The sequence below is a fragment of the Nelumbo nucifera genome, chromosome 4 (genome assembly GCF_055504915.1).
Source record: "Nelumbo nucifera cultivar China Antique chromosome 4, China Antique-T2T, whole genome shotgun sequence".
Classification (NCBI taxonomy): domain Eukaryota; kingdom Viridiplantae; phylum Streptophyta; class Magnoliopsida; order Proteales; family Nelumbonaceae; genus Nelumbo; species Nelumbo nucifera.
In genome coordinates, this window is record NC_142652.1 from 25,629,997 (window position 1) to 25,774,175 (window position 144,179).

Consider the following 144,179-nt stretch of genomic DNA (forward strand, 5'->3'; position numbering starts at 1 on the left):
TGGCCTAGAAAGCAAGATGCAATTGGCTTAGGTGGGGAGACAAAAATACAAAGTTTTTTCACCACTATACTCTGGATAGAAGAGTCCCGAATAGAATCCTAAGAATCAAGAAGTTAGATGGTGTGTGGGCTGAGGACCAAAAGGAAATCCAATGGGTCTTTAGAGAGTACTTTTCGAATCTTTTTGAAACTTCAAACCCAATAAACTATGATCAGGTGTTAGATCATTTAAGTGTTAGCTTGGATGAGGAGGATAGTAGAAAGTTAGAGAGAGAGGTCTCAGAAGATGAAATTAGGGAGGCCTTATTTCAAATGAACCTTAGGAAAGCTCTCGGGCTTGATGGTTTTCTAAATTTGTTCTTAGAGGGGAAGCTTCTCAGGGAGCCAAATTCTACACTCATCACCTTAATCCCAAAAACTGATCATTTGGAGGAGCCAAGCCACTTTAGGTCAATTAGTTTATGCAATTCAATTGACAAGATTATAGCCAAGTGTTGGCCAATAGGCTGAAACCAAAACTCAAGAACTTGATTTCCCAAAATTAAAGTGCATTTCAAGAAGGGAGGTATATTGGGGATAACATTTTATTCCTAGTATAGGGTGGAATATGGAGCTTTTTAAAAGTTGTGCTCCAAAAGTTGGGCATTGGTCAGAAATGGATAGGATGGATTATGGAGTGGGTGTCTACAGTCTTGTATCAAATCCTAGTAAATGGTTCTCATAGCCAAAAGATAATGCCTTCTAGGGGTCTCAGAGAGGGTGACTCAATCTCCCCTTACCTCTTTCTCCTTTGCTCGGTTGTGCTTTCTAAGATGTTTCTTAAGATGGTAGAAGATAAGAAATTTTCTGGTGTAAAGCTTAATCATGACTGTCCAGTAATCTCTCATCTGTTTTTTTTTTTTTCCAGATGCTAGTTTCATTTTCTCCAAGGCTGATCTAGCGGAAGCTCTGAAAATTTTGGAGGCAATCAATGCATATGAACAAGCTTCGGGTTAACAGGTGAATTTGAACAAATCTAAAGCCTTTTTCCGTAAAAATATCCATTACAGGATTCAAAACTTATTAGTTGATAATAGCAGGCATAAGTAGAAAAAACCCTTTGGTTATTTGGGTTTACCATCCCACTTGAACAAATTCAAAGTCAAAATGTTTGGCTTTCTGACTAAGAGGGTTGAAAGGAAAGCTCAAGGCTAAAAAAACAAGTGGTTGAGTCCAGCAAGTAAAGAAGTGTGGATCAAAGCTGTCTTAATTAAATGCAATCCCGACTTATAGTATGTCTTGCTTCCATTTACCGAAGGGGGTGTGTGGAAAGATCAAGAGATCTCAGAAGGACCTCTGGTGGGGGAAGGATAAGGATAAGAAAGGTGTTAACTGGATTAGGTAGAATCAGCTCAGCCGAAATAAGCTGACTGGTGGGATTCAACTTGTTTTAATAAAGCCTTACTGGCTAAGTTAGCATAGAGGCTAGCTAAGGGAGAAGATAGTCTGTGGGCAAATGTCATTAGGGCTAAATATATCAATAACAAACCTTTTCTAACTGCTAATTAAACTCCCTAGTTCAAGTTCGTTGGGTTGAAAAAGTATACTTGTGGGTAGAGAGATCATTAAAGAAGGGGCCTGTTGGGTGGTGGGGATTTTCATGGGGACAGGGATGGGGAGAGGCCCCCCGTCCCCGCCCTGCCCCGTTGCTATTTCTACAAATAAAGACATTAGCTGTTCCAAAAGGATTAGTTTTTGCTCGGGACCTCCAATGTCAGAATATAGTTGTAGAAAGCATGGTTTTCAAAACCGGATCGGACCGGACGGTTGGACCAGAAAACTGGGAATCGGTCATCTGACCGGTTCTATTTTCCTCCAAAACTGTTGATTTTGTTCAGTAAACCGCTGAACCAACCGGTTAACTATTTGAACCATTCAAACGATTTTGACCTTTCTCCAATTTTTAAATTTGTTTAAATTTTTTATCAAAATGGGCCGACCATTCAGATTGAACGGCCGGACTGTTCGAACCGGTAACTGGACCCCTGACCGGTTCAGTCACCGGTTCGTTTTTAAAAACCATGGTAGAAAGTGAAAACCACTGGCTCAAAACTTCGGAAAAGATAATCCTGATGAAGTCTACAATATAGTTAAAGACTGCCTAAGGTTGGCCTCTTCTGTGAATGTTGTCTTCTCCAATATCAGAAGAATTGCGAATGGTGCTGATCATGCTACTTAGGTGTTGACTGGTCTGTTGGTGTTTCTTTCCTATTTGTTGTTTCTTGTATTGGCTTCGGCCTTGCTATCTTTAATGAATTGACTTTTCTACAAAGAAAAAAGTAAAAAATAAACAAACCCACTTCCATCTACACACTCAACTTGACCTCATGATTAATTTAAGCCCGTTGCGTTGCTTCCTGCATGCACCTACTCCTTCCTGCCTCAGCAGATCGATCCTTATCGCAATACACGTCATTAGCCTTATCCGCAGCTGCATAAAAGCTCTTTACTAGCCACTGTTAGGCCAGTGTTTTGTTCATTTACTGGTTCTTTTATGTACCACTCAACTTTCCTTTTATTGCAATCAAATCAATAGATTAGAAATCTTTTCAGTCCTTGTCATACGAGACGCGACCGTTTGGTATTTGACGTGACTCAACTCAAGGCATTGTTTATGTATCATGCAGCCAACGAGACTTTAGAGTTTAGATCTGGAACATTCGACCACATGAAAAGGCACCCAAAGCCCTTGACTTCTCTCCAAGTTGCAGCGTCTACTCAGCACTGAACAGAAAAAAAAAGGACCCTGGACGCTTTTTCATGGACTGTGACTTCATCGTAGCTGCCATTGCAAGTGCACTAACTTTTCAAGTGGCGACTGTCGATGAATTATTTGAGGGAAAATTCTCCATTACTATCCTTTACTTTAGGTGTAGTGTCAGTTTGTTCCTCCAATTTTAAAATACACGAATTTTTAAAACATGACAATCCATTATCTGTTGTTAATTAGTTATTAATCAGTCATTAAGTAGTATTTGAAAAAATTATAAATGTTTTTTAAGTATTATCTAATTTTTTTTTATCAATTATCTAAACATTGACAAAAAAATTAAGTCTCAAATTTTTACCTTTTCTATCCAAAAATTTGGGGCCATCAGAATGCCCACTCAAACATGACCCTAACATTCTTGAATAGAAAAAGCAAAGATTTGGGACTGGTTAATAAATTAAATTAAATAACACTTTAAGGGCATTTGTGTCTTTTTCAAATTCCACTTAATGGCTGGTTAACAGATAATTAACAGCAGGTAATGGATTGTCATGTTTTAAAAGTTTGAATACTGAATTGTTGCATTTTAAAATTCAGTGACCAAAGTGGCATTAGACCCAAAATACAAGGTATTAATCCAGAATTTTTCCATTATTTTATTGAGAGACACCATTTGAGATTCTCTGTTAGCTTGTTTAATTGATTTGGACGAATATCTAATTTACAACCCTACAGTTCTTCAAATATGCACTCAATGTAGTTAAAGTTCTTCAAATAGCCAACCCAACTTACAACCCTACAGTCAATACACATTAACTCAGCTCAATGCAAAAGTGACAGTTAAAAGCATAAATGTAACAAAATCTGACACAAATATTACATAAAAGAAAAGAATATTTCTTTATATTCTTTCTCCCTTAATTCTCTAAAAGCATGCTGTACAAATTCATTTGGGAAAGTGATTAACTATAAATAATATAGAAATAAAAATAAGACAGAATGATAAACTTTTTCTTTGTAGAAGTACAAAAGATAAAAAGACAAAATAATTCATATTTCGTAAAGTTCTCAATACTAATGATAATCAATAGAATTGTAGAAAAGGTAAATGAATGTATGAAAGCTATAAAAAATGGCTCCGGATTCCTCAAACGAAAAATAATCAACCCCATATATAGCCTATAGGCAAGGTTCAAAGCATGGACACGTATCGGCCAGGTATCAACCTATACCGGCCGATACGTATCATTCTGGGACCCCTCTGATATATTCCTATAGTGCGGGTATCGGAGGTCTGACCAGTTCAAGGGTAGAGGAAAACTAATCCGGCCCCCCTGAATCAGTTGCAAAATAAAAAATACCTAAAACACTATCGATTTGCTTAATACATCCATACCGATGTATGAGACGTATCAATATTTTGAACCTTGCCTATACGCTACAAGAATATGATAATTCTATAAAACATAAAAGAAAGATTCTACAGCAATCAACAAGTTTATTGTTGGCTTTTCTCACGGTGACATTTGATTGGTCCCACCATGAGTATAGGGCGACGAATACAGGGGTTGCATAAAGTTGTCGTCAATTAACATTTCTGATTTTTCGTGAAGTGAATAATACCGTAGACCGTTGTTGTACAGGAGTCCTCGGTATATACACTCATTTATGCAGCAGCTTAGTCGATAATCTACGACCTTACCATTCGTTTACTGGTGTTTAGCCACGGGAGAGGGGTAGCCAAGATCCTCACATTCATTCGGCACTATATTGGGTCCTACTATGAGCAAAGGTATTGAAGAGTATCAATTACTCGAATAACCCTCCTGTCCTGGAAGGGAGGGAAGGTGGGTATTACCTGTGTGCTGATAATGCTCTCTCCCTCCCACCTCTCTCTTTACCCGAATAACCTCTAATTGCACAAAAATGCTAAAACCTCATTTACTCGAACAAGTTTTACCCAAGAAGCGCTTTTCCGGGTAAACGTAGGTGAAAATTAACGGGCCTAAAACCCGACTTGCGTTTAAATTTTGTTATGTCATCATAAAAATTAACATGCAGAGCTTAAATATTTGCTAAGGCTCAATTTGGAAGCAGTACAAATGCAACAGTGTAAATACATACAAAATAATACAAAATATAAGATTTTGCACTCCACATATTTGTATTTGTACTCCTTCCAAACTCAGCCTCAACATTTTTTTGACCTAAAAGATCTGAACCAAAAAAAATGAACAAATAAAAAAGTCCAAACAATTACTGAATTTCTTTTATTGGTAGATCAAAGTTCAAAACGACGTCATGTTTGAACTATGTAAAATTGTAAATTGAGATCAAATAAATAGAATAAACAAAGCGCATTCAAGTATTCCAAGAAAATTACAAAGTGTTCGAAGATTCCCAAGTATAACCAGGGGGAGACTGACCAGACTGAACAACAATTCAGGGTTAACCTGAACCATTTGGGGATGGGTTGATAGCCAAGATGATTCAACTATCTGGCCACAGGCCATCCTTAGCTTTGAAATACAAGTACTGCTTAATTTGATCATTTGAAAGGGCATAAATGGGATGAACAACATGTCTGAACAAGGAGAATTGAACGGTGGATCCAAGTTCCCAAGTCGTATATGTTGAGTGTTATCCAGTCTATAAATCCAGAGAACTCGGTGCTATGGACTGGTACAATTTAAAAGCGCCTTCTTTTGAATGGACATGCAGTATGAACTCCAGTACAAATAGAACACCAATATTCTCTTTGCATTACCATCTTTTTCCAGAAAATGAAGAAAATGGCTGCATTGTTGTTATATACATTGTCTGCTTCACGAGACCTCATCCATCAACTATCACAGGTAACAGTAGGAATCGTAACTAAGCGATGAATGTCAAAACGCATGCGGGAGGTTAAGATTGGAATCTAAAGTAGTAGATCCTTCATTTACGTTGGTTGAGCTGCACGATTGGAGCAATGGTAAAGTCAGAACAGGGAAACAAAATCAACTATAGAAACTTCAGTTGAGAAAAGAAAAGAAAAATATATTGGATGGACAAATACCTGAGATCGCTCAAAGCAGACATTCTGTATAAACAAGTGAACACAAGGAGATGCAACCCAATGGAGTAGAAAAATATGAAAGTACGGGCATACCTGCAATAAGACACTGGTCTTAAGTAAAGAGGCTTCATGATTAAAGAAAAAGAAACAAGAATATAGGAGTGCTTTAGTTTATGTGGTGCTTTTATGTATCACATCTGTGATAAAATCCAATTCCTCACCCAATATTGCTGTTATGGATCCTACGCATCCTAAGACCAGGAGTCGAGCACAATAAATAAGGTGCAGAAAATTTCAAGGCACAGTCATGAGTTTGTCCATAAACAATTATTGGGACCAATTATCTACCTGATTCACTACTTAAAGCCTAATATTGATCACAAACGTCTATTTTAATAGAACCAGATGTGTCTATAATCTATTGAATATCAATATATAGTATAATCGAATAAGAGAACACAAAAGAGATGACACATGCACGAATGAAATTTAGATTTGTGACCATAGTTGCAGCTGAAATCATGATGCAGTCAAAAGCCACACTGTCAGAATTAGGGCTGTCAACAGACTCTGAAAGTCTAAAATCTGTTTTGGATGCAAATTTAACTCCAATCCAATGGAACATGGAAGTTCCATTTTGATTTTTATGTTGAAGGAAAAGGCTTGGAAGGGTATTTGAATGGGAATGTTACTAAACCAACCAAGACTGATGCTAAAGCATTCCAATAATGGAAGCTGGATAATAGAAAACTTGTTTCTTGGATTCTCAACTCTATAGAATCCCATATTGCTGTACCTATGAAGAGGATGAAGACTGCCGATGAAATGTATACCTATTTAAAGAAAGTATATCAACAATCAAATATGTCCAGACAATATCAAATTGAATCAGAATTTTTTGCATATTCTCAAGGCATTAGGAAGATTCAAGAATATTATGCTGGTTTCCTTGATGTATGGGCTGAATATGAGTTAGTTCATATCGATTTGTCAGACTCTATAGAATGTCTGAACTATCTTCAGCAACATTGAGAAGAAAAAAGTACATTAGTTCCTAATGAGGCTTAGACCTGAATATGAAATAATTAGGTAAAATATTTTGAGCAGGGGTACCCTTCTAGATTTAGATTATGTGTTGAAAGAGATACTTAAGGAAGAGATTAGACTCCTCACTATAGCTGGATTTTAAGGATAAATGATAGAGTCCGGGGCTGAAATGGTTTTTATAGCTCATGGTAGCAAGAAATCATCCTCTAAGGACTTCTCCAAGGCCCAATGCTATGGTACGAGTCTGGTTCAAGGCCAATGTTAGCATTCTTTACTCAAACTCGGGGAGAGTATATACAGATGGGGATTTTTAGGCTTCCTTGAGGAGTTATGAAATTCAGTCTCAACATAGCTGCCTAGATACTCCTCAACAGATTGGTGTAGTAGAATGCAAGAATGGACATGCTCTTAGTGTTCAAGGACACTACTTTAGGAATCCCATGCTCTACCTTCATTTTGGGTAGAGGCAGCTAGTATAGCTGTGTACTTAATCAACTATCTTCCTTCTTATGTTCTTGATAATACCTCACCCTTTTAAAAACTCTTCGTTTGTCCTAACTTATTTAATCTTCATGCTTTTGGTTTGTATATGTTTTGTGCATATTCCTTCTCGTGAAGGTTCTAAACTTACTGCTCAGTTTACTATGTGTGTGTTAATGGGGTACAATCCTGACCACAAAGGATTCCTATTGTTATGATCCTACTATTCAATGTATTCAGATTTCATGAAATGTCATGTTTCTTGAATGTATCTCTTTCTTTGCTAGAGTTGCTCATTTATCTGCATCCTCTATCTCTATTTTGTAGAATTTTGATTCAGAGGATGTTCCTCCCTCATCTTCTTTGAGTGGTCTCTTTGTCTTCACCATTAAGCGGCTACATGTTCCAAACCCTATGCCTGCTACCCCCCTTCCATCTAGACTAGAACATCATCCTCCTAATCCTTTTGTAAGTGATATTTCTCCCTTTGGTACCTTTGGTTCATATGCTAGTTCTTCCATTCCTCTTCATTGTTCTACTTGTATTTCTTGGCCTCCTGACCATATGGTTTTCCTTTAAATCATAGTTTTTTCTCTATTGTTTTATCCTCCATAGATATTCATCATTCTTACCAGCAAACAATTGGAGAGAAGCTATGGATGCCAAGATTAAGGCCCTACATGAAAATGACACTTGGGATCCTGTATGTACTCCTCCAGATGCCTCCTTGTTGGGAATCGTTGGGTTTACACCATCAAGCTGAAATTTGACGGATCTCTTGATTGATATAAGGCTAGATTAGTTGCCCAAGGATATAGTAAAGAGTATGACATTGATTATGAAGTAACCTTTGCCCCAGTTGCAAAGATCACTATAGTCTATGTTCTCCTAGCATTGTCTGTTGTCCAATCATGGACCATCTACCAATTAGATGTGAAGAATGCCTTTCTTCATGGCTAGTTGAAGGAGACAGTCTACATGAAGCCTCCTCTTGGCTATTGTAGTGATCCTTCTTTGGTGTGTCGCCTAAAGAAATCTCTATATGGTTTGAAACAAGCTCCTTGGGCTTAGTTTGAGCGCTTTCGAGATGTTGTAGTTGTTGCTAGATATAGTTAGAGCTCCTTTGATCACTCTCTCTTTATTAGGCAATGACCTTAGGGTATTTACTGTTTTCCTGTTGTATGTTGATGACAGGGGTGGAGCCAGGAATTTTTTAGGGGGGGGACCTAAGTGGATTTGGGGGGCGAAGAGATAAATATGGATGGGCCATTGGGGTGGGGGGAGGAGCAAACATTGAGGTGGGGAGTGGGGGGGAGGGGCAAACATTGAGGTGGGGAGTGGGGGGGAGGGGGAAAATATAGATGGATAAGTAGGGATTTCTAGGCCATCAAGGGGGGGGGGGGCATGGCTCCCGTAGGTCTCCCTCTAGCTCTACCCTTGGTTGATAACATGCTGTTGACTAGGAATGATGATGTAGGTATTCATGAGTTGAAGTCCTTATTTCATGATTCCTTCCGCATGAAGAACCTGTTCCCTATCACCTACTTCTTGGGCTTGGAAGTTCATTGCAGTGATCGGGGATATTTCGTTTGTTAGTAGAAATATGCTTCTAACCTTGTTAAACTTGTTGGCCTCATCAATGAGAAACATATTGATACTCCTATGGAGCTGAATGTTAAGTTATCTAAATCTGAAGGTCCATTGCTTCCTGATGCTACCTTGTATCGCCAGCTTGTGGAGTCTCTTATCTATCTCACTATGACTCGGCCTATTGTTTCAATGTTGTTCAGGTTGTTAGTCAATTTGTTTCCACTCCTTGTCAGCCTCATATAACTGCTATTCATCATATCATATGTTATCTCAAAAGAAATGACTTCTTAGGATCTGTTCTTCCCCTCCTCTCTCATTCAGTTGATATCATATGTTGATGCAGATTGGGCTAGTTGCCCTGACACCTGTAGATCGACTTCTAGATGATATGTCTTTATGGGTGATTCACTCATCTCCTAGAAGTGTAAGAAGCAATAGCCAGTTTCCAAGTCTACCATTGAAGCTGAGAATAGACTATAGAGCTATATCTTTAGTTTGCAGTGAGATTGTTTGGCTAGTGTCTCTTTTTATGGATCTTGGTACTCAACTTCCTATTCCTATTCCTCTTTATGTAAACAATATTAGTGCTATCAAGATTGGCCCCTATTCCTCTCTAATGTAAACAATATGAGTGCTATCAAGATTGAGGGGGGGGGGTATGGAGATTTGAGACTTGATGTATCTTATTAGTATGATCCCTATTGTATATTACACTATACAATACATTCTTTGTATTTATTCGTTTCTCTCTTTCATCCCTGAATGGGAATTCTTGTATTGTACATCTCTTCTCATTACATACAAAGGTAAATTTCTAGGTCAATATCCAAGTGGAATTGTTTTACCAACAAATATTCTTCACAAGAACAATTTCTAATTTGAATAGTAAATAGCAAGATAGAGAACCATTGTTTAGAATATTGTCATGGAAGGAACACAGTAAAAGCATACTTGTTGCCAAGAAGGAAACGACCACTGTTAAGTGTGATTTTATCCCTCAATCCCAATTCCTTGTATCTTTGATCTTTTTCCTGGTTCAAATTAGGAAATTTGGTAAGTCAACTTGTTTCATCCAAGAAGAAGAATCCATAATTTTTTTTTTTATCAATAAAGAAGAATCCATAATTGGAATAAAAAAGACAAACTAAAAGGAAGTCTGACCAGAAAACCTGTTAATGCAAACAATATTGCAAGAAAACATAATCATAAAAATTAATGTTCAATTTCTAGCATCTAAACAAAATCCAAGTTGCATAAAGAAATTTATCAGTGTTGTAATCACTTAGCTGTTCATTTTCCATTAATAAATAAGATGCTTTAGTTTCAGTCACTACTCAAGTGAATATCAATTGGGAGAAAAGTAATGTTTCTAAGGTTGGCAATAGTTGAAAGGAGAGAGATTAGTCTTAACTATACAAGAAGTTGAAAAGTTGCTTCAAGATATGGATTCTGCATTGTGATTTCGTGCTCATGCTAGGGCATTCCCCAAAAGCACCATTCTACATCTTTACTTGAGTAGGGTGAGAAATGGGTAAGGGTATGCTGGAGCATTCCCTGGAAACAATGCTCTACAATGACACCTAGTTGATGAGAAAAAGGCAAGGGTTCTTGCATCTTTTTGGACAAAAGAGAGAGAATAATTCTATGGTTACTTAGAATATAGGAACATTAATAGACAAGACTAGGAATTAATGGATACAATGATATGGTGCAAGGGTTACAGTGCAAATGCAGTGGATTTCACCATAGAGTAACCACTTAAAGTTGAACTTTTATGGATGTAGCATTGGAAATAAGGGATAATTAGGCATAGGAGGTACATACAAAAATGGAGGTAATCATGGCAATATACTTGGGACCAATCAAACATGGAAACACCCTTAGAGCTGAACTGATGGCAATACTATTGCATTTAGGAAAATTCTTGGGGCATAAGAATGTGGTAGTGGAAAGGGATTCAAAAATAGTTGTGGGATGGATAAAAGACAACAACAAGGCCTATGACAATACATACATGTTTTGAGAAAGATACAATAGCTAGCATCAGAATTGGAGTCTAGCTTTATTTGGTTACCAAGGTCGGCCAACAGTTTGGCTAATGCATTAGCCAAGCAAGGGGTTGGGCGGGGAGGGTTGGCCTAATAGTGATGTTATTTTGGGCACAGATGTAATATAAATAGTGATGTTGGGTGGGGAGGCTTGGCCTAATACTTTTATTGGGACACTTGGCACGTAAATGATCTATCTTTTTTAAAGTTATTGATCAGAAAAGAAAATAATGTAGTATGCTTACAAAAAAACTAAATGGAGGGGAGGGGGAAGCTAAAGGAATTTATGGCTATATGCAATGGTGCATAGAAGTAAATGATAGAAATGGAGTGCAAAAATAGTAGACAAGGATCTAAAAAATAAAATTATAGTGTTAACAGAATTGGGAATAGAATAGTTTTAATTAGACTTGTTTTAGGTGAGAAAGTCATCAATCTAGTTGGTGATTATGCACCTCAAGTGGGTTTAGAAGAAAACAATAAAAAACAACTTTGAGAAAACATGGATGGACTAATTCAAAATATTCTAAATGAAGAAAATTATAATGAGAGGAAGTGTAAATGATCATGTTAGGAAAAGAAGTGTAAGGTATAATGAGGTGCATTCAGAATTGAATTTGGGGAAAGGAATAAAACAATAGATACAACTTTAGAAATTGCAACTTGTGATCTAGCAATCATAGAAAGAAAATGGAATTTAGATGAAGAGGCTAATGATATATGGCTTGAAAGGACCAACTGTGCAAAAAGTTAGAAAAGGAGGTTTTAGGTGAATCTGAAGAGAAATGTGAAGGTATTTGAAACTTGGTAGTAGAATGAAAAGGTTCAAAATATAATTAAAACAAAACGGGCATGTTATAAATATTAGCAACACTAAAAATAAAGAAAACTTGAAAAAAATATGAGTACACAAAAAAGGAAGCTAAAATGAAATTGATGAAGCTAAATTTAAGGCATGTGATGATCTTTATCATAAACTAAGCTTCGAAGAGGGAGAAGATGGAAATGTCTAAAATTTGAATTCTTGATGTTAGAATGTTAGAGTGATGTTCGGCTGATAAGAGTTCTTATTAGCCCATTCTTATGTTTAACTTATCTTGTAACTAGGCTTGTGTTAATGGGCCTAATCCTGTTTAATGATTTAAGTCATCTGGATGTCCCATCACTAATCAGGGGCATCCCAGTAATTTCTTGTACCTTGTACTATATTCATCTATAAATAAAGAACTGGTTGACTGGCTAGTACAGTTCGACATTTTCAGCATCTCTCTTCTTCTCCTCTTCTCTGCTACCTCGACTACAGTGGTTCAGCTTTCAAGGTATCAGAGCATTGAGCACTTTCCTGGTTACTGCCGACGCCATCTCATCTTTCTTGCTGTAGTTCACCTTTTTTTTATCTGGGTTGCTGCTGTGAAACCCTAGGGTTGCAGGAGAACAACACAAGGTTCGACCTAGGGTTTCCCTTGGTTGTAGGGCGCAAGGGAGGTAAGACCCTGAAGCTGGAGTCCTACTAGTTTCTAGTAGTTAGCAGCTATTCGGCTGCTAAGAAGAGGTCTGTATAGGACAGACCTAGTTGAGGACTGATTTCAGCAGTCCTAGTGTTGTCTGTAAGGAGGGGAACTCCCTTTACAGTAGCAGTACTCGAAGTGCAAAGTGGAGTCTACATAGCACAGGTCGGTTACCAGCCCAGAACACTTTTTGCTGCTGTAACAGAGCTGCTTCAGAACTGTGACAGTCTCGACAAGTCTGAAACTGTGTTGCGAGCTGTCAGGACCTGCTGAGGTTACTTCAGCTAATCAGAACCTGCATCAGAACTGGTTCAGAAAAACCTTTACAAGACTGTGGCGACTTCAGTTACTGATCATTTCCAGGTCGGTTACCAGCCCTACTCCAGCTCTGTGAACTGGTTCAGTTACAGAATTTTTTTTCTTGCTGCTGTACCCGAACTGGTTTAGTCCAAGTGAAGCCTATCCGGTGTGCTACCAGCACTGTGAACTCTGAGGTGAAGCCTATCTGTGTGCTATCAGCACTGTGAACTCTGTGACTACTTCGGCCAGCCCTAACCAGAACCACCAACAGTACTGTAAACAACTCCTTGACCGAAGTTAGGATGTCATCACTATCCAGTGAAGTTTCTTCTAAAGATAACAGACCTCTTATAAGGTCTTCAAACCTGGAGAACACTAATCTGCATAGCTTGCAGATTACAAGTGTGCTATTGGATGAGTATAACTTTAGAGAGTGGTCTGTCTCAGCAAAACTGTTTATTACCTCTCGTGACCTCACTGGCTATTTGGATGGAGACAAGAAACAACCAGAAATTGGCAGTCCTGAATACACCGTGTGGCGTAAGGAAAATGCCACAGTCATGTCTTGGTTGCGGGCCTCTATGACTCCTAGGGTGGCCAGAACTGTTCATCACTTCCCCACAACTGCTAAAATTTGGGAGAAAGTATCTAAGACATATGGCCAGAAAAAGAACAATGCTAGAATTTACAGGCTGAACCAAGACATTGCAGCCCTAAGGCAAGGAGACATGTCCGTGGCAACCTACTTTGCAACACTGGAAGGCCTCTGGGAAGAGCTTGACCACCATTTGATTTTGGATTGGGAAAATGCTAATGATAAGGGGAGGCATGATAAGCAGATTGAGGAGGGTAGAGCCTTCAAGTTTCTGGCGGGTCTTGACCCTGTATATGAAGGTATAAGGTCACAGATTCTAGGGAGAGATGAATTACCTGAGCTTCACCATGTCTACTACCTGGTGAGGAATGAAGAAGTAAGGAGAAAGGAGATGCAAGTTGACTCCTAGACACAGTCAACAGAACAACCTGGAGAGCATTCAGCCTTAGTCTCCACTAAGGGGAATAGATTTTCAGACAAGAAGTCCCTCAAGTGTACACATTGTGGTGGTGAGAAACACACAAAGGAGAAATGTTGGGTCCTGTACCCTCATCTGAAGCCAGCTGCTCTGAGAAAGGACAAAAGGCAACAGAAGGGCCACACAGCAAGTGGGAATCTTGCCACCAACAACAGTAGTGACAACTCACAGAGTATTCAGACAGTGTCATCTTCCACCGCAAGGCAGGCTGCCGACTCCTCTGGACCAAGTACTTTGGGCTTCACAGCTAGTGAGGTAGAGATTCTCAGTCGGGCATTAGTCCGTCTGAAGAACAATTCTTTAGCTTCCACCTCTCTTGCCAAATCAGGTACAGCCTCTGCATTTAGTGCATCTAGTTCCATTAGTTCTACCTCTTGGGTGATTGATTCCGGAGCCACTGACCATATGACACATATGTCCTCCTTATTCTCCACATATCATTTGTTGTCTGGCCAGGATAAGATGAGAGTAGCTGATGGGTCCCTCTCCACCATCTCTAGAAAGGGGGTGGTTGACCTAAGCAAGGATCTCTCTCTTAAATCAGTCCTACATGTTCCTAGTCTTACCTCAAATCTGTTGTCTGTTTCAAAGCTTACAAAAAACTTGAACTGCAGTATAACTTTCTTTCCTTCTCATTGTGTCTTCCAGGACAGATTGACGAGGAGAACGATTGGGAGTGGTCATGAGTATGGGGGCCTCTACTACTTTGATGAAGATGTCAGCTCAGCCATGCAAGCTTCTACTACTAGTCCGGAGAGTGTGGAGTCAATAGCTAGGCTGCACTTGTGGCATGCTAGGCTAGGTCATTTGTCCATTTCTTCCTTAGCAATGTTGTTTCCCGAATTATGTAAGGGCATTTCGAGTCAAAGTTTAATTTGTGATGTGTGTCAAATGTCAAAACAATGTAGATCAATGTATCCAAGTTTTAGTAATGAAATTCAAGCCCCTTTTGACTTGGTTCATTCTGATGTTTGGGGTCCTTCACCCATTGTTTCCATTGATGGCTTCCGTTACTTCATCAGTTTTATTGACCATTATTCTCGGTGCACTTGGATTTATCTATTGAAAGGACGTGAAGAAGTTCCCCGGATAACTATGATGTTTTGCAAGATGGTTGAAACACAATTTGATAAAAAGATCAAGCAATTCCGTTCAGACAATGCAGCTGAATACTTTGAAAGATCCCTGAACTCATTCATGGAAGATGCAGGCATGTTACATCAATCATCGTGTGCTTACACCCCTCAGCAAAATGGGGTCGCTAAGCGCAAGAACAGACATCTATTGGAGATAGCTCGAGCCCTTCTTTTCCAGCACAATGTGCCCAAGCAATATTGGTCTCAAGCTGTTCTCACTGCATCATACCTGATAAATCGGATGCCATCTAAGGTACTGGGTATGAAGACCCCTTTCTCTGTTTTGTGTCCCACTCTTCCAGAATTTCCTCTTCCCCCGCGGGTTTTTGGTTGTACATGCTTCATACATGTGAAAGATCCAAAGAAGACCAAGCTGGATCCTAAGGCTACAAAGGGAATATTTTTGGGGTACTCTCCTACGCAGAAGGGGTATAAGTGTTATGATCCTGTCTCCAAGAAAAAATGTCACCAGGGATGTAGTCTTTTTTGAGTTTCAACCCTATTTCGAGTCTTCTCAGAATCCTCTTCAGGGGGAGAGTAGTGGGTTGGAAGAGGATTCTCATTCTCCCTTCCTTTTTGTTCCCATTTCAGCACCTTCCACTACTACTAGCTATAACATTCCGGATCAACCTAGTGAGACTTCCACTGTGCCAGTTGCTTCTCCAGATTCGGCTGATACTTCTGAAGGTTCCAATAAACAAGAGAAAGAGATACTTACATACAATAGAAGGAAGAAGGCCCCTCAACCTCATGATTGCAACCAGTTGAACTCAGATCAATCTGTCTCTGCAATCCAAGGTAATTCTGATTCACTCAATTCAGATTTGGATCTTCCTATTGCTCTCCGTAAGCCTGTTCGTTCTTGTACCACTTGGCATCCCATAGCCGATTATGTTTTTTACTCACACTTATCCCCTGCCTATCATTCCTTTGTGTCTGCTCTTTCCTCTGTATGTGTCCCTTCTAGGTATTCAGAGGCGGCATCTGATCCAAGGTGGAAAGAAGCCATGAATGAGGAGATGAAAGCCCTAATGAAAGCAAGGACATGGGAATTGGTGGACCTGCCAGAAGGGAAAGGCACTGTTGGGTGCAAGTGGGTATTCACAGTAAAGCACAGGGAAGATGGGTCAGTTGAGAGGTACAAGGCCAGACTCGTGGCAAAGGGGTTTACACAAAAGGAAGGAATTGACTACAAGGAAACCTTTGCCCCAGTAGCAAAGCTCAACACAATCAGGGTTCTACTGTCACTAGTAGCAAAATTCTCTTGGGAACTTCATCAGCTGGATGTGAAGAATGCCTTCCTAAATGGTGATCTTCATGAAGAGGTATTCATGGAACCCCCACCTGGATATGATGTTGGAAAGAAGGTATGTAAACTAAGGAAAGCATTATATGGTTTGAAGCAATCTCCCCGGGCATGGTTTGAGAGACTTTGTTTGGCCATGAAGAAAGTAGGGTACACTCAGAGCAGTGCAGATCATACATTGTTTACAAGGAGACAGGATGACAAACTTACAGCACTCATTGTGTATGTGGATGATATGGTGATTACTGGAAATGATGTGAGAGAGATGAAGAGGCTGAAGGAGTTCTTAGCTTCAGAGTTTGAGATCAAAGACCTAGGAAATCTGAGATACTTTCTTGGAATTGAAGTTGCTAGATCAAGAGAAGGAATCTACATATGTCAAAGAAAGTATGTGCTAGATCTCCTAGAGGAAACAGGCATGATGGGGTGTAGGCCAGCAGACACTCCAATAGAACCAAGCCATGGATTACAAGAATCAATGGGTGAGGAATACTGTGATAAGGAAAGGTACCAAAAGTTGGTAGGAAAACTGATATACTTATCCCTTACTCGGCCAGACATTGCCTATGCAGTGCATGTTGTCAGTCAATTCATGCACTCACCAAAGACCCCTCATATGAGAGCAGTGGAAAGAATCCTCAGATACTTGAAGACTTGCCCAGGGAAAGGAATTTTATTCAGAAAAAACAGCAGACTTGAAATTGAAGCCTACACTGATGCTGATTGGGCTGGGTCTGTTGGAGACAGAAAATCAACCTCAGGTTACTGTACATTCTTGGGAGGAAACCTAGTCACATGGCGTAGTAAGAAGCAGAATGTTGTGGCTAGATCAAGTGCAGAAGCAGAATACCGGGCTATGGCACACGGGGTTGCTGAACTCTTATGGCTCAGGACTCTCCTTAATGAGCTTGGTATCAAGACAGAGGGTCCTCTCAAGCTGTATTGTGATAATAAAGCTGCTATCAACATTGCCAACAATCCTGTGCAGCATGACAGGACAAAACATATTGAAATTGATCGACACTTTGTCAGAGAGAGAATTATTTCAGGAGAACTCTGTGTGCCTTATACTCCATCAGAGATGCAGATTGCAGATGTATTAACTAAAGGGCTGGCATCAACGAAGTTCAGGGACATACTTGGCAAGCTAAACATGATTGATATCTATGCTTAGCCTGAGGGGGAGTGTTAGAATGTTAGAGTGATGTTCGGCTGATAAGAGTTCTTATTAGCCCATTCTTATGTTTAACTTATCTTGTAACTGGGCTTGTGTTAATGGGCCTAATCCTGTTTAATGATTTAAGTCATCTGGGTGTCCCATCACTAATCAGGGGCATCCCAGTAATTTCTTGTACCTTGTACTATATTCATCTATAAATAAAGAACTGGTCGACTGGCTAGTACAGTTCGACATTTTCAGCATCTCTTCTTCTTCTCCTCTTCTCTGCTACTTCGACTACAGTGGTTCAGCTTTCACTTGAATCATCTAAAACAAGTGTGCAGATGACCAAAAACACAAAATGAACTATGGCCTCTTCATGGGGTGCTTTGGTTAGGTATGACAGTGTTGAGATCAATGATATATAAGAGGGTATGGAGAAAACTAACAGGATTGAAGTGGATTTTGTCCATAAGATCAGAACAGGACGGAAAAATGGAGGAGGGCATTTGAAGTCTTATGTGATAGAAGAATACCACTTAAGTGAAAAGAGAAAATTTATAAAAGGGGTATAAGGCCAGCAATGTTGTATGGAGTTAATTGTTAGGAAGTCAAGAACTAACATGTCCGAAAAATGAGTGCAGCAGAAATGTAAATGTTGAGATGGATGAGTGGGAAAGCTAGAAAGGTCAGGGTTAGAGAAGAACATATTCAAAAGAACTTAAGAGTAGCTCCAATAGGTGATAAAATGAGGGAAATTAGACTAAGATGGTTTGGTCATGTGCAGAGAAAACCAACTACAGCACTAGCGAGAAGAAGCAATGATTTAAGGGCATGTGTTGAAGCGTCTAGAAAAGCTAGGGACAGACCAAAAAGGACATGTGTTGAAGTAGTTAGAAATGATTTAAGGGCTCATAATTTAACAATGGACATGCCATTTAACAAAGCAGAATGGCATAGCAGGATACATGTAGCCAACCAACCTCATTTAGCTGGGACAAGACTTACTTTGGTTGAGTTGAGTCATGCTAAATGACCTAGGTGTCTTCCATATAGCAACAAGATGTGGACCCGAAAGAGACACATGTTCTAACATAAAGGAAATTTTAGATGAAAATTCCTTGCCATGTGTTCAAATAATCCCTTTCCTGTGGGTGTTTCTGGAATTGAAAATTTTAAAATTTGGACATTCAATCTATTGAAAAAAGAACTAGTAGGTCCATTAAGAGGTGGGACATAGGCTGACATGGTCCAAGGGAGTGAAATGCAAAATGAGATGGAGCCCTTTAATAGGTCACAAACACTAAAAAGAGAAATAAAGAAGCAGATGAGGAATCAAATTAAAAGGAGGAAAATGAAATATCCACAAAATTGGGAAATAGTAGCAAAACCAATAAAAAAAGACTTCAAATGTCTTAGACAATAGCAACAGCATAAGGCATTTCTGCTCTATGAATCATAAGATTTCAATGAAAGCAAAAACAAATATTGACAAGCCCTGTACGAAGGTCATTATGTTCGATCTGGAAAAAATAAATACACAAAAAGGGGAGTAAAGAACAGATACCTTTTTAGAGAATGCAGCAAAAGGATTTATGTCATCCTCATAAATCTTTTTGTACTTCGATTCAACATCTGAAGTGAAGCCGCTTTCAACATCTTCTAAGTGCTGAAATAATCACGTAACAGGTAAAAGAAGTTAAGAAGAAACTGTGGAGACTCTATAACTTGATGTATCTTATTAGTATAGTCCCTGTTGTATAATACTTATACATCTTTTTCTTCTTTTCTCTTTCAGCCCTATATGGGCATTCTTGTAATTGTACATATATTTTAATATATAAGAGACTCTTTGTGGTGGGGGTCTTTCATTCTTGACACCTCTAAGATTATCCTTCTTCTTTTCTCTATTCAGCCAAGAGTGTTGACATGGTATCAAAGCGGGTTGCTCTCTGATCTATTTTCTCTCTCTTGAACCTCACTAGAAGCAGTAATCCTGTCGTATTAGGGCTGTTTTGATCAACCCTTTTCTGTTCAGTCTTCTTTGTGCAACCAGCAGGAGAGATTCATTAGATCTCTCTTGGGAGATGTTGGTTCGAGGCCAAACTTCAGATCTGGTGTTGCCTAGACCTGATCTATTCTCCCTACAAACAGCATCTGATTTGGTGAAGTTTTCGAAGGAGTTCTGATCTTCTTGGGGTGGCAACACTGTAAAGTTTCCTTTTTTTGGACTGCAACAGCTTTGGACTTCAGATCTGGTGTTGCCTAGACCTGATCTATTCTACCTACAAACATCATCTGATTTGGTGAAGTTTTCGAAGGAGTTCTGATCTTCTTCTTGGGGCGGCAACACTGTACAGTTTCCTTTTTTTGTACTGCAACATTTTTTGGACTTCAGGCCTTCTACATCAGCCTGCGATTTGAGTTTTTCTCTCCATATTGAAGGGTTCTCTCAAGCTCTCCTTAACCCTACACTCAGTTTCTGGTTTGGAGATTTCTAAGGACTGTTTCAATCAGCACAAGATACCTCCTTGTTCTTGAAAAAGATGCCTAATGTGTTGGTAAATCACACTTTTCTCTCAGTCGGCTGATGCGATCAACCTATAACCCTAGATCTGGTGTTGTCCTAGGGTTTTCTTGCTTCCCATTTATTTGATTCAGACTTCAGATTGATATTTGAGAGGTTTTAGACTCGACAGTCTTAAAAACTTGCCTTTTTTTTGGACTGTCATCTTGAGTTCTTGACTGCTGAATTTGGTTGTCTCTGATATCCTTGTGCTTGGACTGCTGTTTACATGTTGGAATGGCCTCCGATAGAGACATTATTATTCCTATAAAACTGGAAGGACCAACCTATGGAATTGACACTACTGCTGTAACACATGGGAGTAAGAAATCTACTACTGGTGGTGATTCTTTTGTTAAAGGTGATTCTCTAGCATCTATGGTTGAGGAAAACATTCGACAATTGGTAACATCGATATTTCTTCTGCTATTTCTGCTATTGGCTTACCTTGTGAGTTTTCTGGTCATTGTGCTTCTCCTTCTCATATTTGGATCATTGACTCTGGAGCCACCGACCACATGATAGGAGCTTACCCTAACCAACCAAGTAACCTTACTGAAACCCATCACAAACATTATGTTATTGCCAATGGTGAAAAGTTAAACATCATTGGTAGTAATAATCTATCTCTTAAGCTTCCACTCACTACATCTTTCCCTCTTACCAAGACCCTTCTTGTTCCTAATTTCACTACAAATTTGATTTCTGTTGGCCAATTAATTGATGAAGGTAACATTCTCATCTTCTCTTAGGATGGATGTTTGATTCAGGACCAGAACACTGGGAAGGTGAAAGGAAAGGGGCGCAGGTTGGGCCGTCTATTTGCATTGGAGTTCAAGAAGCCTCAAACAACAGAAACATCAGCTTGTTTCAATTCATCCACTTCTAGTTCCTTTCTGAGTCATAGAAATAATGTTTGGGACTTATGCATAAACGTTTGAGTCATTGACATGCTGAAAAATTAAAATTTTTGTTTGGTTCAGGCCTTATTAAGAATAGAGTTCCTTCCTTATCTATGCTTGGTAATATGTCTCCCTTTCAGAAGTTGTTTGGTCGTTCTCCAAATTTATCTATGCTTCATGTTTTTAGATGTGTGTGTTTTGTTCATCTTCCCTCTCGTGAATGCTCTAAATTGTCTACACAGTCAGTCATGTGTGCCTTTGTGGGTTACCGTCTTGATCACAAAGGATTTCTTTGTTATGACCCCTCTATTCGTCGCATTCGTATATCACATAATGTTGTTTTCCTTGAGCACATTTCCTTTTTTGCTGGAATTGCTAGACTGTCTACACCGTCTATTTCTATTTTGCCAAACTTTGATTCACAGGATGCTCCACTTCCTTCTGTTGAGAAGGACCTTCTCGTCTTCTATCGCAAGCGGTTATGTGCTCCAGCCCCTGCGCTTGTGACTCTCCTTCCTCCCGGTTCAGATCATCATCCTACCACTGCTCTTGTAAGTGATACCTCTACTTCAAACACTCTTCATACTGTTGTTCCTCTTCGTCGTTCTACTCGTATATCTAGACCTCCTGAATGCTATGGTTTTCCTTTAAACCATAACTCTTTGTCTATTGTCCTATCCTCCACAGATGTTCCTCGCTCCTACCAGGAAGCTAATAGCAACTCTCATTGGAAGGAAGCCATGGATGCAGAGATTCATGCTTTACATGAGAATGACACTTGGGACCTTGTGCCTACTCCTCCAAATGCATCCATTGTTGGGAGTCGTTGGGTTTACAACATCAAGCTGAAGTCTGATGGATCTCTTGATCGATACAAGGCATGTTTAGTTGCCCAGGGATATAATTAGGAGTATGGTATCGGCTATAAAGAAACCTTTGCTCCCATTGCTAAGATCACCACAGTCTGTGTTCTTTTAGCAGTGTTTGTTACTCAGTCTTGGACCATATGCCAGCTTGGTGTGAAGAATGCCTTTCTTCATGGTCAGTTGAAGGAGACGGTCTACATGAAGCTTCCTCCTGGATACTGCAGTGATCCTTCTTTAGTATGTCGTCTCAAAAAATCTCTATATGATCTAAAACAACCTCCCCGGGCATGGTTTGAACGCTTTCGCGATGTTGTAGTTGCTGCTGGATATAGCCAGAGTTCTTCTGATCACTCTCTCTTTGTTAGGTGATGGCCTCAAGGTATTACCATTCTCCTATTATATGTTGATGACATGTTGTTGACCGAGAATGATGCTGAGGGCATTCATGAATTGAAACTATTACTTCATAATTCCTTTCACATGAAGGACTTGGGCCCTCTCACCTATTTCCTAGGACTGGAAGTACATCGTAGTGATCGAGGCTATTTTGTTTGTCAGTAGAAGTATGCCACTGACCTTGTTAAACTTGCTAGTCTTAATGATGAAAAGCATGTTGATACACCTACGGAGCTAAATCTTAAGCTATCTAAATCTAAAGGTCCATTACTTCCTGATGTTGCCTTGTATCGCCAGCTTGTGGAGTCCCTCATTTATCTCACTATGACTCGGCCTGATATTTCTCATGGTGTTCAGGTTGTTAGTCAATTTGTTTTTGCTCCTCTTCAACCTCATATGACTGTTGTTCATCGCATTATTCGATATGCTAGAAGCACAACTTATCAGGGACTGTTCTTCTCCTCCTCCTCTCCTATTCAGTTGAGAGCATATGTTGATGCAGATTGGGCTGGTTGTCCCGACACTCGTAGGTCCACTTCTGGGTGGTGTATTTTTATGGATGATTCACTCATCTCTTGGAAGTGTAAGAAACAACAAACCGTCTCCAAGTCTTCCACTGAAACAGAGTATAGACCCATGTCTTCGGTTTGCAGTGAGATTGTTTGGTTACTATCTCTCTTTATGGATCTTGGCATTTAGTTTCCTACTCCTATTCCTCTCTATACAGACAATACAAGTGCTATCAAGATTGCATCTAACCCTATCTTCCATGAGAGGACCAAGCACATCGAGGTGGATTGCCACTTTATCCGAGATCTTTTCACTACCAGGTCTATATCGCTTCCTCATGTAGCTTCAGACATGCAGATTGCTGATATCTTCACCAAAGCCATGACTAGAGTTCAACATCTCTTTCTTATAGACAAACTGATGCTTATGTCTAGGCATCAGTTTGAGGCGGAGTGTGGAGACTCTATAACTTGATGTATCTTATTAGTATAGTCCCTGTTGTATATTACTTATACATCTTATTCTTCTTTTCTCTTTCAGCCCTATATGGGCATTCTTGTAATTGTACATATATTTTAATATATAAGAGACTCTTTGAGGTTGGGGTCTTTCATTCTTGGCACCTCTAAGATTATCCTTGTTCTTTTCTCTATTCAGCCAAGAGTGTTGACATAAACCATATTTGAAAAAGGAAAACAGTAACAAGAATTTCTAAACCATACCTTTTTTGATCCTCTAGAAACTAGTTTCTCATGATTGTAATCCTGGACGTAGCGGATTTTCCCATAAAGTTTCACATTATCAGCTTTTGTTTTTTCCAGCTCTACCATGAGCACCCCTATCTTCTCCTTCAACTGCCTCACTTCCTACATTTGGAAAATTCATGGAAATGTGCTTATTAGATGATAGTTTCATGAGAAAAAAATATCATGCAGATATTAAAGGATGGAAAAAAACATAGGTTCATTAGGTGTTTATTTGCATTATGTAAAACATTACACCTCTTCTGTCTCTCGCAAACGTGCCCGAAACCGATCTCGCTGGTTGCAAATAACCCTAAGCATTGAGCTTTGATCTTGTTCTGGGGAAACATGTTTATGATCTGCATGCTGATCCAGGATAACGGGTTACATATGAATCATTATGCACTTAGAGGAGGTATAGTAAATACAAAATCATGTATTACAAATACAGAAAACAATAACATTGGAGATTTTTCCACAATATAACTGCACCTATAAACTGCTATAACAAGTCTTCCAAATAGTAAGCCATAAACAGACATTATGTCACTTAAGAGATATATTGTTCCGTATATATAACAAGCTCTTATTGTGATGCAATGCTTAGAAAGGAAATACGACACAGATTTCAGATCTAAGTGAATCTTGGTATTTTTGGAATCTCTGGATCTCTGGCTGCATTTTAGGATTTCTAACTTAGTTCTACATATTAATATTTTTCTTTTTAATTCAGATTATTAATAATACATTGTAACAGGGTGATTACATAGAGATCAAGAGGTTCTTGGAAGCATAGACATATGCTAAGAGAGGTTAAAGACCTGATGAAGGAATTAAGAACAAGTGTAAAGTGGGTATCTCAATCTGCTAACACCTTAACAGAGGAACTAGCAAAGCAGGGGAAACAAGAAAGCAGAGGTAATTGATAATCTTGGTGGTTGTCTGAGGCTACTGAATTCAACCCACTATAGTTCTAAGGTCAGTTTCCAATGATTGAAGTTATTAGGGGCTACTATGTAATTTAACTCTAGTATAGAAAATTGTTCTATTATATAAAAAAAGAAATTTTATCTCTTATAACCATAGCACAGTGGTTTCTTTATTGGTCGGTCATGGAGGGAGAAGAGGCGGCACCACCACCACCATAGGTGTATTGGCCACAGAAGGCTTCATTTTTGGACATGGCAGCAGCACCACCATCACAGTAGGCTGTGCTTTTTCTTTTTTTCTCGGTTCTCTCCCTTCTCCTGGCACATACACTTCAGTATTGAAGTGTATCTGACAGTATACTTCATCTACACTTCAGCCCATTAAGTGTAAGCCTCAAAGATCTTTAGCACATAAGTAGTGTGCCATGGTGTATTTTGAGGACACCACACCTTGCCTCAAGGTGCTCCTTGAACTGAATGCCTCATACACATCTGGAAATACTTCTGATTACAATAATGATTGCATGGAAATGTTGGAAAACATAATTTACAAGAAAACTAGCAACGTTTCACAACAGGTTTTGCATGGATTTTCTTGTCAACTCAAGGGCATGATAAAAGAAAGAATAATACCTCAGATAGTTCAGGTGATCCCACTTCTTGAAGATCCCAATCATCAAAAATACTGCCTTTTCGATCTGTAGAGCTATAGCCCTGTAACAAAAGCAAGATGATGAAAAACAAACAAAACAAGTAGTAAACAATGGACATAATTTCTAAAACATGACTAGAATATCACTAATATGAGAAAGAATGCTAAAAGCAAGAAAGTTACCAAAATAGTTAATAATGATAAATTCTAGACAAGCCATAATCTTAAGCAAACCATGCTACTACATCAATTAAAGTTTCTACCTACTATGCAGAATTTTCCAAATAGGAAGATTATGCTCCCTCAGCACCAGATTTTGGAGCTGGAGCTGGAAGGTGAATGGGGACTTCAAGTTGTGATATTATAATGGTTATCGAAAAAAAGTGATATTCAAAGATGTTAAATGTCTTGAGCAGTTGAGCACTCATGAAGCATCTCGTATACCACAACACATTGAAAATTATTGTCGAATACTTTAACTTAAAATGTCCAATAAAATATTAAAATATCCAATGCACTTTGATGAAAATTGTTATTTTCTTTTTAAATCTACATCACGGGAGGGTATCCTCATTTACCAAGGGACCCACTATAGCGGAAAATGAATGAGGTTATTGTGGTCAACTTACTGGCTGACCAACTTACCCCCCCCTTCTAAATATCAACAAACATACAAGGCCTTACTTCCACCTGGTGTTGAATCATGTCCATGCAACACTATGTAATTGCATCTTGAGCTTTTCAAAATTCTAAAACTCTCTAATAAGGCTCATTAAATATTTAAATAATTCAACCCTTTAAAACAGTTAATCCCATTCCAAGACACAAAGGGAAGTGTAGAGAGAATGGGCCGAATGGCTCATAGGATGCTTTTATTTGTTTATGTTTCTGTTTATTGTGTTAATGGGCCTTTTTTATATTATGTTATGATTAATTAAGTTAATTTCCCAATTAAGGGCCTCTCTGTAACCCATCTTATGAAAAATGGATGCAAGAGAATTATACCATCATTGGATGGTTAGTGAACTCAATGCAACCACAAATCAGTCAACATTATTTATGGATGAATTCAGCCAAGGAAATATGGGATAGTGTGCCTGAAACTTACTCAGAAAAACTGAATGTGGCCAGGGGATATAAGCTAAGGAGTGATATGAATAATTTAAGGCAGAGGGAGAGACCTTTAGCCGTTTACTTCTCAATGATGAAATCTCTGTGGCAAGAGATAGACCTAATGGAAACTGTTGTCTGAGAAAGTACTAATGATGCTGAAACTTACAGGAAATTAGTTGAGAGAAACAGGATATTTGAATTCTTGACAGGGCTGAATCCCGAGTTTGACATCACCGGACAGAATATCTTACCCAAGGATAATGTATCATTCTCTCTAAACCCTATTGCCGCCAACTTCTTCTTCTCTCCTCTCCTTCTCTCTTCACTGCTGATATCTAACACCTTCTCACAACTTTTAAATCAGTCCTCTCATTCCTTAGGACTGTTTTTCTTCTTATGTTTTAATGAAAAGGAGAGGAGAGAAGAAGAAGAAGAAGAAGTTGGCAGCAATAGGGTTTAGAGAGAAGTCAATCGAATGTTTTCTCTCTTCCCTAATCCTTTTCATTAAAACATAATTTACAAAGTTCTGGTATTTACAAAGAGGCCCTTATTTGGGCGATTAACTTAATTAAGCATAACATAATATAAAAAAGTCCTATTAGTTAGAAGGCCCATTAACAAAATAAACAGAAAAATAAACAAATAAAAGCATCCTATGGGCCATTTGGCCCATTCTCTCTATAGGAAGGGAGAAACACGGACAAGGATGCAAAGAAACATGTAAGTGCTTATCTTGGCAAAGAATGTGACATGGATTGAGTAAAAAATAAGAAGATTCTCTTTCTCTTTTTCTTTGATGATTAACAGTAAAATTTTATTGATATTAGGAGAAATCCAGTATGTACAAGTCCACTTTTTGGAGATAAGGAGTCTTATCTCGACCCTTTTAGTTTCTTTTTAAATCTCTAGCAACTGTGCCCAAAACATTTGTTCCCTCTCAGCCCCCTGTCTTGCTAGAGCATTGGCCATCTTTTTCTTTTTCTTTTTCTGTTGGTAAGAGTGATATGCTTGTATAACCAATATTAGAAAATTTCGTATTTGCAATCAAGGTTCAAAATGTAGATACTATACGCCCCATATTGACATACCCCTGATACCTCAAATACAAGGTTTTTGGCATTTTAATCAATTTTAGAGGATAGTCAGGCCTAAACACCCCCCCCCACCTAAAAGAAAGGTTCGCATGTGGTTGAAACACCCAATACACACCATCTGGCATATTGGGGTGTATTGATATTTTGAACCTTGTTTGCAATTTTTAATAATAAAACTATCACATTTAAATATGGAATTGAAGTATCTTGACATTAAGTATCACCATTCATAATTATATAAGAGGTCTTGGAGACTCTAAATACCCTGATGTCTTAAATCTTCTACAGTTCCTGGAAGGGGTTTGGTTGGATCCTAAAAAGTTGATGGTCATATTTGGGTCCCTAACCCATCAGGATCTTTCTCTTGAGCCTCTTTTCTCCATGCTCTTTATCCTAACTCAGTAGTAATGCTTTTCCAATAAAAGAGATTTAGTGTACTCCTATTCCTTCCAAAATTGGGGCTTTTGTTGAGAAGTGTTCCACTATTCTGTGGAAAGGTCAATATGATGGACTCCCTACAAAAGAGAAAAACTAACTGGTATTTATTCCCTAACCGATGTCTTCTTTGCAAAACCAATGGTAAGACCTGCTACCACCTACTAATCTCCTGTCTATTTGTGACTAGTATTTGTAAATAGTTCTCCTCTCTATTTGTGTGAAGGTGGAGTTCCCTTTTAGATGTGGCTAGTTTAGTCTACCCTTTGACCTTGGCCAGAAAAGAAAGAAAGAAACATGTAGAGATGTACTAGGGCAGCTATTGCTTGGACAATATGGGAAGAGAGGAATATTAAAATCTTCAAAGAGCAAGAAAGAAGCAAGGAGACATTAATTGAATGCATTGAAGTAAGGGTAATACATTGGATAAAATCCTTGGATGCATTTTCATCTTTCTCCTTTGATGGCGTTATAAGGAAGTGGGGAGAAATGGCCACATTATCCACTAAATGGCAGGTGGGTGATGGGCAATGGACACCATCTCAAAAAGACTTTCTTAAGCTTAGTTTTGATGGCAGCAGCATCATAAATCTGGGGCAGTCCACAGTGAGAGGTCATTCTAGAGACAAAGAAGGCCAAGTAAGGGCTTTGTTCTTGGGTGCAGGCCCAATTGCCATTGGGGACTCTAAAAAGGCAGAACTCATGGCTGTTCTTCAATGGGTGCAACTAGCAAAGGATCTGAATTTTAACAAGATAATCATTGAAGGGGACTCAAAAGTGGTGTTTAGTTGATTGAAGAATAGTGATAATGTGCTGTGGTCCTATAAGAATGAAATGCAGAAATTTAAATGGTTAACAAGAAACATGCATGTCAAAGTTCAATGGGTACAAAGATTGGATAATAGCATGGTTGATGCTTTAGCCAAACAAGGATCATTAGAGAGGAATTGTTTTGGGCTCATTTGCAAAGGGAAAGTATGGGCTTGAGAGTGGATTATAGCAGACCAATAAAAAATAGTAAAAATATTTCAGATTATAGCAGAAGAGGAAGAGAAGAAGAAGAAGACAGCATGAAAAAGAAGGAAGAATGGAGAAGAAGGGAGAAAGAAGGAGTTCGATAACCTGCTCTTTCTCCACTCTAATATTTTATTAATCTTACTAAGATTACATAAATTACAAGTCTACCCTTAAGTGGGCATCCACCTCATCAACATACTTAGAAAACATAAAAAGAATTAAAGGCCCATAAAGAAAAGGTCCATTAAGAACAAGTAACAAGAAAGAAATCAACAAGATAGTTGTTGTTGTTCCAAAACCTATCTGGAAGAAGATCTGGATGAAGTTTCCAACAAGTATCCTTAGTATGTTTCGGTTTCTTGCAGCATTCACATATCACCTCTTTCTTCTCAATTGACCCCTTTGGTTTTATTCTAACATGTGCAAAATGTTCTGAAGGTGGTGGACCCTATAACTATACCTGTCACTTGCTCTCTTCATTGTTCACCATAGAATATGCCTGAGCAAGTGTTACTTCATCCTTGGCCAGAATATTTTGTCTCGTAATATCAAATTCAGGGTTAAGTCCTGTAAGAAACTCAAACACCCTGTTTCTTTCCACAAATTTCCTAAATGTCTCTGCATCCGTGGTGTTTTCACATACAACTGCTTCCATAACATCAATCTCCTGCCATAGTGACTTCAACATTGAGTAGTAGACAGCTACACTCCTCCTCCTGTATCAGATTTTTACATCATTCTTCAGTTTGTAGCAATGTTTTAAAACACGGAGGCGTGACGCGAGGCGTTCCACTACCTAGAGGCGTGAGGCGTAAGCCTTCTTAAGAGGAGGGGGGATCTCATTTTTTTCTTTATTTTTAATAAAAATCTTTTATAATAAGAAGAATAAAGATGCATAATAGTGGTTCAAAGGGGGGGGGGGCGAAGCCCCCCAGCCGAAGGGGCAGGGGGCAAACCATTTTCTTTCCCCTTATCTTTTCTTCCCTTCCCTTTTCTTTTCTTTCCTTTTCTCTTTTTTTCTTCTCTTTCCTTTCTTTTCCTTTCCTTTCCTTTCCCTTTCTTTTCCTTTCCTTTCCTTTCCTTTTCTTTCCCTTTCTTTTCTTTTCTTTTCTTTTCCTTTCCTTTCCTTTCCTTTCCTTTTTTTTCTTTTTTCTTTTTTTTTTCCTTTATTTTCATATCAGGTGTGCATGAGGCGTACGCCTCTAGCACGCCTCATGAAAAAAGTGTACGCCTCAGAGGTATCAACGCCTTTGGCATACGCCTCAAGGCGTTTTGGGAGTGCCTTCCTCCAGGCGTACGCCTCCCACGCCTTTTAAAACACTGGTTTGTAGGCCCTTACAACATTCAATTTCCAAGAATATGTTTCTATAACACTACGCCAAATCTCCTTGGCTGAAGTCATCCAAAGATAATGTTGACTTATGTGGGGCTGCATAGAATTTACCAACCATCCAATACTGTGTAGTTATCCTGCATCCATTTCTCATATGTAGGATCAGTCTCTTTTGGTTTCTCCTTACTACCGCGAGAAACCCTAGTTTACCTCTAATACAGACATGAGTCTTTATAGATTGTGCCCAAGCTAAATAATTTGTTCCGTCAAGTTTGATTGTAGTCACTCCTATCAAAATGGAATCTATGAAACCAACCCCTGGCACCGAGATTTGCTTCATCTCACTTCCAGATTGCTCCATTGATCAAACGAAAATCAAAAAACAAGGTTTTCAAGCTTTATAGACCTAACTGAGATCAATCCAACACTTAAAATCCCAAAACTAGGGTTTCACTGTACCTGGCCTCTAAGGAGAAAGAGAGAAGAAGTAGCCACTCCAACCAGAGCTTCCCAAACCTCTTCTAACTGCAACCCCCACTTTTGGAGATCAAAAGGAACCCTCCAAGCCTTTAGTGCCACACCCAAACAGTCTCTTTAACCTGTAACTGGAAGCTCTCTAGTCGGCTAGGGTTTTGGGCAAAAAATCAGCAGCCCAACTTCCTTGGCAATCTGCAGCCAGATTCTAGCTCTCTAAACCCTCTACCAACTAGGCATACAAGTTCTCTGAATAATCAGCAACTTATCTCTCTCTCCATACACCTTTCGATTAGAAGAGTGTATGTGAAAAGAAAAGAAAGATAAAAGAGAAGGAAGACCTGCTCTGATACCAAGATGTGATTCAGACCAATAAAAAATAGTAAAAATATTTCAGATTATAGTAGAAGAGGAAGAGAAGAAGAAGAAGAAGACAACAAGAAGAAGAAGGAAGAATGGAGAAGAAGGGATAAAGGAGTTTGATAATCTTCTCTTTCTCCACTCTAATCTTTTATTAATCTTACTAAGATTACATAAATTACAAGTCTGCCCTTAAGTGGGCGTCCACCTCATCAGCATACTTAGAAAACATAAAAAGAACTAAAGGCAAATAAAGAAAAGGCCCATTAAGAAAAAATAGCAAGAAAGAACTAATCAATAAGATGGTAATGGGCTAGGGCCCATTTGGCCCAGTCTCTCTACACTCCCTAAAGATCTCTTGTAAACTATGTACAACTTTGTTCATAATTAATACAATTTACAGTTACTTATCAAAGTAAAAAATGCACAGCATTAACATAAACAAGTGTGTCATTCATATTCAAATGAGTGTAATGTATTAAAAGAAATTGAAGCTACAGTGCCCCAAAATCTATTTTGAATATTTTACTAAAATACTAAAGTAAAAAAAATGGAGGGTTTTCATCCACTGTTTTATGTTAAAATATAATGGGGAACACAATAAAATGGTTACCCAACTTTTATTTATAACATTTTTATTATAGAAAAAAAAAACTAGCTTAAAAGGTAAAAGCATATAAGGCATACACCTCTGCACTTCCATTGTGTACCCCGAGATGTTTCTTAGTTCCTCACCTTGAGGTACGCCTCTAGGACCTTTCAAAACAGTGTATAATATTCTGGTGCTTTTAATGTGGTTAGACTCTTTTCTGGCAACAAATTTATGTATATATAGTTTCAGTTTTCAGTAAACAGTGATTCATATTTTTCAGAAATGCAGTTAGCTAGCCATTACACTTCTGAACTATACAAACCACAGATATCACATGAAACATCATCCCAACCTTAGATGGTTCTGGGCACTAATGTTGCTCCTAATATACTTTGGATTGAAGACCACAAGCATAGACATCTGCAAAAGATGGAGTGAACAAATAGCCACATAATAGAGAGGGAACTGAAGGTCAAAGGTCCACACCTTCAATATATCATCTTCAAGTTTTGCTATTAACTTTTGTTGTTCATTCACCTTAGCACTTAGCTCAGCAACCTTGGCTTCAGCTGTTTCTAACAAAGATGTTTTTTCTGAGAGTTTGACCTGAAAATAAGAAATGGAAAGATGATGCTACTGAAAAGCAATACTCATTAAATACCAAATGAGAACAAAGTACTGAAAGAGACATGTGGCAAATTTTCAACTGTATCTTTGCTACTCTTTAGGCATATCTTTATGGATATTCATTTAGTATCATTATGTGAAACTGGACATAAAAGTGTTGAAAACATAACCACTAAATCCAGTCCGTACCTTTAACTGTGTGAATTCATGTTCCATTTTCCGGTTCTTATCAAGAAGTAGATATTCCAGCTTGCTCATCTCTTCTACACTTGTAGCTAATTCCCAATCTTCGGCCTCAATTGAATTATAACCTACTGCCTATGGTGAAAAAAACACAACTGAAAGGTCAATAGAGATTTGCTGGAAACTGTTGGGACCAATGAAGCAATGCAAAGGAAGATAAATGCATATAAAATATCAAAAGAAAATATTGCATACAAAATATTAAAGCAACTAGCATGATGATACATCATAACACCATGAAGTGCATGACAAGTTAAAGATACAGTAGGCATGTAACTCTCAAGCCTTTAAGTGTAAAGGACAGAGTTAAAGGAATATAACAATGCCAAAAATCTAACTTAAAAAAAAAAGTATATCACACTCTCAAGCCATAAGTCATAAAATAACAAAGCTAGAAGGAATCTACCAATTAAAAGAGACGTCATCATACATCTCCAAAGAATCCAAGACCTTAACTTTCTTCTATGAAGAGGATAGACGATGCAGAAAATTTTCATGTGGACTGTAAGGATAATTATGTAAGTGCTGGTCTCAAGAATTATCTTTACTAGGAAAAAAATGAAGGAATCAATAATTTAATAACATATCTTAAAAAGAAAACTAAATTATACTATTTTCACTGAACTCTTTTTTATAGTTGATAGGTAATTTATTGATAAAGAGGAATAACTGAAATAATTCCATTTCAATTGCCAACCAAAGAGGTTATTAGTATTTGGATTTTTAAGGGATTTGAATTTTTTGTTATCAATTTAAGGGATTTGAGTATTTCAAGTTTATCTAAGATTTGGTTACCTATTAATTTCGTTATAGATCGAATTACTTAAAATTGCTGAAGGTCAACATCAGAAATCCACACATCAATAATAATTTTTCAATCAACTTCTTCCTCTTTTGTTTCTGACAGCAAAATCACCTCCACCTTGTGCCATCTCGCCACATCTCTTATCACTTCTCTCCTCCCTGAATCCCTCAAAACCCTCACATTCCATGCATTAACAACTAAAAATAAGTTGCTGTTACATTATGTATCCCCCTTGTAAGGGGATAGACTGGTCTTGTACCGTGGTGCTATTACAAATTAACCGTGGCCGCACACTCCAGAAACCAGTGAACATACGTCCTGCAACAAGCAGACTCAAGGGGAGCCACAGATTCTCCGACAACAGAATCCACCGTGACTGCCTCTTCTTATGAGGGACAGGACCACGGTCCCCAGCCGTGAGCCGGGAACAGAAGCACAAGTGAGACTACTCATATGGCCATGCGTGATTTTAGATTTTATCCCCTAGTATGAGATGTGGTAGGATCCTATGAGAGTAGTGGTTAAGCCATTCATTGATCCCCACAATGCAATCTAACGCATGTCCTCGTTCGAATCAACCTAGAAACCTGGACCAGTAACCACCTAAAGAAGATTCTAGAATTCTTGCCTACGCCAGAGCCCTATCTTGATCTATAAATAGCAGGACTTGTGATGAAGAAGGGGGACCATGCTCTCTATTCATTCTCATTCTGTTATTCTCAAAGAGCTCCCAGGTTCTCTGAGAATTCAGTTCACCAAATCCTAATTCCACTCTCCCTGCCATAGTTGTCAAGGCATTGCCTAGCCGACTAGGCACCCATGGCTGGGCGCTTGCCCAAACACCTTGACTTATAGCAACTAGGTGGGCCTTCTAGGTGACTAAGCGCCTGCCTAGGCGACAAAAATGACAAGGCAGGCGCCTTATGTAATATCATTTATATTGTTGTATCTTAATAATATGTGTGTTAATACATTTGATTATATGCTATATATATCATTTATACTTTGTTTTAATGTTTTACTATTGAAATTTAAAAGATCAAAGGGTTTTAAGGACAGAAAAAGAAAGAAAGAAAGAAAAAAGAAAGAGGAAAGAAGGATATTAGTATAAAGAGGTTCTTTTTTTTCTATTCTCTCTCTCTCTCTCTAATTAAATAAAATAGAAATTCCATCCTTGTTTTTTCTATTTTACTTTCCATCTTAAATATTTATCATATAAAGTTAATAACCTTCTTAAGCTGCTAATTGATATGAAATTGCTCTAGTAAATACTTATTATAGTAGTATTAGTTTTGAAAATAATGATTTTTTTTATCAGCAAAGAAGAATTTTATTTGAAATTAGATTTAAAATTTTACAACTTTGTGTATGGGATTTGCCACATTTTTAGAGGAAATTTAATGTTCTTAATAAAGAAAATTGCTATTTTTTTCAATTAATATACATGTTGAATGGTATATAAAACTAGGGAACTAGCCAAAAGTTAGTTTTTTATATTATAAAATTCTTATCGCCTAGATGTCACCTAGGCGACTAGGTGCCCCAGTGTCGCCCAGAATCACCTAGTCCCTAGAATAACTGCCCTCTATTGACCCCTTGCTTGGTCATAGCATCAGCCAATGCATTGACTGATCTTTAGATCAGAGTTACATTAATATTCCTGTCCCTTTTTTGTTTTTTTTTTGTTTTTGATAAATGATTGAAAATTTATTCATGATAATCAAAATGATATTACAATACAGCCTGCCCAAAGGAGAGGCACAAGCTGGTATCTCTCCACAACAACAACAAAGTACTACCTTAGACTAGGAAAAGAAAGCTTACAGCGCTGCCCAGAATAAATGTTCCCTTGATACCCCTTGTTTAGCTAACCCATCCACTATGGTATTAGCTGTTCTACCCACCCACTGATAATTAACAGTCATGTTCCTTGAAAACCAATTAGCTTTCCTCATAAGATCCCTGTAGCACCAAATAACTGAAACTGTTTTTTTTAACCATCCCACAACGACTTTGGAGTCTCCTTCAATAAGCAAATTCTGAACTCCTAACTGGTCTGCAATCTGAATACCTTGTACTGCTGCTAGAAGCTCAGCTCTAATAGAGTCTCCTATACCCATGGAGCCTGAGAATAAAGCTAATATATTACTATCTTTATCTCTCAGCACCCCACCTATCCCTGATGGACCCAGATTTCCTTGGCTGCTACCATCAAAATTCAGCTTTGTCCAGTCTTCTGAAGGAGGCACCCACACCGCTGGTACCCTGTTCTTCCTGTTACTGCTACTAGCCACAGCAATTCAGTTCCTCCAAATGTCATCAAAGGAATATGTTTTAAAGGAGTCCAATGATCTCAGCCAATTGATTGCCCTGGTCAAAATGCAATCCTTTACGATCTGAATATTTCTCTCCTCTTGGAAAATCCTCGCATTTCTTTCTTCCTAAATTGTTCACAAAGCAGCAGCTCTAATGCACCTCCACATTGTTTTACCAAATTTTGTGGGCCACACAAAGAAGGAAGGGTCAAAGATCTGATCTACGGCTGTGGTCAAGTTTCATCTACAACCAAACAAAGCAAAGATCCAACCCCAAATAGCATCAGAAAAAGAACAGGTTATAAGTAAGTAAGAACAATCCTCACCATTAGCCCTGAAAAGTACACACCAATTAGGAGACAGACACAGAGAAAGCCTTCTCTTCTGCAATAAATCTAAAGTGTTGATTTTCCTATAGAACACCTACCAGCAGAAAATAATAATTTTAGGAGGTACAGGTCTAGACCAAATCTCCTTAGCTGGGAAACCCACTTGTCCCGAGGGAGAGCAAAGGGACTTAAAGAAGGAAGCACACATGAAGTAACCTTTTGGACTAGGGGACCAAAGTCTCACATCAGATCTTAAAGGGTCCAGAAAAACACTTTCAAGTAGTGAACTCCCTCATGATGTTCTTGTATTGCCAATATCAACCCATGCAGGATTTTTTGAAACATTAAGCATAGAAAACAATTTATAAAAGTAAAAATAAAATAATTTCACCTTTCTAAGACTGATTAAGCTCAAAATTATCTACCTCTAATACATTTATAAGTGGAAAGGATATTTAAAATAGGATATCATTGATGCATGTGCCATCTCCACCATGCATGAATTTTGACTGCCCATCCAATAATAACTTAAAAGTAAGATACACAGGATGCTCCTCAACTTTTCTTCATTTATAACTACCTTTTAGGTTTCATTCTGGTACACTGATTCATGTAACTTTTGAAAAAAAACAGTTGAAAGGAAACCACTGTTTCTTTCGAGTCAGTTTCTAATCTGATAGTGAACTTGGGGAAGAGTTGTGAATGGCATCATAAGAGCATGGTCTGAAGTGGCAGCCTCCTCAAGAAAAAAGGAAAAGAGGGTTATGGTATGGTCACCCCCAGAAGCTAATAAAATAAAACTGAATTTTGATGAGAGTTCCATGGGAAGCACTGGAATGGCAGGTATTGGAGGAGTTTTTAGAGACTGCACAGGGAAAGTATTGGCTATGTTTTCAGGTCCCTTGGAGTTGGGAGACTCACTAAAGGCAGAACTGATGGCACCAAACTTTCAGCAATTGGAAGTAGAGGGGATTCAAGGCTAATCATTTCTTGGGCCAAGAACAAACAGCTCATGCCATGGATCTATAGGCATGAGTTTAGGGAAATAGAAAGCATAACATAGGAGCTGAACATTACATTCAATTGGGTAAGAAGGACTGCAAATGGGATGGCTGATACTCTAGAAAAACAAGGGTATATGGGTAACACTTGTTTTGGGCGCAATTGTAACATATGTTACTTGTGGGGATTGATCTGACATATGGTACTATCAAGATTTAGTACATCTTAATAAAAATTTCAGTTCTTATTGCTGATAAAAAAAAACAGTTGTAAAATTAAACATGGAAGAATCCACTCAAGATAATATTACTAAGTCTAGAGAAGGGAAGCACCTGCAAAATTTTGACTTTTTTACGCAAATCATCAACTAGTTTTGTTGTTGGTCTTGCCTGAAGCTCTTTCTTCATGTCCTCAAGCACAGTATCCTGTAAATTAACAAAGAAAAACATCTGAAAAGAATGCGGAAAATATCTGTTCCGAACATAATGGAACCAAAATGACCTAGTCACCTAGATATGGCACAGTTGTCCATTACAATATGACAATGCTCAACCCAATATAAGCATGAGAATACATGACAAGGCAGTATTATCATCTCCTAGGTAATTTTTAGTTTTTAATATGTTTAGCACTAGTTTAGGTTAAATTCTCATTGATAACTGTTAATGCTATATAAGTTGTAACTTGTAGAAATGGAAAAACCAACAAGAATATTGTAAAAGAATAGTTTGGAGGTTAAGATTGTTAGGCACATGGTTTCAAATGTCGCCCGACATATGTCGATGCCGAGGCTCACCGACATGAAAATGGATGGTAATATAAAAATTACATTATGTCGGTCGACATTTCCGAAAAATGTCGACCAAATCGGTCCAAATAACCAAAAAAAAATACAGTTTTTCCTATTATGTTGACAAGATGTCGACTAATGTACATTAAAAATATAATATATTAGTGTATTATATTAATATAATACAGTATATTAATATAGATTATTCCATTAATATTTCAAATAAAATATTTATAAAAAGAATTAACAAAATATAAAACAAAAGAATAAATTAATTACTTTATAATATAAAACATAAAATATTTTTCAAGTAATAAAATATTAACATTTAGTATTTTTTAAAATATTTATTAAAATCAGAAAATGTTTATTAAATTTTATAATAAACCATATTCTGCATTTAATAAAAAAAATCAGAATAAATTTAATAAATTTTATACTAAATCATAATTTATTATAAATTTAGTATTAAAAATCATAATAAATTCATTAAGTTTTATAAGAAATCAGAATTTATCATAATCTTAATACTACAAAAAGGAGAATCAGTTTATTAAATTTATAAATAAAACATAATGTATTATGACTTTAATATTTAAAAAAAAATCATAATAAATGTATTTCTATTTACTAGTGTGAAATAAATATATTAGAATTTATAATAAATCAGAACTAAAAATAAGAAAAGAAAATATCAGATAACCTTGTAAAAACATCAAAATGCATAATAAATCAGTAAATTGTCATTTACTAATTTGTTATTGATCTTAGTTTCTTAGCTTTATATAATGGTTGGAAATAAGATAATAGTCTAGAAATATGAACTAATGCTTCTTTTACCATTTTACAAAATATCTTTGCATATTTCCACATATTTCATAATATTTCCACAATGTCTCTAATTTTTACAATATTTCCCCTCGACATTTCCGACATTTCCAACATATGTCCTATATTTTGGTAAGCGACATTTCCATCGACATCGACATTTTAAACCTTGGTTAGGCATATATGCATTCTTGGATAGAGTAAGACCTTGACAAGGAGACTACGAGGAGCCTCAATAGAAGTCTAATAAAGTGGACTTATAGAAAGAGCCTTGCAAGATCAAACCAAGAAAATGCAATTTGTATTTGTTTTGAAATACGGGCAGAGCCAAGCAAGTTCTTCATGGTATTGTACAATCTACAATGCAGAAAGCATGAAGCAGCAGCTAATAGACAGCATCAATAAAAGATTGCTGGAGCAAGCACAAAGAAGGCTAATGAAGCTAATGCCATGCTACTGAATACATGCATAACAAAGAACAGATATCTTGATATCTAGATGTTATATATCAATTGGTATACAAAATCCAGGTACTGATAAAATTTGAGAGAGATAGAGAGAGGTGCCACAAGATAAACAGATTTGGACATTAACAATCAGAGGAATACTGGCTGCGGTGCAAGGAATACAGGCTGCAAACCAACTAGGAGTGGAAAATCCGATAGTTGAAGGAGATTCTAAGGTGGTAGTGGGTTGGTTGTTGAGTCCAGAAACTGTTCTATGGGGCTACAGGGATCTTCTTAAGAAAGTTAATTGGCTCACAAGGAATATGTCAGTCACCTATCAGTGGGTCAGAAGATCAGCAAATGCCATGGCAAAACAAGGGGTTTCAAGGGTTAAGTTATTTTCTGCCACTCTATGATTGTATTCTGTTAAGAGTTTGTTTATGCTTCCACCTCCAAGGGGAGGTAACATCTCGTGCTTCCTCTTAGGGTGAATGTACACTTTCTTTCTTATTAATAAAATCATTATTCATTTATCAAAAAAAAATCAGAGGAATATTATCTATTACCTAAGGCTAATTTTTACTGAATTATTACTCTTATCAATAAAATTAAGGCAGTATTTATTTACAGTGCAAACCTGAACTGAATACAAATTTAGCACTTGATTCAGTTTTGCATCTGTTTGTTTGTAACTATGATTTGCAGTCCTACCTATACGAAATGTGTACTTTTTGTCTCATTTGCACTCTGTGGAAGTGCAAATTTTGTTTCTCAGAAACTGGTGCAAAATTCGCACCACTGCCCTCCAACATCAATTCTCTCTCATATAAAGTGGAGGCCACATCATCTTGCATCTTACCTTACTCCCAAACAAATAACCCTCCTATCTTCATTCTCTTTCATATAAGGTGAAGACATAAATCTTTTTATTAATGATAGAAATTTTATTAAAACAGAAAAATTATCACATGATTACAGAGTACATCCAGAAGAGGCACGAGATGCAGCCCCAACTGGAAACAAGATTACAATTGAGCCCAGAATAATTCAGATTTATGCACCTCCCGTTTTGCAAAATAATTACAGAGTACATCCAGGTGAAGACATAATTATTGTACTACCTATTTTACTTATCACAATCAAACAAGACAAAGCCATATTGAAGCAAAAGTAAACCAGAATTTACACAGCCTATTTGCACTCCCATGCATTTACACCAGTGCAAATAAAATTTGCACTGCAAACAAACTGAGCCTAAAGAATAAACACATTCCAAAACCATTTCTAAAAAGGCAACTCAAAATACCTTTTCATTGAGCAATAAATTCAACTTCTTGATCTCATTCATGTGTATCTCTCGTTCATTTGACAAAGTAGTTTCCATATTGTGAAGTTCCATATTCAGTTCTGATATCATTTTCTCCTTTGCATTCAAAGAATTCTCCAGGACAGTAGTTGTATCTAAAGTATCACTGAAAACCAGAGACATCCATATTAAGATCATAAACATACACCAAAATATTCACAAACAATAGCTGATCAAAAAACAAAAATATTCACAAACAATAAATACACACATGCCTTTGCATTCTCATTCACTAATCCTTAATTCTTGGTAACAGACATCAATTTGTGTATATGCATGTCGGTTTGTAACAATGTTATGTGCTGCTTTTGCTCATGCTTTCTCTATTAAGGAAAAATGTTAATTCATAGTTCTCTCCCACATAAGCTAACACTTGTTGGCTCCATACCGAAATCACTGGTAGGAGAGCTTTTTTTTTTTAATGGGTGATGGGTCAATTGTCAGATGTTGGTAGGTAGGATTAATGAAGGTGAGATTCAATATCAGCTCTGGGTTCAATTCCCCCAAATTTCACTACCCCAAAGCTAGCTGGAACCCTCCTGGTGAGAGATCCTTTAAGATGCCTGGTCATACTCTTCATCTAACAGAGACAAACAGCTGCAACTAGTGTATAACAAGAGGTTCCCCCATAACAGTTACCAATGAAAAAAGAGGTTACCCCATGATGTATCCTACAGACTGACCCTTAGCCAACTAATGCAGGCACTCACATGCCTAGAAAGCTTGAAAATCCTCTCCTGATTTTTTATTTTTTACTTGGTATCCCCTCCTGGTAATTCAAACAAATGAATCCAGGTTATCAAGATTTATGATTTCAGTTTGAAGTTTTAACATGACTAATACAGCTACTCAATCTTTATTTGGTAGAATGGTATGTGCCCCCATAATCTTAATATACATGGATGAATAAGTAGTACCAAATCTTTTATAGGCAAAATGGTAAGATAAAGACATCACTCTTATCAAATGGACTCACTTTTTCTTGTTCTCATTTTCTTCATTTGTTGACTGTAGTTGGGAACGCAGAAGTCCCTGCATAGACAGGCAATGCAAAATTAGTGTCCTTCACTTCAAAGAAGTGACTTAATTCAGAGACAAGAGAAAAGTGACCAATAATTTCTACTAGGTAAAAGAACCCGAGATGAAATAATAGGACACTAGATGGAGAGGAAGCAATATATTTTATATTAAATCAAATATATGAGAACACAAATACAAGTTAAAGAAGGGTTATGGAGGACTCTTATTGGGGAAAAAAGAATTTCATATGCACCTTCTCCCTTTCAAGACTTAGCAGCCGCGACTGAGCCCGTTCAACTTCATCCATTAGAAGATTCACTTCTGACTGCTTAGCCGCTCTTTCTTCCTCTGAAAAGATAGGGAAATGAGTTTGACGATATTTTTTTTTTCAAAAGAACTAACCATAAAAACATATTTCTTTCCTATGGATGTTGACTTCCTTGAGTGGGTGGGAAAACATATATGAAATTGCTATTTAAATTTATCATAACACCTGATTGAGCACGAAGTTCAAACAATTGGGTCTGTGCAAATTCATGCAATTTCTGCATATTTGAAACACTTTCTTTTGCTTGCCTCAACTGATCCTGCAACAATCGCTCCCTGCCACAATAGGAATAAAAATGCTACATGTTCAGATAGGAATGCTAGATTCCTATGAATCACAACATAAATTATAAATAAGCTAAAATAACAGTAACAAATCAATTATTCTTATTCCTAATATGCACCCAAGACGAGGTTAAGGCATGAAAAACTTCTATCCTCTCTTATATCATATGGCAGGACTAGAAGTTGGGATGGCTAATTTTCCATGATATCAAAGGTGATACCTCTCTTTTAGGACTTCTAGCATTTTTTGGTTCTCTTCTGCCAAGCTCCTTTGCTTCATCTCCACAATTTCCTTCACTTTTTCTTCCATCTAAGCTCATGCCAAATGTCAGTGCATTAGAAAGGAAAGAAGAGTTGTACAGCCACATGAATGTACATATCATTAAAAGCTTGGACCATATAACCCAAAACATGAGGCTTGCAAACACTGAGTAGAAATTTAGAATGCTATACAAAAATAGTAAAATAAAAATTATAGTGAACTGATCGACCACTACATAAATTTTTGTAGTCAAACTGTTTATTTTCAATTGTTATTATTCCCAACAATTTCTATGTCCCCATATATTTTTTTCTCTTTTCTTACTTCAACAATTTCATCTCATCTCCAACAGCACTAAAAGATTCAAATAGAAAAGATTTCTGCATCCACATTGTAAAAGAAAAGAGTTATCAGATAAAAATTCAGCACTAAACATCTCAGTCTTGTGAAAGATAACATGAAAAAGTGTTCCCTAATCAAAAAATAAAGCATTTCTAGATGTTCCAGAGATGGTAACTAGCTCCTCGCTTCTATAAATTTTCGGTTGGCCCTCTCATTACAGCTGACGGTTTGCATAACACCTTCTTAATCTAAGGTTACAACTTACAACTACCAGTCTATTTGGGTTCTAACCTCAAATGGTAATAAGTTCATTTTTAGTCTACAATATCATCTTTTTTTTTCATTTTTTTGTAGATAACTCTTTCATAATTAACTCCAAAATTTTACGATGTTTTTCAGGTATCATCTCATTGTAAGATGCTACCTGTTGAGATCATAGACTTCATAGCTTATTTTCTGTTACTAGATTTTATTTCATATTGGGTCATGGGCCTATCTTTTATTCCATGTTATTCATAGCTGCTTCCGCCCTTATTAAGGGCATATTTATAAATTGCACCATAATTATTTTAAGAGGTAATATTATCTGGGGGGACAGCACACTGCTACCAACAATTCATCCTTCTCAAACCTAGTTTCTCTCTTCTCTGTCTTCTCCTCTCTTCGTCTCTTCCTGATCTGTTTTCCCTTTATTCTTGTGATTCATCATAAAATAATCTCTCTCTCTCTCTCTCTCTCTCTCTCTCTATATATATATATATATATCCTAACAATAAAATGGGTGTATGGTTGTGCATTCTCCTTCCAAGAAACAGTATCCCACACATAAAGACCACGAAACGTGTGAAAGTGACCTCAAGAAATTACAGGAATGCCACATAAAGACAAACCTCCCTATATAATTGACTTTATGGTATCCGAAAAGGCAAAAATTATAGAAGTGTCACATATAAGACAAATTTACTCTCTTTACCTCACTATGTAATTGCCTCTATGATATTCAAAAATTACAGGACTGCCACATATAAGACAAACCCTTCCAATGTAATTGACTCTATGGCATTCAAAAATTACAAGAATGCCACATATAAGACAAATTTACTCTCTTTACCTCACTATGTAATTGCCTCTTTTTCTTTTTTTTTTTTTGATCAACAACAGGAAACTTTCATTAGATTATAAGAAGATTAAAATACAAAGGTGGGGGGAGGTAAACCCTCTAACCACCCCCCCCCCCCCAACAAAAGAACTACATAGTATCCTGAAACAAATGGCTTCTTCCCATACCTTGTTTGGCCTAAGCATCTACAAATGAATTAGCACATCTTTTAACCCATTGGATACGCACATCCATTCCTTGGGTTAGCCACTTGAAATGCCTTTTCTAATTAATGTATGCCCATAACTCATCGTTTGCCTTCTCTATCCAGCCAATTACCACTTGCGAATCGCCTTCAATAATCAGCTTATTTATATTCATGTGTAATTGCCTCTATGATATTCGAAAATTACGGGACTGCCACATATAAGACAAACCTTCAAATGTAATTGACTCTATGGCATTTGAAAATTACAAGAGTGTCACATAATTATTTACGATTATGCCATCCTATAAAATAAAATGTCATCCCTCTTCTCTTTCACCTAATTCTCTCTCCTCCTATTCTCTATCTCAACTTTTATTTATTCATTTATTTATTTATTTATTATTATTATTATTATTATTACTATTATTATTATTATTATCTACACATTTGTTTATTTAATAAAAGTAAACAAATTATTTATAGATCAATAAAATAAAGGAGATTTGACATTGAGAGAAAGATTTTAATAAACATTTATTTATTTATTTTACTAAATTATTTATTTATTTAGAAATAATTTACTAACAAAATATTCTCTCCCCTTGAGCCCAATATTTAGGGTTGTCAACGGATTGGGTCTGGTTTGAGATAGTCTATACCAGTCCCATCCCAATAAACTTTTATTTATTCATTTATTTATTTCATTTAATTTAATAAATTATTATATAACCATTAATTTATTTAACAAAAACTAGGGCTGAACCAATGGGTTGGGTCTACCCGATGGAGCTAAATTTGTTGAACATAATTATAACGGTTATGGTTCCATGATTTTGTCTCGATTAATAATTGGGTCGGTTTTTGTTCTTACTTGTCCAAAACTGATTCAGATCTGGAACCGATTATTTTATGGAAATATGTAATTTTTATCATGTTTTATGTTTGAAATAGTAAATTTGATAGATGATAAATAAGATAATATTAGTTAAAAATGTTTGACTTATTAAAATAAAAATAATTTAGTATTATTTTAAGTTACTATGAGAATATAATCAGGTCTATGATTTTATCCCAATTAAATAATTGGCCCAAGACTGCTTTTACCTAGACCTAACCCATTGGCAGCCCTAAACCAAACTGGGGCCCACTATAGTTATTTATTATTTGTAGTAATATAGTTATAGTTACTTTATTTAACAAAAAAGTCATCTAATTTATTATTGTATCTCCAAATGTCATTTTTCTATTTCACCCCTGCAAAGCAGGGCTTCCCTGCTAGTTGAAATAAACACTGATCTGATTTCCAAGTCTACCCCCTAAAATATGAAATAACCAAAACCTATCTAATGTCCTATTTATAGGACATATTATATTTGTAATCACAAAATACAATATGAACTTTGATTTCTTTTACTTTTCTATGTTTGTATTTCAAACTTTGAACAATCAAAGTTATGCAAATTGGATTTATGGACCAGTTCCAGTATCTGCAGTGAATGCTACAGAACATAAAATGTTGTGACTGTACAAGCAGCATTTACATCTAATGTCATTTAAGATGTAGCATCAAAATGGAATAAATAAAACTTGATGCACTGCTTTGAATGTAATGCCAACCTGTTGTTCCAATTGGCGGTTGCGTTCTTCAAGTCTCCTTATTGTTGCCTGTTGATTCTTTAAATGAGTAGCTTCAGCCCTGAACTCTTCAAGCTCAACCTTCATCTTTCGGTTCTCAGACTCAAGCTCAGACAGTTTTAAATCTTGTTCCTACATTGAAGACAATATGCAGTGAGTCACCCAGCCAATGCAAGCCTATATGTACATATATGGATTGTTTGTGCAACTTTTACAATGTGTTTGTGTATGTGAATGGGAATTCCCAGGCACTCCTACATCTTTACATGAAACACATGTTCATGTATATAGTTGTCAAGGCGACACCTATGTGATAAGGCACTCATGGATGGTCACCTCACTTAATCGCTAACCAATTTTGTAAATGTCTCTATGAAACACTTTTGTTATTTGTTTTTAGATATTATAATAATTAAATATATACTATTAAACTAAAATATTCATTTTGTGGGTTTATATACTAGTTTCCTTTTATTATTTTCTTATTTTTTAAGGTTCATGTTGGTTCGGCTGTCTTAATTTGTATGTTTATCCTTGTTGGGTCTTAAGTCATTAGTTATTGGGCCTTAGTTACTGGGCCTAATCTTATTTAGTGTTTATTTGACTAGGTGTCCCTCCACTAATCAGGGGCATTCTGGTCTATTTATGTAACATTATGTAATGTTGTTATATATAATAGATTAGGGCTGGCTGAGAACTAATTCTGCCGCCCATCTCATATCTTCTTCTTCTTCTTCTTCTTCTTCTTCTTCTTCTCTCATTCGACAGCTCTATTTCAGCAAACATGGTATCAGAGCACTAATCTTTTGACTGGTTACAGCAGCCGCCTTTTTCTTCTACTCGCAGTTAACTCTCTCTCTCTCTTTTTTTTTTCTTCTTGGTTGCTGCAAAGAAACCCTAGGGTTGGTCGCAGAACACAGCTGGACCTACATCTAGGGTTTCCCTTGGTTGTAGGGCCCAAGGGGAGATAGACCCAGAGGCTGATGCCCTAATAGACACAGTACAACAGATTGTAGCCATTCGGCTAAGATAGATCTGTGTAAAACAGATCTAGGAGAAAGGACGAATCTCAGTAGTCCTAGAACTGTTCGTGGGTGAGAGTGTAACCTGAGATAGCAGTGCTTAGCACACAGTAGAAGCTAACACAGCAAGTTGCAGGCTGCGGCAGCAGTGATTAGAACACAGCAGAAGGTTGCACAACAGATTATAATCTGCGACAACAGTAATTAGGGCACAGTGTGCAGTGTAGTACTCGGTGTTTCAACTCTGTGTCGGGTTCTCAGGACTGAGTTTACAGTGCAGCAAGCTCCGTAAGTGTGAAACAGTTCATTATATATTGTGTTTATAGTCTTGACTTTACGAGTAGGAGAAGATGTCTTCCATATCCGAGGAAGTGTCTTCTAGAAATGTTAGGGCTTGTGGGAGGTCTCCTAATTTGGAGAATCCAAATCTGCACAGCCTACAGATCACAAGTGTGTTGTTGGATGAGTACAACTTCAGAGAATGGTCTGTCTCAGCCATGTTGTTCATCACATCCCGAGAACTCACCGGTTACTTGGACGGGCAGAAGAAGGAACCCGAAGTGGGGAGTGCTGAATATGCAGCTTGGCGCAAGGAGAATGCTACAGTTATGTCCTGGCTACTTGCCTCAATGACTCCAAGAGTAGCTAGGACTGTTCAACACTTCTCCACGGCTGCCAAGATATGGGAAAAAGTTTCTAAAACCTATGGGCAGAAAAAGAATAATGCAAGAATTTACAGACTGAATCAAGACATTGCTGCCTTGAGGCAAGGAGATATGAGTGTTGCAACATATTTTGCTACACTAGAAGGACTATGGGAAGAGTTAGATCACCACCTTATTATTGATTGGGAGAATGCCAGAGACAAGGAAAAGCATGAAAAACAAGTTGAAGAGGGTAGAGCATTTAAATTTCTGGCTGGCCTAGATCCTATATATGAGAGCATAAGGTCTCAAATTCTGGGAAGGGATGAAATGCCAGACTTACATCATGTTTACTACCTTGTGAGGAATGAAGAGGTGAGAAGAAAAGAGATGCAGGTTGATACTCAAACTAAACTAGCTGAACAGTCTGTGGAACATTCGGCCTTAATCTCTACAAATCAAAGGGGAAACAGACACTCTGACAAGAGACATCTGAAGTGCACCTACTGTGGAGGGGAAAGGCATGTGAAAGAGACCTGTTGGGTTCTCCATCCACATTTGAAGCCAGCTGCATTGAGGAAAGATAAGAAGCATCAGAAGGGTCAATCTGCAAGTGTGAATCTAGCTACGGGTCACAGTGATGATGGTTCAAAACACTCATCCACAGTTACTTCCTCTTCCATGGGACAGACTACTAATTCCCCCGAAACCGGGTCCTTGGGTTTTACTGCCGATGAGGTAGAGGTACTTAGTCGGGCCCTAGCCCGTCTAAGGACCAATTCTCTTCCATCCTCCTCCCTTGCCAGATCAGGTATTGTCTCTACCTTTAGTGCAACTAGTACTATTGATCCTGCCTCTTGGATTATTGATTCTGGTGCAACTGACCACATGACACACATGTCTGCCCTATTTTCTTCCTATCATTTAATGTCTGGCCAAGATAAAATGAGGGTTGTTGATGGTTCTCTCTCTACCATCTCTGGGAAGGGAGTGGTTGACCTAAGCAAGGACCTCTCACTCAAATCTGTCTTGCATGTTCCCAATCTTTCTTCAAATCTCTTATCTGTTTCAAAGCTTACCAAAAATTTGAATTGTAGCATAACCTTTTTTCCTACCCATTGTGTCTTTCAGGACAGATTGACGAAGAGAACGATTGGGAGCGGTCATGAGTGTGGAGGTCTCTACTACCTTGATGCAGACATCAGTTCGGCATTACAAACATCTGCTACTAGTAGTCAGTCCAATGTGGAGTCAATAGCTAGTTTACATCTGTGGCATGCTAGGCTAGGTCATTTACCGTTTTCATCATTGGAAGTATTGTTTCCAGTATTATTCAAAGGTGTTTCAAGTCGAGTTATTTTGTGAAGTCTGTCAACTATCAAAGCAATGTAGAACTGTTTATTCAACTTCGAGTAATGAAATTCAAGCTTCTTTTGACTTAGTCCACTCTGATGTTTGGGGCCCCTCTCCCATTATTTCTGTTGATGGCTTTCGATATTTTATTAGTTTTATTGATCACTATTCTCGATGCACATGGATCTACTTATTAAAAACACGAGAAGAAGTGCCGCGGGTAATCATGACTTTTTGCAAAATGATTGAAACACAGTTTGGCACGAAAATCAAACAATTCAGGTCAGATAATGCTGCAGAATAATTTGAAAGGTCCTTGAATCTATTTATGGAGGATGCTGGAATGATTCATCAGTCATCTTGTGCTAGTACCCCCCAACAGAATGGGGTTGCTGAGCGCAAGAATAGGCACCTATTGGAGACTGCTCGAGCCTTACTATTTCAGCACAAAGTTCCAAAAAACTATTGGTCTCAAGCAATCCTTACTGCATTATACCTGATAAATCGAATGCCATCCAAGGTATTGGGGATGAAAACTCCTTTCTTTGTTCTTTGCCCTCATCTTCCTGACTTTTCTCTTCCACCGAGAGTCTTTGGGTGTGTATGCTTTATACATGTCAAGGATCCGAAGAAGACCAAATTGGATCATAGGGCTACAAAGGGAATCTTTTTGGGGTACTACTCAGAAGGGATACAAGTGTTATGATCCAGTCACCAAGAAAAAATATGTTACAAAGGATGTGGTATTCTTTGAGTCTCAATCCTATTTTCATTCTTCCCAGAATCCTCTTCAGGGGGAGACTAGTGGGATTGAAGAGGATTCTTCTGTTCCCCCTTTCTTTGTGCCTCTCTCTACCTCAGACCTTCCATCTTCTCCTCCTTATCCACCTAGTTGTAGTATCCCGGGTGAATCTAGTGAGGCTCCCATTGTACCAGCCACTACTAGTGATGTTGCCGATGTTACTGAAGACTCAAGCAGGCTGCAAAGAGATATCAGAATCACCTATAACAGAAGAAAGAAGGGCCCTCTAACTCATGACAGCAACCAATTGGACTCGGATCAACCTGTCTCAGAAACTCAAGGTAATCCTATCAGTTCCTCTGACTTGGATCTTCCTATTGCCCTTCGTAAGTCTACCCGTTCTTGTACTATCAGACACCCCATTGCTGATTTTGTGTCTTACTCACATTTGTCTCCCCGTTATTGTTCTTTTGTGTCTGCTCTCTCTTCTGTGCATGTTCCTACCAGGTATTCTGAGGCAGTATCTGACCCAAAATGGAAAGAGGCTATGGATGAAGAAATGAAGGCCTTAATGAAAGCAGGGACTTGGGAATTAGTGGATCTACCAGAAGGGAAAGGCACTGTTGGATGCAAGTGGGTGTACACTGTGAAGCATAGGGAGGATGGGTCCATTGAAAGGTACAAGGCTAGACTGGTAGCAAAAGGGTTCACTTAAAAAGAAGGGATTGACTACAAAGAAACCTTTGCTCCGGTGGCAAAACTCAACACAATCCGAGTTCTATTATCATTAGCTGCAAATTTCTCATGGGAGCTACATCAGTTGGACGTGAAGAATGCTTTCTTGAATGGTGACCTGCATGAAGAGGTTTTCATGGATCCTCCACCAGGTTATGGGTTTGGCAAGAAGGTATGTAGACTGAGAAAAGCCCTATATGGCCTTAAGCAGTCCCCTCGAGCTTGGTTTGAGAAGCTATGTGGGGCCATGAAGAAAGGGGGTTACACTCAAAGTGGGGCAGATCATACCCTATTCATAAGGAAGAAAAATGGCAAACTTACAGCACTTATTGTATATGTGGATGATATGGTAATTACAGGGGATGATCAGGAAGAGATTAAAAGACTAAAGGAGGTCTTGGCTGCTGAATTTGAGATCAAAGACTTGGGCCAACTGAGATACTTTCTTGGGATTGAAGTTGCAAGATCCAAAGAGGGCATCTATATATGTCAGTGGAAATACATCCTTGATCTTCTTCAAGAGACAGGCATGATGGGGTGTAGGCCAGTAGATACTCCAATAGAACAGAATCATGGTCTACAGGAGTCAGTAGGAGAGGACTACCTTGATAAGGAAAGATACTAAAAGCTGGTGGGGAAGTTGATTTACCTGTCCCTCACTCGCGCTGACATTGCTTATGCTGTACATGTTGTCAGTCAGTTCATGCACACTCCTAAAATCTCTCACATGAAAGCTGTGGAAAGGATCCTCAGATATTTGAAGTCTTGCCCGGGGAAAGGGATTCTGTTCAGAAAAAACAGTAAAATTGAAGTTGAAGGATATACTGATGCAGATTGGGCTAGCTCAATTGGGGACAGGAAGTCTACTTCTGGGTACTACACCTTTGTTGGAGGAAATTTAGTTACTTGGAGGAGTAAAAAACAGAATGTGGTTGCTAGATCTAGTGCAAAGGCCGAATATCGAGCTATGGCTCATGGTGTTGCTGAACTTTTATGGCTTAAGATCCTGCTTGGTGAACTTGGAATAAAGATTGAGTGTCCTCTCAGGTTGTACTGTGACAACAAGGCTGCCATCAACATCGCAAATAACCTAGTGCAACACGATAGAACTAAACATATTGAGATAGACCGTCACTTTGTCAGAGAAAGAATCGTCTCAGGAGAACTCTGCATCCCTTATACTCCCTCCGAGATGCAGATTGCAGATGTTCTGACTAAAGGGCTAGCTACAGTGAAATTCTTGGACTTACTTGGCAAGCTAAACATGATTGACATCCATGCTTAGCTTGAGGGGGAGTGTTGGTTCGGCTGTCTTAATTTGTATGTTTATCCTTGTTGGGTCTTAAGTCAATAGTTATTGGGCCTTAGTTACTAGGCCTAATCTTATTTAGTGTTTATTTGACTAGGTGTCCCTCCACTAATCAGGGGCATTCTAGTCTATTTATGTAACATTATGTAATGTTGTTATATATAATAGATTAGGGCTGGCTGAGAACTAATTCTGCCGCCCATCTCATATCTTCTTCTTCTTCTTCTTCTTCTTCTTCTTCTTCTCTCATTCGATAGCTCTATTTCAACAAACAGTTCAATCAACACACATGTTGGTGCATGCTGTCTTGAACCCTCAAAGACTACAAAACCTGAACCAATAAGCAAGGAAGAACTTAAAATTCTGTCAAATCAGCACATTCTTTATCATCATCTTTCTCTTCTCCTTCCATCCCCTTTTTTTCCTTTTCCTAGACAAAATTAGGGGCTTAGCCCCTATATTTTCTGAACTTTCTCTTATTTCTTCATTTTCGCCTCATAAATATATTGATTTTTGTTAGAATGTTAGAGTGATGTTCGGCTGATAAGAGTTCTTATTAGCCCATTCTTATGTTTAACTTATCTTGTAACTGGGCCTGTGTTAATGGGCCTAATCCTGTTTAATGATTTAAGTCATCTGGGTGTCCCATCACTAATCAGGGGCATCCCAGTAATTTCTTGTACCTTGTACTATATTCATTTATAAATAAAGGACTGGTTGACTGGCTAGGACAGTTCGACATTCTCTTCAGTTCTGTGGTTCTCTTCTCTTCCTTGCTACTTCGAGTATAGCTCTTCAGATTACATGGTATCAGAGCATTAGCTCCTTCCTGGTTTCAGCAGGCGGACTCTCTTCTCTTGCTGTCTTTTCATCTTCTCTCGTCCTTTTCTGGGTTGCTGCAGTAAAGACCTAGGAGTGTAAGAGAGTAAAGCAAGTTCGAACCTAGGGTTTCTCTTGGTTGTAGGACTCAAGGGAAGTAAGACCCAGAAGTAGATGTCCTACTAGATTATCTCCAACAAGTAGTAGCTATTGGGCTACTAAGAGAGGTCTGTATAGGACAGACCTGGTTGAGGACTGATTCAGCAGTCCTAGCACTAGCCGAAAGGGGGAGAGCTTCCTCTACAGTTGCAGCCTCGTGCTCCAGCAAGACTTGTGCAAAACAAGTGGTAAAGACTTAGCTTCTTCTACAGTTGCGGCTTCGGTGCATCAGCAAGACTCTTACAGAACTGTGGCAACTTCAGTTACAGATTTTTTTCTTCAGGTCGGTTATCAGCCCTACACAGTTACAGACCTTACTTTTACCAGCACTGCACTACACAGTTACAGAACTGCACTATACAGTTGCAGCCTTAAACTTTTACCAGCACTGTGAACTGGTTCAGTTACAGACCTTACATGCTACTGTACCCGAACTGTAAACACTTCTACCAGCACTGTGAACACTCTGAACACTGCGACCAGAACCACCAACAGTACTGTGAACAACTCTTGGACTGAAGTCAGGATGTCCTCACTATCCGGTGAAGTTTCCTCTAGGGATAACAGACCTGTAACAAGGTCCTCAAACCTGGAAAACCCTAATCTACACAGCTTGCAGATTACAAGTGTGCTGCTGGATGAGTATAACTTCAGAGAGTGGTCCGTCTCTGCAATGTTGTTCATTACCTCTCGTGAGCTCACAAGCTATTTGGATGGAGACAAGAAACAACCAGAAATTGGCAGTCCTGAATACACCGTGTGGCGCAAGGAAAATGCCACAGTCATGTCTTGGTTGCTGGCCTCTATGACTCCTAAGGTGGTCAGAACTGTTCATCACTTCCCCACAACTGCTAAAATTTGGGAGAAAGTATCTAAGACATATGGCCAGAAAAAAAACAATGCTAGAATCTACAGGCTGAACCAAGAAATTGCAGCCCTAAGGCAAGGAGACATGTTCGTGGCAACCTACTTTGCAACACTGGAAGGTCTCTGGGAAGAGCTTGACCACCATTTGATTTTGGATTGGGAAAATGCCAATGATAAGGGGAGGCATGACAAGCAGATTGAGGAGGGCAGAGCCTTCAAGTTTTTGGCGAGTCTTGACCCTGTATATGAAGGTATAAGGTCACAGATTCTAGGGAGAGATGAATTACCTGAGCTTCACCATGCCTACAACCTGGTGAGGAATGAAGAAGTAAGGAGAAAGGAGATGCAAGTTGACTCCCAGACACAGTCAACGGAACTACCTGGAGAACATTCAGCCTTATTCTCCACTAAGGGGAATAGATTTTCAGACAAGAAGTCTCTCAAGTGTACACATTGTGGTGGTGAGAAACATACAAAGGAGAGATGTTGGGTCTTGTACCCACATCTGAAGCCAGCTACTCTGAGAAAGGACAAAAGGCAACATAAGGGCCACACAACAAGTGGGAATCTTGCCACCAACAACAGTAGTGATAACTCACAGAGTACTCAGATAGTGTCATCTTCCACCGCAAGGCAGGTTGCCGACTCCTCTGGACCAAGTACTTCGGGCTTCACAGCTAGTGAGGTAGAGGTTCTCAACCGGGCATTAGCCCGTCTGAAGAACAATTCTTTAGCTTCCACCTCTCTTGCCAAATCAGGTACAACCTCTGCATTTAGTGCAACTAGTTCCATTAATTCTACCTCTTGGGTGATTGATTCAGGAGCCACTGACCATATGACACATATGTCCTTATTCTCCACATATCATTTGTTGTCTGGCCAGGATAAGATGAGAGTAGCTGATGGGTCCCTCTCCACCATCTCTAGAAAGGGGGTGGTTGACCTAAGCAAGGATCTCTCTCTTAAATCAGTCCTACATGTTCCTAATCTTACCTCAAATCTGTTGTCTGTTTCAAAGCTTACAAAAAACTTGAACTGCAGTATAACTTTCTTTCCTTCTCATTGTGTCTTCCAGGACAGATTGACGAGGAGAACGATTGGGAGTGGTCATGAGTATGGGGGCCTCTACTACTTTGATGAAGATGTCAGCTCAGCCATGCAAGCTTCTACTACTAGTCCGGAGAGTGTGGAGTCAATAGCTAGGCTGCACTTGTGGCATGCTAGGCTAGGTCATTTGTCCATTTCTTCCTTAGCAATGTTGTTTCCCGAATTATGTAAGGGCATTTCGAGTCAAAGTTTAATTTGTGATGTGTGTCAAATGTCAAAACAATGTAGATCAATGTATCTAATTTCTAGTAATGAAATTCAAGCCCCTTTTGATTTGGTTCATTCTGATGTTTGGGGTCCTTCACCCATTGTTTCCATTGATGGCTTCCGTTACTTTATCAGTTTTATTGACCATTATTCTCGGTGCACTTGGATTTATCTGTTGAAAGAACGTGATGAAGTTCCCCGGATAACTATGATGTTTTGCAAGATGGTTGAAACACAATTTGATAAAAAGATCAAGCAATTCCATTTAGACAATGCAGTTGAATACTTTGAAAGATCCCTGAACTCATTCATGGAAGATGTAGGCATGTTACATCAATCATCATGTGCTTACACCCCTCAGCAAAATGGGATTGCTGAGCGCAAGAACAGGCATCTATTGGAGACAGCTCGAGCCCTTCTTTTCCAGCACAATGTGCCCAAGCAATATTGGTCTCAAGCTGTTCTCACTGCATCATACCTGATAAATCGAATGCCATCTAAGCTACTGGGTATGAAGACCCCTTTCTCTGTTTTGTGTCCCACTCTTCCAAAATTTCCTCTTCCCCCGCGGGTTTTTGGCTGTACATGCTTCATACATGTGAAGGATCCAAAGAAGACCAAGCTGGATCTTAAGGCTACAAAGGGAATATTTTTGGGGTACTCTCCTACGCAGAAGGGGTATAAGTGTTATGATCCTGTCTCCAAGAAAAAATATGTCACCAGGGATGTAGTCTTTTTTGAGTCTCAACCCTATTTCCAGTCTTCTTAGAATCCTCTTCAGGGGGAGAGTAGTGGGTTGGAAGAGGATTCTCATTTTCCCTTCTTTTTTGTTCCCATTTCATCACCTTCCACTACTACTAATTGTAACATTCCGGGTCAACCTAGTGAGACTCCCACTGTGCCAGTTACTTCTCCAGATTCGGCTGGTGCTTCTGAAGGTTCCAGTAAACAAGAGGAAGAGATACTTACATACAGTAGAAGGAAGAAGGCCCCTCAACCTCATGATTGCAACCAGTTGAACTTAGATCAATCTATCTCTGCAATCCAAGGTAATTCTGACTCACTCAATTCAGATTTGGATCTTCCTATTGCTCTCCGTAAGCCTGTTCGTTCTTGTACCACTCGGCATCCCATAGCTGATTATGTTTCTTACTCACACTTATCCCCTGCCTATCATTCCTTTATGTCTGTTCTTTCCTCTGTATGTGTCCCTTCTAGGTATTCAGAGGCGGCATCTGATCCAATGTGGAAAGAAGCCATGAATGAAGAGATGAAAGCCCTAATGAAAGCAAGGACGTGGGAATTGGTGGACCTGCCAGAAGGGAAAGGCACTGTTGGGTGCAAGTGGGTATTCACAGTAAAGCACAGGGTAGATGGGTCAATTGAGAGGTACAAGGCCAGACTTGTGGCAAAGGGATTTACACAAAAGGAAGGAATTGACTACAAGGAAACCTTTGCCCCAGTAGCAAATCTCAACACAATCAGGGTTCTACTGTCACTAGCAGCAAAATTCTCTTGGGAACTTCATCAGCTGGATGTGAAGAATGCCTTCCTAAATGGTGATCTTCATGAAGAGGTATTCATGGAACCCCCACCTGGATATGATGTTGGAAAGAATGTATGTAAACTAAGGAAAGCATTATATGGTTTGAAGCAATCTCCCCGGGCATGGTTTGAGAGACTTTGTTTGGCCATGAAGAAAGTAGGGTACACTCAGAGCAGTGCAGATCATACATTGTTTACAAGGAGACAGGATGACAAACTTACAGCACTCATTGTGTATGTGGATGATATGGTGATTACTAGAAATGATGTGAAAGAGATGAAGAGGCTGAAGGAGTTCTTAGCTTCAGAATTTGAGATCAAAGACCTAGGAAATCTGAGATACTTTCTTGGAATTGAAGTTGCTAGATCAAGAGAAGGAATCTACATATGTCAAAGAAAGTATGTGCTAGATCTCCTAGAGGAAACAGGTATGATGGGGTGCAGGCCAGCAGACACTCCAATAGAACCAAGCCATGGATTACAAGAATCAATGGGTGAGGAATATTGTGATAAGGAAATATACCAAAAGTTGGTAGGAAAACTGATATACTTATCCTTTACTCGGCCAGACATTGCCTATGCAGTGCATGTTATCAGTCAATTCATGCACTCACCAAAGACCCCTCATATGAGAGCAGTGGAAAGAATCCTCAGATACTTGAAGACTTGCCCAGGGAAAGGAATTCTATTCAGAAAAAACAGCAGACTTGAAATTGAAGCCTACACTGATGCTGATTGGGCTGGGTCTGTTGGAGACAGAAAATCAACCTCAGGTTACTATACATTCTTGGGAGGAAACCTAGTCACATGGCGCAATAAGAAGCAAAATGTTGTGGCTAGATCAAGTGCAAAAGCAAAATATCGGGCTATGGCACACGGGGTTGCTAAACTCTTATGGCTCAGAACTCTCCTTAATGAGCTTGGTGTCAAGACTGAGGGTCCTCTCAAGCTGTATTGTGATAATAAAGCTGCTATCAACATTGCCAACAATCCTGTGCAGCATGACAGGACAAAACATATTGAAATTGATCGACACTTTGTCAGAGAGAGGATTATTTCAGGAGAACTCTATGTGCCTTATACTCCATCAAAGATGCAGATTGCAGATGTATTAACAAAAGGGCTGGCATCAACAAAGTTCAGGGACATACTTGGCAAGCTAAACATGATTGATATCCATGCTTAGCTTGAGGGGGAGTGTTAGAATGTTAGAGTGATGTTCGGCTAATAAGAGTTCTTATTAGCCCATTCTTATGTTTAACTTATCTTGTAACTGGGCCTGTGTTAATGGGCCTAATCCTGTTTAATGATTTAAGTCATCTGGGTGTCCCATCACTAATCAGGGGCATCCCAGTAATTTCTTGTACCTTGTACTATATTCATCTATAAATAAAGGACCGGTCGACTGGCTAGGACAGTTTGACATTCTCTTCAGTTTTGTGGTTCTCTTCTCTTCCTTGCTACTTCGAGTATAGCTCTTCATATTACAATTTTCTATTTTTTAATATGAAGCTTATAAGATCCTGGATATGGATAGAGGTAGATGTATACCATTTAAGATGTTTATCATGTATCTAGTTTTGAAGTCAAGTGCCCTTTCTCAATACTTAAAAATTTAATTAAGCTTTAGATATATACAAATTCTTTGTAGTATGATTTGTTAGAAACACCATGTCAAACTTAAATATGTTAATGTGTTAATATTACAAAGTATACTCCAAAACTGTCCATGTAGTATCCAATGTCATAACAAGCATGTACCATGTCCAACAGTGTATGCTAGGCAAATATACGTATCTAGATATTGTAGATGACAATATATCAACATCTGCAATAGCATATAATATTAAGAACATATTCCTATTTAGGGGTGGCCACGAGTCGAGCTCTTGACGAGGTACTTGAGCTCAGCTCATGAAAAGCTCAGCTCAACTCGGTTTCGACCGAGCTTCGAGCTGAGCTCGAGCCCAATTTACAAGCTTGTTTACTAATCGAGCCAAGCTCAAGCCTAATAAAGCTCGGCTCGTGAGGCTCGCGAGACGAGCTCGAATAGCTACATACATATAATAATAAAAATAATAATATTAATATTATTATTATTATTATAGAAAATAATATATAATAAAAATATTATATCTATAATATTTTTATTTTTATTTTTATAAAACATTTTTCTCAAGTCGAGCCAAGCTCGAGCTCAAGGTTCTAGCTCGAACCGAGCTCGAGCCTTGTACTACCTTGGCAAGCCGAGCTCGAATAGCTAGCTATTAGGCTCGACTCGGCTCGTATCCACCCCAATTCCTATTCTACTTCTACCTGCTATGCATGTGACCCATTTGACAATTTGAGCAAAAGGATGACAGTATAAAACTGTTAGAAAAATCTGCTTGTGCAATATTTGTTTTTCACTTATCTTCACATTGCAATATGTTACAGTTGTTAGCATTATCATAGTGTAAGGTTTGTGGTCCTGGCAAAGGACCTGATTACTTTTTTCCTTATCTTTCTTCTCTTGTTTAATAATCTTACATCTAAAAACAAGGGATATGTGTCATATCCTTTTTTTTCCTTGTCTTCTTTTAGACCAGAAAATTAATCTTTAGGTCTTAAACAAGTTATTACAAATAGGGATATGTGTCATTGTACAGTGAGATACGGTGATCATATATTACTCCAACATTGCAGCCAAAATTCATAGAATTAGACAAGTGTAAAATAAATAGATAGCATGTAAGATAACAAGTATTTATAGAACATAAGATTCCACAGAACATACATGAAGCCAAAACCAATGGATCCAAAATATATTAAAAAAACTGAGTACTTAGAATTGTAAATATCATAAATTAAGTGTCTTGACATTCTAAATTTAATTTTATTAGAAATGATTTAAGTGCTAATAATTTAACAATGGATATGGTTTTAAATAGAACGGATTGGCGAAACAGGATTCATGTAGTCGACTCCATATGTTGGGATAAGGCATGGATGATGATGATGATGATGATGATGATGATAACGGATCACTTTAGGGATCATGCATCATCCAAGTTCATCAGAATGAATTTGAAATTACAGATCTAAATATAACAATTGGATGCTCTTAAACATTATCTGCAACTGACCAACTTTTTGCTATTTATAATAAAGAGATTTAAGGCACTAAACAACACATAAGGCCAAGGAAGCTAAAAGTCCTTAAAAGACACTCCAATGGAAGTTCCTAAAAAGTAACCAGTTGTACTTACAGAAATTGAGGCAAGAGCTGGATAAGGATCTGGAGCCTCATAAAGCTTCTGATAGATATTAAGAAAAGCATTTTCTCCAAATTTTGCTCTTTTTGTAACATTGTCCACTTCCTCTTGATAACCCTTTAGTAAAGAATCAAACAATTCTAACTTTTTGTCTGCAGAAGCTCTCTTGAAATCTGCCAATATGGATTAATAAATTTTACAGGCCGACCTTCAAATTCACAAAAAAAAAACACACACACATAGAACATGTCCCAGACCAACAGATGACCAAGGCAATGACAGCAAAAACAATGAGATTGAGCACTAATATTAAGATCCAGATTTTAAAGGGCATACCTCGGGTACTCTCTGCAAGCTTCCGCCTGCTTTTCTGGCTGTTTTCCTGATTTTCAGCTATCTTAAGTCCCTGCTCATCTAACAAACTCCTTTCCTTCTCCAAGTCAAAATCTATTCAAGAAGAAAAGAAAACTCTAATCATTATCATATAACAATGCTTAATGTATTAGATTGCCTCTTGCAGTGTAATAACATAAATGACAAGAAATTTGGCAAGCATATGATAAAACTGGAAAAAGATTAAAATTAAAACAAAAGTATAAATAAGCTGTAATAGGGGCAATTGTTTGGTGCAATGGTAAAACCTTTGACTAGTGTGAGAATACAATTTGAGTCTGAGAGTGGCTATTTTCTCCAAGAAACACTTCCAAAATTCCGGATATCCAGGACCAACATTGATTGAGTAATGATCATATCTATAATTCTATATAAGCTGTAATAAGCACTCAAAAACCTCATTTTTAAAAAGTACAAGCACAAAGTATGCATGAGATCGACCTTACATGAAGTTGCTATAGCTATCATTCTAAACACAAACATCACCATTACCACCATCTGAAAAGTATCATCCATCACAATTGGTCTGATGCGATAAGAAACTTATATATATTAAATTGCAATAATAAAAGACAATAAAAGTATAGCACCTCCATGCGAATGGTATAGAACCTTCCATTCATGTCATTTACTCATTTCAGAGTCCACATTCACTCCTTTTAAAAGGGAGAGAATGCTTCTACAAATGGTGGATAAAAAGCCATATCACCCATATTATCATGAAAAATTTAAGATTCATTCAAATATGTCCTACACATGGTTTAAAGTATCAATACACCCGATATGCACGAACAGGCAAATCGGGTGTTTCATGCATATCGGGTGTATCGCTACTTTATAACTTTCTTATTTTAAGTTTTTTTTTTTCAAAATTGCATCAGGGGGTCGGTTTTAAGCTCCCAATACGATATGCTCCATATCGGGCATATCGCATCGAAATTTTGAACCTTGGTCCTACATGAATATTTCATCCACCATGAAAAAGAGCATTTCCTCCTTACAAAAGGAGTAGAAGTTTTTTCCTTATTCCATGTCTGAACCACATAAAGAGATATGCATATAGATTTTTGAGGTCTCAAAATTGCAGACACTCAGCTGTCATAAAATCAAAGTAACTGATTATACTGACATGGATAACAAAATATCAGTATGCATATCAAATAGCATAAAAGGAATACAACTTTGAATAGCGAACTAGAAGTATATTGGAAAGGGCATTGAACTTGAACGTTCTCATAAAAAGGGCATAAAAATGCAATCCATAATGCCTCAAACATAATTTAGGCTTGTAGGGAAAGATCTTGATATATTTATGTTCTCATGCATGGGAAATTAAAAATCCATCAATAGAAAAAGGGAAGTTTTGCAGAACTTTGCAATAATTATTTCGGTAAATGATTACATATCAAACTTGCCAGTTGCCACCATCTCATCTCCGATGACAGCCTTCCCAACTAAAATAAAGAGGACAAGTCATTTAGAAATATCAAAGCTAGCCTAACGCTAAGCAGCTAAATCTCGTTAGTCGACAAGAATTTCCCCAATTCTTCACTAACATGAATTCATGATTACAATCGACAAATGAGATTTTTCATTTATTCTGAATAGGTGTCTATGTTATCTTTTTTTTTTCTTTTTATCAAGACTGAGAAGATATAATACAGATTGAGAGAGATACTGCGGTTCACTTTCTTGGTTTACAATGACCGACTATAATAATTCAAGGACTGACTACTGTGATCCAATAATTGTACAGAGGAAAATGGAACCTCGGCAACTCAAGGTTCTATTACTAATAGTAAGAAGAAATTTTTCAGTAAATTCCGTCCAAGGAGCTCTAAAAGTTGGAAGCAACAAAGCAAATTGCACAACTCCACTGAACATGCTATCTCAGCGAAAATTTTCCGTATATGGATTAAGAAAAATTATTAATTAATAACGGAAATGCGAAATGGCGCTACCTCTCCAAAAATTCGAGACGACTACGATGGAAGAAGGACCGGAGCTTCCTTTCTCTCTATCGGATCCTCCTTGAGGGACTTCCATGGATGAATCTGGATCTGCAACAACTCCACTCTAAATCTCTCTTCGAGCTCTTCAATCACGATGTCTTAATTTACAGAGTGTTTTACTTGCTGAGTTCAAATTCGGGATCGGCTATCCAATGGCGTCAGATCCTTGAAACCAAACTAACAAACAATAGTATAATACTTCTCTCTTGCTTCGCTCGCATTTTCCTTTTGTAATTAAACGTTAAATCAATGTGCATTTTTCAGGTAGGGCGGTTTTTATTTTTTTCTTTTACATTTTATTTTATGCAGGTAGGACGGTTTATTTCACCGTCGGATATGTCATCTAGATCACACATCGAGGTGTGGGTCCACAGCTCCATGGGATCCATGATCATAGATTCTATACGAAAGGTGGATACAGGTTGTTGACTAGAGTCCCACAACCATAGTTTCTAAATTGCTGTTTGAGTTCGAAAGGCATTGTTTGGTTGTGAGAGTAATATTATAAGGCGTCGATTTGAACTGATTCAGAAGGTATTGTTTGGTTGTGAGTTATTGCGTCAATAACGAATTACCAAATAGCATGTTGAGCTGAGTTTGTCTTCTGCTGATTCTCTTGCATAGGCGCTGCTAGGGTGAAGTGGGTTTTGAGATCTCAATGGGTTACGTGCAAGAAGCCAGAGAAAACCATGTCAAGAAGAAAGTAGAAGAAGGCAAGCTCCTTTATTTTCTGTCTTTTGTTTTTTCCCCTTTTCAAAGCTCTCAAACCTTTGTGTTTTGTAGGTAGTTTTAAAGGTTTCGAAGCCTTGGTAAATTTTTTCGGGGTTCTCTAGTAAGGGATTTAAATTAGTGCCAAGTCTAATTCTTCAATGATGTAATTGATAAAACATGGTAAAAGCAGAAAACTAGTGAATGCTCGTCACTTCATTCGACAGATGCACACAAAAGGAAAAACTCAAATGAATAAAAAGGGAGATCATGAGGCCACATACATGTTTATGTGTTCATTTGCAGCGAGGCGTATGCATCAAGCAATATGGAAAATGAAAATGATACTGGAATCATTGTTCTGATGAATTATAAGCTTCATGGTGCTATGCCGTGATGTGATATTTTTCGGTATCTGGTGCAGTGTGATATCTAGTATGGATGTATTTACAGAGACAAATCATTGAAACATAGCCGGTTATTAGCATTTTATCAATCAAATTGATACATTTCAAATGAAACTACAGCCTTTTTTTTTTTTTTGAAAACATTGGTAGAACTCAAAATGAAGAAAATTATCTGATGTTTCAGAACTCTTTAGTCACTCTGGCTATTGGTTACTTGTCCAAGAGATGGTGCATGGACAAAAACATTCAAGATTGAATCCACCCACATTAAAATGTGTATGCAGTGAACGCCTCATTCAAGTGGGTGCCTAGGAGTGCCGACATGATGGCTGATTATCTGGCTTAAGGCTGGGGTGGGAAAAGATTGTTTAGATTGGGGATGTCCAGGACCGGCTGCTAATTTGTAATATGTAATCAGTTGCTGTCATTTGTTTTTGTTTCTACTGTTATTTGTGGTGTGGCCTGTCTTGGGAGGCCCAATGTTGTACATTTCTTTTGCTGCATTACTTTGTATGCAGGTTGGTGTTGAACGAATATTTTATACTGTTCTTATAAAAAATAAAATAAAAAATGCATATGCAAAGCTGTGCCTTGGGTTTAAGTGATTATTTAGGCAAACATCCAGTGACTTGGGCTATTTTGCACTTTCAATGGCTTAAAATATTACCTACTTTAGAATGTTTTGAGAACACTAACTTGTGTATTTTAATGATGCAATATGGTATATCTCCATTATCCAAGGAAGCAGCTTATATGAGGTTGTGTCTGGCAATGCTGTCGCTAGCTGCATTTATGTTGCTGGCAGTAAAGAGGGGGAAAAAGGAAGAAGGCACTAACTATATCTGGTAAGAAGAATTGCTACCTATTTTTAGCAATTTTTGAAGCAATAAAGCTGAAGTTGGGCTACAATAGCTGCAACAATGAAATTACTACAATTTAAACTTCAAAAACACAGTGAACAAAAGCAACCTCCTGCAGAGTGCAGAAGTATTACTGGTATCACATTCTTCATGATTCATGAAGTACATAAACTGAACGAAATCCAAATGCAGCCTAGATAACTATTTAGCATTCTGAATTATGATATTTTGTATCAATAATATTCCATGCTCAAGGGTCCATGAGCTTGAGAGTGCAGGTTTGAGTCTTTAGAGTGGCCACTTTGTGCTAAAAATTAAGGTTAGGTCTGTATCCAGTGCAGTCTCCCAAGACCCTGAATAGATGAGACCAAGATTGGGTTTTTGCCCTAATACTATAATGAAACCAGACTAATCCAATGCTACCTGCCTCATGTAAACACTTGCCTTTCTATCTAACTATCAATAGAGAGAGAGAGAGAAAGAGAGAAGATCACATTTCTATCTTACTATTATGTGTTGAGTCCCTCTTGGATAGACCTCCAATACATTTCAAATCTATCCAGTCCCTCCCTAGACAAGGAAATAGCCAATGAATTTGCTGATCTTCCTATCCACCTGAATGTATAGTTCATTCTTCTTGCCAGGAACATAGTCTCTGTAGTATCATGTCTGCTGCCAAGGACCTGGCACTGCATAGTAGTTCTGCATCCAGCCTATAATCATTTTATAGACCCCTTCCACCTCCAAATTTGTGAACCCCTATGAGTACCCCAGTCTTAAACCTTTAAGTAGAGGCAACAGCTCAGATCTTAGTTCCCATAGTTAATCGGGTTTAAGAATATTAGCATGATAGTTCCTGAATGACATCTAAAGGCACCATCAATACCTGAGTTACCTGGGTTTCCCATGCAGTAACCATCAAAACTTAATTTGGTTATATGAGGAGGTGGAGAACTCCATATTCGAGGATGAGAGAAGGTCTGGAAGAAAGAGGGCCCACGTAATGCCAACATCTAAGGATATCATCAGCTGTGAAAGGATGAAACTGCTGTCTCATTTTAACCCAGTTTGCCAGCCAGTCTAATTGAGACTATAGATGGGGATACTTCAATTGTACTTCATAAATATCACCAATGAAGATGGGGATACTTCAATTGTACTTCATAATATAACATTATGTGAAAGGATGAAACTGCTGTCTCATTGTTAGAAATATCACCAATGAAGACGGGGATACTTCAATTTCATAAATATATTAATATGACTTTGTACTTAGAAGATAGGAAAGTTGGTAAAATTGGAAAGAAAGCAGGTAAGTTGTCAAGAAAGCTTCAGGAAATGTTAAATAAATACAGTTAATGATTTGGGATGCAAGAAACCATAATGAGACATTTATGTGCAACAAACAAGAAAATTGTTACTGACAAATTCATCATGTTGGATAGAAGTTATGAGGCATTGCCATTTATATATCCTATAATCATTAAGTACAAGTATCTAAATGTGGCAAGCTATAATAATTCAACCAAGTCCATATACAACTTTTGCATCATATTTTTTTACTACCATGTGGACTTTCAACTAAAACCAAGTGAAGGTAAAAGAAGGATACTTGATTTTTACCTTATAGTTCTTCCTCTTTATGGAAATTTGTGATTTTCTATTTTATCATTAATCATCTTTTAGCTTTTTTGCAAGAATAGAAGAACACTGTTCAGACAAAAATAAGAGAAGGAAAAAGAGAGTCAAACAAAGGGATGGTTGTGGTTCTCAGCCAAAGACATTTTAAAAGGAACAGAGACTGACTAAGCAGAGCAGTTATTGTGGATAACCAAACAAATGATATGATGTCAGCTGGCTCTTCAATGGATTTCAGATTTCCAATTATACTTTGTAACTTTAGGTCTTTCAGATATTGTGTTACCTGTGATATTTTTTTTTATTTAAGTTTTAAATGTTATTTGATGTATTCATTTTGTCAATGACTCTTGTTCTTTTTTTGTTTCTTTTATATTTTGGGTATCCTTTGGGCATACAATAACATGAGCTTTCATATATTAATATTTCCAGCTTTACGCAGCAAAATGAAGCAGAAGGCACTCAAAGAATGTGATTATTACACTTCAAAGTATGCTGAATGTGCTTCAGGAAGAACAATATCAATCATTTGGCAGTGTCGTAAACAAGCAAAAGAATTAAATGAATGCCTTCATCAATAGTAAGTTCAGTTGTTACATTACTGCATGTTGCTTGGATATGATAGTTTTGAACTTCCTTTTCTGTTTACTCATTATATATGTTGTCATATGTTCGTATGGATTTTGAAAAAAAAAATATTAAATCTTTTTTAATATGAGGTAATTGCATTTTGAACTTAGTGAGTAGAATCTGTGAATCTGGATTTAGCATAATCAGATCAGTTTATTCAAGGGAATCAGAAAAAGTAGAACTTCTCTCATTTATACAGGGTCTTGGGATATCAGTTTTCAGGAGATGTCAATATATTTTTGAGGGGTGAATCCACAGATTCTTATAGGTTGGGCGAGTAACAGAGGCAGAGCAGGAGAACCATGGAACCTATCCTACCAGATCAGAGATAATTTTTGGCATCTAGAGTGAACCTCGTATTCCTCAGGGTTCCTAGGTTAGCCAACTCTAGAAAAACTCCTTGAAGATAGCCCTAGTTTATCTATATAAGGGATGCAAGTTGTTAGTTTATCCAAGGGATGCAACTTCAGCAGGCCTTGGTTGAGCTTTTGTTAAAATTTGAAAGTGCTTCTTCAAAGCTAGGTACCAAATTAACACCTCAAAGTTCATCAAATTTGGAATGTTTTTGCACATTTCGTATAGTGAATCCGATGGGTTAGCAGAATGCCCTAGCTTTCCTTTTACCATGAGCAATGGGGCTTTGTACTTGAGTAAATTTACAAGTAGTGGTATGTAAGAAAAAAGTATTTTTTTATCCTTGGTGAAATGTTTTTGCGATAAAATTCTGATTCTTATTTGAGGACATTACCATGTGGGCTCCTCTTTTGTGGGACCCATTGATTTGCTCTTTTTTTTTTGAGAATTGATTTGCTCAATTCTATTGACATTTTCGAGTTGTTTTGCTAAATTAGCTCTACCATATCCTCAATAGGAAGTTCCTTTTTCTGTAGATCCTTCTACTGTTTAAATTGTGATTCAGTAATTATAAAACTTAATACTAAAATTATCCAATGGTACTATCTTGTGTACAATTTGTTTATTAAATCTCAAAGAAAGTACCATTCTAGTTGTGATGGTGATGGTGATGGTGATGGTGATGGTGATGATGATGATGATGATGATGATGATGATGATGATGATGATGATGATGATGATGATGATGATGATGATGATGATGATGATGATAACAGCAATAATAAGTACAGCTTATTCTTCACTTGACTAGGACAGTCTATTAGGATGATCAACTATATGATCCCATACATAACCCATTAGTGAACAACAGATGTCACTCATTCCATTTTAGATTTTAGACAAGTAAAACTTCTTTTGCATTTAGTCTCCATGGACACAATAGTTTTAAGATCAAAATATGGTTTTGATGAGCCTTTCTAGGGGTCCAAAAAAGTTTTGGTGAGATGAATTTGTAAGCAATGTGGTCCAGTGGTGTATTGATCAAAAAAATGTGGTGCAGTGGTGGTTAACAGTCACGAACTGCACCATTAAGTTTTTTATTCTCACTCTTTTGGAATGAAATTTTTTGTCTGCTGCTTGTTGTCAATGAATAGGAAAGTTAAAAACAAAAAAGACTCTTCATGGACTGACAGTGGACAGAATCAAATTCGCGCTTGTTTCTATAAATAACTTAAAGCATGAGAATTGTACTTTACATTACACGGTAACAATGCTTGATTTTTGTATTTAACTGTTTATGAACCTAAATGTCAGAGAGGTTACCACTAGAAATATATCTGCACTTTAGTTTCTACTTCATGAACTCATGATTGACTGAAACATGGGCCTTTGTCTGTCCCATGTCATTTTTTCTGGATAGATGTTTTTATGATCTATTGTTGTTCATTCTGTTTTAATGATGTTGTTCAGAATCTTGTATCCCTCTTTGTATCTTGTTACCTATATGCAAGTATCCAATAGCTCTTCAATGAATTGTCCCAACTCCTGAGGCTTTTGTTTTTTGGTTGGTTCTAATTTGTGGATTGTGTTGTCCACATCTTGGTGATCCTTTGTTTCTAGTATCTTGGGCATTTACCTCTGTTCCTTCAATCTTTTTTATTATTACCTACACAATTAGCAAAACCTATGACAGCCATAGCCATCTTTCAACTCTTGTTATTCCAGTTTTCTCCATAGGCTGGTCATGAAAAAGCTTTTTTAAGCTCCCCAAGGTATCATATATTTAGGCAGGACTATTTCCTCTTGCTAATCCTAGTAACTAGAAATTGAGACCTAGTTACTAGGATTAGCCAGAGGTCTCAAGTTCTTGTTGGAACCCTCCACCTCACGGCTTTACTAAACCGAATTTCGATGGCAGCAGTATGAGCAATCCAGGGCCCTCCGGAATAGGGAGAGTTATAAGAGATGAAAAAGGGAATCTGTTAGCCATGTATTCTGGTCCAATTGGGGTGGGAGATTCCTTGAGGGCTGAGGTACTAGCAGCTCTTGAAGGGGTACAAAGGGCCAAAGACATGAATATAAACTGGTCATAGAAGGAGATTCTGAAATTGTGGTGAACTGGCTAAAAGAGGACAACTCTAGGCTTTGGAATTACAGCAATGAAAGGAGGAAATTTAAGTGGCTGACTAAGGACCTTGAAGTTCAATGTACATGGGTAAAGAGAAGTGCAAATTCATTGGCAGATGGTCTAGCTAGGCAAGGGGTGAACAGAAACTCTATTTTTTGGGTTTTGTTGTAATTACTTTTATACTTTGGGTGTATCTTGGCTGTATTCAGGAGTTAAGAGTGTTTACTCCCTGACTCTGTAATTTTCTCAATCCTTTAATAAAATTTACTGTTATTGAACAAAAAAAATCCTAGTAACTAGAATCTGTTCCTCCATGTTAAGGTCTTCCTTGGAGTACTGGCTCAGCACTTAGTGGTCTGTTATTCATGAGGGGTTTTCTTTGTTCTTGTTATTTAGGCTTTATGATTTGGTATCAATGAAGGGCTTGAGTTGCATATCTTTGTGATGTTCTGTCTCAACATACTTGTTTACTTCACCAATCAAACAAACATGCTTATTTTTTAATGTACAAATGTTTTAACCCCCAAGTCAAAATTATCCAATCCCTTGTCCTTCCTATCTTCCATCTGGCATTATTCAATACAGTGAAGAGAGGTTATTCAAAGATGATATTCCATACATGCAGCCCATCCCCTCAGATTATCCATTCCTAATAGACTTGCAGGATCCTTCCATTGTCTAGCATGCATGATATGATCTTATTTTTCTAAGGTAGTGCTGACTTTTCTTTTCTTTTCCCCCATGTTTCCCTATTTGGTCCAAGATAGAGTTTGACTAACCTTTCTGAGATGAACCTGTAATTTATGCAGTTGTTTCTTCTGCTAATTGGGGCATTTAGATGATGATTTGAGATACTGCACATGGTCCAATTAATTCAGTAGAAATCTGTTGAAATCAAATATATGAACAGAAAAGTTTTCTTGAAGAGAGAAAAAAGAGAGAAGGAGATATCTTTGAAAAGAAAAAAGAGCAATGATCTAGCCGCTCCCTTCACTTATTATTTATACTAAAAATAATAGAACAGTACAAAGACAACTATGCCCTTATAAGGTGGCATAACATGAAAACAGCATATATAAGACTCAAAAACATAATAAAATTTGGACTCACATAATTACTGTGGTCCCCACCTCCTATCTAACAACTAACATAAAACATCTACTCAGAAAAACAACATAAAACTAATTAATCTTCAACACTCCCCCTCAAGTTTGGAGTAAATGTCACACATTCCCAACTTGCGTAGATCATGTTCTAGCTTGTTCTTTGCCACCCCTTTAGTGAGAACATCAGCCAACTACAACTCTAAAGAGACATAAGGCAAACAAACTTCTCCAACTATTACCCTTTCTCTTATGAAGTGTCTATCAACTTCAATGTGTTTTGTCCTGTCATGTTGAATTAGATTGTGGGCAATATTGATTGCAGCCTGATTGTCACAGTACAGCATCATAGGTTCCTCTGCTTTCACCCCAATCTCACTCAAAAGAGATCTAACCCAAAGAAATTCTAAGACACCATGAGCCATGGATCTATACTCAGCCTCTGCACTTGACCTTGCCACAACCGCTTGCTTCTTACTCTTCTAGGAGATCAAGTTTCCACCTACAAAGGCACACACTCCTGATGTAGACCTCCTGTCATCTAAGCTTCCTGCCCAGTCTACATCTGTATAGGATTCTAGCTTCAAATTTTCATGATCTGAGAAAAGAATGCCTCTGCCAGGGTGCTTTTTCAAATATGCAAGCATTCTCACAATAGCTTCATAGTGTTGAACTCGAGGTGCATGCGTGTACTAACTCACAACACTGACAGCATAAGAAATATCTGGTCGTGTCATACACAAATATAGCAATCAACCCACCATTTTTTGATATCTCCCCACATCTTTTACCAACTCACCATCTTCTGTGATTTGGATCAATAGGAGTGTCTGCTGGTTTGGTCCCCAGCTTTTCAGTCTCCCATAGTAGGTCAAGTACATACTTTCTCCGTGAGATGAAGATCCCATGCTTGGATCTTGCAACTTCAATCCCCAAGAAGTATCTGAGCTCACCAAGATCTTTGATCTCAAATTCTTGCTGTAATGATTTTTTGAGATCATCAATTTCCTCCAGATCATTTCATGTAACCACTATATCATCCACATACACAATCAGAATTGACACCAGAGAATTTCTCCTCTTTATAAAGAGGGTATGATCAGAATGGGTTTGAGTGTATCAGAAACGGATAAGTGCCCCTCTGAACCTGTCAAACCAATCCCTAGGTGACTGTTTCAGTCCATACAGAGATTTTCTGAGTCTACTCACCTTTCCTTTACCAACATTTTCATAAAAGCCTGTTGGATTGTCCATATATACCTCCTCCTGTAAATCACCATTGAGGAAGGCATTTTTGACATCAAGCTGGAACAAGGACCATGAATAGGTGGTTGCTAGAGATAAAAGGATACGAACTGAACTCATCTTAGCTACTGGTGCAAAGGTTTCCAGATAATCAACACCATAGGTCTGAGTATACCCTTTTGCTACCAACCTTGCCTTGTACCTCTCTATCTTGTCATCGGCCTTACACTTCACTATGAATACCCATCTACATCCGACTGTCTCCTTGTCTGAGGGGAGATCAACTATTTCCCAAGTTTGGTTTTTAACCAAGGCTTCCATCTCTTCTTGCATGGTTGTTTTCCACTCAGGTTTGGAGAGAGTCTCAGTAACATTCCTGGGTATAGACACAGAATCCAAGGAAGAAAGGAAAGCCTAGTAGGAGGGTGATAAGGCACTATAGGAAAGATGGTGTGAAATGCAATGGGTTGTATACTTTCTCTTCCCTTTGCGAAGTGCAATGGGAAGATCAAGGTCAATGGGATCAGTTGCAACAATGGTGTTAGGTACATGAACATTATCATTAGAAAGCATAACAAGCTCAAGCTCAAGAGGAATACCTGGAACTGTATCTGTTGAATCTGGAGTTTCAGAGGGACTGATAGAGAGGTGTGGATTGAGGATGTGTGGAGTCAACCATCGTCTGCCAACACTGATATTTCTGTGAGGCTCTCATAGTGGCTCAGGTAATGAAACTGACGGAGGTGCTGGCAAAGAAGCTGATGGAAGTGCTTATGGAACTGATGATGGAACTAATGGAGGCACAAAAGAAACAGGAAGAAGAACAGATTGTAAGTTCTCCCCAAAACTCTCCCCTTGAGAAAAACCACTCGAGAAGAAGAAGGTGGATTCAAAAAAGGTAACATCCATAGTGACAAATCTGCTCCTCGACACTGGGTCGTAACAGTAATACCCCTTTTGGTTCTGAGCATACCCAAAGAAAACACATTTCATGGCCTTAGGATCTAATTTCTTGCAATAGGGGCCAAGAATGTGAGCAAAGGAAATACAACCAAAAACCCTCGGAGGTATGTGAAATATCTCCCCATTTGGAAAAAGAAGATTAAATGGCTTAAACCCTAAAGTCCGTGAAGGAACACGGTTAATCAAATGCACGGCTATAAGAACCGCATCTCCCTAGAAATGCACAAAAACTGAAGCACATACCATAAGACTTCTTGCCACCTCCACAATGTGTCTATTTTTCCTCTCAACTACTCCATTCTGTTGCGGTGTATATGCACATCTGCTCTGATGAATTACACCATATTCTAAGAAATATGTAGTCAGGTCCTTATCAAAGTACTCTTTGGCATTATCTAATCTAAAGGCCTTAGTTCTCACTCCAAATTGTGTGAGAACCATCTGGTGGAACTGTCGTACCAAGTTAAAAACCTCATCTCGCGATCTCATCAAATATATCCAAGAATACTGTGTATAATCATCCACAAACAAGAGAAAGTAACGGTATCCTCCCATGGAAGGGATATGATATGGCCCCTATACATCAGTGTGAACAATATTAAAAGCAAAAGTATAATGCTTTCCTAACTGGCTCTGACCCGCTACTACTGTTGCTACTAATATGATGGCTCTGATGTTTCGGAATCTCATCCAGAAGGTAGACTATATTCACCTCACGACTACTACCAATCATCTTCTTTGACTCCAGATCCTGCAAAACACAATTACCAAGAAGAAAGGTCACTGAACAGTTTAATTTTTTTGTCAATGAACTAACAGAAAGTAGGTTGGTATGAAGTCTAGGGACATGTAAGACAGAAGATAAAGTTATATCATTGGTCACTTTAATTGTTCCCTTCCCAACAATGAGAATATGTGAACCATCTGTTGTAGAGACTCTATCTCTACCAGAGCACAACTGATAGGAACTGAAAAAGGTAGGGGCATTAATCATGTGCTCAAATGCTCCTGAGTCTATAATCCAGGGAGATCCATCCTTACCTGAAGTGGATGCAAGATTTGCAGTTGCATATGAGCTACCTGTATGTGCAAAAGAAGTGGTGTAGTTGACTCCTGCATTCTGCTGTCCATCTGGAAGGCCAGAGCTAGGTGAATCTTTCTTACTCATAAGCTATCCAAACCTCTCCAATTCTGTTATCACTACTGCTACTGCAATGGATTCCCAATTAGTTTGGGAAAGAGGGGAAGAAGAATCTCCTGTAGTGGCCACATTTGCATTTCCCTTCTTGTTCCTTATCCGGGCAGGCATAAGATTTGGATGAAGCTTCCAACAAGTGTCCCTGATATGCTTAGTCTTCTTACAATAATCACACACCAAGTCCTTCTTATCTTCCCTTCTAGTGTCACTACTCCCCCTGTCTCCATTTGGCTTATATTTGGTTGTACTAACCATAGCCGACTAGTCAACCCTAGGCTGTCTTAGCATGACATTCCTCTTACTCTCCTCTCCAAAGACAAAGGCATAGGCTTGAGAGAGTGTCACACCCTCCCTAGAAAGAATATGTTGCCTAGCAATGTCAAATTTAGGGTTCAGCTCTGCCAAGAACTCAAAAACCCTATTTCTCTGTACCAGTCTTTGATAGGTTGCTGCATCATTTACACTTTTCCTTACCACAGTTTCTAAGTGATCGATTTTCTGCCAAAGGGTTTTTAGCATGGAGAAATACACAGCAAGGGGTTTTTCTCCTTGTTTCATACTTATCACCTGATTCCTTAACTAATAGGGCCTCATTTTGCTTCTGAGAGTAGGTTTCAATCACTCCATCCCATAGGAAATTTTTTGCAATATGAGGTAATATAGAATTACACAACCAAGACATTACAGTAGAAATCACTATTTGCTAATTCAGTCAAGCTTCTTGTGAAAGAAAGAGGGGGAAGGTGAAGATTTCAGCAGTAGAGAAGGAATGAGAAGAAGAAAAGAGTAGGAAGTCAACTAGGATTGTGAGAAAAGTTAACCCTAGCCGCCTACCTCTCATTATAGTTATATTTAACTTAAAGATGAGATATTACAAGGATGCCCTTAGTAGGGTGGCTACTAAATTTGAACAGTCACAACTTTAAAAAAATATAAACTAATGGGCCTAGGCCCAACAACTTCCTAACTAAATAAAAACAAACTAAAACAAAACCGGGCCACTCAACACTCCCCCTCAAGTTGGGAGAAAATGTCCCACATTCCCAACTTGCGTAGATCATGCTCCAGCTTGTTCTTTGCAACACCTTTTGTGAGAACATCGGTTGCAGATAAAAAACAATGTATGGAAGACAAACTTCTCCAGAAGTTACCCTTTCTCTGATAAAATGTCTATCCACTTCAATGTGCTTAGTTCAGTCATGCTGGACTAGGTTATGGGCAATATTAATTGTTGCCTGGTACCAATATAGCATCATGGGTTCTTCTGCCCGTACACCAATTTCTTCTAACAGAGAACGGATCCAGAGAAATTCTGAAACTCCATGTGCCATGGCCCTGTATTCGGCTTCAGCACTTGATCTTGCCACCACTGTTTGTTTCTTACTCTTCCATGAGACTAGGTTACCCCCAACTAGGGTGCACACTCCTGAAGTTGATCTCCTGTCATCAAGGCATCCTGTCCAATCTGCATCTGTATAAGCCTCTAGTTTCAACTGTCCATGATCAGTGAACAATATGCCTCTGCCCAGGTGTCCCTTCAGATAAGCAAGAATCCTATCAACTGCCTCCCAATGCTAGACTCGTGGAGCATGCATGTATTGACTTACTACACTCACTACATAGGAGATGTCTACTCTTGTCATACACAAGTATAGCAGCCGACCCACAAGTTTCTGATATCTCCCAATGTCCTTTATTGGTTCACCTAATGATGCATTGATTTTATGGTTCTGATCAATAGGGGTGCTAATTGCCTTTGTTCCAAGCTTCCCTGTCTCTTGAAGAAAGTCCAAGACTTCCTTTGAGAGAAAAATTTCATGTTTCGATCTTGCAACTTCAATGCCTAAGAAGTATCTCAGTTCTCCAAGATCCTTAATTTCAAATTCCTTATGTAGGTTCTTTTTCAAACTATCAATCTCACTCAGATCATACCAAGTGACAACAATATCATCCACATAAACAATTAGGATTGACACCAAAGATCCCCTACGCTTCACAAGCAAAGTGTGATTGGATTGAGTCTGAGTGTATCCAAAAGCAATCAAAGCCTTTCTGAATCTGTCAAACCATGCTCTGGGAGATTATTTCAATCCATAGAGTGACTTCTTAAGCTTGCGTACCTTTCCCTTTTTAGTATCATTGTAAAAACCAGCAGGAAGATCCATATACACTTCTTCTTGCAGATCCCCATTTAGGAAAGCATTCTTCACATTCAGTTGAAACAAGGGCCAAGAGTATGAGGCAACAAGAGAAAGAAGTATCCGAACGGAGGCCATCTTTGCAACTAGCGCAAAGGTCTCTAAGTAATCAATGCCATAGGTCTGTGTGTACCCTTTTGCAACAAGTATTGCCTTGTATCTTTCTATACTTCCATCTGCCTTATATTTTACTATATAAACCCATCTGCATCCAACTGTCTCCTTGCCTTCTGGTAGGTTCACAATGTCCCATGTTTGATTCTTAATCAAAGCTTCCATCTCTTCCTGCATAATTGTCTTCCACTCAGGTTTGGAGAGAGCCTCACTAACACCCTTGGGTATAGACACTGAATCGAGAGAGGAGAGAAAAGCACGGTAGGAAGCAGAAAGTTCACTGTAGGATAAGTACTGTGAAATACAATGAGCAGTACATTTTCTCTTCCCTTTTCTGAGAGCAATAGGAAGATCAATGTTATCTATAACAGAGTTAGTAGGATCAATGGGAACTAAAATAGTAGCGGGACCAAGAGGAATACCTGAATCCATGTCATCCGAATCTGGAGTCTCCAAAGGATCGACAGGAAGTGGTGTGAGTTCTGCTGTAGTAGAATCAACCGCCTTGTGAAGTCTTTGTCGTGAGTAATGCTGAGAAGCAGAATGCAAAGGAAGTGGCAAGGTAGGTGCCACAGGGTGGTGGTCAAGCACAGGAGTAGACACAGGGACTGGAACTGGGAGAGGAATAGATTGCTAACTTACTTCCCCAAAACACTCCCCCTGAGAAGGATTCTTTGAGAAAAGTACGTGGATTCAAAAAAGGTGGCATCCATGGTAACGTATCGGCTCCCAGAGACTGGATCATAACAGCAGTACCCTTTCTGATTCTCTGCATATCCAAGGAAGACACTTCTTTGCCTTGGGATCAAGTTTCGAGCGGTGAGGACCAAGTATATGTGCAAAGCAAACACACCCAAACACCCTGAGAGGAATATGAAACATCTCTCCCTGAGGAAAAAGAAGACTGAATGGAGTGTTGAATCCAAGTATACGAGAGAGCACCTTGTTAATCAGATATACTGTTGTGAGAACTGCATCACCCCAAAACCGAACCAGAACTGTAGATGTGATCATCATGCTTCTTGCAGTCTTAGCAATGTGTTTGTTCTTCCTTTCTACAACACCATTCTGCTGTGGACTGTAGGGGCAACCGCTCTGATGGACAACATCATATTCTAACAGATATGAGGCAAGATGTCTTTCAAAATATTCCCTGGCATTGTCAGATCTAAACACCTTTATTCTTGTTCCAAACTGTGTTAGTACCATCTAATGAAATTGCCTCACCAAGGATGGTACCTCATCGTGGGATTTCATCAAGTAAATCCAAGAGTATCGAGAGAAATCATCCACAAATAAGAAAAAATAGCGATAGCCTCCCATAGAAGGAACATGGTAAGGGCCCCACACCTCCAAATGAATAACATCAAAAGAAGAAAAACATCTTTTATTACTAAGTTTAAATGAATGTCTACAATGCTTTCCAAGTTGGCAACTTCACACTCCAAACTTGACAGACTAACAGACTCAAAAAGTTTTGTGAACAAAGAACTCAAAGAAGAAAAAGGTAAATGACCCAAACGATTATGCCAAAGCATAATTTGACTCACAGATCCTGACTCACTATCCCTGCTGACATGATGACTCTGATGAGGAGGAAGTACATCCAGGAGGTAGATTCCATTCACTTCACGACCACTCACAATCGTCCTCTTTGAATCCAGATCCTGCAAAATACAACGTCCAGGAGAAAAAATTACTAAGCAGTTCCGGTTCTTAGTCAAACTACTAACAGATAACAAATTAGTACTCAATCTGAGAACATGAAGGACAGAGGATAGACAAATAGAATCACTAATCTTGACAGATCCCTTCCCAGCAATAGGAACATGGGATCCATCAGTTGTGGAGACCCTGTCTCTGCTAGAATAGAACTGGTAAGAAGAAAAAATAGTGGAGCTATTGGTCATATGCTCTGAGGCTCTAGAATCTATAATCCAAGGGGGTCCCTCCTTACCTGAAGTGGAAACATAATTTGCAGTGGCGTGTGAACTACCTGTGTGAGCAAAGGAGGTAGAGTGGACTCCACCAGTGCCACCTGTACCTTGTTGTCCGCTTGCGGTTGAACTGGAACTGGCTGTATCCCGCTGGTTCAGAAGTAGCCCATACCTCTCAAGTTCGGCCCTTACTGCAGCAGTTGCAACAGACTCCAGAGTAGTTGTAGTAGGAGGGGCCGGAGTGTCACCAGTAACTGCCATGTGTGCATTTCCCTTCTTATTTTTCAATCTATCCGGCACAAGATGTGGGTGAAGCTTCCAGCAAGTATCTCTTGTATGTTTAGGCTTCTTACAGTAGTCACAGGTCAGATCTCTTTTGTCTTCTTTCTTGATTTCACTACCACTTTGTTTAGGTTTCAAACACTTACCATAGCAGACTGATCAGAAATGAGGTTTTTCATCATCACATCCCTCCTGCACTCCTCCCCTGACACAAAGGCATATGCTTGGGAGAGAGGGACATTGTCCCTGGAAAGAAGATGTCGTGCAATATCATACTCAGGATTAAGGCCAGCAAGGAATTCAAACACCCTGTACTTCTCTAGATGTTTCTGATAGGTAGTTGCATCCTTAGTGGTTTTCCAAGCAAATGTCTCTAAATGGTCAATCTCCTGCCACAGGGTTTTAAGGACTGAAAAATAGGCTGCAACAGATCTATCTCCCTGTCTTGTAGCAATAATCTGATTTCTCAGTTGATAAGCCCTAGCAACATTCTCCCTCTGTGAATAAGTTTCTGCAACCCCATCCCATATCTCCTTGGCTGCATTTGCCCATAAAAGATTTTTACTTATATGTGGCAACATGGAATTACACAACCAAGTCATCACCATATAATTCTCCTACACCCACTAGGAGTTGCTACTTTCAGGTTTCACCTCTTCACCAGTGATATACCCTAATTTCCCATGAGCACCAATGACCATCTTTGAAGATTATAACCATTCCAAGTAATTTGCACCATCCAACCTAATTGTAGTAATGGTCCTAGCCCCGAAGGGGTCTCCAGCACCTCCTCCCACTGGTCTCATTTCACTCCCAGGCTTATTTTCAACTTTGTGGCCCTCCATGCTTCTCAAAAAAGATAAAGAAAATAACTAAAAATTGCAGCAAGATCAAACAAAACACCTTTTGGAACCAACAACACTTTCTTGGTGTCTTGGACTTTCTTCCCACAAAAGATTCCTTTTCTGTGGGATGGGAGAAGAGAGAAAAGAGGCAGCCGCCTCTCTAGAAGCCTCCAAACCAGGCAGGACTTGAACCGCCCCTTACAAAAAACTCCAAGGAACCCTAAAAAAATTAGGGCGCCACTTCCTAGGTCAAAAATGAAGAGTCCAACAAAAACAGGACTCTTACCCTTTCTCCAGTTTTTCCTAATTCTGATGAGAAACCCTAGACCAGCTATAGGGCACACAGATCCATCAAGAAAATCCAAAAATTGGGCTTACTTGAGAGCTTCAATCAGCCTCTTAAATCACCATGCAGTCGGCCGATCTAGGGTTGCATGGGAGAACAACTTCAAGAACCTTCGACCTGCTCCGATACCAAGTAGAAATCACTATTTGTTGATTCAGTCAAGCTTCTTGTGAAAGAAAGAGGGGGAAGGTGAAGATTTCAGCAGTAGAGAATGAATGAGAAGAAGAAAAGAGTAGGAGGTCAACTAAGATTGTGAGAAAAGTTAACCCCAGCCGCCTACCTCTCATTATATTTATATTTAACTTAAAGATGAGATATTACAAGGATGCCCTTAGTAGGGTGGCTACTAAAACTGAATAGTCACAACTTTAAAAAAATATAAACTAATGGGCCTAGGCCCAACAACTTCCTAACTAAATAAAAACAAACTAAAACAAAACCGGGCCACTCAACAATTACCATGTAATTCTCCTGCACCCATCGGGAAGAATTTGTATCAGGTTTCTTCTCCTCCCCAATGATGTATCCTAAGTTTTCATGGGCACCAATAGCCATCTTGGCTGATTGTGCCCACTTGAAATAATTTGTACCATCAAGTTTTACTATAGTAATGATTCTAAACCAAAAAATATCACTACTACCTCCAACACCCAGTCCCACGGTATCGGTGGATTTCACCTTGGTACTCCAACTCTCCATCTTACTTCAAACAGTTCAACAGTAAGAAAAAATAGATTGGAGATCTTCCAAAAGCAATTTAATATCACACACATAGAAAGCAACCCTTCTAGAAGAAGAAAACCCTATCCGGAGAGAAATCTCTCTCCATCCCACGCCTCCCAACAGAGAGAAGAGTGAATTGATCACTCTAGGAGGCTCAGAAAATTCTAGAAACTTAACCACCCTCTTCAGAATAACAAAAGAAAACTAACAATACCTGGGTGCCCAAGATCATATCAAAAACAAAGAGTCCAACTTTTCTGGGACTCTTCCTCGTACTCCAGTTCTTCTTGATTTTGATGTTGAACAGTAGATCACCTTCCTGATGATTAGATCCCACCAAAAAATCCAAGAACTGGGCAATATATAGCAGATCGATCAACCCTTTGTTGCTTCATGCAGTCAGCTGATTTAGGGCTGCATGAGAATGCTTCAAGAACCCTAGCCGGTGCTCTGATACCAAGTAGAAATCTGATGAAATCAAATATATGAACAGAAAAGGGTTTCTTGAAGAGAGAAAGAAGAGAGAAGAAGAAGAGAATGAGAGATCTTTGAAAAGAAAAGAGAGCAATGATTTGGCCGCCCCCTTCACTTATTATTTATACTAAAAATAATAAAGCAGTACAAAGACAACTATGCCCTTATAGGGCGGCATAACATGAAAACAGCATATATAAGACTCAAAAACATAATAAAATTTGGACTCACATAACTACTGTGGTCCCCACCTCCTATCCAACAACTAACATAAAACATCTACTCAGAAAAACAACATAAAACTGATTAATCTTCAACAAATTTCAAAATTACATCAAATTTTTTGTTTAGAGAGAGAGTGTGTGATTGCTTTTGTGTACTAGTACATTGTAATTTTTTATGCTTTCTTCCAACAAAATGATGTAATGGAAAAGGGTAGTATTAGAGAAAACCAACAAGATATGTAATCTTACATCATTGATAGCTAGTGAACCAGTTAAAGCTTTCTTTAGTTGAATATATGAAAGTACTTCAGAAAAGTATACTAGACTATAGATAACTATGCTTTCCTCATTTTTCTTGGCAGCACCAATGACTCTGTACTGGAAGAAATGAAGAAAGAATACATGCTTCAACAGGAAGGAAAGGGATCTACATAAGCTTGAGTGCGTTGTTTTTCTAACACCAATTAATTCGGGACCAATTACAAGAATTCTCCACCAGTGGCCCAGTGCAAATGTTGAAAAAGTTGTGTACCATGGAATGAAGAGGACAATGTCTAGAAATATTTCTGTTTTTTTTCCTTGATGCTCCATGTCCCATCAAACATCGCATTCCAATGTTCATGTTCCTCAACTTTAATCATTGAATTCATTAGTCTAATGTAGGAGCAAAAGAGGAAATGTCTAGCATTGTTGGGAAACATTCCCAACAATGCTCTTATTTTTCTTCTTTCAGGAAATTGGCACTACAGAAGAAAAAAAACAAAAACGTGTCCTTGGGCGTGCGTTTTTCCAAAACGAAGTCAGAATATTTTTTTTTCAAACCAATAAAAAAAGATGCTTCAGAAAACAAAAATACGTTTTCATTTTTTTTTTTTTTTGATCAGTTAAAAATACGTTTTCATTTCCAAAGGCTGATGTAGACACATAGAGGCATTCATGAGACTGACAGCTTAGATCATATCAGTCATGGGGAGCCTATAACACAGTAGACTGTTGTTTTGTTTGGCCATCCTGATATTCCTATTGAACAATTCTTTAAGGAGAGGAGAAAAAGAAAGAAAAAGATAAAAAAGTATGTTTAAGATGAAAAGGCAAAAAAAAAAAAAGTCATTCTCTTACCAACAAATAACATCAAAATAAACTTTTGTTTTCTTAGTTCCTTTTAAAATTTCAATTAGATCAGTGATCTTTAAAGTTCAAAATATCAGCATCTTCGAAGTTTTGATCTCTCATTCCCCATGTCATCATTCATGGCGAGATATTCCCAATGTATAATGAAATGACATATGCATGTTCCCATGTCATCATGGCGGAATGTGCTGTGACCTGTGACCTGTGAGACGTGTATTGATCTTTCGATGATAAGTATGTTTTCAATACACGGCGGAATGTGCTGTGACCTGTGAGACGATTGTGGGAAACTAAGGGCTGATTTGAACCCGTTGACGAGGAAAATTCATATAAACCCCATGATTCATAAATAAAATCATGGTTCAACGAGCCATTATAAAATACAAAAATAGATAGTCTACATTTAATGGAGTTCAGTCAAGGATTCTCTATCCTTAATGCAAAGCTACTATTAGCGAATTAAAACACAATTAAAGTATGATACTTGCATACTTAAAAGTTGTGCATCGAGAGTTTTGAACCATTAAGAGCGTGTGATGTACATTCAGGGAAGAATAGGGCAAGGAGCTCAAAAGCATGGTTTTCAAAATCGGATCGGATCGGACGATTGGACCAAAAAACCGGGAACCGGTCTGTTTTTCCTAAAAATTGGATCTTCCCTCAAAATCATTGATTTTGGTCAGCAAACCGCTGAATTAGGCGGTTAATTGTTCGAACCGTTTAAACGGTTTTGACCGTTTTTTATTATTTTTTATTTTTTTGTCGGAACGGGCTGAGCGTTCGGTTCGAACAGTTGAACTGTTTGACCCGATAACTGGACCCCTGACCGGTTCGGTCTCCAAGTCGGTTTTAAAAACCATGCTCAAAAGAGTTAGTATCGATTTTGGTGGTTGTTGGGCCTTGGCCAGTGTTCACCACGTGTCCCCACCTCATTTGAGGATTGCAACATGCACCAAGGTTAGCCCTTCGGTCATATGGGAGTGTGTCACATCACAACTCATCCAAGCTCATGCCACGCAGTCTTCCTCGGCTCAGTCAGCTGTAATTTCCCTATTCATCCACGTGGAAATCCAACCTGGGCTTGATTTGCGACATCACCGCATATTGATACTTTGAACCATGCTACAAATGCATTAATAACACTAAGTTTAAGACTTAAATGACTATAAGTATAAATTACATAGGAAATCATGTTTTAATAGTTTTTTATTACAATTATGAACTACATGGATACACTCACAAAATTCTTAATCCCTCACATTAAGAATGGGTTTTCAATATAATAATATTTGGCCCGGAAACTATCTAAGCAATCGGTTCCGTTTCACCTCTAACCTGTTCCTGGGTCAAAAACCGTTGACTTCATCAGAAAACCGCTGACCTAGGCGGTCGAACCATCAATTCGTTTGACCCGGACAGCGGTTTGTAGTATAAAGTTGCAGGAGAGAAACACACAAACTCAGATCTCAGATCTGAGGAAGAAGAAGATCATAGATGTTGCAGAGAATCTCATATCTGAGATCTGAGATCCAAGAACTCAAATCTTAGATCTCAGATCTCAGACCTGAGAACTCAGATCTGTGTTTGTTGTCGTCACCATCACCATTATCGTCGCCGGTGAGCATCGAACCATCCTCCTCCTCTTCCTTCTTCTTCCCTCCTTCCTTTCCTTTCTCTTCCTTTCTTTCTTTCTTTCTTTTCTTCTTTCTTTTTTCCTTTCTTAGCCAACAACATCTCTTCTCCAGTTCTCCTTTCTCAAATCTCATATAAAATATTTGCCCTAATATGCAAACCGTCTGAACCATTCGACCCGAACGATCGAACCACCAACCCGGAAACCGATAGCTAGAACGGTTCCGTTTCTGGGTTAGTTTTTAAAACCTTGTCTAGTAGGGACATCATTGTAAGCACACTCAATGAGCAATCAATAAATATTAGTTGTATCAAAATTTGCCTCTAATCTATATGTATACTACTATTAAAAGTACAAATGAAAGTGTAGAACTTTTCTTTGCCTAAATGACCCTTACTTTTTAAATTGGTCCCTCTCTAATTGTGATGGAATAAAATGTAATTGAACCACTACTTTTTACCCCATTTAATCTCTTCTCATTAAATCTTATATTTAAGGTATTAATACCAATTATCATCCATCCAATCTTATTCTTGACTAAAATAACCCTATTTTTGAATTCCATCCAAAAGATGTAATTTGAACTATTTTGTTTAACCTCATTCAACTCTCTCTCATTAAGTCTTATATTTAAGGTACTAATTTCTATTCTCTCTCATTTAAGCTATTTTTCTCACTAATAAATCCTATCAATTAGATCTATATCCAATACTTAGTATACAATACTTTTTAAAACCACCTAAAAGAAACCACTTTTCATCATGGTTATAGTTAAGCAATTCAACCATCTAAGTCAAATAGATCAACTCATGATATTATAGTTAAATAATAAAATTTTTAAGGCAGAAATAATTATAAAATTATAAAAAAAAAATAAAAAATGTAGAAAAAAATTGGGTACATATTTCATATTTTGTATTAATCATATAATCATTTTAAATAATAATTTTTTTTATTGATGTTGGAAATGAAAAAATAAATAAATAATAAAAATTAGTATAAAATACAAATTCATATTAAACAAAAATAAAATAAGTATAAATCAGGGTCAACAATTCAACCTTTTGGGTCAAATGTGTCAACCCTTGATGTTAGAATTTAATAATAAAATTAAAAAATGACAAAAACACAAAAAATATGAGAAATGGAAAAATTCACTAATGTTTTATATTGATGGAAATAAAAAATATAACTTAAAACCAACCTAAAAATGAAATTATTTTCCTATATGGTTGCGGTCAACAATTCAACCTTTCAGGTTAAATGTGCCAACTCTTGATATCATAATTAAATAAGAAAAATATAAAATATAAAAATGCTAAAATTTATAAAAAATATAAAGAAAATTGTAGAAAACATTTGGATATATCTCTAATATTTTATATTAATCATATTAAGAAAAATAAATGTGATAAACAAGAAATGCTTTTATTAGTGATGAAAATGAAATACAAAATTTGAAACTAACCCAAAAGTAATATTATTTCCTATGTGGTGGAAAGTCAGTAGTCAACCTTTCAGGTTAAATGTGTGAACCTTTAATGCTATAGTTAAATAAAAAAAATAAAAAAAAAAGATTAAAAAAAATCTTTGTACTAAACAAAAATGCACAAATTTTGTAGGAAACGCTTCGACACATTTCTAATATCATATACTCATCATATTAAATAAAAATAAATGTGACAAATATGAATTATTTTATATATAAAAAAATTTAAAAATATATTATTCCTTATCATCATCATCATCTAAAATTGTCACGTGCAAAACAAAGCATGTGCACAGTTACTAATCTTTTCAAGGGTAGGTTGAGGGTATTCTACGAGCACGTGTCAGAAAATTTACTAATTGCTTACTCCAAATACTGAATTAAAAGGGCTGGAGATATCAATGAATAACTTTAAATTACACATTTAACATTGAGCAATCCACCTGTCTCACATGCCAATAACTTGAGAACCAGACCTCTGTTTCAACTATAATGACTAATCTATAAAGGTATTATCACTTAGGCTCCAACCTAAACCAGGAAATAAAGCCATAATAACTTATTGTTCAAAGCTAAGACAAATCCATGACAAAACCATCCAGGATACTCAAACAAGGACTTTTAAACTCAGACAAATCTAATAGCCTAGTAGTTACTGACTTGTTGCTACTCTTACACTCTTACTACAACTAAACAAACCATATTACCAAAAACAAGTCCGAATAGCCCAAAAAGAGAAACATACATCCCTATGATAAACTGACACCCTATTTGTAACTTGTAAGATGATCGTAACACTCAAAAAGTTGAATTTGCAGTATTTAGCCCTATTTATTTAGAAAAGTCAGACTTTCGAAAAGCCATAAATAAAGATCTTCTGTTGTTTGTTGAGATGTTCTTTCAAAGCAACGGAGCAGTAGAAAACTAAAGCTCAAAAAAGGCCAACACTAGGATTTTCAGATTTCTTGCTTTGGACTTGCATTCTGAAATCTGAAAATCCCTCTGATTCATTTGACAGTTCTAAGCAACTAGATACTCTTTGATCATTTACGGTTGTCATGTGACCAAAAACAAGCGTTTGGAAAGTAAATACACTCTCCAAGTTGCATCGTATTGGAAGCTTAAAACCTTTTGATTTTTCAAACTTGGAAAGATCTTAGAAAGCCTAACCAATACTTCGTTTATTTACATGGATCCTATTATCATTGGATCCTTTGATGTTTAATTCAGGAGTCCCATTGCCTCAGGGCCCTTAACCAGTAACCTATTTACCTGTCTAATAATACCGAAAATATACAAAACAGGTGTTTGAATAATAGGTTGAAAATGGCGTTTCAAAACTAAAAATTCTAGTAAGAGTCGGCAAACTAATTTGGCCCTTTCTTTCACAATTACATTCGCTGCTTCCATCTGTCGCTCAGTTGTCGGAATTTGTTCAAAGGCCACAGGACAAATACCAAGGCAAGCTCTCACAAGAAGCTCCACACACTGAAGCAAACAAGTTACACTACTGAAAACACAAGACCAAGGAATATTCATTGTACAGCCACTTCAAAATCCCAAGACAACCCTGTATTAAGAATCCAGCAAAACTTTTTGGACGACAAAACTCCAATTCTGAAGCAGTCCAGGAAGGCAGGAACCAAAGGTCTGTCAAGCCAAATGACAATATATGCAATAGAAGCACGTAGGAGCTAATTTGGTTTCCTCATATTTCGACCAGCACGAATTACTTCATCCACCAGTAGCAATTGGGAAGCAATAACAGGTCTGCAAAACAAAGAATCACCCGTTATGGGCTTAAAGTTGAAAATACATTAAAAAAAAAAGGTTCCGATTTGAAGTAATTAGTTTTACATACGCTGAGTTAATGATTTGGCGCTTAACAGAGTAGTTGTCAAATATACCCTCCATTTGGGGGTCAATTGGCTCTCCTGTATGCTGGTTCAACCCCACAATGTTCCCCCTGTCATGCTCTCCCTAAAAGACATCAAAGATGGTAAACATAGATTACAGATCTGCTGACTTGAATCTTCACTTCTTGGAAAGCAGATTAAGCACCATAGGACTGTACCGTAAGTGCAATGATGACATCTTGAGTGTCAAGGCCGGAGTTCTCTGCCAATGTCTTGGGAACAACAAGAAGGGCATCAGCAAATGCCTCCACACCAAGTTGTGCACGCTGATCAAATATGACAAATGCCACCAATGTTAAGAAAAGAAAACCACAATAACTGTTTTATTTTCTAAGAACCAATCAGAAAAAAACATTTTTTTCTGGACATGGAATTAGGAAAAAGGCCAAATGTTACCCCTTGAACAGTTTTCTTTACTTCATTGACTAGATACTGTCTAGCTGCAACTTCAAAAGCCCCTGCACCCTGAACCACAAACCAAGTAAAATAAATAAATAAACCCACAAAAATAAAGATGTCTTGTAATCCAGTAGTCTTTCAGCCTTTTGCTTGTGATTTAATTAATTCTCTTGTTCCCAACTGTGTGTTTGAAGAGAGAGAGAGAGAGAGAGAGAGACTCATCGAGATATATTGAACACATCGAATCCAGCCAATTTGCATTTATTAAAGTACTTTTATAATTTTATAAAAGCATTTTATATAAAAATATTTATTTATAAAAGTATAAAACAAGTTCAAATAGAGCCAACAGAGTGCTTTATAAAAAAAGTACTTTTTATATAAAAGTATTTTTGTAAAAGTATCTTTATAAGATTTATGAAAGTGCATTTTATAAAAGTACTTTATATGGAAGCACTTTGATAAAAGTATTTTTATAAAATGACTTTTTATATAAAAGTACTTTTATATAATAAGAATACTTTTATAAAAAGTAGTTTGCCCTTTTAAATTCCTGCCGATGGTAACCATGAAAGTCCTGGCCAATGGTAACCACGATGTCACTCTGTTTTTAAAGCTGCACAGAGATGGAAGGTAGAATGCAGGACTGCATCCTAACAAGATCAGGAGGCCATGCCACCATGGTCGCCAGAGTTTCAATCAAAGGAATAAGAACAGGAATTGAGGAGCTTCCCTACAAGGAGAAGACAAGGAGGGGACAAGACAGAGGAAAGGAAAGAATTAGAAAGTAGGGAAGCTTGTCTCTAAAGAGCACAGGCAGTATTTCAGTAATAGCCAAGATTGGGATTGGGGAGTTTGGCCTTCCGGTGGAACTTGCACAACTGAAGGCAAACCTTCACCACTTTTTCTTGGAAGCAGAGGGGAAAGGAGTTCAAGAAAGGACTTTCCTTCATGGTTGTTTGGTGGGATGCTTCACCAGGGATGATTTAGATGGAAATGATATCAGCTAATGGGCAAAGGAGGTTTGTCAATCAATCCAAGCAGTAGGGGTGAGACATATGAATGATAAATGGTGGCTATTTATCCTCCAATAACCAGCAGAGAGGCTAAGAATCTGCACATGAGGTTTAGAAATTTCTATGGGGTGTTCCTTCATTTAGAACCCTGGTTGGAGAGATACGAAACTTGGTCAAAGGCATTGGATGTCCCTGATCATCGTTGCATCTGTGTTTTTGGTCTCCCTCTTGATTTGTTGAGCTCCGAAATTGTACAGAGGATTGGATCTCTGCGGAGGTTTCTTGGTGGTGGATGAATCTGAGTATTGTTGGTCCAGCGAATGCGTGTTTAAAGGTGAAATGGTTAGGAGTCCCACCTCCAACAGTGAATGTGATGGACAGTGAGGCCTTCTATGTAGTATGTAGTTACCCTATGACCAGAGATAAAGCAGAAAAACTTGCAATTCCAGAGGACTTCCGGGAGGCAATAGTTGTGGGAGAATAGCTGGCTCAGTGGAGGCTGGCGGGGTGGTCAATAGAAGAAGATGGAAGAGAAAAAATTTGATTTGATTAATCCTCCACCAGGAATACTGGATAAAGAAGCTGTGGGAGTCTCCCCAGCCGGTGAAGAGGGAGACAATAGGAGTTGGTGTTTGGTCAGCAGAAGGAAGAAAGGCCAACGTGGCCAAGAAAAATCCCTTAGATCCCCCACCAAATCCGATGATCAAGGCTCAAGGTCAAGATTTGAATTTCAAAATGGTCCTTTCCAAATTTCAAGCAGGGAAAATCACAAGGTGTTTGATGAAAGTTTATTACACAACCTCATGGATTCAGTAGCGGTGCGGGTTAAATCTAGTTTGGGCATTCATGGTAGTGGATCCGACCCAGCAGGTTAGAGTCAGCAACGCCAGGGCCAGGCCTAAGGAACAGAAGGCGGGGACTAGATAAGGTGAGTCTAGTCAGTTTTCCAAGTGCGACAAGAATTTTGGAAAACAGGATTCAGTCCCCACCTGCTCCCATTCAAGGCAAAGGCAAGATTCCTGCAAAGGAGGTTTGATCATCATTGTCGTCATCAACCAGCTCATCCCGGGGGGGCGAGACATCAAGGAGAGGTGACAAGGAATCAGAGGTAGCAATGACAGATGAAGGGAGATCACAATCAACCGAGCCCAAGTTCTCCACAAGACCTCACTAGGGAACCAGAGAGGACAAAAACCACTCCATTAGTTGTCGGGTCGAATTTGCAAAAAGCATTGGTAGCTATGGGTACAGAGGTAGGGAAAGGCTTCCCAGAAGGACAAAATGGTAGCCAAAATGAGACAGGCCTAGAACCACTGGCTGTGATGAGGGATCTGCAGGCAGAGAAAACACCTCCTCGAATGATTCAGCTGAGGTAACTACAAGATAATGAGGTCCCTTAGTGGGTTTTGTCTAAACTGTTAAGTTTTGGAGAGTTTCTGGGGGTGTCAATAAAGGGAATGGAAGAAGAAGAAACGAAAGCTCTTTTGGTTGCCTTGGAGAACAGGTATCTGATTGTTAATTGTTTAAGTTTTGAAGGAACTTTTAAGGTAGGCTTAGGGACTACTGAATGAGGGAGAAGGCAGTTTGGGAAGGAAAAGCAGATCTGCCAATCGTTGATCGTTGAGAGCACCAAGGTATTAACTGTTAACTTGGAGCGTCAGGGGCTTAGCTTCTGGAAGGAGGATGGTGGTTGCAGATTTCATAAAAGACAAGAATCCAGATGTATTGTTATTGCAAGAGACAAAACTACAAAGGGTGGATTTCCCAGTTATTCAAAGTGTATGGGGCTTTCAACCTTGTGACTGGCTTTACATTCTGGCAGTGAATGCAACAGGTGGTATAGCAATCATCTAGAATAATTCTTCTTTTAGATTGATGGACAAAAAGGAAGGTATGTTTTCCATCTTGATGAAGCTCTTTGGCTTGCATTTGGATATTTCTATTGTCATAACTTCTGTGTATGGTCCCACTGACTCTTCTCTAAAGCCTTTATTGTGGGAGGAACTCAATGAACTGAGAAGCAGTTGGTCAGGTCCTTGGCTTATAGGCAGTGATTTCAATGTGACTTTGAAGCATAGAGGTCAAGTGTGATTAAAACATTACAGGAAATTGAAAGATGAAAGCTCACCAATATAACTGCTTCGTCCTCAATTGTATTCTTGACCGCTCTCAGACCATCGCGAACAGCATCCTTAATCTGAGCAATCGTATGGTCATTAGGTCCTGGAACATCAAATAAGGCATGAGAATCAGATAACTATTTAATTTTATGTGTGCATTAAAGACAATAAAAATCATATAAATAAAAGACAATAATTTTTATTGTGTTTTGCTTGCACATGTTTCAATGGTCTGTATCTTCCCTTTAAATTATGAAAATTTCCAATCAATCTTTTGGGCCTACTTCTAAATGTCTAAGGTTCTACGAATCATTTATTTCAATAGCATTTATATTGTTGTAACTACTGAAATTCCAGCAGCCATAACTACAACAACACATCAAAAATATGATTTTTAAAGTATTGTTATTTCTTTTAGAATTTAGAATTGCATACCTTTCTTTTGGGGGGAGGGTGACTCTGATTAAGAGTACTCTCTCCAATTTGCCTACCTACTTCCTATCTCTTTTCTCTATTCCTAAGAGGGTGGCAAATCAGATTGAAAAGCTTCGACGGAATTTCCTTTGGAGAGGCTGGGAGGAGGAGAAAAAAGTGCACTTGGTGAGTTGGGAACAAGTCTGTCTCCCCAAATCTGAAGGGGGGTTAGGTATAACGAAGCTGAAATATTTTAACTCTGCCCTCCCATGTAAATGGATTTGGAGATTTGCTGTAGAATCTAATGCTTGGTGGAGATATCTCATAGCTAGCAAATATGGTGTGAGCTGGGGAAATTGGAGATCTAGGGAACCCCCTCCTAACTGAGGTAACTCTCTGTGGAAGGGGATAATGAAGCACTTTCCAGAGTTGGACAGGGGGATCTCAGTCAGGGCTGGTAATGGTAATAGGATCAAATCCTGGAAGGACCCTTGGTGCTCAGATGTTCCTCTTGCTGAGTCCTTCCCTCTCATCTTCCAGTGTGCTTCAGACCAAGAGGCCTCAGTTGCTGAGTGCTATAGTATTTCTGGTGGTTCTGTTCTTTGGAATCCCTCTTTCCAAAGAAATCTCTTTGATTGGGAGGTGGATGAGGCAGTGAATCTTTTGACCTGTCTCCAGCATCAAGAGATGGACTTTAGTATGGAGGATAAGTGGCATTGGAAGTGGAATCCTGACAGGATATTCTCTGTTAAATCTTTGGCGGCTAGGCTTGGTAGGAGGGGTATTCCTGATTTCCCAGTTCAGCAAGTGTGGAATCCTATCAGTCCGACTAAAGCCAGTTTCCTTGTTTGGACTATGGCTCTTAACAAACACCTTTCTAAGGAGAACCTTGTAAGCAGGGGAATTCAGATTTTGGACCAGTCTTGCAGCTTATGTGGGTGCAGTGCTGAATCTACTGATCATCTGTGTTTACACTGCCTGTTCTCGGCTCAGTTGTGGAACCACCTCCTCAAGTCCTTGAAGGTTTGTTGGGTGATGCCAAGGTCGGTAAAAGAGCTGTTATGCTGCTGGCATATTGTGGGCTGGAGCAAGAAAAAGGAGACTTTATGGAAAATAATCCCAAGTGCTGTAATGTGGTGTATCTGGACCGAGAGGAATAGAAGGGTGTTCAGCAACAAGTTTCTAAGTCTGGAGGACCTAACCCAGAAGTTAGTGGGCAAACTGATTTCCTGGTTGTCTGTGGTGGCAGATTTTAGAAACTGTAATGTATCAGATGTATTTTTTTCCTTGTCTTGATGGCTTGTGTAATCGCTGTTTAGATCAGTCAGCCTGTTTTGGGACTGATCTCAGCCTCCAGTGTGTATTTCATTCTCAATAAATATTACTTTACCTTTTCCAAAAAAAAAAAAAAAAAAGAATTTAGAATTGCATATTCTTGTATATTTTCCTTTCCATTTTTTTCAGAAAAGGCGTCTCACTTTGTTCAGGCACAAAACTCACATTGTGCCTTGGACTCGTTGCTTTTAAAACACTGGGTCGATCATTTGACTTCAACCTTGATTTGGAACATGTCACTTTTGTTTAGGACCCTTTTTCAAATGTCAAAATTTGTCTATTTTACTTGATTTTGTTGACTCCTGAAGGTTTTTGAGTTATCCATCCAACAAGATCAAGAGAATCAGAATATCAATGGACGAAGAGATTAAATTTAGGTTTTCTATTTCTTTGAGTCTCATTTTAAGTAGGAAAGTGGGCTGGTGAATCCTTCTTCCTCTCAGATTGGGAAGATTACAAATACAAAAATCTACAGTGCAAATACAAGGTTTAGAATACAACATACATGGCTTTGCACTGTACATATTTGTATTTGTACTCTTCTCAAACTGAGCTTAAAGTATAAAAACATGTGTTTTGTAAATTCACCGAGTCTATGACTGAATTTGATTATGAAAAAAATATTAAAATAAGTTACTTTGTGAAGTCTTCCTCTCCTTTCTCCTGTCTTCTAATCTGTCTCTATGTACAGATTGGAAACTTGTTTTTCCCCCTATATTCTCCTATCGAGGTATACAAATCTACAACTCTTATTTCATTCCCCATCTTTTCAAATATGAATTTTCTTATTCTGCCCTTCTAAGCCCACCACTGCTGCATGGAAGAAAAATTATGTTTGAAAGGCAAAGGGACTAACCTTGATAAAAAGTAAATTATCCAACCTTCCCACCCATACCCGCTAGAGTTAGAGATTGAACAGACATAATGCAATTTCTTGGGGATGGAGGCATAGTTGTCAAGGCAACGCCTAGGCAACAAGGCGCCCATGCATGGTTGCCTCGCTTAATCGCCTACCAATTTTTTACATGCCACTATGAAACACTTTAAAATTCTTTGTTTTTAATATTATAATAATAATTTGAATAGATATTTAACTAAAATATTCATTTTGGTGGATTTTATATACTAGTTTCTTTTTATTTTCTTATTTGTTAGACTTCAATCAACATACATGTTGGGTGGGCTCAGCCACTCAGGTTGGGGTTTTGTTAAAATCTTCAAATCGGGTACCTGAGTTGCACCCCTACCTCCCTCCTTCCCTCACATCTCCTCTGACACTGTAATACTTCTCTTCATCTATCGTTTCCTTTTTTTCTATTTCAGATTAGATGCAACCAAACTGTTAGTAATGACTCCTCACCATGGAATTCTTCAACATATTGAAGAGGGAATATTTAACTTTATCCCAACGGTCTTCTGAAACAACTCAAAGCAAAAGTTTTATCTCGCTTGATAGGTTTTGCCTGAAACCTTAATATTACTATCTGTGTTCCTCTTTTGCAAGAGAGTAGAGGATTCTCCTATGCTGGTTCTTTAAGCTATTTTATCCATTACCATCACTATCCATATTCTTTAAGCTATTTTATCACCAAGATGTGCAAATTTCACAGATTACATTTCCTTTCTTCACTCCATGCATGATATCTGATTTTAAGGTCCTTGTCAAAGGACTCAACTCCATGGTATTAGTTCATTCTTCCATTAATGTCAAAATTTGTCAAGCAATATGAAACTTGTGAATACAACCATAAAATTAAATATTGTCTCTAAATCTCTATTAAGAGCCAAAAACCAATGAAAAATTAGTGGCAATAACCCTATATTGCACATCATGTTTTAATTCAAAAAAGGTTTGTTTGTATGCAATGTACCATGCCACTTCATTAGGATATGCAAGACGGCAAGACAAAAATGCATAGAAGGGAAAAGAAATGAATCCTCCAAATACCTTTTATTAGAATTGTACAAGAGTAAGGGTTCTTAACATTCTCCACAAATGTATATTTCTCTTCTCCAAGGATATGCTCATAAACTAATCCAGCCCAGCCAAGACAATCTGGAGTCAAATCATCAACAGAATTTACAGCCTCCCCACCACAGGCCAGGACTAGTCGCTCCATGTTTCTCCTCTTAGCTCTACGTAGTGCAACTATCTATAGAAACAAAAAGTTGTTGATAGAAGTAATACAACTAGGAATTTTCATTTTTCTATTGCCAATAAACTAATAAATTAAAATGAAAAAGAAAGTAAAATATATATAATAAAACAAAAAGGAAAAAGAAGAAAGAAGGCTCACCAAGAAAAGCAAGTGGATTTCAAAATATGATTAATATCAATAATTTAGTTTGTCATATACTCAGATAAAAATGTCCAATGTATTGACTAAAGAGACATTTATTCTGGTTCCTAAGAAGAATAAAGATGGACAAAAACAAGATAGAACCAAGGTTCAAAATTTCATCACATATCAGGGATCGGGCATATCGCATTGTTCCAGTAGCACCCCAATACGCCTAAATAATATATATTTTGGGGGTTTGGCAATTAATTTCAGGGGCCTAAGGCTGATACTTCCCCTGTATACCTTTGAAAAAAAGCCAAAGAAAAAAATAAAGGTTTGTGTAACTGCTGATACTTCCCCTGTATACCTTTGAAAAAAAGCCAAAGAAAAAAATAAAGGTTTGTGTAACTTGGAAACACCCGATATGCAAGGTTCATGTGTAATGGGTGCATTGATATTTTGAACCTTGCATAGAACCACCTATGGTACCAAAAAAAGATAAGAAGCCCAATAGGATTTCAAAAAAGGCAAACCACATAGAATGCACAAAACCTAGAGTAGTCAGAAAAATTATACACCTAAAAACTTTATGCAAATTTGAAAATATAACTTGCTTAGGAGGTTAATACACCTGGACAAATAATCAAGAGAACCTAGCTCTGGTTAAACTAGACAGATTTCTAATCACACCGGATTGGGAGGATACCTGTCAGCAAGTGAAGCATGTGGCCCTTCTAAGGCCTGTTTCTGATCATAGTCCAATTCAGCTGAGTTGTGGAGGTCAGGGATCCAGAAAATGTCCTTTCAAGATGGAGAATGCTTGGTTTGAAGAAGAGAACCTAGTGCCTTTACTTTCTTCAAAGTGGACAGAATTAGAATTTGAGGGTTCTAGCTCTTATATCTTGGCAAAGAAGTTAAGTTCAATTAAAGATTATCTTAAATTTTGGAAGCAGGAATTTAGAGATCAGACAGAATCTGGAAAGAGAAATTGCCTCGATCTGATCAAAGAAATAGACTTGGCCAAGGAGAACGGTCCATTACTTGAAGAAGATAGGGAAGAAAAGGTCTGAAGCAAAACTGGTATTTGATAATCTAGCATACAGGGATGAGTTGAAAATGGAGGCAAATATCAAAAATCAGCTGGCTGAAGGCAGGGGATAGAAACTCTGACTTCTTTCACAAGATGGTAAATGCAAGGAAAAGAATCAACCATATCGAAAAGCTGGAGTTTGATGGCCAGGTGGGAGAATCTTGGACTGAGTTAAAAAACATACCAACCCGCTACTTCTCAGATTAGTTCAAGGAGAGTTGGAAAAGGAGACCTCTCCCCCTAGATCTGCCTTTCAATAAACTATCAGCAGCACAACAAAGAGAGTTGGAAGCTCCATTTTCAGAGGAAGAAGTAAGGCAAGTGATTAAAAAACTAGAAGTGGATAAGTCACCAGGGCAGGATGGTCTCACAAACATTTTTTATAAGTGTTGGGAGGTAGTTAAAGTGGACCTTCTTAAAGTGTTTCAAGATTTCCATTCTAATGCTGCCCTTGAAAGAAATCTGAATGCTACTTTCATATCCTTGATTCCGAAGGTGGAAGAAGCTACAAATATGAGGGATTTCAGACCTATAAGCTTGTTGAACAGCTTCTATAAGATCCTGGCCAAAGTTTTGGCTGAAAGAATGAAGAAGGTTCTTAACTCGATGATAGCCAAGAATCAATTCGCTTTTGTGGGGGAAGACAAATGCTGGACAGTGTTCTAGTGGCTAATGAACCGATTGATTCAAGGAAAGGGGAAGGAAAACCTGGGCTGCTGTCCAAGTTAGACTTGGAAAAGGCCTACAATCACTTGAATTGGAAATGCTTGGATTTTGTACTGGAAAGAATGAATTTCGGACAAAAATGGAGAAATTGGATTAAAATATGCACCACTTCTCCAAAATTTTCAGTCTTGGTTAATGATCAGTTGGCTGGCTTCTTCAAGAGTTCTAGAGGTCTTCGGCAAGGAGACCCCCTCTCTCTTCTATTCATTTGTGTGACGGAGGTTTGCTCTGCCTTTGTGAACAGGGTGGGAGAATAGGGCCTATGGCAAGGTTTTGAAGCTACTCCGGGTGGAGAAAAGGTACAATTGCTTCAAGTTGCTAATGATACCCTATGCTTCATTGATGCTAATTTGGAGCAATTGGGTGCTTCTTGGGGTGTTGTGCTGATTTGAAGTAGTCTCAGGCATGAAAGTCAACTTGGTCAAGAGCAGGTTAATTCCAGTGGGAAAGGTGGAAAATATGGAAAACCTGGCAGAGGTGCTTGCCTGCCAAGTTGGATTCCTTCCAACTACTTATCTTAGTTTTCCTCTGGGGGCTAAATGCACCTCCTCTCTGATTTGGGAGCCGATGGTAGAGAGGTTAGAAAGGAAACTGGCAGGTTGGAAGACCAAATCTCTCTCTCTGGGGGGAAGAATTACTCTACTCAAGAGTGCTTTATCAAATCTTCCTTCCTATTTTCTGTTTCTCTTCCCAATGCCAAGAAGCAGAGGGATTTTTATGGAAAGGGTGGGAAGAAGAGAAGAAGATTCACTTGGTTAGCTGGGATCAAGTTTGTGCTCGAAAAGACAAAGGTGGACTAGGGATCAGAAAAATGAAGGTCTTCAATAAGGCTCTTTTGGGGAAATGGATTTGGAGATTTGACAGAGAAAGAGGAAGCTGGGTGGAGGAGATTAATTGCAGCCAAGTATAACCCAGATATTGGGGACTGGGTTACTACCAACTCCATGACCTCTCTTGGGTGCTCGATTTGGAAGAAAACCATGGAAGTATTCCCTTTATTGAATAATGATCTTTCGGTAAAGTTGGGGAATGGCCGGAGGATTCAATTCTGGAAGGATATGTGGTGTACTAATGGCAGAAAACCAAGAAGCCTTGGTTGCTGACAGCTATGAGGTTAGAGACAACACTTCCCTTGGGACCTTGGGGCCCCTCTTTCAGAAGGCATTTCCAGGACTGGGAACTAGATCAAGTTTCAGGGCTGTTGGAGATGTTATCTAATCAGTCTCTGGAATTATCAGAAGAAGATTCTTGGGTTTGGTCATGGAGCACAGATGGTCTGTTCCTGTTACTTCGTTTGCCAGGATCCTTTCAACTGATCAATCTGCTGATTTCCCAGCCGATAAAGTCTGGAACCAGACTGTCCCTTTAAAGCTTAATGCTTTGATCTGGGCTGTGGCTCTGGATAAGTGCCTTACCAAGAAAAATCTGGAGAGAAGAGGTATGCAGCTGCAGGATTCTTCCTGTGTGTTCTGTAATCAAGGGGAGGAGGACAGCAGCCACCTGTTTCTGCATTGTCCCATCTCCGATAAAATTTGGAACCACTTCCTCTCCTCTAGGCAGCTATCATGGGTCATGCCTGCAACTGTTCTGGACCTTTTGTGGTGCTGGGACCAGAGAGGCTTATCTAAGTTAGAAAAAAGTGTCTGGTTCTCAATTCCTGTGGCTGTAATTAGCACCATTTGGGCTGAAAGAAACAGAAGAATTTTCCAGGATAAACACAAAACTGTGGATCAGCTATTGTCCTGTATTGTTGGAAAACTAATCTCTTGGAATGCTGTTGCTTTAGGGGTTCCACCAAGGGTATTGGCCGCCCAGCTGAATGCTGGCAGTTTCTAATTGTATTGTTTTCTGGCTTCTTGGCCCCCAGATTTATGGTTTTGGGGCCTCTTGTACTCTGTAATTTGGTTCTGTTCTAATAAAATTTACTTTACTTTCTTTAAAAAAAAAATTGAAAATATTACTAGGAGAAATTTTGCTTATCTTAATCCCAGTGATTTTTATTGTGGGTGTAGGATTGACTCAAGTCCTTTTGTGTAGGATAGTGGGTTGTCAAGTGTAGCTACAAACAAGTGCCTCACTCACCTAGGCAGTTAAGTCAGGCAAAGTGTTAAAGTAATTATTCAACCACATGAGGCGTATGGCAGTGTGACCTTTAGTGATTAGACCACCTTGACTACTAGGATGAGTTGAGAAGTGCTAAAGGTGCTCACCCCACTACTTTAATGAAAATTGTATTCAATTAAATCAGGAAACAAGTAATTATTCACCCCACTACTTCAACATTATCAAAAGGGGGGAACTACTTGTAACAGCATATTCTTGCAGTAAATATCAGGAAAGTAGTAAACACAATCTTAACCTATTACATTTTGCAACTAATAAAAGAAAAGAGCGACCAACATTATCAAAAAGTGGGAACTACTTGTAACAACACATTCTTGCAGTAAAGATCAGGAAACAATGCTCCCTTCCTGGAGTCCTACAAATGTAATACCTACAGCCTACTGGTAACCCCAGCTTGACGTAATCAGAAAATTAACCCCATCATATGTTCCGAACATGATCACTACTTTCACATGTCAAAAAAGCAGAATAAGTATGTGTAACTAACCCCAGCTCTAGCAAGAAGGTCCAATGATGGAGGATCAATCCCCTTTTGGTTGATTACAACAAAGTTATTATCATTACCTGAGCAAACCTGCACAAAAGAAATTCAAGTAATATTTAACATGCCATACATAAAACTGAAGCTCTATTAAGAACATCATGTAAATAAACATCTGCTTTTGTAATACATATACCTTATTTTTCAGATCAATGATCTTTTGAACTCTCTCATCAACTTGTCGTCTTTCAGCAGCAACCATTGCCTCCCTTTGCTCTGCGTTTGAGTAGAAAAAGCCTGCATTTATTTCACTGAGAGGCAGGAAGTATTAGTTACACTCCAAGTCCATATAAAACATTCACTTTTCCCAAATTAGGTGCTGCTAGCTGTGATGAAAAAATAAAACATAAATCAAATGTGTCATGAACATGTTACCTCTTCTCATACTCCAATGATACATTGCATGTCAAGATGTAACAATTTTCTGCCCGTCGTTTCATATCAGGATGCCTAGAGCCATGATCAAGGACAAGGCCTTCAACCTAAGTGGGAAAAGGCGTTTCAAGATAAATATACTTCACAAGAGAATACAAAAATTTATTTGTGGATTTGCACTATCAAAAGAAATATATTATGCAATAGCAAAATAACATTCAATATTTTGCTAAATGTTGCAAGTTAAAGCTCACCTCAACAGAGCTTTAACCCATATATTTATGGTAGAATTTAAAAGTAAGGTTAAAGTTTAAGGGATAAAGCAATTAAAACATTTTATGGAAAGCAAGTTAACTAGATGTTGCATGCTGACATCAGATCAGACACCTTATTTTAGATTGGGTGGTGGCACATCCGGATTTTGAACCCATGGAGGGATTTTTAAACAAACAGGGCTCATCAAGAGGAAACAACTGCTGAATGCTTTAACTCCAATTAAAAAGCACACATAGTCAAGTACCTCAAAAGCCTTAACAAGGGCAAGGCAGGAAAAACCTTGAAATGTGGACAAGAAGTACAAAAGCATACCATCTTAGGCAGTCCAATCCACTGGCACTTAGATGAAATGTTTCCCAGTATAAGTTGTATAACAAAGTGGTAAAAAATTATAAATAGAATATCTACATCTACAAATCAAATAGTAGGATATGGGTGAAGAGGAAAGAACTAAATAGTAATAGAGGTGGAAACGGTTGCTTCTCTTTGCCTAAAATGTATTATCAACAATTATCCTAACACCAGTTCAGGTAGATTACAATTGTTTTGAGGCCTTCACTCTCTTCAAATGCTTAAAACCATGTACAGATCCTTGTTTTCATCATCTCATAATTACTGAAGAGAATTATAGAACCATTCACAGAAAGTGAACTAATAGAAATATATTTCATACAGAATTCAATATACAGCATCTTAATTACAAACTGAACATTTCATTCCACTAGATCCCCTATTTGGCTGCAGATATGGCTACTCTCCAGCTACGAAATGCCTTTGGCAGCAAATGCAGAGCAGCACCTAGGCCACCCTTAATAATTGTGTTGTTTATTTTGTATTTGTGGTCATGTTTTCTTTGCCCCCTCATATCTTTGGTTTTTTTATAAATATATCTTTGAATTTTTTTATGTATATTTTCTTGTTATCCATCTATAACAGAAGTCTTAGGTTGACAACACAACACAACTAAGTCTAAACCCAACTATATAAGGTAGACTACATGAATCATGTTCTTCCATTCTGCTCTGTTCAGCGCCATGTCCATGGTTAAATTATGGGCCTTTAAGGAGGTGGTCATTAGTTATTAGTGCAGTCTCTTTGAGGTGTGGTGTGGTGTCAACCACTGGGCCCCACTGTGGTGTGATGTGGTTAAGACCACATGGTTTGAACCAAGGCATACCCCATGAGGCACTCTGTTGCATTTTTATGTGGCGTGTTTTAAAACAGGCAACCAGAAGTGAATGTTTTGGGACTTGTAGTGTGGTTGCAACCACACCAAAACAAATAAAACTGTAGGTGGCAATGTGGCATCACCAATCCACAATTGCATGGTTGGATCTAATAGAGTTTACCATGGATGAGACTATGTGATATTTTGTGTTTTGAAGTCATTCATGGAGGGTTTCAAAACATGCTGCATCCTCAAATGAACATCAAACAGGCAATATCATGTTTTGAAGCCAATTGGTCCATGGAGATTCCACACTACAAAACACAGCCTAAATCATTTCTTGCTACTTTAACCCATGTCCTTTTTGGTCTGCCCGGCATTGTAGATGGTCTTGTCTGCATATACTAACCTTTCTAATTCAGTTCACTAATTCAAACAAAAGACTCACCATAAAGACTTTCAATGTGCAGGTCTCATTCATTTAGATGAAATAGGTCAGCAAGTACAATTATACTTGATTTAATTTCCTAAATTAAATAGGCAACCCAAATCAGATTTACCACATAAGTAGTGAATCTCAAATAAGATGATAGGTGTCACAGCGCCATACTTAGAGCAGGGTGGTCATTACGTGGTGACAAAACCATCTTAATCTACTTTTTCTCATCTTATCACCCTATTGGAGCTACTCCAAGGTTCCTTTGAATAAGTTTGTTTCTAGTTCGCCTACTCAACCATCTAAACATTTGTATTTCTGCTACACTCATTTTTTAAATATTGTTTCTTGACTGCCCACACTTAGCTCCATACAATAGGGTTGGACCTATATGACTGTTCTATAAAACCTTCCTTTTTTTGATGAATCTGTTCTGTAAAACTTTCCTTTAAGCCTGTGTATTCTCCCATCACATAGGACTCTAGATGCACACTCTTCAATTTTGGCCATCCTACTCTAATTCCACAGACAAGATCCTCCCCAATCCTGCTAGTTTGATCCACACCCACTCATATATCATTATATCAACACTGTCATGCCTAACAAAACAACTGTCATCAGCATCACCACTATGCTTGTTTCTACTTTTGCACACCACTCCAGTTTTACCAATCATCCATATCAACATCAACAGCTCTTCTAAACACATTTTATAAATTTGTTATTTCTACTTTCTAACAACCAACATGCTACCTTGTAACAAGTGACCCAACTCCCTACAAAGCGCCTCTTCAGTCCTAACTGTATGCACCAATGTCATAAAACTATTAAAACACATCCCTTGTTTAACCACATAGCCCTAATTCTACAGTGGCATCCTCAGGACTTCGGGAGTCAAGTCATGCTGTTGAAACACTGCTCAGAATGGATAATCATGCCACAACCCCTAAACTAAAATTCATGAAATCAGTTTAAATGGACAAACTTTACTTGTATATGAAGAACGTATTCAAGCAAAAATGGGATAAACTTACCAAGCGCGTGTCAACATCAAATTTATGGCGCATGTGCATAATTTCTACCATAAATAGATCAATAGGCTCCTCAGGCTTGCGAATACAGAGAACCTGTTCATATACAAGACATGCTTCATTAAGCACGAACATAATAAATTTTGGCAATTGACTGTCTCAAAGATGTGCAAAAAGATGGACTTAATTCAGAAAGGATGCTAAAGAAAGTTATTTCACATACCCTCATCACTCAAGATAAATCTTGACAAGAGGAGTGTGAACTCAAAATGCATAGAAAATACACTAAATAAGGTACTCACTGCATTAGCAACTATCTCAGTCAACTGATCTGCCAATGCCTCGTACAACTATACAGGAGAACAGGTTGGAAAGAATCAAAAATGGGAGGATTCCTTATAATATAAGCAGCAAGAAATAAGAGGTACATTAAGTGAATATACCTTTGTTCTAAGTGTTGTTCTTGCTACCATTTTAAGAATCTCTTTATCAGGTTCATTGCCCATCACAACAGGGGTTTTAAATTTCTCAAGGAATTGGAGGGTTGCTCGCTTTGCAACCTCAAAACCATCAACCAGTACACGTGGATGCATCCCTGGAACAATGATGATTTAATCTAAATATCTCATGAAAAGGCTGGGAGGAAAAAGAAATTGCCATAAAATTTATTTATAATTTAATTCAAAACAACCTATGTGCTTCCTTATAAGCAATTAAGGATTTGTTAATAAATAACTACAGTGGTTGAAACCAATTAAAAAAAATCTGGATGATTTCTGTAATTGTCCTAGCCTCGAGGAATGGCATTGATTAAAAATTGTGTTTCCTTATTTTAATTGTGTCAGTGTCGAGTATGTAGGGGTAATTCTGTCTTTGTGCTTGTGTTTGGGTGCTGATGTGTAAGTTTATGTTAGATTTAATGTCCCTAACTTAAGTAGGGGCATATGTGACTTTTCCACATTATTTTAGTAATATAAAATACATCTGGCCGAATGGGGGAGTGAACTTTTTCTCTCATTCAAACCAGAATCTTTTCTCCTTGTTTCTCTTCTGCTCCTCCTTTCTCTCCTTCTCTCTTCTCTCTCTCTTCCTTGACTGTTATCAGTCTAACAGGCAGACCGAACACTAACATGGTATCAGTGCTAAACTGAGCAAATCGGATCTGCCCAGAATTCTGTAATCTGCGCACCCAGACAAGGATTTTCTCTTAATTTCTTCGCCATCAGCTAGAGACAAGGGGCAGGGCTGAAAAAGAGTGACCGCCCTCTTCCCTTGGAGGTTTCTATGCCTCCAGTTGTGGAGTTTGTAGTCGGTTGCTGCAGTTTCTAAGAAGCCCTCCCCTAATCGACGAAGAGAAGAGGGCTGATTCGTATGGTGCAGTGGGTGTCTTGTGTGATCTGATTTTCGGTGATCAGGTAAGAGGTTTTATGCATATTTTTTTGGTGTGAATCGAATGAGAAGTCTATTTCAGACTGTATGGTGGGATTTCAGATTGTAGTGTGCTAGGGTTTGTGCACCCTCCAGTGTGATTCGAAGGGGGGGGTTCCTCAAACAGTGTTGGGAAGTTTCAGGCAGTTGTGGAGTTGGGTTTGTGGTGTAAAGAGTGCAATTTGCAGCAGTAGTAAGTGCTGAAATCAGGGTGTAGTGTGATCTAGTGTGCAGTTTGCCGAATTCAGCAATGGAAGACAACAGTGATAAAAAGACTAGCGTGATGGTCCCTACTGACTACCTGAATATTCAAATGACCTCCATTAAGCTGAATGGAGAAAATTATGTACCTTGGGCCAAATCTGTAGAAGTCTTTCTTAAGGCAAAAAAGAAGGGGAAGCACATAAGGGATGAAAAACCTTCCACCGATTCTCCTAAATACGATGATTGGGAGCAGGCAGATGCACAAATCATCGCATGGTTATGGAATAGTTTGGAACCCAAGATTAGTGTAAATTTCACGTTCCTTGATACAGCCAAAGAAGTGTGGGACCATCCTAAGAAGCTGTATTCGGGTCAAAACAACACAACCAGAGTATATCAGCTGTACCAAGAATACTTTAATCTATAACAGGGTAATCAGTATCTTGAGGAGTACTATGCTAGTATGAGAAACATTCGTAATGAATTGAATGTTTATCACCCCCTCACTTCTGATGTCAAAATTCAGCAACAACAGAGAAAACAACTTGATGTGACTCGGTTTTTGGTGGGGCTGAAGTCTGAATATGAACCAGTGTAGGCTCAGATACTAGGAGGGTCAGCTCTCCCTTCCTTAGAAGAGGTGTTTGCTCGACTTAGGAGGATTTCCATTGGATCTACCGAGAACCCTAATATTTCCGATAGATAGCAGTATCGAGGCCATGGTGTTAGAGGTGGAGCTTGGGGAGCTCAGCCTGGCCGTAGTAGTGGATCGGCATATGGTCGGAGTGGTGGTAGTGGCCCTACATATAACCGTGGTGGTGATCGTACTAGAGGTCAAGATTCAGGGGGAGCCCGTGGCAGAGGACATAGTTTGGGTCCAAGGAGGTGTACGCACTATGGTATGGATGGACATACCATCAATTATTGCTATGACTTGCATGGTCCACCTCCAACTTGGGCCAATCATGCCGTGACCAATGACAGTAGCTTCAGACAGGAGAGCCACATCTCAGCAGAACACAGCCACTCTCGCCCACTCAGGTATGGTTTGTCTGGCATCCACACCCCATCCCTGGATTATTGATTCTAGAGCCCCTTATCACATGATTGGAACTCCATATGTGTTTTCTTCCCTCTCTCATTGCTCAACATCACAATCTATTACCCTTGCTAATGGTTCCACATCCTCCATTTGTGGTGTTGGTAATGTTGACCTGAACCCTGTATCCCTATCCTCAGTTTTGTATGTCCCTAAATTTCCTTTTAATCTTATGTCTGTTAGTAAGTTGACCAAGTCTCTTAATTGCTCCATTACCTTTTACCCCTCTTCGTGTGTTTTTTAGGATCTCAAGACGAGGATGAAGATTGGTAGAGGGCATGAAGTTGGTGGATTGTATTATCTTGATGGTGGTTAAGTACGTCAACAGCTCTCCAATCGTCCCTCTCCTCTCCAGTGGCACTGTCGATTTGGTCATCCTTCACTGAAAGCTCTGAAGTCTTTGGTTCCTTCATTGAGTCATCTTTCTGTTTTGGATTGTGAGTTGTGTCAGTTGGGAAAACATCATTATGTTCCCTTTAGTCATAGAGTTGATAATCATGTATTGAGTCCTTTTTCTTTGGTTCATTCAGATGATTGGGGTCCTTATAAAGTGATGTCATGAAATGGATATAAATATTTTGTCATTTTTGTTGATGATTATTCAAGGATGGCGTGGCTCTATTTAATGAAAGAAAGAAGTGAATTGTTTACCATTTTCCAAAAGTTTTATGCTGAGATTCGCAACCAATTTGGTGTTCACATTAAAATTTTTCATTCTGATAATGGACGTGAATATCTCTCTTCATCATTTCAGGACTACCTAGACCAACATGGCATTATCCATCAGACTACATGTACCTACACCCCACAACAAAATGGGGTGGCTAAGAGAAAGAATCGTCACCTCTTGAAAACAGCTCGGTCCCTCATGCATCACATGAATGTTCCCAAATCCTTTTGGAGTGATGCAGTGCTTACTTCCTGCTTCTTGGTTAACCGGATGCCCACATCTATCATTGATGGTCATTCCCCATTCACCACATTGTTTCCTACCTTGTCTCTGTTTCCTCTCTCTCCTCGAGTTTTTGGATGTGTTTGTTTTGTTCATAATCTAGGGCCAGGAATGGACAAGTTAGATGCACGGTCTATTAAGTGCATCTTCCTTTGCTATTCCCAGATTCTGAAAGGGTATAAGTGTTATCACCCTAGCTCTCGACGTTCCTTTGTATGTATTGATGTTACTTTCTTTGAGACTACTCCATTCTTCTTGGGGTCCAGTGATGTTTCTTCCTCCTCATCACATCTCCCTTCCTCTTTCAGTTGTGGACTCTGTTCCTCTTGTTCCCACAATGCCCAAGTCTTTGCCTCCGGTGCCACCACCTGTTGAACGACCACCGATCCATCACGTGTATATACATCGCCCACATGTACCAACACCTCCTCCAGCTTCATCATCGTCAACAGATCCGGCAGCTATTACCACACCAGCCTCGACCCCGGTATCTGATCTTGATCTTCCCATTGCCTTGCAGAAAGGTAAGCGCAATTGCACCCTTCATCCTATTTCTAATTATGTTTCACTGACTCACCTTTCCACTTCCCATCGCCAATTTATCTCTTTGTTATCCTCTGTTGTTATACCTAAGGATGTCCAAGAAGCCCTTACCTCTCCAGGATGGTGTCGTGCGATGGAAGAAGAACTCTCAGCTCTGGCTCATAATCATACATGAGAACTCACCACTCTTCCTCCTGATAAGCAGGTTGTTGGCTGTAAGTGGGTTTATACGGTTAAGTACTTACCTGATGGTAATGTAGAGCAGTTGAAAGCTAGATTGGTTGCCAAAGGGCATTCCCAAACCTATGGTATTGATTACACAGAGACTTTCTCCCCGGTTGCTAAGATTGGTTCAATCCGTGTTGTGATTTCTCTTGCTGCGATGTATGATTAACCCCTCTATCAACTTGATATCAAGAATGCCTTCTTGCATGGTGATCTGCTCGAGGAGGTCTATATGGGGCAACCACCAGGGTTTGTTGCTCAGGGGGAGGATGGTAAGGTGTGTCGGCTACTAAAGGCCATTTATGGGCTTAAACAGTCTCCTCGAGCATGATTTGGCAGATTTAGTGAGGTAGTAAAGAAGTTTGGTATGAAAGAGTGTCAAGTTGACAATTCCGTCTTCAGTCATGACTCTCAGGCAGGGAAGATCCTATTAGTGGTGTATGTAGATAATATTGTCATTACCGGGATCGACAAAATGGGCATTGACATGTTGAAGATCTTTCTGCAGGAACATTTTCAGACAAAGGTCCTTGGTAAATTGAAGTATTTCTTGGGGATAGAAGTAGCAAGGTCCAAGCATGGTATTAACTTGTGCCAGAGGAAATATGCTCTTGATTTACTTGAAGAAACAGGTTTGTTAGGTGCTAAACCAGCTAAAACTCCTATGGAAACTGAACTACCTAACCATCACTCGGCTAGACATTTCATTCACAGTTAGTGTGGTAAGTCAATTCATGCAGAAACCTCTGGTCCCACATTGGGATGTGGTTATAAGGATTGTGAGGTATTTAAAGGGAGCTCCTAGTCGCGGTTTGATATACAGAATTGGTGGAAAACTTGAAATATAAGGATATACTGATGTTGATTGGGCCGGTTCTGTATCTGATAGGAGATCTACCACAGGCTATTGCACTTTTCTTGGGGGTAAACTAGTGACATGGAAAAGCAAGAAGTAGTGCAGAGGCAGAATATATAACTATGGCACATACTACTTGTGAATTAGTGTGGCTAAGGAACCTTCTACAGGAGATGGGATACACTGTTGATACTCCAATGAAGCTCTACTGTGACAATCAGGCTACAATTCACATTTCCTCTAATCCGGTGTTTCATGAGAGAACCAAATACATAGAGGTTGGCTGTCACTTTGTTAGAGAGAAGGTGTTGAGTGGAGTGATAGACACTACATATGTCAACACAGGGAACCAGTGGGCAAATTTGTTTACTAAAGGGTTGAGTCGGGGGAAAGTGGACTACATATGTAACAAGCTGGGATTATATGATATATACTCTCTAGCTTGAAGGGGAGTGTTAGTGTCGAGTATGTAGGGGTAATTCTGTCTTTGTACTTGTATTTAGGTGTTGATGTGTAAGTTTATGTTAGATTTAATGTCCCTAACTTAAGTAGGGGCATATGTGACTTTTCCACATTATTTTAGTAATATAAAATACATCTAGCCGAATGGGGGAGTGAACTTTTTCTCTCATTCGAACCAAAATCTTTTCTCCTTGTTTCTCTTCTGCTCTTCTCCTTTCTCTCTTTCTCTCCTTCTCTCCTTCTCTCTTCTCTCTCTCTTCCTTGACTATTATCAGTCTAACAGGCACCGAACACTAACAAATTGGTTTCAAATGAAACATTAGTTCGCGCACTCGAGAAACTACATAATATACAGTTATACACTTTAAAATAAAAAAAGAATTAACAGAAATACAATTGGAACCAGGGACTGGTAATCCAAGTGGGAAGACTATGACATGGGTCGAATCACTGCCCGTGCTAAGGTTTATATATAGGGTTTAATTTCGTGCGTCACTATTTCTTCTTAAAATTTTCTTCTTTTATATCTGAGCACTAAACTCATTACAAAAAATATCCATATCGGTGCTACTAACCTTCATCAATGTATCGCTCAGATTGTTTCATAAGCTCGCCGATGAAAATCACTGTAGAAGTTGTACCATCACCACTGGCATCATCTTGGGCAACAGCAGTTCTTGCAATCATGATAGCCGTCGGGTTTTGAATTTGCTAAATGCCATAAGCAAAACATTATAACTACCAAATGCAAAACATCAATGGACGAACAAGCACGCCAACAAAAGAGAAGGAGAAACAGCATGACATTATAAACAGGGAAGTTGAGAGTTAAAACTCTGGTTTTCAAAACAAGTTCGAACGATAAATCATGCTCAAACATTCAATCAAACAATGCAAACATCTGATGAAAATCAAAATGTGAGATCAAATACAAAAAAAATAGGGTTCTTGAAGAGCTAACCATTTCCTTCAAGAGAGTGTTGCCGTCTTTGGTAAGTTTGATATCTCCAGCCCCTCCGACAAGCCTGCAGGATGATTGAATAATTGAAGATAAACAGAGATCAAAGAGAACGTCAATGGTTGTGCTGACAGTGATAGTGACAAATTGAATATGAGGAAGAAGAAGTCTTACATCTTGATGGTGCCCTTGGGTCCGAGATTAGTCCTGAGAACATCTTGCAAGCCCTTGGCGGCATTGATGTTCATGTGGAGTGCTGCAGATTTGTTGAGAACTTCTGCATTTGGATTAAGAACCCTCAGAGACATCTTCGATGCTTCTTCGCGAAAACGATCGAGAGGTGGAAGCGTTTAAGGAGGGTCAGTATGTAGTATGAAACTATGAACTAGAGAACAACTAGAAGCTTGTATTTGTTCAGGGGAGGGATGCTCGTTAAGGGCTTTAGGGCTTTACAGAATAGATTCATGGTCTACAGCTATATTTGTAGACACTTAAAAGCCTCCGATGGATTGTAATCTTCTTACACATAGGGTGACCATGGGCCGGGCCAGGCTTTGGGCCTAAATCAACCAAGAAACTATACCCTATAACAATTTATATTTTGATGCATATAAAATAGTGTAAAGACTTTTCTGGACTTTCACTTTGGCTCAGTTTGGAACACTATAAATACAAATATGTATAATACAAATACATATAAAATATTAGGTTTTGCATTTTATATATTTGTATTCCTTCCAAACTGAGTCTTAGATTGTGCTTGGTTGCAATACAAATAAATTTGAACTGATGCAAAATTATGACAGTGCAAATTATTTGAATGTAAATCCTGACCTATTTTTGTTTCAAATTTTAGTTTATTTTGCTTGATTGTAGTACAAATGAAATCAATTAAGACAAGAAGCAGAATAAAGTAAAATCCAAAACAAAATTAAACGAGAATTTACATTTTTTTCATTTGCACTCTCATGCATTTGTACTAGTGCAAATACCCCCTTCTGTTAAAGTAACTTAGTTAATTTTGAAAAAAAGATTTTCATTCCAATGTTTACAAATTTTTAAATCCTTGAATCACGCTTTTCTTATTTATTTGAACGAATTATGATTTGAATAGTTTTCTAAATATAACATTGAAGTCCTCTTGGTTGCTCCAATAGATCATTGCATATATTTTTGTTGGATTCAATATTCAAATGAAACATCAGTAAATGTTTCTTTTTGATAGATATAAATGTATGGTTTTGTTTGATTTTTCTTGATTTATTGGATAAATCAATTATAATTTGTGTATTTAAGATGAAGAGAGACATTCATGTTAATGAAATGCATCACAGTAATATAAAATAACTTTTTATGTTAATAAAATGATTATTGTTATACTATTATTTTAGTGTTTGGATAAAATTGAGGTATTTTTTGTCAACTAGAGTTTAAGAGAAAAGGGCAAGGGGGGAAAAATAAAAAGAAAAATCCAGGTGGGCATTATAATAATTTAATGTATTATGACTTAAGGGGTATTTGTCACAAAGTGAAATTCAGGAAAGGAAATCTGCATTCTTGATGGGTTATTAGTAGGAGTGGTCATTTCTAGACAAAGATCCCCCTTGTATTATGGGGTTAGTGATAAATATCCCATGTTTGTATGTTTTCATTTCCCCGTGAATGAAAACATACAAACATGGATAAATTGGTGATGTATGACTACAATGTACTTTGAAGTGGGTTTGAGGAGGAAATATGAACTCACCCATCAATGGATATTTGGGTTTTATTGGAAAATATGGATATTTTGGGTTTCACTACAATGGAAATGAACTATTTGATTATCACTATTATATTATATTATATTAACTATTTAATTTAAAGGGTAAATTATTGAAACCTCCCATGAAGTTTCTGACTGTTGCAAAAGCCTCCATTGAAGTTTGATATTTGCAATCACCTCCCCTAAACTTTATGACATAATTGTAAGTACTCTCTTTGTTAGAATCCTCTAAAAAAGAGGTATGAAAATGTCCAAAATACCCAATTCAATTACTTTTGGTCAAAATGTTTATGTTTAAATTTGTAACTTCATGTGAATCCCTATCCCAAACCCTTCCCATCTCTTTTCTAAAATTGTTTATTTTTCAAATTTGCCCTTCTTATCAACCACTCGAAGGTAAAGCTGCAACTTTAAATTCTTCTTTTTTTTTGTTGTTTATAAAGTTTGTATTGCATTTTTCATAGAAACCAACTTCAATAATAATTGCATTTGCATTTTGTACAATTTTGTGCCTTTTGTTAGAGAATTCTAACCAAAGGGATTTACTTGCAACTATGTAAGAAAGTTCAGGGGAGATAATTGCAATTACCAAACGGGAAGGTTTCAACAAATGGTCAGAAACTTCATGAGAGTTTTCAGCAATTTGCTCTAATTAAAATAATGAAAATATATGCAGAAAATTAATATAAACTTTTTCAAAGATAAATGGCATTTAGATTTTGAAAATATTTTCTTTAGTTATGATATCAATAAGGTATAATTCCTAAAAATCAAAAAACAATATGCCAAGAAGCTAATATTCATCAAAATCCATGGAGGTTATAATCGATCAAATTCATCTGGCATCATTCCCTTATGAAGCCAAGAGAAGCATTGGCATTATATAGCAACTATTATATGGCAATTTCTATGATGCTAGAAAGTTATGATACCAAAAGAACCTTGACCAATCAAAATCCAAATGAATTTTGATGAATGGTAGTTGATTAGTTACCACTCTTATGATATAGTTGATTGATTAATAACATTTTTAGGCCCATTCGTTTTTGGAAATGGAGGGGGAAGATGGTCAATAGGAAAGTGGTTCCCATTGACCAACAATCTCGAGTTTACTTTTCAGTAAACTATGGGCTCCATGGTAAATTGATTTCCCTAAGGGGGGCATTCTTTTTTGGATTCTAAGAGGGGGGGAAATTGGTCAACGGGATTTTGATTCCCACTGACCAAGAAACCCATGTTCTTTTTTCAGATTTATGTGGGGATTAGGAAAAGTTTATTTTCTTGTGTATAACTTACCCGGTAAGTAGAGGTCTAAAACTGGCCCGTGCAAAGTGCGGGCAGTGTTGCTCTCCCCTGTGATAACTTGGGGGGTCAGCCCGTGCAAGCCGGTGTCATGCCGCAGGCCAGGCTGGCCCATGGGCCAAGTTGGGCCGTGCATTGGGCCAAAGCTATTTATTTAAAAATTTAGACAAAAAACTTAAAATTTTAATTTCATATGAATTTTGATGTATACAATTGCTTATATACACAATAATTAAATAAATTAGTATAATAAAATAAAAAATATATTTATTTTATTAATATATTATATAATTATAATTTATATAATACTATATAAATATATAATATAATATATATAGGTCATGTTGGGTCGTGCCGGCATGCGGGCCACGAGCGGGCCCGACCAGTGGACCTAAAACCCAAGGCCCAGCATGACCCGCAGACCGTCGTGTCGAGTCGCGGGCGGCACAGCCTGATTTACACCTCTACAAGTAAGTGATACCCATTTCCTTGGTGGGTAAATAACTTTCCCACTTGGGGATAAAGTTGCCAACACTTGAATGGGACAAAAATGCCCTTTTAATATTGGATTTTTATGGTCAAAATGGTCATCTCCTTATTTACATGGGAAACAAAAGAACATGGATAAATGCACTTGCCTGAGTAAGTTTTTCCTAGGAAACACTTACCTGGGTAAATGCATTTACCCGAGTAAATAACTTACCGAAAAGCGAATGGAGCCTAAGTATCACTTACCCAAGGAAAAAACAATTTATGCTTCAATAAAATGGAGGGGGGTTGGTCAATGGTGGTTCCCATTGACCAACAATTCTGGTTTCACTTTTCAGTAAACCATGGGCCCGTGGTGATTTGTTGTTCTATTTAGGGTTTGCATTCATTTCTCAATAAGTCATTTATCTAGGTAAATGCATTTATTCCGACTTGGGTAAGTGCATTCACCTATGTTCATTTGTTTCCTAGGTGAAGTTAAACAGTGATTGTTTTATCCATAAAAAGTGTCTCTATTGAAAGGACAATGTTGTTCCATCAATGTTAGCAATTGTCCACATGAACGGGAAAGTTAGGCCATGTTTGGTTTCACTACTCGGGGCCTCATTCTCTTAATTCTTGCTCATTCTAAGTAAGAATGGGCAAGAGTGAATAACATTAAAGTGTTTGGTTACAAAATTCTTACCAAGGGCCACATTATTTTTTGAATGAAAAATCAGCCCCATAGCACAAAAATTGACTAGCTTGCAACATGAAAAACAATCATGCCCCATCTTGCTCATTTCATTCTTTGAGGAAACTCAACCTATAAAGTTGTTGCCAAAGATGTTTACTTTTGCAAAAGCACTTTTACAAAAGTACTTTAACATGAAAACACTTTTATGAAAGCACTTTTACGAAAGCACTTTTATGAAAGTACTTTTATAAAAACATTTTGATGGAAGTACTTTTATTAAAGCACTTTTATGGAAGTATGTTTACGAAAGTATTTTTATAAAAGCACTTTTACGGAAACACTTTTATAAAAGTAGACTACTAAAGCAATTTTATGAAAGTATTTTTATAAAAGCACTTTTACGAAAGTACTTTTATAAAAGCACCTTTACGAAAGTACTTTTATAAAAGCACCTTTACGAAAGTACTTTTATAAAAGCACTTTTACAAAAATACTTTTGCAAAAGCACTTTGATGGAAGTACTTTTGTAAAATCACTTTTAAGTAAAAGTCCTTTATAAAAGCACTTTACGAAAGCACTTTTATAAAAACACTTTTACGAAAGTACTTTTATGAAAGTACTTTTACGAGAATACTTTTATGAAAGTACTTTTACGAAAGAACTTTTACAAAAGTACTTTTATGAAAGCACTTTTAGGAAGCACTTTTACAAGATTACTTTTATAAAAGCACTTTTACGAAGTACTTTTACAAAAGATATATGCCAATTGGTAAACATTGACTGTTGGAGACCTAGGTTGGCAGTTTGTGAATACTAGCACAATTTTTTTTTCGAATAATGAAAATGAACAACATAGGACACTTGTTAGTTTGAAAATAATTAATTTTTAGGAAAAAAAGTGTTTGGTTCATATCAATATTTTCTCATTCTACCTATTTTACCCATTCTTTTCTATTTTACAATTTCATATTGGGTAAGAATGAAAATTGAACCAAACGTGACCTTACTTACCCAGGTCTTGGGAGGGAATTACTTACCAGGTAATTGATGACATAGGAATCATTCTTTTTTTTTTTTTGTAGGACTCACTAATCCTGAAACATGAATACATGTATCTACATTTCCATAGTATCCACTAACTTATTCACCCCCATTTAATGAAAAACAAAGCTACCCACCACCCTAGTGGGTAACCATATATTTCCCAAGAAAGTTTCCAAAATATTATGGAACAAAATTGTCCCTTTCCAATAATTGCATTTTATGGATAAAATGGTCAAACAAACACTTATATGGAAAATACTTTTGTTCAAAAGAACGCGGGTAAATGCACATAGTGGAATAAGTGTTTCCTAAGTATCACTTATCTGGATAAGTGCATTTACCGAGGTTAATGGCCTTACTAAAAAATGAACATGGCCTATGTATCATGTCTTTTTGGTATCATAGTTGGACTTTGTATAGCAATGTTTTAAAATTGTCATTGACCTAGATGGTTGAACCATTCAGCTTAGATTCAATTAAATCACAGTTTTCCATTTTTGCCACAAACCACTTTTTGAAAGGAAAATTGTTAAAATGGTTAAAAATAAAATAATTCTAACCCGGGCAATTGAACCATTGCCTTGTTCGATCCAAGCAGCGGTTAATGGTTTTCAAAAAAAAAAATTAATTAATTAAAATTACTTAAAACAAAATAAAAATACACTGTTGTGTCCTAATACCTATTTGATGGTCTAGGGACTAAGATTTTCACCTTTTTTCTTCGCTATTTTCTTTCTATTTTTGGAGGAGTAGCTGTTGGACTTTATAGTCTGCAACAATCATGGTTTACATCAACGACCATCAATCATTGTAGCCCAACAAGCATCAGTATCTTCCGTCATCCCCCCGCATTGTTTTCGTACAACTCTACAACACTATTAACGATCGGGCCCGTTCGGCTATTTACAAGTTAGGAAGATCGATTTTTGGTCTATTTTTGTTTGTCTTGTAAAAAATTTAATTGCCAAAAGACGGAGCACCGAAAAGATGCGAGAATCTCATTTCGGAAAGTTTCAACGCGTCTTTTGCGTTTTATTCTTATGTGGAAAGACATGGAAAGATGTATGAAAAAACGTGCATCTACCAAACATGTTTCAGGCTGCTCAGATCTTTATGCAAAAACTCAATACATCTTTTGCATATCAGAACTACTAAACGATCTTCTCAAAAAGACATATCAAACGGGTCCGAGATTTTCCCGTAACTGTTCTCGGCCAAGTATTGAAACATGCACTCTAATTCATCGGAACTTGGAGCATTGGGATCGATTGAAAGAGTACATTTGTCTGGTTTCTTAGGTAAGATATGAGGCCGACTTGGGAGATGATGAACCTTGCAGTTTGTCTGCGGATTCTCAAACATGTTAAGTTGAACAATGAGACTCATTTTTCATTATGTTGAATAGGGAAAAAAACCGAGTGAAAACGAGATGGGTTATCTATACAACTGAATTAGATTATAATTTTGCCGACTTTTAAGATGGATTTCTTTGAATATCAATTAGCACAACTAGAACCGTGGAAGGATTATATTTTTGTACTCTATCTCTCATAACAAAATCCTGGGTTTTTTCTTGTGTCATTTTCAATTTCAACTGCATTTGGTGTCTTTGAAAACTATATCATGGGTCAAACCAATGACCCATAGAAGGAGGTTAAATCTGTTTCATTTCAGGTCTATTTTTAAAACCTGGTCACATAGTATCATCATATATATTAATCACGTCTTAATATTTCATAGATGCTTGTGTTAGATTGGGCTTGGCTAGCATGATGGTCACCATAGTATTCACACATATAGCCCAATAACATTTTCAACCTTAGCATTAATAATAGGGATTACTGTGAAATTACATTTATTTTAAACAACATGTTTCTTTTTTCTATTGCACACATTAGAATTTCTTTTTTTATTTGATGGTAGGCTATATCAAGTCGGGATCTGCTCCTCACAAATGGGCGCCTCACAGGCACACCTGTCGTGCATTGGAAACATCTCCTGTGAATAATAGCTAATAAGTATGGGAGATGTTCTAGCAATACATGGTAGGATGTGCGTGTGAGACGCAAGGTACAAGGAGCAGATCCAGTCTCGGCCATACCCAAGGTCTAAAGTATAAATACAATACTCTCTTGATACCAATGTGCAAAAACAAATCTGAGGCGAGAAATGGCAGTGAACAAGCTAGGGTTGTGTCCATTATGTAGCTGCAATGTGTCATGGGTAGGAGATAAGTGCACTGATAAAACTGGTGACTTAGCACTCTGGATCCCCACTTTTTGATGTTTTTGTCAGTCATGACGATGTGGTACTGAAAAAAAAATTGTAGTAAATAACAAAATTAAACAATTGGTAATTACATTCAAAATTATGTAAACAAATTGATTAGGTAAGGTGTCTGCAATGCCTTTTTTGGTACCATGGAGTTTAATTGCTACTTTTATTTTCTAAACAATATATCTAGCTAATGGCTAACTCATCAAAACCATGATTTTGTGAGCTTTGCGATGGAATTGTTTGTGATAGGAGTGGCCACCAGCCGAGTTTTTTATGAGCTATTCGAGCTCGGCTTGTGAGGTCGCAAGTTTAATCGAGCTTTTACATATATATGTATATGTACATACATACATAATATATATATATATATATATATTATACATAATAAAAATATTAAATATATGGTATTTTATTACATATACAATAACTAATTTTTATTTTTATAAAATGTTGGCTCACATTTGAGCTCAAGCCTCTAGCTTGAATCGAGCTCGAGCTTGAGCTTGAGCTTGATGGTTTATTGGCTAGCCGAGCTCGAATAGCAAGATATTCAACTCGGCTCGACTCCACCACTATTTGTGATGTACAAAACTTAGACATTGTTTTCATGTTTGAGCTAAGCTTTAGTGCTCAAAGATTGTGCTTGACCACAACTTCAGTTTTGTTTGAGATGAGAGTTCAAGTAGCCCAAAATAAACCCATCATATTATTAAATCACCTATTCTTCTATGTTATATTTTCTTTTTAAGTTCCCGTTTGGCAAGTATTTTTAGAAAGATCTTTAAACAGCTTAGATGACCAAAAGACATTTTGAGCTTTTGGGGTCTTGTCTTTAAAGACAAAGACTATTAGATAAGCGGCTAGACACACACACACACACACACACAACATGTATCCATCCATCCCTCAAACCATCCATATACAAACATATAGTAGCAATTACATGTATTTTATTTAATTATGTAAATTGAATTATAAAACACATATGAGAGGTATAAAGTGCAAAACACAAGAAACTTCAAAGTTGACTACACATACAAGTAATTAACAACATGTTTGGTTTGTAGGAATAGGTGACTGGAATAGGAATGGGCCATTTTGATTCCAACTGTTTGGTTGGGTAGAATCGGAATCCCATTCCCATTATTGGTGGAATGGCATTCCCCCAATTGAGGGAATGGTCATTCTCTCCCCCTTCCTTGGGAATGAAATCCCATTCTAGCTAATTCCATTCCCCATTCTGATTATTGTCTGAATCAAACAAACTATAGGAATAGACCATTTCGATTTTGATTTTAATTTTGATTCCTATTGTAAATTAAATGGATCCTAAGATTTAAGCTTTGTTGATACAAATCGCATCCAAAACCACTCTGGTTGTTTTCAATTTGAGAAAAGTGCAAATATAAGGTTTAGCATATACAAAGTTGACTAACCTGATGTAGGTGAGATTTAATTGAAACTGAGTGATTGTGAAGCATATGCATTTTGTGGTTGATGTGGGGCATACAATTTATTTTACGATTTTTCCATGACAAAGAAAGATATGATTGAGAATACCCATATCTTGGAATCTAATACGTCACCAAAAAGATGGACCCATTTGGATGTAGCTAAGACATTGGAGGATATGTTAAAATGCCATGGTGTCATCTCTGTAAACATGGGTAGGAGTTCAATATGGACAAATTGGGGAGGATTAAATTTGGAGCATTGAGAGGACCTTTCATGAGCCTACACAATGGGCACTAGCCCATAAACCTTGGTGTAGTCCCAAGTGTCTCTTACAACCAATAGACCAATCAATTGTGTCCGGATCTGCTATTCACAAAGCATTTCTCACAATGACTTTACAACATATCTTGGCCGCACATCAGGAACATTTCTTGTACTTGTATTTATTATTCATGCGGAGGTGTTCCTAATACAGGTTGGGATGTGGTTGTGAGACATCAGTGTGAGGCATGCTCTGTGAGGAGTAGATCCCAATTCCAATGAATCCAGATTTAATTCCTTCTTACATAATTGGTCTTCATACCCACCTCATAGCACTTGCAGTGGTGCATGGAAACATCTCTTCCCATAAATAAAAACATACTAGTATAAAAATTTTTGCAACTGCAAGAACTGTAAGGTGGGTGTGAGGACCAATTCTGTAGGAAATTTCAACTCCTTACCAACCATCAGCTAGTTGGCACCTTACAGGAGAGGGCCAAATAAATAAAGACAATTTAACTAATTTGCATTTTCAATAGAATACAAGGATTCCTTGAACAACCTAAAGATTGACAACTTAAGGATGTATTTGAATGCAGTGGAGAAATCCACCATGTAAAAGTCAATCAATGGAAACATCCATCGTGTAAAAGTCCATCGGTTTAAAGCTGCTTGGACTGTTGGGAGTTTTTAAGTAAACATATGTAAAAGTACATTAATTTTATTGATAAAAGTCATCCAAAAACAAGATTACGTCAATTTTTGATAGAATTTTTACATGGGAAACAAGCGGCTGCAAAAATGGATCAGGTGCAGAGCTTTACACCGGTCCACTTTTACACAGGAAACAAACGGGTATAAATGCAAACCGATAGTTGAATTTTACATTGATTCGCATTTACACTTTAATCAAACACAACCTAACTGATTTAAAGGCCATTATTTCACACTCCAAGTTATGGGGATAAAACAGGAAGAGGGTGAAACAACATGCCCTTGTGAGCACACACATAAAGGAAAAGTATCCAAGAACTTTGTCCTTATTGTAAACAAAGGGTCTGCTTGGGAGGGGTGAAGTATCACTTGAGTGCTTTCATCGAGATAGTTGCTTTGGAGAAAGCTTTGAAAATCCATGTTTCTTGGCTTTTAGTCATTTTGAGATCTATGGGGTTTTCACCAAATATGGCTAGCTTATAGATTGTCTGGATGGGCCCTCCCAAATGGGCACAAAGTAGTTCAAGGGTAATCTAACCCCTATCCATTTCACAACAAGAATTTATTCCTTCAATTTGAGACCAAATCAAACAAAGGTTGTTGTGGTTCCCTAGGGACTATTGTACCCCCAACAAATGAAATAGTGACCCTCCCAAATGTTACCCATGTTTTTTCCTCAATGAAAATCAATATTATATTGATAGACCACTCATATAGGACATCTAAGATGAATATCAATCCATAAACCGGGGATTAAGAAGCATTGAAGAGAGGTAGCCCCATAATAGGGTCCATCAACAACACAAAAATCAATTTTACCAAACATTAGATAAGATATTTTACCATTCATTTGGCAACAATGATATGCCACCTTTGTTTTCATCTCTAACCAAACAATAGGCCTTTTTTTGACTAATGTAAACTACAATGAGCAATGTTACAAAGCAAATAAAAAATGTATGAGGCTTGTTATTATTTAGTCTCCACTAGTTTGAGGTGCAAATCCAAACTGGGTACAACATCTATACTTGCTTTCTATTTTCACCTATTTGTATTGATTGTCATGTGAATCTAAGATCATAGGAGGGGTAAATTTTGAACTCTCACAGCTGGGTTTTACACCCCTTGACAAACTGCTTTATAAGCGGTGGGTAAAGAATCAAGATGGTTAATACTTGATAGAACAAAAAGTGTGCACTTTTTTTTATGTTATGTAATTGTTTTTCACGGATCCGGATTTGTTCCAAACAAAATACGTCCTACAACAGGTACAAAATTTTACATCCACTTACATTCAATAAAAGAATGTATAAATTGACATGATAGATACAACATAACCAAGTTTGCACTCTCCCCATTTGCATGCCAAACAAATCAGTGTCTGAAAGTTTAGAAACTTGTAAATTAAGTTTGCATTGTAAATTAAGTTTGGCATGTCACATCTGTATATTATTCCTGCCCATGCATTGGGAGCATAGTGTCACGGGGCTAATCTACGGGGCCCCATGCGACACTCGAGTGGGTTGAGTAATCCTAAGAAAGCAAGTAATCACACACAAAAGGCAACAAAGATAGCACACAAATTAGTAAAAAGGCACTTTATATTGCAAAAAATGGCAAGCACAAGTACACAAGTTTGTGTCGAGGGGACCTCATGCTTAACCTTTACACGGTCTTGACACCACTCAACTACCTACCTCCCCTCAAAGAGTAGCTTATGCTTTTGGTGCTCTGACAAAAGATTACATGGAAATACTAAAAAATCATACTACATAATTACAATAATGCCATCGGCAACCCCCCTTACAAAATACACATGTAGCCCCACCCCAAACACACTAGACGACACTCTGATGGCATGTCGTGGGCATGGCAAAGGCACTTGATTTCGTGAAAAAGTTGTCACTTGTGACAGTCTCCCCCACTCAATTCAGGCTTTGTCCTCAAAGACTATCTTTGGTATGCTGCTCGAGTCTACTGCTGGTGAAGGAGGGTTCTTCAGATGATCCACGAACTTCTTCACTTCCAAGGCCTAGGAAAGTGCTTTGGGGATAGGTTTGCTGTTGTTTAGTGTGATGGGGGAAACCTATGGCCAGGTCCTAAGTTGAGTCCTTGGCTAGCGGCTTGAAGGTAAGTGAAGTGTAGCTTAGCTTGGTTTGCACTACTAGCTAAGGCAGGGATTGGAGCAATAGATGAATCTAAGTCAAAAGGATGTTGGATATTAAGGGATGTTCCCCAAGGTTCTCTCCTCATAGGTCTACTACGTGGGCGTGATGGAGGCCGAATGTTGGGATGGTTCCTAGAGCATGTGGGTGGCACTCTCTTCCCAGGATGGTAGGTAAAGCTGATGTCAGAGTTGGCCTTGGGTCTTCTCTTCGGCCCGTTGGTGAAGGGCACTGGCATCTTATGCTACGGAGGCGACTTCTGTTGATGCTGAGATGGCGGTGGCACTACCTTCTTGCTAGAGATGTCACGATAAGTTCTTGTTGCAGTGACTGCGGTTGCTGTTGTTGTGCTCTTCGGAGACTCTTGATGTGCGGATGGAAGTTGGATTTGCAAGGCCAAAACTTGCTTCTTCTTCATAGCAATAGATGTAATCATGTCGATCATGCAAGGTGACCGCTCGTCCATGATCAACAAGGTGTCGAGGTAAGGTGCTGGTGCGGCTTTAGCCTATGTCAAGAAGTCCATACCAAGGACGACAGCGAAGTCATCCAATTGTGCTACAGAGAGGTCAATCTCCTAGTTCCAGGTGCCGACTCGGAGTCCAACTCGACGAGCCATGCCTTCGATGGGTTTTGCACCTGTGTTAACAAATTTGAGCCATCTTGGCTCTCTTGAAATGGCCAAGTTGAGTCTCTTGGCCTCTGCAATGGATATAAAATTGTGAGTGGCCCCTGTGTCAATTAGGGCCCGAGTTGGCTTCCCGCCAAGGTATATGTCGGGTGTACCTCAGTCCTCTCTTGACTGAGGTGAGCTATTTGGAGGTAACCCCTTTTTTCACCATGGCATTGAAAAGTTGTAGGGTACCCACTCTTGGCGCCTGTGTACTCCACTCCCCATCGATTCATTCATCATCACTCAACTTGGCAATGAAGGCATTTAGTTTCTCTCGTTTTGGGCAGTGCTTGATCAAGTGCTCCTCCCAACAAATGTAGCAAGTGGGAGGACGGGTGGGTCTCCCCTGATATCTACTGTTGTAGGAGTTTTGGCTTCCTTGTGGCTGCTTCCCTTTGTGGTACTCGACTGGCTTGCGGTGGAATGTCTGCTTCTCCTTCGGGGGACTGGGTTGTCTATCTCCCCCACTCAAGTTGGTGGCACGCGGGCTGGTTGGCTTGCTTCCTTCATCATCCGATAGCCTTAGTTCACCAAGTTGTTCAGCCACAGCCATGGTAGAGGCAAGATCTTGAACATTACGTCGCTGGAGCTCGAGCTCGACCCCAAGGCTTTAGGCCATCCATGAAGTTAAACAATAAGTCTTTGTTCGACATGTCGGTGACCTCCAGGGTGAGAGCAAAAAATTCTTTGACATATTCATGGAGCGAGTCGCCCTGCTTGAGTATCTTCATCTTGTGACGGGCGAGATACTCCACGTTCTTTGGATAGAACTGCCTCTTTAGCTCCCACTTGAAGTTGGCCCAGGTTTGGATGGTGCACGTACCACGCTCTATATCAACACGTCTTCTGCACCACCATAGTATAGCGACATCAGTTAAATACATGGTAGTCGTATGTACCTTAGTTAGTTCATCATTCACATCGGCTGTGGCAAGGTACTGGTCCATTTGCCACAGGAAGTTGTCGAGCTCCCGGGCATTGCGCGCACCTGAATAGGGAGTTGGCTCCCTAATCTTTATGTGGGAAGAACTATGCACAAAGGAAGTGCTGGCTGGATTGGCAATGGCCCTCTTCAAGATTGCACACTCGGCCTTGAGTTCATCTAGTTGAGCTTGGGAATTGGAGGAATAAGCGACTGCCTTCATGGCTGCCCATTCTGCTTTCATCTCATTCAACTGGGCCCGGATGGCCATTAGGGAGGACATGACTCTCCTCTATGTTGCCCACTCGTTTCTCATTTCGTCGAGTTGGGCCCGAAAGCTATCTAGATTGTCTTGAATGTTGGAGTGGGATGAGCTTCCTTCTTGTTGGCGTGCGGTGCTGCAAACTTTCTTGAGTGTCCCATTAAGCATGTCACGGACCTCATCAATAATATCATTCATGTGGCCTTTCCACCTCTACCATTGCACTCTCGATGGCTTCAACATTTTGGTGGAGCTCATCTACTCGATCACGCATCTCACGCATAGTGGCTTTACAGCGTAGCACTTGTAGGTTGATGGCGGAATGCTTGTCCGTGGATTTCTCACGCTTGCTTGCCTTTGATGTACGGGTTTTCGGTGCTTTGTCCTTTGACTGTGTTATCAGCGTTCATCGTCCACCTCATGGGAAGGGGAAAGTCCATGCTCGATCTCCTCCATGATGTCCCTATTATGCTTCATGGTGTGCTCGCGTCGTGGGTGAAATGGCTAGGAATGAGCTCCTGCTCTGATACCAATTGTCACGGGGCTAATCGGCGGGGCCCCGTGTGGCATTCGAATGGGTCGAATAAGCCTAAGAAAGCAAGCAATCACACACAAAAGGCAACAAAAATGGCACACGAATTAGTAAAAAGGCACTTTATATTGCAATAGATGGCAAGCACAAGCACACAAGTTTGTGTCGAGGGGACCTCGTGCTTAACCTTTACACAGTCTTGGCACCACTCTACTACCTACCTCCCCTCAAAGAGTAGCTTAAGCTTTTGGTGCTCTAACAAAAGATACATAGAAATACTAGAAAATCATACTACATAATTATAATAATGCCATCGGTAACCCCCTTACAAAATACACATGTAGCCCCACCCCAGACACAATAGATGACACTCTGATGGCATGTTGTGGGTATGGCAAAGACACTTGATGTCACGAAAAAGTGGTCACTTATGACAATAAGGCGCCTCACACACACATCCTACCATGCATTAGGAACATTTTCCCTACTTGTAGGTTATTTTTCATGGGAGATGTTCCCAATGCACGGTGGATGTGCATGTGAGGTGCCCAAGTGTGAGGAGCAAATCCCGTTCCTCTTGAAACGAGTTCACATTTGTGCCCCACAATGTCCCACAGTGCACCCCCGCCTTGTATTGGGAACATCTTCTGATGAATGACATCATCAAGTCTGATATTATCATCGGGAGATTTTCCTAATACACGATGGAGATGCACTGTGGGGCACAGATCTGAACTCTCTTGAAACTCGCTTTATAATGCACTTGGTTGGAAATGATATACTAATTATAGTGGCCATTAGTTTGTTTCTCGGAGTTCACATATGTTCCCCACAATTTCTCACACCACATGTCCATCGAGGATCTGCTCCTCACGTAGGGCGTCTCACACCAATCTCACAGGTACATCTCAGTGATCTCACCATATATTGAAAACATCTTCCGTATTTATACATTATTATTCATGGGAGATATTTCCAATGCATGGTAATGCATGATGAAATGTGCATGTGAGATGGATGTGAGGCTCCCTATCCCAATTGTGGGGCGTCCCTTGTGGAGCGCAGATGTGAGCTTCTCTCTACGCTTATTAGAATTTGGAACAATTTAAAGCAAATGATGGTATCATATCATGCATGTATGGTGCACAAATAAATAACACGTGAAACAGAACTTGATAATAAGGATTACTGAATCAAGACTTGCCACGTGGAAAGTGGGTGAGTTTCTAATGGATATTGGGATTCCCTTTAAGATGTCAAGCCCAAATATGCAGGAGTGTATTGGAAGGATAAATCATATATCACACTTTACAGTTGGAGTTTAGGCGCTAAAAAATTTCTGTAAGTCAGAACACTAAACTTCTATCATGTGGACGCCTCTACTCCAGTAGCACTTTACAGGGATTAGAAATCCCTCTAGGACCAGAAGACCTCTTGATGGCACTTTACTAAATTCAAGACCCGATTAGCCAAAGTTAGTAGTTGTTTTATAGGGTGTGGGATCAATTATTTTGCTCCACGTTAATAATAAATTGTCTATGTCCTTAAAACTTTCAAGTTTCAACTAATGGATATGTAGTTAGTTTGAACGTCGGCTTAAGAAGTGTTTGGCACCGATGTGTTTTTATTTTTATTTTTTGTGAAAAATGACATTACATCAGTGCTTTATTTGAAATCTGTTTTTTTTTTAGACCATGCTTGCTGTTTGGTTATATATTTTCCTTAAAAGTGTTTTTTCAGAGCATACCTTGGAAATCGGAAAAATTATGGTTTGAGCAAACGTTCTTATTGGTGTTTTTTTTATTGTTTAGTATTACTAGCAACTAAGGTTTTAAAAATTGACCCAGAAATTGAATCGTTCTAGCTATCGGTTTCTGGGTCAGCGGTTCAACCGTCTGGGTAGAACGGTTCGGACGGTTTGCATATTAGGAGAAATGTTTATATGAGATTTGACTTAATATGCAAACCTCATGAGAGATGTTAGCTGAGAAAGCCAAAAAGCAGGAGAAAGGAGAACTGTTGTCTGAGAAAGAAAAAAAGAAAGAAGAAGAAGGAAGGAGAGAAGGAGGGAAGAAGGAGGAAGAGGAAGAGGAAGAGGAAGAGGAAGAGGATGATTGGATACTCACTAGCAACGGCGACGGCGAGGCGGCGACAACAAATACAGATCTGAGATCTGAGTTATTGGATCTCAAATTTGAGTTCCTAGATCCGAGTTTGTGTCTTCTTCTTCTTCTTCTTCTTCTTCTTCTTCTTCTTCTTCTTCTTCTTCTTCTTCTCTTTGTGCTAGATCCCAGATATAAGTTAGTGTCTCAGATTGGATCTTAGATATAAATCATCCAAGTTTTCTCTGCAACTTTATATTGCGAACCACTGGCCGGGTCGAACGAGTCGACGGTTCGACCGCCTGGGTCAACTGTATTTTGACGAAGTCAATGGGTTTTGACCCAATAACGAGTTAGGGGTGAAACAGAACCGGTTGTCCAAACGGTTTCCAGACCGAACGGTCCAACTGTCCAGGTCAACAACACTTCAAAAACATTGCTAGCAACAATATGTTAATGTGGCATTGAAAAATGCACATGTGGCAATAATCAACAATGGTCTCAGACAAAAAAATAAAAATAAACATCTTTTTTTCTAAAAAGTTGTACCAATACAGAACTATTTTCTCCAAAAAAAAACACTTATCAAGAAATGACATTGGTTCCAAATATTGCTATAATATAATACTAGTTACATGCCTATTAATAGGGGTTCTACTATGATGTTGGAAAGACATGATACCTCAAGGTACCAACCAGCTGGTTGGTAAGTTCTACTAGTGGTCATAGAGGAGATTTGGGATTGAATCCCGTCTGCACCTGGGTTGGGGGATAGGCTACTCCTCTTGTGTAGCTCTTTAGAAGATATCAAACAAAAAAAAGCCATTATACCAAAAAAACTTTATAACAGTGTTTTCGAATCGCTATTGACCCAGATGGTTGTTCACTATGGGAACCATCCAAGCAATTGGTTCTATTTTACCCCAAACCCAATCTACGACAAAAAATCGTTGAATTGGTCAATGACCCACTAACCCAGGCTGTCAAACCATTAACCCGTTTAACAGTTTTGACTTTAATTTTTTTTATCAAAATGCGCCATCCATGTGAGGACCGTTTGACCCAAAAATCAGTTGCCCGAACATCGATTTTTAAACCATTGCTTTATAACCAAAGTCAATCGTCATCATCAAACTGGCTTCCAATTAGGTGAATTTTTATCAAATCATTTCCATCTTCATAAGTTTTCAAATTAATAATGTATTTTTAAGGATGTTACATAACAAAAACTCAAGGAATAAAATTTCTTCCCAGCCATTCAATCTCTCATTTGCATTTATTACTGATTTAAGAAAAATGATTGGTCTCACAACTGGTAAAAACAGCTATCACATTCAGCTAAATATGATTCCGCAAAATAGCACCCGAACTGAAAATGTTCGGTTCCGACACATGTGAAGTCGTTGTCCAAGGACCCTTCATGGCTTTACCAATAACGCTTTGTCCAAACCAGGTCGCACTATCGACAGGACAAAGGTCGACGAGAGATGTCGAACCCACAAGAGCCTTGATAAGGACCGGGCAGCCCCACCATAGGAATAGAGAGAGAGAGGAACAAAATACAAACTCAGATTGCCAGAATTGTAGAACAGCGTCGTGCGCTGAGGCCGCTTCCGACACTGGAACGGTCATACAGTGGCAATTGTTTGCTAAAATGGTGGTTGTAGATCCACCGTACGCCAACACTGCGACAATGTTTTCTGTATGGACCAATACTTGACAATGAATCATTTAATTCAACCAAGAGAAGCTCGTCGCCAGACAGGTGGGCCCAACTTCAGCAGCCCATGGGCATGGATATCAGATTATCAGTTGTGCTGTGCATGGGCCGTAATTCCCAAAGCTGGAACTCTGGACTGGGACTACACCACTTCTGGGCCCATATGCAAATGTTTCTTTTCCGGGGAATCTTTAACCTGATGGTCTTATAAGGTGCCGATCCAACGGTTTCATCGTGCATCACGAGTCACGATCTCATCGGCTTCCAAGAACGCCTTGTCCAAGAGCCTGCACGATTGCACTATAACGAGTAAACGACACAATATGAGTGTCTGGCTCTTGGAGCTTGACACTACCGAGGTACACCTTGGGCTGTCAACCGCACGCGGACTTTGACGGGTGTCGGACCAGCAATTGAAATGACTGCCACGTCAGAGATTCAGCGAGAGGGATTGTAAATTCTTGGAATCCTATCGTGTTCTTCATTTATTAGTCCGAAAATTGGAAAAAAATCTAAAATATTTTTAAATGGCTTAGGACGTGTTTGGTTATATTACTTTTCCTTTTTAATTTTTGAACTAGTGTTTGGAATCAAAGTTCACTTTTATAGTAGGACAGAATTAACAGAAAATCATTGTCTTAGATGTACTGCAATGGTCCCACCAACAATTACTTCATCTAATTCAAGGTGAGGCCATGGCAACGACAACGCCATAGCAAATGTGGGTTGTTGGAATCAATGCTGTTTTTTTTTTTTCAAAAATGACATTATTCTTTAGAAATTAGGAAAGGTGTGTATTTGATAAAATGCCCTTTTTAGTATTTTCTCGTTTTCTTTTTCTATTGCTAACAACGCTATATTTACATGATATTGAAAAACGCCTAGGTGATAGCAATGGCAATGATACTAAATAGATAAAAAGGAAAGCATTTTATGATAAGATGGCATACCAATACAGCACCATTTTCTCAAAAACACCTCTTAGAAAACGATATTGGTTCCCAACACCTCTTTCCAATCACCTTATCTGAAAACGCTTTGAGAAAAGAAAAACGTCTTCTCATAGAGCCGTTTTTTAGAGAAAACAACCAAACAGCGAGAAATGTCAATGCAATTTTTGCGGTTTTCTCAAAATTTGATGGGGCGAGCCGACCAAACTCTACCTTAATTTTCATGCAAGAAATACGGAGGAAATTAATATATTTTAATTAAATATTACTTCGGCTGTTCGGACAAAGTGCACTGAACACGTCACCGCACGTAATATATGGTAGACCACCAAACCACCTTTGAGAGTTTAAACAAATTTACTGCGTTCTTCCTAGGCGGTCGTCCAGGAAACAAGAATAAGAATCTTACACGTGGCAGACATAATAGAAGCCAAGTAGGATTTGCCACGCATTCCAAGTTCCTTACCTCCCTATTCACTAGGCTTTCCTCGTAAAGCATGTTTTTTTCCGCGTCCCCCTTTTTAACTTTAGTGGCTCGCGTCATAGAGACCAAGAGTCCTGCACGGCTGACGAGGACTTGCACTGACACGTGTCAAATCCCAATAAACGAACATGAAGCCAACGGTGGGGATTGGCTAGTTGTGACCAAGTGGCGATTCTCATAATCGAGAATGAGAACTCTAAAATGGTTAAGCCGGAGTAGATGGGAATTCGGATGTGTACGAAGCCAGAACAATACATAGGACGATATAGAAAGTGACACGTCAGCAAGAGTACGGCGTAGCAATAGGATGCAGGAATTTTGGCGGGTGAGCCACGGAGAAAGAAGAAGTTACTTTCAAGCAAAGCCTGTGTTAAAATGAAAATCCAGTAGAGAGAGAGAGAGAGGATTAATATAAAAAAGAATTTGGTTAACGGTGCTTTGCATTCGTTTCGTCATCTCATCACGATAGCATCCACTTTTCGCAAAGTTCGATATTAAAACGAGTTATATTTGGAGAGAGGAAGAACGGAGGAGTGGAGAGAGAGAGAGAGAGAGAGGGAAGGAGACAGAGTCACAGAGGAGAGGAGAGAGAGAGAGTTGGGTTGAAATGCATTGGGAGACTAAAATCCCGGAGTCAGAAAAATAATAAAAGCCAGAGCTGAAATAAAAAGGAGCCGTACTGATTCGCTATCTTGTTGAAAAAGATAGAAGCAGATTTCGTCATCTTCATGTTCTGTCTCTGATGCTTATTCATCCTTCCCCTTTCAACATATCTCTTGTTGGTGGTGGTCTTGGGGTTGTCGTTGGCTTCAGGAGGGAGATGGTTTCGAGATAGTAGAAATGCAGAGCTTCGTAGAAGTCTCGACCAACTCCATAATGTATTGTTCTTCCTCATTTGTTCGGTATTTCTTTAATTCTCTCACTCTGCTTCTGATTGACTAGATTCTATGTTGTATCTCTGTTTAGTTTTGTGTTTATGCTGGCTGGTAATATTTGACTGTGATTTTTACGCTTTTACCAAGTTTTCTCATTTCCTTTTTGTGGTGTATTTGTTGCCTTCTCCGTATGTTTGAGATCTCCATCTTACCCTGCTTTTGGTTTTGTTTTATTTTTCTCTATCTTTATCTCTTTAGTCTGTCTATCTATCAATCCGTCTATTCCCGTATGAATATATACTTTTTTTTTTATTTTATGAATTTAATATTCCAAAAATGATGCAGATGTGATGAAGGTAGCCGTAATCAGTCTCGGTTTTTGGATCTTGGGGAGCTTGAACAGTCTACTGGATTCCACCATGACGATGTCGTTAATGTAAATCCAGGTATTTACTTTTTGTTTGAGAATGCTAAAGGTCTTGCTTCTGTTTATGCAATACCGTGTACTTCATCGAGCCGCTTCATCACTTCATAGGCTCAGTTTTTGGTTTGAAGTCGAGTAACGTCGCTGTTTCTACTAGTCCACAGTTTGGCGGCTTAAGCACGGTAATCATGTTTTCCTCTATGCATATGATATCATAGTCTTAATTGCATGCTAGATTCCAGATTGATAGAATCTGATATTTTCTTGGTGTAGAACATTAGTTCGTCGGATATAACTTCAGCAACAGGAGTCGATACAGGGCAGTACTCGTTCCATAAGGGGACAATGCCCGTTGCTGCTCCCTTGGGGAATGGGCATTTTGAGAACTGGGGGGACTCTGGAATGGTTGATAACAGCCAACAGACAGATACATCTACGGATCTGGATACAGATGAAAAAAACCAGGTGTTTCACTTTTCTCCTCTGACTCTCTGAGATGATTGTTAACACTTGCAAAGTATAGTGGAGCTTTAATAATCGGTATTTCATGCTTAATAGCAGTTCAAGCCATAACCTGATAGTGTAAAAATGGTGTTTCTTCGCAAGGGAAGAGAAATGATTGCCTACTTGAAGAGTTGAAATTATTATCTGAAATTATCAATTTCTGAGGGAAATCAAGCTGAAGATTGAATTTGTAATGATACCAAGAAAGACATGGATATGCTTGCATTGTTTGCCATTTATAATCTTAAATATACATTATTTATTTGTTTTAGTAATTGACATCCGATAGCATATATAGATCTGAATACAAGACCTTTATCTGCGATACTTCATCTATTGATGGTTCATTTTAACTTTAAATGTTGAAGAATTTCATTTTGCTTTTATCTTTCTAAATGTAATACAAAAAAGGAAGAAAATTAAAATTTGGAATGCACACAAGTTCATTTAGGTAACTTTCAGTTTCTTTTACCTTTTATATTTTTCATATGTTCCATTTAATATATTAGACTTTCAAAATCTGTGGAGACACATCCAAGAAAAAGGTTGATCTGGATATGAAGTTTGAATTTCTTAGTGACAGAAAAAAGATGGATCTCTGTTATTGTGCATTGACTTCAAATTGACAATTGTGTCCTCTAGTTTGATATTCTTGTCTTATACATTGGGTTTTATTTAAGTGGTCTCATAGCTTTCAGTAATATAGTGTCCATTACTTGGTGTAATAGTAAAGTCTTGGTCTGGCAAGCGTAAGAATGCAGGTTTTAGTCTGAGAGTGCAAAAATGCCAAAGGTTAGGACTGCATCCGGTCTACCCCTTCCAAGACCGCATATAACTGAGACCATGATTGGGTAATGGCCTTTTGGCAAAACTTCAGTAATATTGTTATGACTGGTTGATATTTTCATGTTGGTGCCTGGCAATAATGCGTGTAGCTGTGCTGATCAAAAACAAAATGCATGTAGCCACTTACTTCCAATTGTTTACATATTTCCCAACTTGCATGCGGTTCATGAAAACATGAAGCTTTATTATTCTTTATATTTACCATGCATTTTCTGCTTGCATTAAAATCCTTACGTGGGTTTTGCTACGTTTTTAGTTTCGAGGTGTTCAGCAAGGAGCACTGGTGTCTGTGGATTCTACAGACAGATCAAAGACCAAATCCGATCAGAAGGTTGGTGCTTTCATGTCAACATGTGATTCATTTTGTAATTTGGCATTCTAATTTTTATTTGCATATTTAGTTATTATTTGGTCTTCCTTGTAGACACTTCGTAGATTGGCTCAGAATCGTGAAGCAGCACGGAAAAGCCGTCTAAGGAAGAAAGTAAGCATATCCGGATTTCTTTTTCACTCCCTTCTGTAAATACACCATGAATTTTGAGATTTATATCATTTTTAGTTTTGTTTCAATTTTGATTGAAGGACATACAGTTATCAATCCAAATATGCTTTAGGTTTTCTTTCTTCCCCCTTCCTTTTCTTGTAAACAGATCATGGATTCTGGCAATTCAGTCGTTTTTTTTGGGTTTTGGTCCTAGGATGTATAACTGTCAATATAGAGATGCAAAATTGAGTTTTCATAGTATATTATGTAGCTTTTAAGTTCTGTTTTCTAGATTTTCTCTTTGGCTTTTGATTAGTATTGTTAGGCATCATGCTACCTCTTTTTGTTGCATATAATTATGTTGTGGAATAAATGGATGATTGTGTGATTATGAAAGAACATGGTGTTTAGGACACATAGACATGATGCATGTTTCCAATCCCATTATCCAACTTTTTACAATATTTGGCTTTGAGCAGGGGCAGAACCAGGGGATGGCGGAGGGGAGCCATGCCTCCCTGCCTTTAAAATCCCTAAATTTCTATTTACATCCCACTTATATTTTGGCCCATCTACCCATGTTTATTAACTTTTATCCCCAATCAATGTTTATTAATTTTTGATCCCCCTCAAGAAAAGAATCCTGGCTTCGCCCTGGGCTTTGATCTCAAGTTCAATGTAGAATAAGATAGTCATCATGTAGCATTGGCATTCCTAGTATTTCTATGAAGTTATCTGGCCTATTGTTGCCGCTCTATATAGTTTTTATGCTTCTGTTTGGTCTATTATTATTGCACTTAATTATTTTTTCTTCTATATGTGTATTTGTATTCACCTTTTACATGTGTGTTTTGGCTTCTGGATGGCATACAGTTTTCTTGCTGTAACTGTTTTTTGATATTCTTCTAGTTGACTTTATGAAATTCTAGACTGGAAAAGGAAAGGTTAGGAATAAAGGTTGTATATTTTTCCACTTGTTGATGGCCTCTTCAGTTCTTTGCAAGTGCTTTTTTTGGTAATATGTGAGTGCTTTCTCGAAATATATATGGTCTTAGTATCAGTCTCCATGTGGAACTTACCTCCAATCGCAACTCTTTTTTTGTCCATCTCTATGTCATAAGTTATGCTGGGTAAAGTTCTCTATATTTATCCTTATCCTTTAATAGTGCACAATTTGCATTTCATATTTCTCTGGGGAATTTTATGTATGGGAAGTTTTCAGGCTTAGCAGAGGTTGATTTTCAAGTTGTGTGTTTTTATTGGCATTTTCTCTCTTGTTTTGATTTGGTTGCTGAAGCTTGTCTCATTGGTTTGGGGCTAGATATTGCTTTTGATGATATTTACTAAATAACACTTCTTTTTGGTGTAGACATTTTCAGTCATTCTTAGCCTAGTGTTTGCATTTTTCAAATCATTCTTTTGTTCTTAATTTTTTTTCTCCCTCTATGTGGTTGCTGAAGCTTGTTTAACGGGCTTTCTCATGTCCAAAATTACAACAAAATAAAAGAAAAGAATGTCAAAAAATGTTTTTTTTTATTTATTTTTTATCATCTTGAGTAGACCTTGAGTTGATGTTAATCTTCGGAAGATGGACAGAGAGCTAATCTGACCCAAAACCTGTGGGTAACTTTCTTGTGATAAATTGGTTATCATCTCCTGATTGCCTGCATTGTTTGCCAGTTTTACTCACTAAATGTTTGCTTAAATTTTTTTCATTTATATCTATGCCCATGCCAAGCTTTCTTTTGTCCCATTTGTGCCTCAATTACTTAATTCTTGAGCTTCTAACAGAGTTTGAAGTGCTTCTCTTATTACTGCTCTGGTACTGAATTGTATTTATGCTTATTTGGTGATTATTCGACCTTGGAAATATGCAAAGCAAAATTGCCTCTTGAAACGTTCCCTTCTCCATATGGAATTAGATGATTATGGTTGTTTTGGTCTTCTGACTTCATTTCTTTAACAATTTGTACAACTAGAGTTCTTATCGTACAACTAGCTTTATAGATAGTTATTGGTTTCAATGTTTTACTTTCTAGCTGTGAAACCATTAAAAAACCTTGTTTCCTTGTTCAAGGACCCTATTTTTTCTTTTCCAGTGATTGTCATGTTACTTTAGCAGTGCCAAAAATTGTAACTGGATATTAAAGTATGTCACTGACTGGTAGTATACTTTTCTAGTATCTCCATATACTGAGCTCCACTCAACAAGGCCTTTCTCACAATATTTGTTGTCAGCCACAGGATTCCTGTTCTGCCATTACTAGTATCTCCATATAATTAAGGTTCTTTTTAATGCTCTCTGTTGCTTTTAGATTTAGGATTTCTGATTGATCAAAAGAAGATTTAGGGTCTCTTGAATGGCGTGAGAAAATATATTTGGGCCAATATATCTTGTTTTTGGATAGGCATATGTTCAGCAACTGGAGAGTAGCAGGTTGAAGCTCACTCAGCTAGAGCAAGAGATTCAGCGAGCACGACAGCAGGTATGATTTGAGGTAATTTGGTTCCTCTTGTTTTTGTATACACATCAAATGATCGATATATCCTGTCTATGATTCTTTGGTTCCTCTTGGCTCAGGGTATTTTTATTGCAAATGGATATTCAGGAGACCAAAGCCATTCAGCAGGTGGAAATGGTATATAACTAAACAGTTTATTATTCAGGCTCCAGTTTCACTTCCTAGTTTCTAGTGGTTAGTTGCTCAAACTAATCTGCCTAATAAATCAGCTGGCTCAAGCTCCATTCGCCAAGGCCTGTTCGCTAATAGGGCCTAAATTTACAGTCTGGCCGAATAAGTAGTAAAAAGTATGTTCCATGGATTGTTTAGAGTTTAATAACAAAATGAAGGGGGACATTATGTAATTTTGGTTCTGTCTATCTGGGGTGTTGGGTGGGGTAGATGGATACAGATCCAACCTTAAGCATACAGACTCAAATAAGTAGTAAACAAGTATGTTCCACGGATTGCTTAGAATTTAATAACAACAATGAAGGAGACATTATGTAATTTTGGTTCTGTCTACCTGGGTTGTTGGGTAGGGTGGGTGCAATATTTTTGCACAAGTGGCCACTCTCAGACTCAAACCAATGTTCTCATGCTTGTCGGGCCAAGTTTGGATGAGCTTGAATTACAAGCCTAAGGCTTGAATGAGCTTTGTGTTGTTATTGCCTGCCTGTTTGGGACTCCATAATAGAAATCAAACTGGAATTGGAATGCTAGGGAAAAACTGATTTTGGATGCAAGGGAGATTATATTCAAAGTCACTTGTGTTATTTGGAACCCAACTGGAACCATTGAGAGTTGAGACAATTGTCTCACATGTGCTGCTGGTCAACCTACTTGCTTGACTTGATTTTAGTATTATTAGACAGGTTACTTAGTCACCTATAACAAATATTAAGATTACACAATCTAGACATTACTTGAGCAAGTATTTTCTATTATTCAGCCTTTTCAGTCCACATTTGTTCCTTATGCATGCTAATGTAGATAAAAAAAAGATTTTAAGAGCAGTGACATTGCTTCCATATTGAAGGTTATGTACTGTTCATTTTCCCCTGCATATATAGACAGCTTATGTACATATGCTAACATGGACAGAAAAGAATCAAAAGATTACCATGTTTTCTTAATTAGCCTGTTCTATGATTCTACGATTTTTTTCCATGCACATACGAGATAATGTTTGTTTTGTAATCAAGAAAGATGTTTTGGTCATGTAGTTTTTAATAATACTTTCAGGGGCTTTAGCATTCGATATGGAATATGCACGGTGGCTTGATGAGCATCAGAGGCATATAAATGATTTGAGAACAGCTGTGAACTCTAGTGTGGGTGATAATGACCTTCGCCTTCTTGTTGATAATGTTATGACTCATTATGATGAATTATTCAGGCTAAAAAGTATAGGTGCAAAGTCTGATGTATTCCACATGCTCTCAGGCATGTGGAAGACACCTGCGGAGAGGTGTTTTATGTGGTTGGGGGGCTTCCGTTCATCTGAACTTCTCAAGGTGATACAGGCTGTATCTGTTTTCAATCCAATTCTCTGTTCTTGAATTATAGCTTGTGGAGTAATTGTTTTTTTTAATTGATTCATTTATGCATGCTATTGAGTTTCAGATTCTTGGGAACCATCTAGAACCATTAACAGATCAGCAGTTGATGGGCATATGTAATTTGCAGCAATCTTCCCAACAAGCTGAGGATGCCTTGTCTCAAGGGATGGAAGCTTTGCAACAATCTCTTGCAGAAACCCTATCATCTGGTTCTCTTGGTCCTTCTGGTTCTGGAAATGTTGCTGATTACATGGGCCAGATGGCACTTGCAATGGGCAAGCTTGGAACACTGGAAAACTTCCTTCACCAGGTAAGGATGTCCAGTGTTTCTTGTACATGTTAGCCTTGGATATCCATTTGTGCCCCCAATATATCCAGGGTTTAAAGATCTCATGGTTTTTTGAGAATATCTGGATATCATTTTGACTTGCAGCAATTTTTAGCGTTTGATGCATCACTTTTTTTAAGTCAATTTTGGGGTAATACTTTGCACTAGAATTTTAGTCAAATTGGGGAGGGATTTCAAAATTTTGAGTTAGCTTTAACCTATGCTTTTGTTCTTAGGCTGACCTCCTACGACAGCAGACTCTGCAACAAATGCATCGTATATTGACCACCCGCCAAGCAGCCCGTGCCCTGCTTGTGATTAGTGATTACTTTTCACGGCTGCGGGCACTAAGTTCGTTATGGTTGGCACGCCCTAGGGACTGATGGTGTCTTCTTTAGTATCTTGGCCTTTTGCTGTAGTAAGGTTGCAGATGGGTTTAAGTTTGCAATGATGTATACAAAGAATGCCCGAGAGAATTTGATGCTGTAAGGTTGAAAGGAATGGAGAGATGCAAATTGATCATCAGATATGCTCCGAGGGCTTCAGAATCTCAGATCGACGACAGCAACTTGGCTTATAGATTTGTCACATCTTATATATCATATTCCTTACTCTGAACATACTGGTATAGTTAATCACTTTATTTACTGATATGTTTCATGTTCCTTTTTCTATCAGTTAATTAGATTAGGTTTTAGGGGATTGTTATCGTTGTTCTTACAACAGCAGTGACTGTTTAACGTTACTATGTAAATAATGACTATATTTCTCTTATCTCTAATCTTTATTCCTGTTATTGTTGTAGGTAACAGCCTATTTTAGAACCATTAAAACCTTACAGCTATAATATTGTTATTTTTATCAAACAGGAAAACATGATCACCATTTTCATCAACAATTTGCTGAAGTAAAATATATATGATATTACCACCAATATATATGATCCATGGTGTTCTTTCCCCGCAAAGCCAGCGTTGAAACCAGCCATTGAGGTGTTAAACACTTGAACCTAGTTCCAACTTCCAAAGTAACTCCGAACAGAAGGTGTTAAAACACTTAAACCTGTGTTCAGAAGACATGTGCCCTTGACACCAGAAAGTGCTCCTTTAACTGCGAAGCAGGCTTGGGACCAGTTGTCAGATATTGGTCCTTGGTTGGCTAGTTCGCAGTAGTTAACTCATCACCTACGCATATTTATCATACACATACGGAGATCCATTTAATGGTCAGCTTTGGATTATGAACTCATTATATTGTATTTTGGTTACCCTTTCCAAACTGAAATTATTTAGGTGGTTAGATTGTAAAGAGATCCAAGGGTGTATACTAGAGGTGATCATTCTTAGCCCGGCCCAGAAACTGGCTTGCCCCAACCTGCAATACTTAGGGCCCAGTACAGACCCGGGCCAGGACCTAGGCTATCTCTCTTATCATAGGTGGTAAACCCGGCCCGGACCGGCCTGGTTCTAGTCCATGGGCCATGATCACTTGTAATGTATACTGCTCATTTTGGCTCAAGAATTACCGGGTGTATTGAAAATGATGGCCTCTATCTAGGTACATTCCATCATAACTTGGTCTTACAAAATACAATTCAGATTTCCAAGTGTTCGCTGTGGCTGGGGCCTGGGAGGATGATTCGGCTAACGAAAAGAAAAATGAAAAATTACCGATGGCATCTGTACTTTGGTGGGGGTGGTTGCACTTAATGAAATCGGGTTCAGTCAGTGTAAAGTCCGTTCAATCACTTGTTATAGCTCTGTATTAGGAATATCTCCTCATGAAATAAAGAATATATGGAGATGTTCTTGATGCAAGGCTGTAAAGGCTGTTTGAACGGGCCTTGCACCGACTGAAGCCGATCTCAATGGTCTTAACTTTCATTTACGACATCAGGGTACTCTGTACTTTGATCAGAAATAAACTCTTTGGGCCAGCATTATCAGTTATACAGAATACGTGGTCTCCGAGCGTTTTCAATCTATCTATTTCGGTTGGTATCTGCTTCCTTCATTCCCTGCCGGCTGTTGCGCCTTCCACCATGCAAACTATGTGCAGTCTCCGGAGGGGGGCTTGCTTGAGTTTTTCACGGCTGATGATATGCCCGTTGATGAGGGTGAAAATTGAGCTCCGAGTTGATGGCCATGTGGACGTATAGGAGTGTTGGACACGGTCGAGATGAGGACTGACAGCTGCTCAACACCTGGTCGAGCAAGGCCCACCGGTGTGGTGAGCTCCCATTTGGCCTATTGACCAGTAACTTGACGAACAATGCGAGCCTTGGACGAAAGGATGCCCACGAGAATTCTGCTCATGTTTACCCACAACACATTACTACCTGTGAATTGGGAACATCTCCCGAGATATTTTCTATGTGAGGCTGTGATAAATGTGGGCAGGAATTTGGACTCAGGAGACATAGTAAATGTCAAACAGACCCCCACTTCGATGAGATCGGCATAAACAATTTCCGAACTCCTCGTCTTGTGACGTGTAGCTCAACACAACACATCCCATCCCATCAGTGGCGAGGAGCACAACACCACTGCCCATCAAGCATTTAAGGTCACTGCCCAAGTAAATCTCTTTCATACTCTCCGAAGTATTAAGAACTCTCCTGCTCTTTTGCCCTTCTACTCAATTGTTCATTTGCATGACTACAACGAGTTTGTTCTAACAGTTTCGCTTAATCGACCACTTCATTTTTTCCATTGACTTGAGTGTTAGAGTGCTATTCACTGAAGGTTTGAGTTCATTTTTTCCATACCTTGAGGCTTCTGACTTTTTGTATTCATAGATTTTTGTTGTTTGGTATACTCGTCCAACTCGATACACAAATTCATGTGCTACTTGTCCACCTTAACTCGGACAGCATCACACGCCATGGTTTGAGTTCTTTTGTTCTGTTTTGTTTTTCTTTTCAGCTAAGCCTTAAATTAACCTTGCCTTATCCCGGTTTGGCAATGCTGGACCTGGAGCTGGAATGCAACACACAATCGCCATTTCCTCCTTTGTCTTGCGCTCTCACTTCCAACTTTCGACAAAACAGTTAGCGATTTCGAAGATAAGTAGTAGATAACATTCTAGCGTCCAACAATATAAACAGTGGCAAAGTTTGGTATCATGGTGTTTGTATCCATATTTTGTTTATACATTGGAAATAAAAAAATGAGTTCACCACCAGGACCAGGAGTCGCCCCACAACACCCCACAGCACATTCTCGCCATGTATTGGGAATATCTCTTGATGATAATATCAGTCCTGATGATATCATCATTGGGAAATGTTCTCAATATACGGCAGGAATATGCTGTAGGGCAGAGATGTGATCTCTAAAAAAATCCCTTTTTGGGCATGAAATACAGAATCACGGAAACACAAAAATGGAATCCTCTAAAAATGAATTTCACATGCCCGAGGTAATAAAACGTAAGCCTACCAAACAAGATTTAAGCATAATTACCTATGTAGCAGTGAGGTATCATTCATTGACGCAACAGACGCATTATACTATACTACCAAACACCCACATAACTTGGCCTTATAATGATTTTGATTCGATTCTCCTTAAAATTTTGGGTAATTCGGCTTTGGTTTATTTTGTTCGATTCTTAACTAAATAAATCAAATACTCACTCTTAAGCCAAGTATGCCTTGTCCATCCAGCGTACCCATACATGGTTATTCACTTATTCCAGATTTTCTCTATCCAATGTACTAAGCTGAAAAGCTTTAAAGAGAGGGAGGGAGATTGAATCCATTTAAAATCCAATCCGGATTTAATGTCAACTTATGCATATTAATCAAACACCTATCGAGGTCAGCTTTGATTGAGACTTGAAGTGGTTGATCAGCTTTGGATTATGAACTCGTTATTTTATATTTTCGTTAGACTTTCCAATCACAAAAACTTTTATGTGGTTCGACTATAAAAAGATTCAAGGGTGTATATTAGTGATTTGGGCTCAAGAGTAACCGGGTATATTGAAAATGGACTCTACGTACAGACCTACGATAACTTGGTCTTGCAATTTAGATTTGAGCCATATATTAATATATACTTAACAAGTGATGAGGGGTAATTTTACCCGACCTAATAAGTGAAGGACACGAGGACGTGGCCTGTCAACAGGATGATAATTCAACGAAGAGAGCCTTGTCAATAGATCAAGAGCTCGGGTGTTTGAGCACCACGGAACCAAAAGTCACTTCGGCACCCGTGTACCGAAGTGCCACATAATTGACTATAGAAGCTTCTCAACAGACTCCAAACTTTTCGGGATCACACCACGTAATCGTAGGCCTTATCCTCTCCCCGCCCGGATTAGAAGGTAACGATAGACTTCATTGATTGGTACGTTACTCTCCTTCTGAAGCGGAACGGATTCCAACTATGCGGGCCGAGGATCCCAGAGACGTTTCATGAGATGCATGGCAACTCAACTATATAAGGACATCAATCCCCAAGACCCAGGTACGTGCAATTATTTGCTCACTAGCTCTCTTTACACTCAAGCTTTCAGCTTGCAACCAAGACAACACAATACTGACTTAAGCATCGGAGCAACCTCGCCGGGTTAACCACCCCGGGTTCTCTGATATGTTTTCTTGTAGTTCGAACCAGCTCACTACGCAACTAGCTTCCATATCATCTTCCAGCTAGGAGCATCTAGATTGTGCACAATCAATTGAAGCTGTCTGTGGGAAACGATCGGAAGGTCATTTCAATCTCAATCTCAGTCTTAGTCTCAATCTCAATCTCACTCTCAATGGCCTCTTCCAGTAACATCGGAAAAGGTATTGACATGAACATCACCGAGGGGCAAGATCAACAAACAACTCTCCCCCAAGGTTCCTCGGTGACCATCGGTCAGTTCACCGTCCCCCTCATAGCTTTGGGGGTCCCATCACTGTTTGTGCCACAGACCGCCCTATAGGTGAACGTCTCGCTCCCCCAAGTGAGCACCACCTTCTCGAAGCCCTCTATGATCCCCCTGGGGTTGGGCATTCCCAGTTTAATGACCTCATTCAGAGCGTTTGGACGATGCAAATCCAGATGCTACAGATTCACCAGTTCCATCAGTTCCAGCAATACTATTTCTACCAGTAGTACCAGTAGCAGTTTCCACCGTTGCAGCCAAACCAACAACAAATTCTGCCTTAGCATGCAGATCAGTACCAGGGGCAGAATCAAAATCATCTGAACCAGAATTAACACCAACACAGGACCCACCAGAGAGTCCACCGATCTCCCCATTGGGGTGAGAGGACCTCGTAGGTACCAGTCCCTTCTAGGGGCCAGACCCCACCTTAGGGTAGGACGGATGGACAACACACTCCCCCAGTCTCTCAAAGGGGGAACCCGAAGGAGAAGCCCAAAGTCAGCTAGTTTGATAGGGCCAATCAGCAGTAGCATTCGCTGTTGGAGAAAAATGGGTTATGGAGAGACAAAAACCAGCTCGAGGCCCGATGTGCGAACTCAAGACAAGCCCCCTCGGCGCCCCACAACAGTCAGTGCCGGTATCACAACCAGGAGGAACTAGCAGGAAGGAACCCTTATCCACCTCGCAATAGTGTTCGGGAGCGGGAGCGGACCATGATCGAAGTGCCAGACCACACTGAAGCTAGCAACACCAACTCCGACCCGACGAAGAAGCAACAACGGCGGTGTTGCAAGACTCATCGTTCCTCAGCCAGGAACAATCCGCCGGCGAAGCACAGCCAACCGGTCGAACAAAGCAAAGAGAGAGAAGAGGTGAGCTTGGTGGCTACGAGAACGACACCTGCTCTATTGAGCCGGCCATCCCCTATCACCAAATCTCCTAGCGGCCCCAATGCTGAAGGACTTTAAAGTACCTCCGTTGGACAAGTACAATGGAACGTTCGATCCCAATGATCACGTGGACGATTTTCAGTCTTAGATGCACCTCGTCGGGGCCGACGAATCTTGTATGTGTGTGGCTTTCTCCACCACTTTTAGAGGCGTAGTCTGGACCTGGTAAGGAACCTTGTGCCGAGCTCCCTCAAAAGCTGGGCGTAGTTCGCGGATATGTTCATGGCCCACTTCATCACTAGTAAGAGGTGCCCGAAGTCACAGGAGAGCCTTCTGAACGTGGTGTAGAGGGAAGGGGAGTCGATCTGGAGCTACATCAAACGTTTTAATGGAACGTGTTTGCAGATCTCGGACCTCGATCCAATAGTACGCCTCACCGCAACTCGGAATGGAATCACTCACGAGGAGTTCAAGTGGCACGCCATAGCGAACAAGCCAAAGACCATCACTGAGTTCCTCAAGCTGGCCGATCAGTTCATAAGCATTAAAGAAGAAATCAACCAGAAGACAGAAAACCAGCAAGGTGAGAAGAGGAAGAGAGAAGAAGAAGGAACGAGCAACAGTAAGTAGAAAAGGAAAAAGAGCAAGTCCACGAGGAGATGCAAGTCGCCCCGCTTGAGGAGTAAGTCCCCCTCCCGAAGCTATAGGTTGGGTCGGTGGTCCAGGACACCCCTGTAGAAAGAACCAACTACGCTCCCCTCAACGCGAAGCGAGGAGAGATCCTAATGGCTATCAAGGACTCCTCCATTGTCAAGTGGCCACCTAGGCTACGGGGAGACCCAATGACTAGAAACCCGAATTTTTATTGTCACTTTCATAAGGACCATGGTCACAACACGGAGAGCTGCAGGAACCTTCGCGACGAGATTGAGGAGCTCATTCATCGCGGATACCTGAAGAATTATATCTTGTGCGAGGGGAAAGGGCAGGGGAACCGACAAGGAGATCGGGGGAGAGACGGCCCCGAAACTAGTAGACAGAATGAGCAGCCACCTCGGTAGCTGCCAGAAGAGAGACCGATTTGTTGGGTGATCAATATGATCACTGACGGATCCATTGTAGCGGGGTGCACAACAGCAGTAGGGAAGACCTCAGTCCGCGAACTGGAGCATGGAGCCGAATACCTGCCAAAGCGACATTGGGTAGAAGAACCCTAGTCGTGAAGCTCATCACCAACGACTTTGAGGTGAAGCGGGTGTTGGTGGACTTAGGTAGTTTGGCTGACAGCCTCTTCAAAGGGACATTTGACAAGTTACAATTGTAGCAAAGCGATTTGAAGATGGCGGATACCCCCCTAGTAGGGCTCAACGGAGACGAAGTCAGACCTCTTGGTCGGGTCATAGTACCAGTGGAGGCGGGCACGTGACTGAACATTGTGCGGTTCGAGCATACCTTCCTGGTGGTCGCGACTCTGTCCCCCTACAACGTGATCATAGGTTGGCCCATCACACATGTCTTACGTGTAACAGTATCAACATACTATTTAGCGATGAAGTTCTCCACGGGTTAAGAAGTAGGGGTCGTACGAGGCGATTAGATCGATTCCTACAAGTGCTACGTGGCTGCCTTTATGGAAAAGGTGAGACTGGCGGAAGACGTCGAGCTTGAGCAACCAATGGACTACACCAAGGAGCAAGCTGCCTCGATGGAGGAGACAGTCCACATATCGGTTTCCAAGACCGAGCCAACCAATACTCTCCAGATCAGTGTCCTTAAAAGTGAACCGCTTCGAACACAGCTAGTAAGTTTCTTAGTCGATAACTTAGATGTTTTTGCCTGTTCCGTGGTAGAAATGCCTGGAATAGACCCTAGTGTGATTTCCCACAAGTTAAACGTGGACCCTTTAGTTAGCCAGTTAAACAAAGAAAACGAAACCTCACCCCAGAGCCATTGATGAGGAGGTCGGGAAGCTCCTAGCCACAGACTTCGTCAGGGAGGTCCATTACCCGAGTTGGGTCGCCAACCCCGTGATGGTGAAGAAGGCCAACGGAAAGTGGCTCATGTGCGTCGACTACACTGAGACTTGAACGTGACCTTAAGGAACTCAATCACGCGGTTTGTGGCGAGAAAAATGGGCCCTTTGGCCCCTATTTATAGCCACTGTAATCGAGGTTCAACGTCTGAGATCTGCATGATCCAATGGCTCCTATGAAAACTGGCTGCACTCCACCCGAGGTTGAAATCGGTTGAGAATGCATTTTGATGTCCGTAGAGTTTATAAATGGCGTGACATCCGTGCGTACCCGATACGCGATCTGGGTTATTTCCTAGTCGAGCCAAGCGGTCATACATGTCCGATCGAAGAAACGCCCTCTGTACCATCTAGACATCGTGCTAAATCCACCTGGGCTTGTCATGAACTCCTCGCACCGGGTCAGGACCCATGGCACGGGGAGTGGAGGGCAATTGATGAGGGGTGATTTGGCCCGACCTAGTAAGTGAAGGACACGTGGACGCGACATGTCAACAAGATGACAACTCAGCGAAGAGAGCCTTGTCAGCGGATCGAGAGCTCGGGTGTTCAAGCACCTCGGAACCAAAAGTCACTTCGGAATTTGTGTACCGAAGTGCCACATAATTGACTCTAGAAGCTTCTCAATGGACTATGAACTTCTCGGGATCACACCGCGTAATCGTAGGCCTTATCCTCTCCCCGCCTGGATCGAAAGGTAACGATAGACTTCATTGACTGGTATGTTACTCTCCTTCTGAAGCGGAACGGATCCCAGCTATGTAGGCCGAGGATCCCAGAGACATTTCGTGAGACCCATGACAACTCAATTATATAAGGGCATCAACCCCCAAGACCCAGGTACGTGCGTTTATTTGCTCACTAGCTCTCTTTACACTCGAGCTTTCAACTCGCAACCAAGACAACACAATACTGACT

At 38.7% G+C, this 144,179-nt stretch overlaps 4 protein-coding genes across 9 annotated transcripts; 2 read left to right on the plus strand and 2 right to left on the minus strand.

Moving 5' to 3' along the window:
- Window positions 1-4,993: 4,993 nt before the first annotated feature.
- Window positions 4,994-61,783, minus strand: LOC104603008 (protein CASP). The gene is made up of 19 exons (XM_010266902.3): window positions 61,482-61,783; window positions 59,464-59,574; window positions 59,122-59,300; window positions 45,347-45,496; window positions 42,040-42,128; window positions 41,700-41,809; window positions 41,460-41,554; window positions 41,163-41,218; window positions 40,127-40,292; window positions 37,089-37,181; window positions 32,252-32,380; window positions 31,922-32,041; window positions 24,999-25,079; window positions 23,695-23,802; window positions 23,416-23,559; window positions 19,021-19,122; window positions 9,875-9,954; window positions 5,807-5,899; window positions 4,994-5,703 (listed from the first exon to the last, which is right to left on the minus strand). The coding sequence occupies exons 1-19, from the start codon at window positions 61,564-61,566 to the stop codon at window positions 5,637-5,639; spliced, it is 2,058 nt and encodes a 685-aa protein (XP_010265204.1). The 5' UTR covers window positions 61,567-61,783; the 3' UTR covers window positions 4,994-5,636.
- Window positions 61,784-62,074: 291 nt separating this feature from the next.
- Window positions 62,075-80,546, plus strand: LOC104603007 (uncharacterized). 4 transcript variants are annotated; one of them, XM_019198687.2, is made up of 4 exons: window positions 62,075-62,245; window positions 63,396-63,492; window positions 65,588-65,725; window positions 80,272-80,546. In XM_019198687.2, the coding sequence occupies exons 1-4, from the start codon at window positions 62,191-62,193 to the stop codon at window positions 80,342-80,344; spliced, it is 363 nt and encodes a 120-aa protein (XP_019054232.1). In that variant the 5' UTR covers window positions 62,075-62,190; the 3' UTR covers window positions 80,345-80,546. The 4 variants fall into 4 exon arrangements, 2 of the variants coding, with proteins under 2 accessions (XP_019054232.1, XP_010265203.1); XR_016068616.1 differs by having other exon boundaries at window positions 62,105-62,245; window positions 65,578-65,725; XM_010266901.3 differs by lacking the exon at window positions 63,396-63,492 and having other exon boundaries at window positions 62,085-62,245; window positions 65,578-65,725; window positions 80,272-80,511.
- A 4,910-nt stretch (window positions 80,547-85,456) lies between these two features.
- On the minus strand, window positions 85,457-108,627 carry LOC104603006 (T-complex protein 1 subunit zeta 1). Its single transcript, XM_010266900.3, has 15 exons — window positions 108,313-108,627; window positions 108,142-108,205; window positions 107,756-107,891; window positions 101,855-102,006; window positions 101,714-101,761; window positions 101,415-101,507; window positions 98,501-98,607; window positions 98,262-98,376; window positions 98,072-98,158; window positions 93,311-93,515; window positions 89,622-89,716; window positions 86,475-86,543; window positions 86,237-86,344; window positions 86,024-86,142; window positions 85,457-85,932 (listed from the first exon to the last, which is right to left on the minus strand). Exons 1-15 carry the CDS (start codon window positions 108,444-108,446, stop codon window positions 85,857-85,859), a joined length of 1,608 nt encoding a protein of 535 aa, XP_010265202.1. The 5' UTR covers window positions 108,447-108,627; the 3' UTR covers window positions 85,457-85,856.
- Window positions 108,628-128,456: 19,829 nt separating this feature from the next.
- On the plus strand, window positions 128,457-136,236 carry LOC104603005 (transcription factor TGA2.2-like). 3 transcript variants are annotated; one of them, XM_010266898.3, is made up of 11 exons: window positions 128,457-128,809; window positions 129,152-129,252; window positions 129,342-129,412; window positions 129,504-129,695; window positions 130,837-130,911; window positions 131,005-131,064; window positions 133,473-133,550; window positions 133,646-133,703; window positions 134,811-135,082; window positions 135,192-135,437; window positions 135,692-136,236. In XM_010266898.3, exons 1-11 carry the CDS (start codon window positions 128,772-128,774, stop codon window positions 135,836-135,838), a joined length of 1,338 nt encoding a protein of 445 aa, XP_010265200.1. In that variant the 5' UTR covers window positions 128,457-128,771; the 3' UTR covers window positions 135,839-136,236. The 3 variants fall into 3 exon arrangements, with proteins under 3 accessions (XP_010265200.1, XP_010265199.1, XP_010265201.1); XM_010266897.3 differs by having other exon boundaries at window positions 128,459-128,833; XM_010266899.3 differs by having other exon boundaries at window positions 128,459-128,833; window positions 135,255-135,437.
- The last annotated feature ends 7,943 nt before the right edge of the window (window positions 136,237-144,179 follow it).

Bases quoted from the DNA above. Each gene is read 5' to 3' on its own strand.
- LOC104603008 (XM_010266902.3), bottom strand. From the start codon at position 61,566: ATGGAAGTCCCTCAAGGAGGATCCGATAGAGAGAAAGGAAGCTCCGGT. The intron at 59,301-59,463 runs GTATGCCCTTTA...CCATATTGGCAG, and splicing joins GCTTGCAGAGAGTACCCGAG to ATTTCAAGAGAGCTTCTGCA. The intron at 32,042-32,251 runs GTACGGACTGGA...TCTTATTTTCAG, and splicing joins ATGAATTCACACAGTTAAAG to GTCAAACTCTCAGAAAAAAC.
- LOC104603007 (XM_019198687.2), top strand. From the start codon at position 62,191: ATGGGTTACGTGCAAGAAGCCAGAGAAAACCATGTCAAGAAGAAAGTA. The intron at 62,246-63,395 runs GCAAGCTCCTTT...CCAAGGAAGCAG, and splicing joins CAAGAAGAAAGTAGAAGAAG to CTTATATGAGGTTGTGTCTG. The intron at 65,726-80,271 runs GTAAGTTCAGTT...TTTTCTTGGCAG, and splicing joins AATGAATGCCTTCATCAATA to CACCAATGACTCTGTACTGG.
- LOC104603006 (XM_010266900.3), bottom strand. From the start codon at position 108,446: ATGTCTCTGAGGGTTCTTAATCCAAATGCAGAAGTTCTCAACAAATCT. The intron at 101,508-101,713 runs GTGAGTACCTTA...GTATATGAACAG, and splicing joins CTGAGATAGTTGCTAATGCA to GTTCTCTGTATTCGCAAGCC. The intron at 98,608-101,414 runs GTAAGTTTATCC...TTTCCCACTTAG, and splicing joins TTGATGTTGACACGCGCTTG to GTTGAAGGCCTTGTCCTTGA.
- LOC104603005 (XM_010266897.3), top strand. From the start codon at position 128,772: ATGCAGAGCTTCGTAGAAGTCTCGACCAACTCCATAATGTATTGTTCT. The intron at 135,083-135,191 runs GTGATACAGGCT...ATTGAGTTTCAG, and splicing joins GTTCATCTGAACTTCTCAAG to ATTCTTGGGAACCATCTAGA. The intron at 135,438-135,691 runs GTAAGGATGTCC...TTTTGTTCTTAG, and splicing joins TGGAAAACTTCCTTCACCAG to GCTGACCTCCTACGACAGCA.